This window comes from Canis lupus, chromosome 11 (assembly GCF_011100685.1).
Source record: "Canis lupus familiaris isolate Mischka breed German Shepherd chromosome 11, alternate assembly UU_Cfam_GSD_1.0, whole genome shotgun sequence".
Classification (NCBI taxonomy): Eukaryota; Metazoa; Chordata; class Mammalia; order Carnivora; family Canidae; genus Canis; species Canis lupus.
The window spans coordinates 34,392,156-34,509,003 of NC_049232.1; the positions used below are offsets into that span (position 1 = coordinate 34,392,156).

General features: G+C 38.6%; 1 long non-coding RNA gene across 4 annotated transcripts; it reads right to left on the bottom strand.

Annotated features, from left to right (window-relative positions):
• Positions 1-4,245: 4,245 nt before the first annotated feature.
• Positions 4,246-111,058, bottom strand: LOC111098045. 4 transcript variants are annotated; one of them, XR_005366767.1, is made up of 8 exons: positions 110,838-111,058; positions 50,322-50,444; positions 49,894-50,047; positions 38,994-39,083; positions 38,340-38,415; positions 14,454-20,070; positions 9,558-9,613; positions 4,246-5,183 (listed from the first exon to the last, which is right to left on the bottom strand). It is a non-coding gene; the product is annotated as an uncharacterized LOC111098045 (long non-coding RNA). The 4 variants fall into 4 exon arrangements; XR_005366766.1 differs by lacking the exon at positions 110,838-111,058 and having other exon boundaries at positions 50,322-50,925; XR_005366769.1 differs by lacking the exons at positions 49,894-50,047; positions 50,322-50,444.
• Positions 111,059-116,848: the final 5,790 nt, after the last annotated feature.

Consider the following 116,848-nt stretch of genomic DNA (forward strand, 5'->3'; position numbering starts at 1 on the left):
ATTCATGTTTAGTAGTCAATCAATATCCTCTTGAAGTCTTTATTTTAAAAAGTTGGGAAAGAACTGATGAATTTCCAGTATATTATTAGTTTTAAAATTTACACAACCATACATGATAGTATCACTCTTGATGCACACAAACACATATGAATGTCACCAACATAGAATATATGTTCACAGAGGTACTTAATTGCTCAATGAATAAAATTAATATGCATTCTTTCAGACACACTGTAGTCACATCTGGACTTTTCATACAAATTTACTCAACCTGCACACCTGTCAAGAAGCACAGGTCTTAACAAAGGTAGCAAAATACTCAGGGTTTTTTAATTTTTTAATTTTTTATTTATTCATGAGAGATGCACAGAGAGAGGCAGAGACACAGGCAGAGAGAGAGAGGCAGGCTCCCCACAAGGAGCCCGATGTGGCACTCGATCCCAGGACCCCGGGATCACAACCTGAGCCAAAGGCAGATGCTCAACTGCTGAGACACCCGGGTGTCCCAAAATACTGTTTTGTACCTCTCCCACCAAAAATGCCCTGTTTCCTACTCAAATAAGAGTAAAAGAGTACTTTACCTCAAAGCTTCTAGAGAGCTACTTATGTTTGTTCTGTTTTCTTAATTCTCACTCAGTCCTCAACCTCTACCTGCAGTCGCTGCAGGTCAATACCCCACATACTCTGCCCTGGCTAAGGCCAACACAACCTCTGTTTTGCTGAACCCAGTGAGTATTTTGTCATCCTCATTTGTAACTGCTTGTCCATCTTCTTCTATCTGGTTTCTATTATATTCTCTTCTCCTTCCCCTTCTGTTCAGTTCCCCTTTCTGCCTCTCTCTTAAAAGCTGCTGCATTCCTGGGCTCTGACTTATTTTATTCTCATACTATATGATCTAACCAATACCTACCTAGAGTTTTAACTAAAACTTTCTTATTGACACTTTCTAAATCTCTACCACCAGCTAGGATTTTTTTCTTGAGCTCAAGACTTGGATAATTCTGGATAATTCTCTATATATGTCCTGTATCTCACACTATACAAGACTCACAGTGAGATTATTTTTTCTGAACTCCATGCCTGTAAGTAAACAGTAACATTATGCTTTACCCATTAAGTCAGATATTTATTTATTTTTTTCAAATCAGTTATTTAAAAAAAGAATCCTCCTCTCTTACTCTCTGGAGGCAATTATTCATTGAAGCCTCTCCACTCCAGCTCCTTAACATCCTATCTACACAATCATCGTTGCTGCTGCTATGGCATAGGAACTTATATCTCTTATGGAGTCTTGCAGTACCCATCTCATTCATCTTTCTGACTCCAGTTTTGTGCATCTACTTTTCACCCGTCTAACCTCTACACAGCTGCCAGTGTGGTCTAACATGCAAATCTGATCATGTCACTCCTTTGCTTAAAATTATTTGGTAGCTCCCATAATCATGTTTCCCAAACTCACCTCTCCCCTAGAGATTCTGAGTCATAAGATCAGAGCTAGGATTAAGGCTCTATATTTTAATGAGAGACCTAGGTGATTCTTAACAATTAGGGAAGGTAACAATGATCCACAAAATTAAATCTCAACTTTTTGCATAGCACAGAATAATAGTCTCATCTCTCTTGCATTCTGTCTCCAGAATGCTTCAATGCACACACACACACACACACACACACACACACACACACACACTGTATAGTTAGCATTTAACTACACTAACATATAATTCTTCCAAAGTACCATAATGCCGTGCCCCTGACACCTCAACACCTTTGCACATGCTGCAGCTGCTGCCTACCATGAAGTCTCTGGCTTATCCCTCTAGTCCTGCAAATCTTAGTTCAAACCTCACCTCAACTATGACAACTTCTCTGATTTCCTCAGTCAGATTTAGGGACACCTTCTCCTATAGCCCCATGAATTTCATCTATGCCCCCATTATAGCATCTTAGCATCATTATGATCATATTCTGTTTAAATGTATATTGAACCACTGGATGGGGGCTTAAGAAAAACCTTTATTTTTTTATCTATAACCCCTTACCCAGAGCCTACTATTATATACATATTTAGGGAATTACCAAGTAAGTGATTGGAAGCCACAATGAGTAGGAAGGATTCACTTGGGTCCTAGCCCCATTCTGCCAACCACTAGTTGTCTCATCATGGGATAAGTAACATACCCTCTCAGAACATTACTCTCCTCATATATAAAAAGGATAAGTTTGAGAAAAAAATCAAACATACAGAAAAGTAGGAAGAATGGTATAATGAATCCCCAAGCACCTATACCTAGCTTCAATTATTATTGACTCATAGCCAATATTTTTCCTCTATACCCTCAACCCACTTCTCCCTCCTAAGATTATAAGTAAATTCAAGATATCATATAATTTAATCCATAAGTATTTCAGTATATATCTCCAAAGTAAAGCTTCTTTGAAAATACTATGCCATAATTGTATGATTCACCTTGGTAGGTAGAACTTGGGGTCATAATTCTTCAGATACATTGCTTTATTAGAATAATTCATTCATACCCTTGCCTTGATCTCATGTATTTACCTACTCCTTGGATTTGGATTTGGCTATATGAATTGCTTTTGTCAAAGAGATGTTAGTGAGCATGACCCATGCAAATCCTGAAATGTACTTGCATGTTTGGAGTTACCCTCATGTGTTCTTACTTTTTGGATAAGAAGAACATGCTTCCAATAACCACTGGTTCTGGGAGGATAAGGAAAATGTGGAGAAATCCTGGACCTAACCTAAAGCTTGAAGCCATCCTAACAAATTCATACATCTACAGCCTGAAGCAGATCCACACTGGGGATCTCACAGACAAGTAAGTAGTAAATAAATGCCTACTGCTGGGTGCCACTGACATTTTGTGATTGTTTGTTATTCAGAAAAAGCAGAGAAAACAGAAAGATTAATAGCAATTCCTTAATATCCTCAAATACACAGTATGCTAAACAAATGATTTTTTGGTTTATAGTTCTTTGTATCTTTAGAGGTAAAATTTACATACAAAAAGAAGCATAAATCTTAAGTATATTATCTGATGAGCTTTGACAATTTACAACTATGCAATACAAAACCCCATCAAAATGGAGAACATTCCATCTCTGCAGAAAGTTCTCTTATGTCCCATCCCAATCTACTCCCACCTACCCCTTCTGTTCTGGTTTTCTTTTCCACCATAAGTTAGTTTTGAGTTCTAGAGCTGCATCCAAGTGCAATCCTACAATATGTACTTGTACTATTCTGTATAATGGACTAAACATTCCAATTATCCTAGCAAGTTTCTTAGAAGCAACTGAGAAGCCAATTCTAAACAGTACATGGAAATACAGAAGACCTAGAATGGGCAAACTAATTTTTAAAAGAACAAAGTTATTATCATTACACTATCTGATTCTAGGACTTACTATAAAGCCACGCTAATGAAGGCAGTATGTTATTGGCCTAAGGATAAATCTACAGGTCAATAGGACAGAAGTCAAAAGTCAATTTAGACTTATATCATCAGGTGATTTTTAACCAAGCTATTTCAGTGGAGAAGGGACTTTTTTTTCCAAAAAATGATTTTTCCCCTTGAAAAAATAAAATGAAACATAATACCCCCTGCCTTTTTTGTGCAACATATATGGAAAGCAACATAAGATGAATCACAGACCTAAACATAAGAGCTAAAACTATAGCTTCTAAAAGGAAAAAAAAAAAAAGAAAGAAAATCTTTGGATGTTATTGAGCAAGATAAATATTTCTTAAACAGATAACAAAAAGCACAAATTATTTAAAAATTCATTAAATGAACTCAATCCAAATTAAAGACATGAGCTCCTTGCAAAACAAGATTTAAAAAACAAAGGGTGAGACAGATACTGGTAGAAAATATTTGCAAAATACATATGATGAAAAGTTTATATCTAGAATATATGGATCTCACAACTCAAAAATAAAACAATCCTAATAATTTTGTAATGGGCCAAATATTTGAATAGAATATTTCATAAAAGAAGATAAACAAATTCCATTGAACACATGAAAAGATACCTAACATCACTAGAGATTAGAGAAACACAAGTTCAAACCACAGTGAAATACCCCTACACACTCACTAGAGAAACAAAGTCTGAAAAGACAGACAGTTCCAAATGTGTGTTGGTTGAGAATAAGAACAACTAGTACCTTGCTGCTTCCCTGTGCAGTAATAAAGCCACTTTAGAAAACAATTTGGCAGCTTTTTACAAAGTTAAATCTTTACTTATGTTATGACCCAACACCCCTCATCAAAGACATTTATTCAAGACAAATAAACGTCAAATAATTCACATACATGAATGTTTCTTAGCAGCAAGCATTACTGATAACCCCAAAATAGAAACAACATGAATGTCATTTAGCACAAAAAAGAAACTGTGACATATCCATACTATGCACTGTATTCAGTCATAAAATGAAACTACAAATACACACACCCAAATGGATGAATCACAAAAGAGTTACACTAAGTGAAAGAAGCCAGACAGGAAGGTGATAAGAATGCAGAACAGTGGCTGCCGGCAACCAGAGGTTGAGGGGCATAGGGACTACAAAAGTGGCAAAAGAGAACATTTTGAAGTAATGGAAGATACTTGATTATGACATTGATTGCATGACTATATACAATTGCCAATATCAAACTGTACATTTATAGAGGGGTAATTTATTATATATACATTATATCTCATAAAAACCCAAGAAAATACATACAGGAAAATCTGTTAAATCAGACAATATCAACACTAAAATCTTGTAATTCAGAAACTGTTTTGTTTTTGTGTTACAAGAGAAAAAATTAATGAATGCATGAATGAGCATAAGTCCCACCCATTCCTCTTTTATTAGAAATAAATCAATCAGTCTGGGTGAAGTATTCATCAAAAACGATTCCATACTAAAATGGAGCAGAAGTGGAGAACAAATTAAAGTTATTTATGTCTCAAAGTTCCTTTCAAAGTTTCAACTGATTCAGAGAGAGAGACAAAGTTGACATAATCATGTGAAATTCAATAGGTTTTTACTCCTGGTTTCTCTGCTTTGATTTCCTTTATCTTGGAACTCTGTGAAGCAGTTTATCAAATTCTCAGCCAACTGCAGATGCACCACATACTCTTTTCCTTGAGTACCACACCTTGACCTGTATTAAAAAGGAAGTCGTCAGTGACAAATGTCAATATAACTCTTTTATCATTATTATGTCTTTGCTTCATTCTTCCCAAAAAAATGTAGAGTGCTTGAGTATCAGGGACAATGGGAGAAGGAACGAGGCTGCTGGGAATTACCCTTGTGAACAAACAGATGTGAATTTATGTAAGGGGGGAGCATATATGTACATTTATTATATAAAATATTAACCATATGCGTATCTTTGTTGACCACTATCTGTGAGACGCCATTACATCTGCTTCACAGAAATCTCACTTAATGCTCTCAACAACCCTACATCATAGATTTATACCATTATCCCCTTTTTAAGGATGAGCAAATGAAGGCTCAGAGGAGGGAAGAAACTTATCTAAGTCATGCATAAATTCCAAAGCCTTCTGCTACGCCATGTGTTGGCTATTCTGTACATTATGGAAATAGCCAAAATAAGTAATGAGGAAACAACCAAAATAAGAGGTATTGTTCCTGCTGTTGAGCAGCTCACATTCTTACAGTCTAAGAACACAAACCAGGCACTAGGACAGGTTTAGAGAGTAAATACCATGCTTGGTGTGTGTATATGAGTAGATGCTTGTACGCGTAACAAGTGGGTGCTCTGACAGTCTTGTCTAAAGAGACAGGCACAGCACCATTTAAAATCCAATGGTCATAACTCAAAATGCTGAGATTTAAATTAAAGCTCTATCTCCTCCCTAGGAATCATTCTGAGTTGCCAAGTATATAGCAAAGTTCTGATTGGAAAGAGCTTGCTTTATTTACAAAATCTTTCATATTATATCTTCTATTAGAAACTCCTATAGGATAAGTATAGGGCCATGTAAGGACGTTGAAGTCCCCACAACTTCTCATTAGAGTTAATGTGGAAATATTGCTTAAACACTAATTGAGGGGATGCCTGGGTGGCTCAGTGGTTGGGCATCTGCCTACCGCCCAGGGCATGATCCTGGAGTTCCGGGATCAAGTCCCACATCGGGCTCCATGCATGGAGCCTGCTTCTCCCTCTACCTATGTCTTGCCTCTCTTTTTCTGTGTCTCTCATGAATAAATAAATAAAATATTTTAAAAATAATAAAAAATAAAAAATAAACTCTGAGTACATGTGCACATTTTTTAGAAACAAAAATACGTGAACATTTGAGTTCTGATTCTTAGTAACCCCTGTTTATTTCACTCTAATTTTGGTGTCCCCTGTTCCCTAACACCTATATTCTAATTAAATTCATGCTACAGTTTCAAATTCATAAGACGGAGTATAGAAAACATATGGTGTGCTTGTTACACAAGTAGCTTCAGGGAGAATCACTGCAACCTAAACACCAAGAGATTGGTCTGGGGCCCAGAAGGAAGAAAAAAAAGTATTCCACTTTTCCAGACTCTGCTGCTTTTAGGGCGGTACCTCCAACCAGAGGTTTGTTTCTCATGCATCTATCACTTCTGTACTTTGTCTTAACTGAACTCTCAGTCAAGTCATTAACCCCTTAATTGCAAATTGTAAATAATTGCAATAATCCTAATTTTTCTGGGTCATTGTAAGGTTTATCTGTGACAAATATGTAAAAGCAATTGAAAACCTCTAAAACATCTTACAGATATGCACCTATTGTGAGAACATATGTTGAAATAGCACTGCTACCCTTGGGTTCATGGGGAATAAGGGTAGAATCTTGTCTTAGGGTGAAACTTAGCTTTCCCTGATCCCTTTCCTAAGAAACCTGAAAGAAATTCAGCAGGAAAGGAAAGTGCCCCCGGAATGAAGATGAAATGAGATGGTAGCGGTGGGAAGAGTGGAAACAGGGAGAGCCAGGGAGAGACTGTTTAATGTTTGGAACCAATGCCAAGCTAAATTAGAAACATGAGTCTGCGTACCTGTACCTTACCTCATCGGTATATAATCTGTAACCTGAGATCCCCTCACAGAGAAGTAAAAATAGCAAGGCACTTCAGCAGCCTGGGGTTCTGCTGAGTGGGGGAGGGCCAAGCTAGGGAAGGACAGAGAGACCAGGCAAGAATGCCAGTCACAAGGTCTGGGTGAGAACTCCTCCTCCCCCATCCCCAGGGTGAAAAAATGTAATGTAACCAAGAGAGGTGGCATTGAAAGGCGGAAGAGGGTCGGCTGCCCTAGAGTCACCTGATTTTGTCATAGATACTATGACATTTCCTCACAGGGAAGCATCATTGGAGTTCTGAACCTGTGTGCTCCCTCCATGATCAAGGCACGCAAACTAGTCTACCGGCGCCTAGGGCTCACTCAGGTGCAGAGCAGATGAGACTCCATTTTCCAGGCAGGTAGCTTGCTCCTAAGAGGTAGGAGTCAGTGATTTGCTAACTGGTTGCCCCACTCTTGGGGAAAACATTTTCCCTGAGTGAGTGAGCTGATGAATCCCTAAAATGGTAGGCTCCCCTCCTTCAGCTTAGATTCTGATCCCTCTCACACAACTCTATGCTTGTCATAGGTTTGTCATCAGGTGTGCAAATGATGGAGGAAGACTTCATCCCTGGTCAGCTCCAAGTACAGGAAGAAAGTGATCAAGCAGAAAGAGGATGAAGCTGATTTTTAATTAATCACATCAAAAGTTAGTGCCTGGATATGCCTTTTCACATTCTTCGGGGGATCATATTGGATGCTGTTAAAAAATGAATCCAATTTTGAGAATTCCTAATGTTGAACCAACCCTGTGTTTGTTAAATAAACCTTATTTGCATTAAAAAAATAAACTTGTATGAAAGAAGATGTTAGATTTCAAGATGGATCCCAAATTTCAAATCCTCTTGAAAAATAAAATTAAATAAATAACCCATGCCCTTTGGCTAAGCAAATTTCACTGTGATATTTCAAGCAGGTTTTCAATTTCCTTTGTAAGACTCCATTTGTTCATTCAAATGGTCTTTGTTCATTCACTTTGCAAGAACTCAAATATTTTTCTCATTGCCATGTGAAAAGAAGGTAGAATTTTTCTTTCAGTCTGCCTCTTGTCCACAAACAGGGTTATCAATGTTTTATTTACTATGAATAATCAATAAAGAAAGTCTATGAGCTCTCCCTGGCTTCCCTGGAAGATATTACAGAAACAGCTCAACATAGTGGAAACAGGGAAAGATGGAGTTATTACAGAGACCTGGACTGGAATTCTGGCTCTCCCTCATCAGCTCTGAAACCCCAGGAGATTTAAATCACACCTCAGCTTCTTTCAACTGCCTTTCCTATAAAAATTGGAAGAGTGATGCCTACCTCATTGGGTGAATCTAGAGATTTAGTAAAACGGCAATATGAAGAAGCCCCTAGAGTCACACTATCTAATCGAAATATAATCACAAGACACCAATGTAATTTTAAATTTTCTAGTAGCCTCATTAACAAAAGGGAAACTGTTAATACAACAACATATTTAACTTAATCCAATATGTTAAAAATATTATTTTAAGACCTAATCAGTAGAAAAACTTCTGCCAAGATATTTTACATTCTATTTTTTCTAGTAAGTCTTCAAAAGCTAGTTTGTATTTTACACTCTGAAATACCTCAATTCAGACCCTAAATTCTCATAGAAAATGCTTGATCTGTATTTAGATTTCTTAAAATTCACATTTGAAAAATAGATTCACATACCCAAGTTGTTCCAAAAGTACCTAAAGTCTTCCAAAAACTGAATCATGTATCAGTGTTTGAAATTTAAAATAAATAAAATTACAAAGTCAATTCCTCAGTCACACCAGCCCTCTTCCAGTGTTCAATAGCCACAAGTAGTTGGTAGCTACTGCCTTGGACCATGCAATCTTAGACCGATGTTAGGCATGTAGTAGGTACTCAATAAGCAAAATATTTTCTTCTGTCACCAGTATCTTATCTGAATCTCAAGGTTCTTTTGAACACTGAAGTTTCAACTTTGAGAGCAGTGCAAATAACATCCACAACGTGTTTACCCTCAGTCGAGAGGCAAGGATTGAGTTGGCATAATTTCTTTAAAAAATATTATTTATTTGAGAGAGAGAGAATGAGTGCGGGGAGGAGCAGAGGGATAGAGAAAGGGTCGTCAAGCACACTCCCTGTTGAGCATGGAGCCCAAAGTGGGTGGGGTTCAATCCCATGACCCTGAGATCATGACCTGAACTGAAGTCAAGAGTCCAATGCTCCACAGACTAAGCCACCCAGACTCCCTGAGGCAGCATAATTTCTATTTGCTATTCCACATATTACTCAAAATTGTCTTCTAGAATTGTAGCCACTCTAGTTTTGGAATGCATTTCAGTTAGCCTTACTGCTCACACTACACCTTCCTGGCTTCCCCTGTCTCAAGTAGTAAATAATAACACCAATGTCATCCTTGAATAGACAATATGAACTTACAAGAGAGAGAATCAGCTTCGCCAATCAAACACCACTGCTTTGGAAATTCATGAACTCTAGGATAAACAAAAATATGCACGTGCTGTTGAAATGCGTAACTCATCTTTTAAAACATATTCCACGTTAGAACTTTACAAAGAACTTTTGAATGCCACAGCTGCTAGTCTGAATCTGTCTATCCCATGAACATATGATCTGCTTTTAAGAATGGAGAATGCTAACAGGACTTAAGTCCATCTGCTTTTTTATTCTATAAAGATGTAGAAATCTGAGAAGCAGGAGATTCAACAATTTGGCCAGATCACTAGCTCATTCTGTAATCAGAGTTTGTGGTCCTTGCAAGCGTTTTGCATCTCAAATTTTGAGGACCATGTCATTTTTCCTAGATCTCATGAAAAGACACAGAGCCATTGGATGTTCCCAAATGCATGGTACCATGGTTAACAGGTTCTTAGATATAATGAATATCTACTGCTGTCTGCCCAGCATCCTTCCCCACACCTCTGGTAACATCTCCCTGACATTCCTTTGGAGGAATGAACTTCCCATTGGATGTAGCCTTGTGGGATTCTCAATTAAATTGTTCTGTCCTCTCTGCCAATAAATATATCTTTGACCCAAACGAAGCTAATCAGTTTCTTTCTCCTTGAAATTTGAATCTTGAGCAAAATGTTGCAAGGATTCAAAATGATGAGAGCTCTTTCATTCTGAAAACTTGATATCCTGACTTTGAAGGGGCTGTCTATAAGTTCTGCCTCCAGATCTCAAGAGCTCTCTTGCTTTTTCTCCTTTCCAAGGACTGGTCTTAGGGGTTTTATCTTTAATCTCAGAGTTCTATAGCCATCAATAAATTTCTTTACTTTCTTTTCCATTTTTTTTCTCTGAAATTGTCCAGATCTGTCTGTTGCTTGAACCCAATCATTCCTAACTAAAATAATAGGTAATGCTCTGTTATCAAATATTAAGTCTCTCAGGCCCAGGCCCGTTTGGCCAAAATGAACTTGCTGCTCTTTCTCCAATCATGCAGACAAAGATGCCCATTAATGAGCTCATGAAGTTGAGTAAGAGTCTCAGACAATTGCTTTTCAGTCTCCCAAGAGCCCTAATTAGAATCCTTTATTTGTCTCCAACTCAGGCAACCTTTGCTGTGGAGGTGAGGATCCTTGAAGGACATAGAGAGAATCTCCAGATTATTTTGGTCTGAGAAAAACCCTTCAGAATGATTCTAACTGACAATATTGTCAAACACAGCCATACTGCAAAATCAAGTAAACTGAGCTACACCCCAAGCAAATATATTATCATTTTCAAGGCAGATAGTCCTTAAATGGAACTTCTCACTCATGTTTCACTTTTTTTTGCTAATCTTCATTTTTTCATTATCAAGTTGTATGGCCTTTTGTATATCTACCTTAATAGTTACTTTGGCAAGTCGTAGAGGTTTAAGCTGTCTCTAGTATCAGAAACCATCGAAAATGTACAATGAAGTAGAAATACTGTTGACAGGCAAAATATTGACAAGTACTGGCTTCTACACATGGAATACAATGTGACTGCTAATGATGGAAAGATATTTGTGTACTCAGAGAAATACAGGCTTAATTGTTCTGCACGGCATGGTGGAAAACTACTGCCAAAAGTTATGCACAGTGCAGGGTACAAGGTAATTTTTTGGCAGTCTACATTACCAAAGATCATTCTTCAAATTAAGTCTCATAATTCTATAGCTATCATCTGTTCCCATTCCCATTTCTTGAGAAATGTTTTCTTTTACTCTGCACCACTATTACCAGCTCCCATATTTTAAGTACCTATGTTGATCTTGAGATCAAGCCACAGATCCTCCTCCTCCATTAGCAAAAAGTTGCTTGGAATAAATTATGTGCTACCACATTCTCCCAGTATGTTATCTATGCCTTGATAGTGAGAAGCATACATCTGCAAGTTCCATAAATTCTTTCAGGTCATTTAGGTCCCATTTGAAATCCTAATGTGACAATTTACAGAGCTGAAGTCCAGGAGCTTGTAAAAGTGAGTGCAGACTTCCAGAGTCTTCCCTGGGGAATAACAGCTACACAGAGCTGACTTAGGCAAAGGGAACAATCGTTCCCAATAGGTCTCCCATTACCTTCATGCATCTCAAGCAGTAGTCCCATTTTGGGGAACTAACATGAAATGACATTTTTATATTAGAAAAAAAACATTATGGAATAATCTTTATCTAAAGCACTTTGTATAAAGGATAAAGTACTTAGGTGCTCACCTTGAGAAAGAAGTCACTTCAAAAACTGAAGGGTCTGAGATTTTACTCTACTTGCAAACTAACAGATCAGTCTGCCACAGTTTTGTGGATGCTAGTAGAAGACACAAGACTCTTGAGTCAGAGACAAAGGGTTTTATCACCAGTAGCAGACATCAGGCAGTAAAAACAATGTATTTGCTACAGTCCTCCTTGCGCCCAGGTATCACAGAAGTGACACAGATGGGCTCAGTGGGACATTGTTATAGAAAGGAGACCCTTAGCTTAGGGAAGCCACATGTTTTACAATGGGCAATAGGCATGCCTACCCTCCAGGCATTCTCTGGAAGGAACACTATCTTTATTATACCTACTGTAAGAAAATATGCCCTTCACTCAGAAGGAACATACTATATCTTTCAAGGCTGTTCACTATACAAACATCTTTAAAAAAGGTGTTCAGAAGAAAAGCAGTCAATACTTCTGCACACAAGACATGCAGAAACACAAGGTTACACAGAAGAGAATAGTCTCCTAACATTACTGACCTATGCCCATTTTTCTATAAAATTTTAGAGATTGTTTTTAGGTAAAAAGTAACTAAAAGTAGGCAATAATTATTTAAGCTTAGTTCTTGAAGAGAGACCTATTATTTAGTCTTCCCATTCTGGGCATTGTGATCTGAGATGTAATTGTCAGTAAGATCAACCTAGCTCAGGAATCTCTCCTTCAGGGTAATGGCACAGATTTTTATTTACTTGTTTTTTATTGTTGTTGTTGTTTTGTTTTGTTTTTGAGAAAGAGAAGGAGAGAGAGAGCACAGGAGCGAGGGGAGGGGCAGAGGCAGAAGGAGAGAAAATCTCAAGCAGATTCCATGCTCAGTGTGGAGCCCGAAGCGGAGCCTGATTTCACAACCCTGAGATTATAACCTGAGCCAAAGCCAAGAGTTGATAGCTTACACTTAACCAACTGAACCACCCAGGTGTCCCTACATATGTTTTTTTTACTCAAAATATTAAATGTATTCTTGTGAAATACTGAACCTACCCTATTGAATGAACTATATATATGATTTACTAAAGGGGATCCCTGGGTGGCGCAGTGGTTTAGCGCCTGCCTTTGGCCCAGGGCGCGATCCTGGAGACCCAGGATCGAATCCCACATCGGGCTCCGGGTGCATGGAGCCTGCTTCTCCCTCTGCCTGTGTCTCTGCCTCTCTGTGTGTGTGTGTGTGTGACTATCATAAATAAAATAAATAAATAAATAAATAAATAAATAAATAAATAAATAAATAAATAAAACCTATAAAAAATGTAGATGTACTTGCCATTTATTGTGGGCTCAGCATGGCACTCACTGAGATAAGTACTTTGTATAGCTTATTTTATTAAATCTTTATGAAAACCTATCAGTGTTATTGTCTTCATTGTTGATATGTTAAAAAGAGCTCAATGAATAAATTATCCAATGTAACTAGTAAAAGGCAAGATTGGAATTTGAACAGAGATCCAGCTGACTCCAAATTCAGGTGCTGTTCTGTTATGCTACACTGCCTTTCCAAACAGCTACGTCATGCTTAAATGTATGTGGACACATAAAAAATCATAAAGGCATCAATACAGTAACAGTCTGCTGTTAAGTATCAATCCCATCTATCTTCTAAGATTGTTAAAACCCTTAATTGGACCCAGTCAGTGTTGTATCTTTATTTCGCAATTCAGGACTAGGCTTTTAATAAGGATTCTCACCTTAATCCCATTTCTATACCCTTAGGACTGCAATGAGATAAAGACTTGCCCAATCAAAAGTGCTGTACTATGTTTTATATTTCAGAGAGTAAGAATAAGATTCCCATAGATCATTGGCCAAAATCAACTTAATGATTTTTTTAGATAGGACAGATATAATAGTCCAATGGTAGAAGTAGATTGTCTGGGTTCTATGTCATATGTTAATCACCTTTGACCTACAAACTTATATCCCTTTCTGATCTATACTGGCCCCTTGGAACTAATGAACTTTTTGTCTACAAGGTTCTATATCCAATGCAAAAGTTATTGTATTGGAAATTGAGGGTGGGGTGGGACCAAACATCACAGGAAGGACAATTTTCATCAAAAGAACTTAATGGAAACTCATCCCATACCTTGGCCGACAGGAAGAATGACCATCAAGCCACATTATTATAACACCAGACAACTTAAGGTCAACAGGGACAATTACTCTTCCAGGCAAAAAAGAAATTGAAGAATGTTGTTTCAAAGAACAGGAACTATGCATGGATAAGAGAAGAACTATTCTTTCACCAACATGGTTAGATGGTCTTGTCTTCAAGAAAAATAATTAATAATATTTACCTATGAGAAAATATTTAATATCTTACGAGTAAAGGAGTCAGTGTGTCAATGTTGGAAAATTTGAAAAAAACCTTGAATTTGTATCCATGTTTACCCTCACTCATCGGACTGAGTCTCTTCTCCTTCTCTGTTTTGCTCCCACTTTAGGGGCAGCAAAAAGCAATGCGTTCCTAGCTAAAGCCAAGGGTACTCAGAAAGAGGCAAGACTTTGGGCAATGGAAGAGGTGGTGATATATCCAGGGAATTGTTAGAGTTGTCAGAAAGATTTGCAAAGGAAATCCATGGAGTTTGAATACACACCTTAAGGCAGGAGGGCCTGGTTGGGAATGTAGGGAACTCCTAAGCAGGCCTTCTTCTTGCAAAGACCTAGGGTTTATCTTTCCTCTGAGATAAAAGAAAAAATATAGTTAGCTAGAGCCATAATCTTTGTTTCTCCTATATTAGACTATTTCTCTGAAATTATCCTATCCCTTTGGCAAATGTCTTTGCATATGCTTATGAATTCGGACAGGTAAGATTTTCAAAATAACAGGGCTCCACCTCATTTCCTCTCAGACTTAAGTAGAAGGGATTGTACCCCTGAGATGGTACAGTCACTGTCATCAGTAATGACCCTGAATCCTGCAGTTGGATGCTGCAGGGAATGCCCTATGACCCTTCACAAGCCTGGCAAAGGCAGCTTCTGTAAGAGGTCTTCTCTGACCCCTACATTAAATTTCCAACACCTAACATCCAGCCTTGAAATTGCATAATGTACTGTTACTGCTGCAAATCTCTCTGTCTCTGTTTGCCATTGCCTTCATTTGTGCCAATAATGGACTTGTGAAGTGGTGAAAACCAGAAACGATAGGGAAGCAAATGCCCTTTTTTCCAATAGAAGATACTTTATAGACCCGTTTGCCCTCTGCCAGGAAGAAGATGGTTTTCAGAAAGAGTTTTTGGTTCTCTGAGGCATTTTATTTAATTATTTCATGTCAACTTGTGCATGTGTGTGTGTGTGTGTGTGCACGCACTCATGCACATTTTACAAAACTAGTGTGAACGAATGAAGGGAATGATATGGAAGAAATGATAAGGAGCTAATATTTAATGTTTCTTGTTGGATGTCTTGTTTATGTTAAGTCATTTAATAGTTCAACCACACAGCACATCCATTTGAAACAAGACAACTGATGCTCAGAAATATTAATTTGCTAGTGTGTTTAAGTTCATGTGACTACTTAAGGCAGACAGACCTAGGATTTAAACTGAGGCCTGAATCCAAAGCCCCATGGTATTTCCATAACTACATAAATGCATTTTGTAAACCAGGGCATAAAACACTCCATGAAAGTGGGCTCTCATGAATATATCTTTGGAGAATTTTTCAGGAAACAGAGAGGAGATTTGGAGCTGACTGGGGGGAATAAAATGATTTCTGACAGATATATAGCTACCCCGACTTTTCTGCAGTTGAGGGTATTCACTATTGAGTTCAAGCAGGCACTTAACAAAAACATTCCAGATTGTGGCCAGCCTTTCCCTCCAGCAAACTATCCCTTGCTGAAAGAACTCCAGGGGTTTGTCCTGGTGACCTGATATTTCTAATGCAGGATGGATAAGTCAGTAAAATCTAAGACCAGAAACAGGTACAGGAGGGGCTAGAGCAGCACTGTCCCCAGAACTTTCCACCACACACTGCAGGTGTCACACAACCCTACAGTTAACAATGTGTAATTACTATCTACCAGGATTCTGTGGATCATTAACATAGAAATAATGGATCGGATGCCGGAGTCAACGGCCAAGTGGTGAAAACCAGAAATATGGGACACAAGAAGACAATGAAAGAGGTTTCTAAAATAAAAGTACTGGGGGGAGGGTGGGATGGAGGAGGTGGGCCGCTGGCAGCATTTTGGTTCTCTGAGGCATTTTATTTAATTATTTCATGTCAACTTGTGCATGTGTGTGTGTGTGTGTAATTTTAAGGCAGCATTGGGGAGAAGCCAGGGATGCAGCCTAAAATGTCAGTGGAGCACTGCCCATGACGCCCAGGACCTCTGCTCTATTCACTAAGAACTTGCTACAGCCTGAGCACAGGATCGAGGAAAGTGATGGTTGCCAGCCAAGGCTCCAGGCCAGCCTGGAAAACAATTCAGGAGAATTTGTTTATTTTCTCCAACAGCCCCACAGAAAAGTTATGGACCATAGTATCTAACCTTCTCAAAAAAATTAGTGGTGGGATCATGAAATGTTTCACCTGATCTCAAGACTCTTATTTATGATATTTATTGAGTGGTTATTATGTGCCAGGCATTCTACTGGGTGATCCTTGGGCTACGTAAAAATAGCTTATCTTCACCAAAACCAAACAAGCAAAAAACTTAAGAAGGTATGACTATTTTTATTTCGTACATAAGGAAACTGAATCTGAGAAAGATTAAATTGGACAAAGAACCAGTTAGTGGTGTGACTAGGTTTCAAAGCCAAGTCAGTTTCATTCCAAAGCCAGTGCACTTTCTTTCCATTAAACCAACAACTTCTATCTAGTTGAGGCTGGGGGGTGGGGTGGAAGGATTCCAGGATTATCTTTAGGTTGTAAGATTTATATTAAAATTTCTTAAACTAAAAAGATTAATAACTGCATCTGTACTTAAGCAATTTCAAGCACCAGTGGTTAGATCAGAAAGTATTTTCCAAGAACAGCAAGGAGTTTTCTTAATAACTCTGGGTTTGAAGCCAGCCAGGTCTAGGGGCGGAATCTCTTGGTATATATTTGGGCACCCAAAAGATAAAGAGCTAGGGGGCAAGTATTTGCACTCAGAGCAAGATATATCTTTCCCTTCAAGAGTCTCCATCCCAACACTGATCAGAAAATGGACACCAGCTCTCTCCTCAAGGAGGGAGGCAAGGATTCACTGCAGGGGTCTTTAAGCCGCCTCCTCCCAGCTGCTTGGGGCTTCCCTTGTTGGATTGGGGTGGTCCTCCCACCCCCACCTGTTTTCTCTCAGGAATCCTTGGAGTTTGTGCTTATGGACCTGGTTACGGGTTAAGGAGATCTAGCCACTCCACTTCTTACTGAGATGCAACTACATTCCAAATAACACCCAGAATAGGTGTCCAGGGGAGCATTTGTCTTTTCCTCTTTGTGTTGCTGATGTCACATAAAGAGTCAGAAGTCTCTTCAGAAATAATCTTGGCCTCATCTTCCATTTGTTCCAGTCACCCCAAACTTATCTCCCAGTCACAAATGTACCTCAGTTTTAAACTCCTTTGTCTTTGTAAACTGTTTCTTTCCACTGAGCACCCAGAGTCTCTGTCTCCATAGAAAGAAAGGCAAACATGTGCCTTTTCCTCTAAGTGTCAAACTATCAGTCTTATTACTGTAAACAGACTCAACTGGAAAGCTTGGTTTGGAACTCATGACTCAAGACTAGCTCTCAGGATCCACCCAAGAGGAGAGTCAGATAAAACTCCAGAAGACTGCAATCAAACTGGATGAAAAGGGGGGGGCGGGGGGGGGGAAGACTATCATTATACTCTGTGGTGGGGAAAAATAAGATGATTTTATTTTGGAATTGAATTTTCTCTGATAACCAGGGGCTGGCAATCATTTTCAAGTTGGCTTCATGAATGTGTAACAAAGCTACAAATGTAGCTGTTTTAAGGCTACTCATTAATTTATACTTAAGTTTTTACTGGGAAATTTATTACGTTGACCGATTGCTTGATAGCTTTAAAATTTTTAAGAATAATAGCTGGAAAAATGTCTAGGTGTTATTATGGGTAAATATTATACAGAATGCCATACGCTAAAGTTTAAAATAACAACCACTAGCATTTATTTAGCACTTGCTACACATCAGACACTGTTTTATGCAATACAGAGAGAGTAATACCTTTATTCCTCCCAAAGACCTGGAAGGTTAAGTACCATAGTTACCCCCCACCCCCTATCCCCCAGGATATAGCTGAGGGAGCTACAGGACACAGCAAGGTCAAATGCATTGCCCAAGGACATGCACAGCTGGGATCCTAAGCTGGCATCCAGGCCTGAGAGTTCTTATTCCAAACAATTCATCACTCAAGTCTTCATTTTTCACATATTCTAACACTGAACTATGATTGATTTTACTTCTGTTCACATGACATGAAATGCGACAGAGCCCATGTATTAGTAACAAGAAATACATATCAAATAAGACTTCCTTTTTTGTTCATTCTGTAACTCAGTGAACATTTACTCACTCTCTACTAAGCCTGGGCTGTTCCGTGCCAGCTACTCAAGAGACAAAAATGAGTAAAACACAACCCTGGCTTCTAGTGGTGAAGCTGTAAGAGGTCAGAAGTTTAAAACCAATTGCTTTGCTCCTCTTGCTCGCTCCTTATACCTTCGGGCTGCTCACCTCCTGAACCCCTCTGACTTTAACATCATTCCTATAACTTAATATTGTTAGCGATGTTGGAAAAACATAATAGAAAAAGGACCCAATTACTATTATACTATCCACTTTAATGCACTGTCATCCAAGCACACTCATTCACATGCCAGGCTCATTAGTACTGAATTTGCATTGGATATTCCATTCAGGGTAATTTGTAAGAGAGGGATCAGTAGCCACCATTTTTCAGAGGAAACTCAATGAAGTTCGGGTCAGTTAGGTGGTATACCCCAGGCCACAGTGATTTGCAGGTTAGGAGTCCTTACCTGAGTTTATAAACTCCAAACTCTTTCCACTAAGAGAGAATATGTATCTTCTTTACACAACCTGCATGTAGCTAGTCTTTTCTATTGAATATGGCTTCCTTCCCTCCCTTGGTAAGACTGATCCTGTGATACAGTATATACAATACTGGACTCAATGGATCTGGAAGGAAACTGGAAAGTTTCTTCAGCTGGTCTCAGTGTTGAGGCTGGAGCCAGCCTAAAGCAGCCCAAATCCCTGCTTCTCTCATCTGAGGCCCACCTTGGCCCCCTGAGAGATTTCCAGAGCCAAAGACACCTCCCAAGCAGCAGACAGCCTCAGCCAAAACTGGTGTCTGTGCTAGGAGCACGTGTCTGTGTGTTTGAGGAGAGGGAACAATCCTTCAGCTCTAGGCACAAGGTTTGCTCCCACATCCTCTCAAGCCTTGAGTTCAGGACCATTTACGCTGTACACGCTGGCTCCCAGAGCATCCTGCCCTCCTTCTTCACAGAATATACTGGTGGGTACCAGCTCCCTCCTTGAGGAGGCCAGAGCCCAGGAAAATGGTGTGGAGCCAACTCACCACACCCACTTCCCCTCTCAGGTACAGTAATACAGTCTGGTTTTCCTTTTCTGGCGGCTCGCTACAAATTTCCATGTCATTTCCTATTTCAACAGCTTTTATCCAACCCTGGAATGCAGTCAGAAAATGTTATCCTTGTTCAAACTTCCCACTTAAATATGAAAGGATTGGGCTGTAACCTTCTTTGGCCTGAAACTCTGTCTTTCAGTTACATTCTTAGCAGCATTTAGCCTAATAACAAAGCTGAAATCATCAGTCTAGCTCTGGATCTCCAAAATGAATGACTGCCTCTATGAAGGCAAAAGGGAGAGGCCACTCATGGCAAAGTGAGGAATGATCCTTGAATGCGGTATCCTGACCTTGAATCCTAAAGACTGAGTTCTGCTTTTCACCATGCCCTGAGTCTCACTCTGTAGGGCTCTGAGTTTCAGAGATGTCCTAAAGTATCATTTGTCTTTGTGAGTGTGTGCTTTTCCACACACACACGAACACACACCCTAATTTCTCTCCCTGAGTCAAAGAATACATGTAATAATTAGTCCTGACATTTCTTTTTTTCTTTTTCTTCTTCTTCTTCTTCTTCTTCTTCTTCTTCTTCTTCTTCTTCTTCTTCTTCTCCTTCTCCTTCTCCTTTTTCTCCTTCTTCTTTTTAAAGATTTATCCATTTATTCTAGAAAGGGAGAGAAAGAGAGGTTGAGAGAGAGAGAGAGGGCAGCAGTTAGCAGAGAGAAAGAGGGAAAGAGAATCCCAAGCAGACACCCCATGGAGCATGGAGCCCAACATGGCTCAACACCACAACCCCAAGATCATGACCTGAGGCAAAATCATGAGTCTGGAACTCAACCAACTGACCCACCCAGGGGCTGCAGTTCTGACATTTCTTAAGTACATGTGACTTTATTAGGTTCTTTATTTTCATTTATTTTTTTAAAGATTTTTTATTTATTTATTCATGAGAAACACAGAGAGAGGCAGAGATAGGCAGAGGGAGAAGAAGGTTCCCTGCAAGGAGCCTGATGGGAGACTCAATCCCAGGACCCTGGGATCACGACCTGAGTCAAAGGCAGATGCTCAACCACCAGGTCACCCAGGTACCCCTATTATGTTCCTTAAATGCTTTGTCTCAAACTCTCAGAATGACCCTAATTATCCCATATTAAAAGTGAAGAATCTGTACCTCAGCATGGTGAAATAACCTACCAACGTAGCAAACATACATGCCCAAAACAAGAGTCAGGACTGGGGACTTAAATAATATTAGGTGTTTTTTTTTTTCTTTAAGATTTGTTTCTTTGAGAGAGAGCATGTGTGTGAAAGCATGTGTGTATGCACATGCAGGGGAGAGGAAGAGAGAGAATCCCAAGCAGCCTCCCCAATGAGTGTGAAGCCCAACACTGGGCTCTGTCTCAGGATCCTGAGATTATGACCTGAGCCAAAATCAAGAGTCAAACACTTAACTCACTGAGCCACCCAGATGCCCCAGTAGTGGGTATTTGTGACACCTCAGTGTGCTGCCCATCAGGCTACAAAGAGAACTACTTGATCCAAGTGGAAAGTAGAGTGGGAAATTAAAGGGCATTGACCTTGTTGAGGACCTACTCTGCACCTGGCACTCTAGTCAACATTCTATATGCTTCAAATAATTTAAGCTTATAGGATAAGCTGTTACTGTATCCAACTGCCAGATGTCCATAAGGTTTTGTGGTATGCTCGGAAAGGAAAGATCGAGGTTCAAACCAGGTCTGTCTGATTCCCAAGTCAGTGCCTCATGATAAAGAATGCTGTGACTAATTTCAAAGCTGACTTTAGGCTGAGGCAGTTTATTATGTGAATGGTTCTATATGTTCATGTATGTCTTCCAAAGTGACCTCTAGGATCCAGTCATAGGAGATAGGTTTTGCCCTGTCATTTCTCTGACAAATGGCTAAAATATGAATCTCTTGAGAGTATGCATCATTTAATCAACATCTAGTTTATTGTCTGAAAGGAGAATGAGCTCAAATAAGTATTAGATGAGTGAATAAATGAATGTGTTTCTCAATATATTAACATTTTGAATTCCAATACCTTTATACAAGTTTTCATTGAGTCTCTTGATTGCCTCTACCAAGTTTATGTCACATACTTGTTCAGATCAATTCATCAATATATCCCAGACCTCTTGAATCAGAATCTCTCAACTGAATCTGCTGGAGGTCTGCATTTTGAGATGGCAATTCCAAAGTACATAAGGTTTGTGACCACTGCTATGGAGCAAATCAGCTGAGCAAACCCATTTCCTTTGGGCAATGGGAGCGTGCAGTAAGCCTGGAGCCTCCACACCTTGGATGGGTCTTACAGAGGGTAGAGGAGAGAAGAGAAATTCTATAGCAATATCTAATCTGTGCCAAATTGATCAGTAGGCTGGAAATGAGTGAATTCCTTGATCTTTTTTTAAATCTTTTTCAACCCTAATTGATATTTAGTTTTGAAATTGTGATTTTTTTTTTTTTTTTTTTTTTTTTTGGAGAAGAATACATACAATTTAAAAAGTCAGGGATGCCTGGGTGACTCAGTCAGTGAGGCGTCTACCATAGGTTCAGGTCATGATCTCAGGGTCCTGAATCAAGCCCCGCAGTGGGCTCCCTACTCAGCAGGGAGTCTGCTTCTCTCTCCCCCCGACATCTCTCTCTGTCTCAAATAAATGAATACAAATCTTAAAAAACTTAAATAATAAGAAATAAAAAGTCAAATTATGCTAAAAGGCATGTAAAAAATCCCCTCTATTCTCTTTCTTCCATTTTCTCCTCCTAGGATGTAACCATTTTTAACTTTTATAAAAATTATCTCTTTAAAAACTATCTCAGTTTTCCTAGAACCACATGCATTTACTCACATATATTGGTTCATCACATTTAGACTTTATTAGTTGTATTTTAATAAATGAAAAATTTAGCTTTCTTACACTCTCTCCTTTCCCTCCCCCATATAGCTAATCATAGTCTTTTCACTATTAGATATTGTGATAATTGTTCAGTACTCAATCAAGTAGTAGACTACGATTACACATCTTTTCTTATATAAGCTCTTTGTTTTTCTTGGGGTTAGTAAGTACCTCATTTAAAAAACATTCTATTTATCTATCCCTCATTAAGTGTCCCCTCACCTACTGCAATCTTTAGAATATGTCCCTTAATTTTGTACATGATCAAGCCCATCAGATAATTTATCATTTTTATTATTTTTTAATGTAGATAATCCTACTTTAATGTAGATAATTCTCCATCTATCTCCTCCAACCTCTTTAGACTTTCACGTCTCTTACTTTGGAACTTTCCTTGGCCAATTTCCTTTCTTTCTAATCTGTACTGGATCCTAGTTTTGGTATCTTTTTCTTTCCTTATTTAGTCTTCTTTTAATGGAAAACTCCCTCCAGTAACTTACTGAGAAAGAGAATATCATAGTGAAAATGTTTGAGGCTTTGCCTGTCTGAAAACACCACTAATCTTCCATTACCTTTGATTTGTAGTTTTTAAGGACAGAAAATTATAGACTGAAGATCACTTACTTTAAAATTTTAAAGGCACCATTTTCCTCTATCTCCCAACAGAGCTGTTAGGAAGTCTACCAGCATTGTGGTATTCTGATATCTGATCCTTGTTATGTGTGAATCTGTCTTTATTTTCTATTTGGAAGTTTCTAGGTGGTTTTGTTTCAAATGTGTGATGACATGGGTACTTCATGGGCCCTTGCAATTTGAGATGTTTGCCTTTTGGTTTTGTTTTTCTTCCTTGATCATATTCCTCTTTCATATTTTTGTGTTCTTTTTTCATATTTTCTATTATATTTATTCTATAATTTCCTTCCCCTTTTTTCTTATTGCACATCTATTTGTCTATTTGTTTGTTTTATTTTCTGGATAACATCATCCAAATATTTTAGAGGGTTTTTTAAATTGAACCTATTATATGTTTTTTATTTTAATTCCAAGATAGTTAACTTACTATTTTAATTCCCCAGAGATTTTTAAAACACCCTGTTCCAGGTTGCAGACATTGCTTGTCTAGTTTTGTCTAAAATAGACTATGTATTTCTTTTTCTTATTTTTTTGTTGTGTTGGGAGATTTTCTAAGACATTTCAGTTAGAAATATCTTTAAAATTTTGAAATAATCTCTTAAACCTGTAGGTACAAGAGTAGTTAAAAAGTTACATGTTCATATGACCAATATTTTACATCTATGATACATGGAATGAGCTTTACAAAATGCCCTGTGAGAAAAAGAACCCATTTTGTTATTACCATGGAAAGCTGAATTGATTCTAATTGGGTAAATCTGGCGGTAGACACCAGGTGTCCTGAGCCCCAGTTTAAGAGTCTTCACCTTAATTAGAAAATTGGTTCTCAAAGATTATTTATTATTACAGTCAGCTAAACAGCTTAATGAAATCATGGGCCCCATATCAGATCCATCAAATCAGAAATCCCTTAGTGTAAGATGGAGAAATTATATACATATCTGTATAAATTTTTAAAAGAAGTTTCCCAAATGACTACAAGACTAAGTTGGGAAACTATTGCATGGATATATTTTTGTACCCTTAACCCTTCTCAGGTGATGGTGACTAAACCTTTTTATCTGTTTCTCATAATAACATTCCCTCAAGACTAGCTTATTTGCAATTTGGAACAGAAGGGAAAGATTGCAGCTATGTCAAAAGTCTATTGCATCATTTTGTTATTGGATGTACCCATGAAACTGCACCAGTCTCCTTTGCCTTATATTGTGTTTGTCACAGGCCAAGAATAAAGGTCTTTTTCTGCCACGACTACATTTTATTTCTCCCTGTCCAGCCTTATCTGATGCCACCATTTTCCATTTTTTACCATAAGGCTCCTCCCAATACAAATAGAGAGTACAATATGTATTCTACACTCCAGCACAGTGGCCTTCTTGCCTCCACCATCTTGCCTTGCTATCATAGCTCCTTGTCTCACCACATGTTGCAACAGTAAATGGTATCAGCAGTGCCCTATTCCTTGAGCTGTACCTTTCAAAAAAACATTCAGAATAATATATGGGCTAGATCAGTGTAAGGAGATCCAATGATACAGACAGTTTTACCTCAAGTACCCCCATTTTCTGCTCATTATATCCTCTCACCTCACATACAAAGCCCCTTCCCCCCAGTTGTTTTTACAAAGGTCTAACATAACACTCACCGAGAATGTCCCTGCCTCCTTGAACCATATCACAGTCGCTTGACTCCCAGCCTTAAAACAAACACACTCCAAGTCCATAGTTGTTGAAGGAGACCAGTACTAACACAACTGCACAACACCCATTCCATTCCCTTAGCCTTGCAGCTGCCAAAAAAAATTGAGACCTTATAGTTACTAGCCCAATCTTGAACTGCCATTATAAATAAAATGTGACAGCAGATTTAATTGTTGAGAATCAGATCCTTAGTTACTTAGAACAATACTCGACTGGGGAATTTGCTGGAAAAAAAAGAAGTGCTTTTATGGAACAGACCTCGCCTGCCTTGCTTCTCATTGCAGAGTTCAGTGTACATGTGACCTAATATCAGCCCCTTACCAGGCAAAATTCCAAGGATGTGGAGTCAAAGTTGTCATCGTATGATATGCAACAGAATTACACTTTCCTCTGCCACACATAAAAGGGGGCAAAGGTAGAAAATAGGCCAGGCTTAGAAGTAAAAAGGGACACTGTCACATGCAGGGAATTTGAATTAGAATAGGGTCATCATGAAATGAAACTTGCAATGACTAATTTCAAGTCGGTAAAAAGACCAGGTAGCATTTGTACCATGGCCTCTCAAAGAGCGTTCTAAAAAAAAAAAAAGCCTAAAGAAATGGTCTATACATGTGCATAACGTTTATTCTCGGAAATGTAGGCCAATCCTCTCTACACGTATCATTGTGCACAGTAACATGCAGACTTGGGGGTAGCCCAAAACAAAGCATCCAGTTCTCCTTGGACGTCAAATTCCAAACCTAAGAACTTCAAGAACTTGTCTAAATGTTCTTGCTCCTGAGAACAGAGGCCTTAAGAGGACCTGGACATATTGCCTGGAGATCACACTCAGAAACCCCCTAAGAGCCTAGAGAAATAACAGACACTTACCTATCTGTGCCTTATAGATCATGGTCCCCACGAATGAAGGAGGCATTATTCTGGAAGACATTAGAGTGCTAAGAGATGAGTAAACCTTTGGGTCACAAGTGTGAGTAAGAGGATGAAGAATTAATAGGAAGTGAACACCAGACTCGGCTTGCTCTTGTGGTTTCCCCATCTCTGGTAGGCACATAATTACTACAACCTAGTTCAGAATTGTGTAACTGGTGAAACCTAGTTCAGCATAGGACAGGTGTGAATTCCCACCTGCAGGGCACAAGAAGTCACATGGGAATTCGAATGAGAGCTGTCGCCGAGAACCTCAAAGGGACCGAGGGCGCCTCCAACCACCACCGTTGCGCATCTGCATCTGCATCTGCGTATCTTAACCCGCAAACAATAATGGCTTATATTTGCATAGCATTTTGGAGCGGTGCCCCCCTTGGTCCTCGCTTCCATGCAAGTCTGGACAGGGCTTGGTGGTTCCATTCTATAGGGGGGCAACTTCCGACCCAGGAAAGCTAGAGGAGTTATCTGAGATCACCCAGCTGACAGCTGAGGTTCCAACTTTGGTTTTCTGATCTCAGAACCAAAAGGGGTTTTGTTTCATTTTGTTTTTTGTTTTTGTTTCTTTTTTTCCAATCAATAAAGAACATTTTGATGGGAACCAATTCTGAATTGGTCTGTGCCTCCAGTCACTAACATCACCGCCCCACATCCTTCCGCATCACACTTCGTAACTAGGAAATGAGCTGGATACTCAAGGCCAGAGCAGGCCATCCAGCCACCCGAGTAGCCCCACTAACGTGCAGGAGAGTGGTCTGCAGAAATGGCCCGCCTTGCGGCCTGGCCCAGGCCCCCTGGCTCCCCGTGCGGGCGGGAGTTCCAGGCGAGGGCACCTCGACAGGATGCAGGGCACTTGGAGGTCCCATCATCATGAGGCCCAAGCCCCACCTCCGACATCATACAAAAAGCAAACACAGTGCTGGCCTCCTTCGGTGTGAAATCCTCCCTCCAACCAGCTCTGACACGAAGTGGCCTCTGGGTGCCCGGTCTGGAGGAAACGGGATTGGGTCAACCCACTGGCCTTTTCTGGAAACCCAGGAACCAGAGCCCTTCCTCCCCCCTCGATTCGTGCGCAGCGCTGGAGCATGAATCTTGGATGCCGTTGCAGAAGGAACCACGAGCCATTTATTCTTAGTCTAAAATTGGCAGCTTTTACGTTTCGGGGAATTTTTAATAGGACTAGCAGAGGAACCAACATTGGGGATTATTTTCTCAGTGTGGGGTTAGATGTGTAATGCATATGTTTGCCCTGAGGACCCTAAACCACATTCTATAAAACTCTGTTAAAATGCCTTTCTCCTCCTCAACTATTAACATTTTCCTGTGCATATTGTTCATTTGTAGCAGTCCCGGCCAAAAGTTTCTAAAGCTACGTTCCCCCACAGACCATTATTTTTGTGCTAATTAATTAGCGAAACCAATATCTCAGATATGAAATTCCAAGCTCTGGTTACTGGGCTTGGCTGAAAAATCTGTTTTTCTAATTATTGACTACTTTCTGCTACTTTCCGTCCACCACCTCAGTTCTTGGCCGGAGCTAGCGCCTGGGAGCTGGGGAGGTCTCCAATGGCAACCCAGCTCCACATCCAAGGGGGGAGTGGGAGGAAGAGATTGCAGCTGTCAGAGTCACTGAGGATTTGGGAGGAAGGAAGGGGAAGAGAAAGAGTAGATTTGCGGCGCAGACTTAAAAAGGAAAAAGACCTTTTGACAAAATTTCAGGGAGGTGTAATCCTAGAAAGTTACTAAATATCCTTCCACTCTTAGAGGCAACACAGTCTTCAAAAGGTATAGATCAAGGGGAAAATGGGAACTGTTCTCTTTGGGAACAAAATCTGCATACATGTTTTTGTGTTCTTATGCCCTTGATTGTTTGATTTGGTTTTATTTCTGAAATCCTGGAGCTGCCTAAATTTTTGTTTCTCAATTGATAGGAATTTAGGCAGATTGTTCTCTCATTACTCTCAGTATTTACCATTTTTGTTGCATATCTGATTGTTTACATTTGAGGTTACATACACACGTATACATAGACACACATGTATGCATGCATGCATACACACGTAAACACACACATGGGAGAGATTTTGAAATCTGCTTAAAATTTGATTCTATAATCTGTCCACCAGATTAGGAGCTTTGACAGAACACAAGAAGCAGTGATTTGTGAAAAATAAAATACTGTGGCATATTTTTACCCTGCTGAGCTGAAACAATCCAGTAAGCCACTTAGCTATCACCTAAAAATCAGACAAATACACTTGGGTATATCAGTAAAAAATAGGCATCAACATAAAAAAATAAACATGGGGAAATAGACATATATGTTTACCTCCCATGTTTATTATATTATTTATATAGTTATAGCTATAGTGGAGATGCCAAATATTTTTTTTTCTCCTATATTTCTTCCCTGATTATAATGATTTTTTTATAAAGGTAGCAGGGAAGGTCACTGATGTTCCTTGAACGTAAGCCATGCTGCAGGCACTGGGCAGGCTGTCCTATGTCTGCTGTCTCGCTGTAACTTATAACAGCCAAAGGAGCAGCATTATCCCGAGATAGCATGTGAGTATACAGATGCTCAGAGGTTACATAATGTGAGCAAGGTCAACTTCCTAGAACATGATGAGGAAGAGACTTGAACTCAGCTCTGTCTAGAAGAAAACCCAGGCTTTCTCTCAAAACAGGCTTCTTGCAGAAACAGTCCCCCAACACAGCTCTGCATACAGTTTTCTCTTAAAATTAAAATTGTGCTCTTAATTCTTCTGTATGTTGACTTCTAACTCCCAAAGAGTAGTCTCTGAGTATATTCAAAAGCATCATCGCCATAGGCCTCTTTAACACTGGTCAAATGGGGAAGGTCATTCCTTGGCAGCAGCCAGCTATAAGTCAGGGCTTTAAAATTAAGCAAGAACTTTGTCGGGGTGTGAGGGGCCATAAAGAAGGGGAAGGAAGGCCAGAAATGACAGTCTAAGTAAGAACAGGCAGAGACAAAAGCTATGGAATTGTCTTGGCTGAGGGCATTTTCTTTGCCTCCGGAATCCACCTGACTCGTCAATGTTTGGTGGCCTCCCTGGCACACATTAAGTCACCACTTGCCAGACGGGGCCTCCAGCACCAGAGACTTTGTCCACTCACACACAACCCCACGGCAGCCAGTTCTCCAGTACTCTGATAAATGAATCGGTGATTGTAACTGGCAACCAGTAAAAGGTAAACTCCTCTCCCTCACCCCCAGATGATGTCTCCACTTTCAACAGAACTTTGAAAGTTTTAGGAAAGTAACCCAGGTGTCATTGTAGGCTTTGTGGGAGAAATTCTTTCATTATTTGCATTTTAAGTATTTCCCATATTTTTATCATCTTTGTACCACCAGTATGATTTTGTCATATTCTATTACAGGCTCAGTATTTGTCTTTAATTCTTTATACTGACCCCCTATGTTTATGTTTTATGTTGATCCTTATTTTTTACTGATATACCCAAGTGCATTTGGCCAACTTTTAGGTGCTAAGAGGTTTATTGAATTGTTTCAGCACAGCAGGGTAAAAATATGCCACAGTATTTTATTTTTCACGAATCATTGCTCCTTGTATATTTCTTTAGGTTTGTTTTTTTATGTGATAGTTAAGTGATTTATTAAGTGGTCTCAGCTAGGCAGGGTAAAAGCATGCTAGAATTTTGTTTTTCCCCAGTCACTTTCTTCTCAACCGGTGGCAATGAAAAGGCAACGTCCCAGGATTTTATTTGCCTTCTGCTATCTGGTAAAAGAAGGAGGTATGAGAAAGAGAAGTTTGACAGCAATGGTTTAATGTTTTCAAGACTAATGGACAAATTAGGTGTTATACAAATGAAGCACGATTATCCTTTCATCTTTTAATAATAGCTATCGCTCCGCTGATGGTTCTATATAGCAAGCACAACTATCCTCACAACAACTGTATGGGGTAGCGACTGTTATCATCCTCATTTTACAGATGAGGAAAGTGAGGCCAGGGAGGTTAAGTAACCTGCATGAACACTCAAAGCTGGTGAGTGGAGGAGCCAGCACGCACATCCAAGCACTCCGACTCAGAGACCATTCTCTTCGTCTTCAGCGTATAATGCCTCTCTATTAAAATATAACAGAAAAACGCATTTGTAAGCAACTGGAAGATGGCAGGCTACTACGTAAAATATTATTTTGTGAGGAAGATGAATGCATATTTTCTAATTGATTTCCTTCAGAGGACTCTATTTCTCTTCCATCGTATCCTGACAGTTTTGCAGACGTAGCAGAATCAAAGATTATTGGGTATTTGCCTGTGGTAACATCAACTTGGAGATGCTAGACACTCTACCAGTAACTTAACAGATTTTACTCTTAATGATATACTAATTGTAACTTCATATTGCCCTGCTTAGAATGCACATTATTGGTGAGAGTCCACAGGGCTGTCACATAGAGTTCTGCAGGGGCTGATTCTCAGCCAGACACTTTCCATCATTTTTTTAAAAATTGATAATCCAAGGGGTGCCTGGGTGGCTCAGTCTGTTAAGTGTCTGACTGTTGATTTCAGCTCAGGTGATGATCTCAGGGTGGTGAGATCGAGCCCCACGTTGGGCTCCTCCACACTGGGAGTGGAGCCTGCTTAAGACTCTCTCTCTGTGCCTCTCCCTCTGCCCGTCCTCCCTAGCCCATGTACTTTCTCTCTCTCTCTTTCTAAAAAAAAAAAAAAAAAAGCAATGGAGAACATTCTCTTTATATTTCCAGTGACAATAAAAGGGATACAGAAATCATATTTGAGCCTTAAAATGACAAATACAGAAGAATGGACAATTATAAAGCAAAGGCTCAGGAATTGAGTTGTTGGAGTAAATGCATTTGCACATATGCGAATTGTTTTGTTCAAGTATAGCCCATCCCAGGGGAGAGGGATACAGCCACAATTCCTGGAAAAATGTTTATTCGAAGAAACATAGCCTTGGTGTCATTTCTCATTAGGGAGAAGGAGTTCCCCTTAAACTGGACATTACTTTTCCCAACAAAGGAACCAAGTAACCATCTTCTGTCAATACTAGACCTTGGGCAAGACTCTACTTTGAACAGAACCAAAAAAGGGAGAGCAGAGCACTTGCCTTCGAGAGAGACAAATAACTGCAGGCTCTGCAGACTGAAAACGAAGCCATTTCACAGAGTGATACAGCATAATAATAATAATAATAATCAGTATGATTCAAGAGAGAGATCTGTGGCCATGCACATTTCCGACTGCTTGCGACATACTAACGCCTTCAATGTTCTCAACAGTAGTAGGTATTCAGGAGAATTTCTATCCTCATTTTGCAGAAAAGTTAAGTAAACTGCCCCAAATCACAGAACCAAGATTTGGATCTGGACCATCTGTGCTCATACCCACAATATTATGCTGCTTGTCAGGAAAAAAGAAAGTTTCTATTTTAAGTGAAATTTGAACTAAATAAGAAAACCCAGTGGACATAAGCAGAGAACGTGAACCACGTAAAGCACTTAGAAGATCAGCATATCCTAAAAGAAGAAGAGACATCTGGATGAGAAAGAACAAAACTATCCTCTTACCTTGTGCAAAAGTTTCAAAAAAAATTCCTAGTTCAGAGGTGACAAAGTGAAACAGGGAAAGAGAGGGGGAAGTCGGCAGGAGGGAAACATTAGAAATAAATATCAGAACCTCAAAGGATAGAATTTGCAATGTGCTATGCAGAATTTTATTTCAGTAAACCATATTTCTTGTCATCCATAATTCTGTTCTTGATGGATCCTTTTGTTTTCTGAACAAAATGCTGAGATATGACTCGGTTATTTCAGGAGATAGATATTTAGGCTGGACAGACCTATATGACGACGGGCAGTCATAACTGGAGAACACAAGCGTTCAGCAGCACCCATTGGGGAATGTGGCCTCAACAGGACTATTTCTCTCTGGCTATGCTCTGTATTTTACAAAGTTACTCAAAGATCTCATGTCATAATAGTTAAAGCTTTAATACACGCCAACAGCCAAAGCCTGGGGGCTGGGACAGGATAATCATTTTATTCATTGTAAGGCTAGATATGATAATTAAGTTATAAAGAACTCAGAGGTGCCAGGGCAGAACTATCAAAATCATAAACAATGATTAAGCAGAGCCTAAAAAGAAGCAAAGACAATCAGGCTTTCTAAACAGAACAGTAGGCTACAGAGAAATGCGAGAGCAAACATTAGGCATTAACTGGGGACTTCAGGGTGAATTCCTGACTCCAGATTTCGTAAAACACTGAAATGCATTCCAAAAACAGGTAACAGAATCTCGGAGTCTGTGACTTTTTATTTTGAATCTTTTGAAGTAAAGAATACACTGGCCTGGGGTGGTTTTAACACAGTCTTTCTTTGCAACTGGGACTGGCTTGGCTGGGGTCTCCAGGTCCGGGAAGGCAGGCCGCGATGGGCCCTAACTCCCACAGAAGCCCAGCAAGGGGCGGCACACCCCCTGGCAGCAGGCTCTGCTCCTCGGCTCCTCGGGCCATCGTCGGAACCCCGAATGGTGCCAAGAGCAGATTTTTATTTTCCGTTGTTGTCAGTGAAGTCCTGTCTTCCATAAATGTAAACTAGGCTTAATTAGGACTTTTATTTAGAAAAGAAAAAAAAAATGGGTTCTTTAGGGGAAAGATTTCTAAGGACCTCCTTCAATACCGTATAGCAAAAACACAGAACATGCCATATGAACCCCGCTTGGGAAATTCAAATAAGGAGCTTTAGAAACATAACGTGATTTGGCAAGAGCGTGATTTGAATGTGGTTGTGAGGTCCCACTAGCAACATATGCTTTTACTAAGCTGCGCTATTCCTTTTCTTTCACAGCCGGAGCTTTTAAAACGTTACTTTATATTTTCTACGATTATCATTCTGAACCCAAAGTAGTTAACTCTGAATAAAACTATCCTATTATGAAATTAGAGCTCGTCCTGAAAGGGGGGGGTGGGGGGAGAAAGACGTTTGAATTTGACCTCTTTCCCTTCTCTCCACCCTCTCCAAATACACTCACAAAAACCAAAGCAGGGTTGGGGGGTGCGCAGAGGGGGAGAAGTCTGCTTATGATTATGAGTTGAACTTTGAACTGTTCCTATTGTTCCTGCCAAGGAGTTTTGAATGCTAATGTAAAAAGATATATATATATATAAAGTTAGATCTGCTAAGGTATTTTAAGAGTCTACTGTAATGCACCAACCTTTTTTTCCCCCTTGCTTCATTGTTAAAGATAATATGCCTATCTAACAAAAATGCTTTCAAGATGTAACCATATTTTGAAATGAGTATCATAATACATCCTTTGCAAGCCTGGAATTTGGAAACAAAGAACATGCTTTAATCTGTTTTTCTTCCTACCTGATGAGCAGGGCGACAATGCTGCCGGAGAGTTTAGACATGTCCCCAGTCTCATTTGCTTTTTTCCCTCTTTCTTCATCATGTGGAACCTGACAACCTTTCTTTCTGAAGCTACATAAATTAGACAGGGTGAAGACTATCAGCTCTCTTCCTAGCTCCAAAACAAGCCAAGACAAGAAAGGATGCCCTGGTTGACAGACAGACTTCCAGTGTTTCTGCTAAACCGGTAGGGCAGTAAGCTCCCCGTGCTCTCCTCTCCACTGAAATCACAACCGAGGCTAGATCCCAGGCTTTCTTTCACTTTTCTCCCTTTTACATAGTTAAAAGGCTATTTCATGTTATGTAAAAAGGGACCAAGAAGCCAAACGTATAGTCTTCACTGTGAATTCCCATTCTGTCTCAAAAACGCTTCCTGGAGTATCACCTCCCGCGTTGTCTTACCTGAGAAGCCCTGACTCAAGTGACTTCACTGGTGGAAATGGTGTTTGAACAGTAATGACTTGACCTTTCCCTGCTGAGGCCTGGGATGGCAAAAATTATCTGTGCTTTTTCAAAGAAGTAGAAAAAGAATGTCAACCAAAGAAGAAAGGGCGTAGGTCTCAGTTTGCGGAGGGAGTGACACAGCAATATAACCATCTGATGAGGGGAGATAATCAGCGCTGTCCCCATGACAGGAGGGATGGGAAAGCCCCAAGGGAGGTACTCAGTGAGTAGAAGGCTCCCAATATATTTTAACTGAATCTGGATCTCAATTTTGTCTTTGAGAGCAAGGTTTCCACGTGGGCCCTAAGAAAACCTTAATTTTCCTAAAAGAGGTTTTGGTTAAGATTTCAGGCCATCAGAGGACAACTCAAGGATCTAGTTTATTCATAGAAAGCATTAGTCACCCTGAAAAACTTTCCATTGTCAACACCCTCGGGCCTCTAGAAAGAAGATCACTGTTATGAATTGCAAAGCCTACCAATCTTCTCCAACAGTGTACAAGGTTGCATTAGGGGAAACCTGATCTCAAACAGAATAAATCTCTATTATTTCTAACAGACGTAGGTTACAGATGGGAAATTTCTAAGCAATTATTTCGGGGTCTTGGTGGTTTTTTCCCTACGTTCTGGCCCATTAGCGGCGGTATCTAGATTCCAACAAAAGCCCCCTCCATGGGAAGCCTATGGTTCCTCTTCTCCTAGCCAGAATCAGAACACTGGCAAAATTATTCCAACATTGTGGAATTTAGCAAAACCACTGCATTACTAGACAGTTATGTATGCAATAGTGTCTAATTGGCTAACTGCAGGAATAATAGATGGACAATTGTTACCTTCTGATGAAATCTGGATAGATGTGGCTTAAATCAAGCAATATGGTGACCCTGAAGTTAACGTATAAAACAATCAACAAAACAAAACAAAACAAAACAAACCCTCAGGCACGCCTGGGTGGCTTAGTTGGTTAAGTTTCTGACTCTTGATTTCAGCTCAGGTCGTGATCTCAAGGTCCTCAGATCCAGCCCTGAGTTGGGCTCTGCACTCAGTGGAGAGTGTGCTTGAGATTCTCTCCTTCCTTCCCTCTCCCTCTGCCCCTCCCCCTATTCTCTCTCTGTCTCTCTCTCTCTCTCTATCTCAAATATATAAATAAAATATATTTTTTAAAATATCCAGTTTTTCATTCATCAGAAATGTCTAAGAGAAGATTTTGGACATTTTGAATTTGAGGCAAAAATACAGTTAATGTATACTAAATACATTAGGTAATTTACAAATATTACCAAACTTCGTTGTTAATAGAAGTGCACACAGTATCCCTGCTCTACACACGAGGACACTGAAGCTCACAAAGTTTAAATGAATTGCTCAAAGACATTCAACCAGCAGTGGGAAAGTTACATCTGAATCTAGGGTATCTTTATGCCTACTTAGACTCTCACAGAGTGACCTGGAATTTGTACAGAGATTGAAGGGACTGAGAGACGAGATGGAGAGAGATATTCATGCCCCTCTTTGCTTTTATTACTATCTATAAAACATTAAGTTGTGGAGAGATTAGAATGCTGGGCTTGTAAACTACTCCCCAAATTGCTTAATTAATCTCTACCTCCTAAGTGATATTGCATATAATTTATAATTGCATTTTCCATAGCACCTTTGTGGCAGAACAAAACTCAGAAGAGCAGAAACCTCTTCCTGGAAGAGCAGAGGGAACCAGCAGAATCAAGGACACAGTATATCCCCCTGGTTTTCCCTCCTTGGCATTCCCCAGGATCTCGCTATTAATTTCACATTCCCCAGGGTGGGTGAGAAATGAATTTTCTGTCCTTTCCATCAAATACCATTACTTTCTCCACAGAAATCAACCTTTAGTAGACACTTGCTTGCCATTCCAGCCAAATGTAATGAGAAAAAGAAAATAAGTGGTAACAAAATAAAATTAGAATGTGTCACAAGTCAAGAAAGTGCCTGGCTTAAATGGCTGACTCATATTTTTCCCTTAGCAGGATGTCATATGTTCATAGTTCTGAGGGCACACTGTTGAATGGCCAACAGAAGTCACTCTTCACAGATCACTACATCTGCAACTGGCAGGGGAAGCTGAAAGAGGGAGGTTGAAGAAGAAGAAGGAGGGGACAGGGGCATAAGCATCAACCCAATGAATTTATTGGGATCCTACTGTGTGCAAGACATAGCACAGTACAGAACAAGAAAAGTGGGTTAGGAAGCTAGGAAGCACTAGATGCAAATCCCAGTGTGAAGATCTAGTAGACATGTCCCACGGGGCACATTATTTCACCTTTGAATATCAATTCCTAATTTCAAAAACAGCGAATGCCAAAGCCTAATTTGAAGAATTGTTAGAAGGGAACAAACTTGCCCTTGCCTGTGTGAGGAAGACTGTCATTGTCACCAATACCCATTTTTCCCCACAGTTATTGATTAGGATTGTAACTACCCTACTAGAAACTAAATTTCTTACTGACCCTCGGAGGTGTGGTCATGTCAGTGCTTTCTTGCCAGTGGAATATTGATGAAAACGATGTGTGCTTTTTCCCAGCTTGATCCATAAAGTTTGCCTGCACTTCCCACCACCACCACACCTCCATCCTCCCTCTAGTTGGCACTGCAATGCACAAAGTAATCCTGAGGATGAACAAAGATGCCATTAGCCTATGTCCTGAATAAGATCTTAAGTAGGAGGACTGACACTTTCCAAGAACACTTTTGAGGCAAAAATAATAATAATAAAAATAAAAATAAAATAAAAGGGAGGGGGCAATTTCCCTTAAGGATCTAAATTTTCGAAGTCTGTCTTTATAGTAGCTTACCTTAACTAATATACTCAGGCATTCCAAGGATTACAAATAGTAGTGTATAAAGCACAACTCCTTATTTTTATTTTTTTAAAAGATTTTACTTATTTATTCATGAGAGACACAGAAACAGAGAGAGAGGCAGAGACACAGGCAGAGGGAGAAGCAGGCTCCCCACAGGGAGCCTGATGTGGGACTCCATCCTGGGTCTCCAGGATCAGGCCCTGGGCTGAAGGTGGCGCTAAACTGCTGAACCACCTAGGCTGCGCACAACTCCTATTTTTAGAAGTTTGCAATCTAGTTGAGGATTTAAGACACACAAGTATCTGTACCTCAAGGCTGTATGTGGATAAGGATTCGCTAATGATATGGAAAAGATAATGCAATGTGTTCAAGAAAAGATTCCATTTTTCCTTTGGCCAACAAGTAATTCTGTATTTTCCAGCTCTCTTTATATCTACATGGGAAAATGTGACTAGTTACAGCCCATAGAATGGAATGCCAGTGCTAAGCCTGGCTCTTCAAATGTCCAGAGAAGTCCTCACAGTGTCATGTCTTTATACTATCTACCACAGAAAGTCCCCCAGAGGCCTCTGAGATGTAGGGGTTGCCATGGTGCAAGGCCTCCAGCTCCTCCTCATGGAGCAGCACACCCAACAGAGATACCTGACCAAGAGGGTTGTTGCAGTTTCATGCCTACAGGATAAGTTATCTTCTCAATGTGCTAAGCTTCTGAGACTGGGGGCTATTACAGCCATCAGCCAATCATGACCAATACAATGATGTAAACAAGTGACCAGAAAAAAAGAAAATACTTTGTGCTTGGGAATGATGGGGGGTTTCTTCAGGAGTTAGTGTTTGAACTCATGTAGTTAAGCAGAAATGAGGGAGGAGGATGGATTGTGAATGTATAGTTACTGAGTTCAGATTTTATCTGGCATAATTTTCCCAACTGCCTCAGACCAAATGCTTATTGGGTAAAGGAATTTCCTTTGAGTCTCAGATGTTTTTAAGCCAGCAAATTTTTTTTTCAGATGAAATCTCACATGAACCCCTTATATTTAAACAGATATAGGTGGAGTCACTCATACTTAAATAGACAAGGCTCTGGTAACTCTGTCTTCTTGGACACCTTCCTAAAATCTTTCATAGTGCCTACATACCCCCAAATCTCTCCTGCGGAACCCTCAAATGCTTAGGAACGGAGTCTGAACACCACTCTATCAGATCACAGATGTAATCTAATAGCCTTGTTCTGACTCTTCCTGGGGGATCACAGCAAGCAATGAAATATAAAGGGTGCAGTGGCAAACTCTGGCATTTATCCAGTTACCCAGAAGACACCACCCCTAAAATTACATCAACAGAAGTAATCTATTTGGGATACCCAATCTTTCTGTTTGTCTACTCTGTGCTTTTTGCCTTCTAAGGATAAAATTCTGCTTGATTCTTTTCTGTGAGAATGATCATTGTAAAAGCACATTGAAGCCCTCTCAAAATCAGCCAGTCTGTTATAAAATAAATAAGTCATGGAGATGTAATGTACAGCATGGTGACTATAGTTATCGCATCCTTGAAAGTTGCTAAGAGAGTTCATCTTAAAAGTTCTCATCACTAGCAGATAGTTCTGTCACTATGCATGGTGAAGGATGTTAACTAGACTTACTATGGTGACCATCTTGCAAAATCTACAAACACTGAATCCTTATGTTTGCCCACTTGAAACCAATATAATGTTGTATGTCAATTATACCTCAGAAAACCCCAACTGGTCTGTAATATAGTATATATGAACAGAGGAGGGAGAAGATTTATTTGATTTATGCTTGCTTCTTGTCCTCTGTTCTGAATTTTCTGAAAACTCAATTTCTATATTATATGTCTTCCATTTGTACAGACTACTTCATTTAACCAAGTGGAAGGAAGCAACCAAGGTGAAGTCATTAAATGCTGCAGGTAGAACTTGAACCCAGGGCTCTCTGTGTTTATTCAACTCAATGGTTCTGCTTCCCCTCAATCCCCCAGCCCCCAATCCCCCAGCCCCCGGCCAAAAAAGCTCATTCTCTTGGCATTTACCCATCTCCATGATGGTCTGTCTCTTGCTCATCTCACTTTTTTGGGAACCAAACAGTCTGGAAGCTAGTATTCTTATCTATAATAGAATATAATAATATGTCAATGATGGTCCCAAGAATGAGACTGAATATGAGAAAAGATAAAATACATTATTCCTACATTCTCAAGGAAGGGAAAATTATATGATATACATTTTAGAAAGTAGCTAAAAGTTTAGCATTTCAAAAGAAAAGCTTCTATTCCTTGAAATTCACTTATATGAACCTCTTTATTGCCTAATGGCATGTAAATGAATTATATCCTTTTTCATATTAACAATAATAATAGTTGTCATTTATTACTTGCCTGCTATTCGTGAAGCTAGACATTAACCACCAAGCCTTATGACAACTCCAGAATTAAGTATTAATATCCCTGATTTACAGGTGGAGCAATTGAGGTTTGGCGAGAATTACTCTTTTCCAACTCCACCCAGCTGCTAAGCAGTGAAGTTGGTATTCAAACCTAACCCTTTCTTATTCCCAAAGTTATGCACCTTCCAACAAACCACAGTTGCCATATTTTTTTCCACTCAGGCAGAAATAGGTTTTACAGGTGCTCATGCAGCTCTTTTGCAAAACACATAGTAACATTTAAAACAAGCCTGATACAGACCTGTATGGTATCTGTGAAAATTTTCTGAGTGAAATATAGCTCTCTCATCTGTCAACGTCAGAGTGATGACCAGAGGCCCAAATGTGCAAGCTGAAAAACACAAAAGTTATTCCTATCATCATTTGCTGATGTGCTATTGCCAGAAGTCTCCCATCCCACCTCTAATAGTTTTTAATATCCTGAAGTTATTCAAGAGTGTCTTGAATTTGTAAAGGACAAATTCTTGGCTATACCTCCAGAAGAGACTCCACAGAGCAAGGGACTCACCGATGTCTTCCTCAAGTTGTTACCAGCTGTTTGTCTAATCATTCCATAAGACACATTTGGTTTGTTCCAATTCCAACATTTCCTTTTCACCAAAATGTGGCTCTTTCTCCCATAGACCTTACTCAAAACCCTGCCTCATCTTAAATCTAATTTACATGAAATCCTCCCAATGGGTTCTAGGATTTAATTTTTACCTATAGGCCATATTTCAAAAATATGTGTTTATAGGATAATTCAGGAATTTCTCAGCCCTGAAATCTAAAACTGAACAGTTGAGATAGACTCTCACTGACAGTAGTTCTTTGTAAGGCATTGGAATTAGGGGACTCTATTTGTGCATACCTTCAAGTGAATGCTTAGTAAACTTCAAAGGTAACCTTTTAAAGGTAGTTTGGCCTGCTGAGAATCTGATAAAAACTATGATTGCGTTCCACAGAAAATAATGTACAGGCACCCAAATTTTGGGGAACACTTTCAGGGGACTCACAGAACCAGGGAAGTTTCTAATCCCAAGTTAAGATCCTTTGCTTGGAAAAGGAAGCAAAGACAAAACAACTGCCATTATCCCTGTTATGTTGACATCAATCCAGGGAATTAGATTTTTTTTAAAGGAGTGACCTATAAATGAGAAGTTTATGTAGTAATGATGCTACACAGAACAGCTGTCACAAGAGCCACATTGAGGACTGGGTATGGACCCCTCCCTGCTGGAAGCCTTCCACACCAGTTCAAAGGTGGTCGCTGCCCCTTGGGATACTACCTGGTATGTTTGGAAGAGCATTCATTCATTCATTCATTCAATTCACAGATCAATTAACACTTACTAGGCGTGGGTCCACCAGGTTTAGGCAATATATTGAGGATTAAAAGACAAAGAAAACAGCCCCTGAATAAACTCTGTTGCCAGCTCTTTTCTGCTCCACCTTTTTACCCAGCCTTACACCCACCTCGCCCCAGCTCTGCTACAACTTTCTTTTTTTTTTTTTTTTAAATTTTTATTTATTTATGATAGTCACACACAGAGAGAGAGAGAGAGAGAGAGGCAGAGACACAGGCAGAGGGAGAAGCAGGCTCCATGCACCGGGAGCCCGACGTGGGATTCGATCCCGGGTCTCCAGGATCGCGCCCTGGGCCAAAGGCAGGCGCCAAACCGCTGCGCCACCCAGGGATCCCTGCTACAACTTTCAAACCAAGTAATTTATCAAATTTTAGTCACATGAAACAAGGACAATTGTGAAGGTTAAGGTTTGTTGTCATGTATGGATAAAACCAAAGAAGAGTTATTCATTTCCCTGTAACCCCCTGCATCTAGAAAGGTGCCATGAAGAGAACTGAAAAATTGGATTGCATCAGACCTATGAAGTCAGAGGTGGGTATGGAAGTCAGGGAGAACCATAGCCCCTATAAGCCTTGACGCTTTGGTGAGATCGAGGCAATTGACCTAACTATTCACATCCAGATATAGATCTGATTATATTGGGCAATTATATAGGGTAGCTTATTCTTCTTCAATAACAGCAGCAATAACTGTTCTGTAATTTATGAGGCACTTCCCATATGGATGGCACTGTGCTAAGTAAGTGCTTTACATGAATCATCTAATTTATTGTCTACAACAACCCGAAGGAGACACCTTTTTTATTTTTCTGAATTTGCAGACAAAGAAACTGTGGCTTAGAGAATTTAAACAGGTTTGCCAAGGTGGTAAAGATGTAAGTATCAGAATAGACTCAAATCTAGAGCAGTCTGGCACAAAGTCAGGGCTCTCAACCACTACGATAGTCTTCAACGCTCCACAGAGTCCAGAAGAAATACAACATCAAGTAGATGTTAGAATGCTCTGTTAGAAAACAATCCAGAAACCCCAAAATGTTAGAGAACAGTGCTTATAACTAGATTTGAGAGTACAAAGAAGGCATTTGCTTAAGGAATCAAACTTCTATATGTCTTTTTCAAGCAAGAGAAGGAGAGAGAACATATGCATGTGCTAGTGTAGGAAGGGACAGAGGGAGAGAGAGAGAATTGCAACCAGACATGCGGCTCCATCTCAGGACCCTGAGATCACAACTTGAGCCAAAATCAAGACTCAGATGTCTAACCGACTAAGCCACCCAGGCTCCCCAAACTTAAACAATATTGATAGTAGATTCTGACACACCAAACAGAAAACTGTCTTGAGCATATTTTGGCCTTTCTCACTCCAGCTCCCATCTCTGGGCCCCTATAAACTTGTGGAAAAGGCTTAGTTCCATTCACACTATTTTAATTTCACAACATATTCCTTATATCCATAGCCTAAAACTGAGGTCATAAATTATAACTGTGTCTCTTCAAGTCTCTCGCCTTCTCAGTACCACTGTGCAGATCACATTACTGTGGAAACTAAGAAACTACAGAGAAATTGAGGGAAATACTCATTTTAATGCCAGAATCAAAACAAAGTTACTAACCCCTGATAAACCACCCCCAGGGGCAACAATGGTAATGAAGTTGGTTTCTTAGGGAACGCCTCAGGAAAGATCAAGTCACAAAAATTCAAATGGTAGCCTTAGGTCCTTTCTGCAAACTGAGGCACCTCTGTCAAATGTAGGGCTTCTCATCTGTCAGTTGGCAAAGGGCTCCAGTCAGAGACCTCAGTTTTTTCTTTCCATTTCCTAAAATAAAATACAATATGTAACACTTAATTAACATTCTTTGTCAATGTCTTTCCTCAATCCTAAGGGTAAAGCTATAATCTTCTCAACTCCCCTAAGCACTGTTAAAGCTGCATGTACCAAGTTGGAAAGGAACTCTTTGTTTGGATGTAATAAGTGAGTTATTGCACGTTAAATAATGATCAAAATGCTTATTAAAACCTGCTTAAGGAATACAAGTCCTATCAATTGCAGAGCTTTTAACCCTCAGTAATTATGTCATTTGTAATCAATTGCCATTTTCATTAGTCATATTATTATATTCTGTAGCTGGTTTCTATTACATAATTGTTTATCCTCAATAAATATGTTTTAATAAGCAGTTGTATTTATACTCCATGAAATAACAGTCTTAATTAATCTAAGTTGAATACTCATTTGGGAACTTAAATCAGAAGTCTTGCCAAAATTCTGTAAGCATGATTCATGTCAAGTTGAATAACAAAAGGTGTGCAATGTGCTTAAAAAGTACATATTACAGTGACTGCATTTCACAGGAAGGTTGTGGAGTGGTTATTTTTTATTTTTAAATCTTGTAACTTTTCAAAGAAGGAAGATTCTTTTTTTAAAGACTTCATGACAACATCCCTGTAAGTTTGCTGTACACTACTCAGAAAGGATGTATCTTCTTTTATTCTTCTCTTAGTTTTGGTTTTTCTATGACCAAAGTAGACAAAGTTACTTTATAAAGGACAAAAAGGGAATGGGGTTTGCCGCATGATAGTTTTGGACAGCATCATTTTAAGAGAGTTAGAGGTAAAATATCAAATTTCATTTAACAGAGAAATGTTAACCAAAGGCAAAAGTACATGGTTCATTTTTCATTTCTCAAAACTGTTAGACTGAGTTGTCTGACTGGCAAAAGAGATTAATCGGAAAGCAGTTTTTCTGGTAACTACACTGACTTTTCTCAGACAGTCCTAGGAAATTAAAAACTAACTCTAAAAGAGTAAAAGATGTTTAGGAAAGAAGAAAACAAAAGACACAGCAACTAATTTTCATGTTTCATCAGATAATCAAACCCCTTTTTGCTGTACTCTGAAGAAGTTCAGGACATTAGGGGATGAGGAATGTTCTAGAATTACTGAACCAAAAAAAAGTCAGAGATATTCCCATGGGGAACACACTTTAAGCTCATTTGATACATATCATACATACATTGACTTAGACCAATTACATGCAGCTGATAGCAAATTCAGCCCATGGGAGACCTTGAAAGAGTGGACCAGATGACCAAGCAACATGACCTGGACCACAGAAAGGTTTGCCGACGTGTGCAAACAGGCTAGGTTGTGGGGACACCAAGGTCTGGGCAGAGCAGAAGTTCTTGGGCAGATCCTTCACCTCTCAGAAGCTCATTTTTAATAGATGACATTTCTCAAATCCCATAGTCCACGTGACTATTGCTTTTCAACACATATTTTGAAAATCTTTAGAACCATCAGATAACTTTCAGTGATTTTTTGTTAAGGTCATATTAAGGTTAGCATAGAAAGAGGACCACCCACATAGCCAAACTGGCATGTCTCTTTTCAGTTTTCATTGTCAAAAGGACAAAGGAACTGTTTTAATGAAGTGTTTTTCAGTTGTCTTTTGTTTCATATTTTACACAGGAAAAAGGAAAATGTTTCCTCAGTTCGGGGCATCTGAATCATATTTCCAAGGGGACAGGCATTTTCAGGACAGTAAGTACTAAATTATAAATAACTTTCAATAAATTAAACTGTAGTCTGGCTTTTTTTTTTTCTTCCTTGGAAACATTTAGCCTTCAGAAGACTTAATTGTTCTTCAAGGTAAAACGACAGTTGCTTCTAAAGTATATAAGGCAATTGGGCATATGTCAGTTACAAAGTAGTGACGAGATAATGTGGTACAACATACTTTAGTGAGAAACTCCACTGAACTAATGAATGCAAATATATTCTAGCTTTCTGCCTCTTGTCAGCTAATCCAACTTGCAAAACTGGACGAGCTCTCTATTACTGGTTTGAAGACCATAACAGTTCTTGTTATAATCCAATGCCATCTCTCCACAAGTAGAGCGAAGGAGACAAATGAGGCAGTTATCCCCATAATCAGAGGCCAGAAAATCAACTGGGCCACAACTGTTTAGAGACTCCAGGTGAACATATTTAAGGCTCTGTATTCTTCAGTTAAGTGTTTCTTTTGTTTACTTATCATCACAGATATGACCCAAAAAGTTCCACAAAAAGTTTCACAAAAAGAAGGAACATGAATCCAATGGTCTATACTTTCCTAGTTACGTGTAGTCAAATGAATGGAGGTAGAGCCTATTTACACACACACACACACACACACACATACACACACACACATCATAACTCCAAGTTGCCCATCTTTCTCAATTATGGGGACAAGTGATTTTAAGAGTGCTTCATTAGGAATTGGAGATTTCTCTTATAATCCTGCCCAGAGCAGGAACATTTTCCAAAACATAGGCGCAATGACAGCAGTAATTAAGACAGAGAATTAAATTGCTTATCTTGAGATTTCAGGAATCAAAGGGAGAGATATTTTTGGACTGGAGACTTTGTCTTACTCTTAAGATCCTCTCAACTATAAAATAGAGATCCACCTATAAATTAGTATGATCGGAAGCCTCTAGAAGTAGAGAATGGAGGGAAAAACTAAACTTAGTCTTCTCTTCCGCTCAACCCAAGCAAGTTTTATTTCTCTGCTATTGTTTCAGAGTATATTTACAACCAGGTTTTTCCCCACTGTATCGCCATTTGTCCTTCACACCTATAAGTCAACCCAATCATTTCCTTATACTGCAATTTTAAAATGCATCCAGATAGAGGCAAATCTCTTACTTAGGAAGGAGAGCTAGAAGCACCCCCTAGGAAGGGGTAAGGCAAATTTTGTTCCTCAGAGTATGCAGAAACACATACAGAAATAGAAATAAGAGGAATATAGGAAAATCAGTGCCTCAGGCATTTCACAGAGGGACTCTACTCCCTAGATACTTCCAGGATCTTCTTACCTGGGTGATTAGAACAGGGAGCTTTGCTTTATTCACCCTCTTGGCTCCACCATTACCTAACTTTTGAGTCTAGAAATTTAATGAATGTTTAGTGACTAAGTGGATACAAGAGTAAATAGAATGGCAAATCCTGTAGAAGAAGATGGAGGAGAATTAAAACATGAAAAGAGAAAGATTAGACAACAAAAGTCTGCCTTGCTCCTCCCAAGCAGATTTCCTGAGAGCAGGAGCAGCTTCTCTTCGTACTGGGCCATAATGCTGAGTTTCTACAGCCTCAAGATCGACAGTGCTCCCTCTCATTTCTTCTCCCACTGCCCTTCCCTTCTTTCCAAATTAAGGAAGTTTGTAAAGTATGTGACTGCACAGACCACCAGGCTAACAGCCAACTGTCTTCTGGGGAAAGCCAAGCCTAAATCTCATTTTAAAAGGATACTGATTGTATTATGGTCCTAGGTTACTGTAATCAGAGAAAACACAGTGAACTTGCATGTTCTCAAATATGTGCAAAATTTGTACACTGTGAATATTATGGATCTTTTGAACCTGAAATTTTCAAGTCATTACAATTCTACAAATTGTGTTGTCAAAATACTGAGATTACAGAGACGTGTACCATACATTGGGCTCTTTTCTGCAAAGTTTCCTCTGACTTTCCTCAACTAGATTACAATCTCTCCAACCTCTCAATTCCAGTCACACTTCATCTATAGGCTCTTAGAGCCTTGCCACTTTCTGCTTTCTATTATTGTTTTTAGGCTCACGTCTAATCTCAAATAGAGGCAAGCTACTTGAGGACATTATGCCCCACAAGATCTTTAAAGTACCTTATTCAGTTCTTGCTTCTTGCCATTAGAAGACTCTCAATATTTCCTGTTTGCTTGGATCAAGTGAGTAAATCTATTCTGATCATAGTTCAGTTAAACTATTGGTCAAAAGAACCTTCACAAAGCTTTTAACATCCCAAGGTGTTTAGGATTAACCGTGATAGTTATCTCCCCTCGAGTGTTCATTTTACACTCTGCCTTAAACTACACACTTTATTTGGCATTCCCTCCCTTCTAAACCCCTGCTAGAATCCTAGCAAGGTACTATCATCCTTTTTACAACTGAGGAAGCTGAGGCATAAAATATGATTTAATTTTCCACCTTTTACCCTGCCAGGGACTGAGGAAAACTGGGTTTAAACCGAGGTCATCAGATTCCAAATCCCACACTCATGGCCACGATAGAATCTTATATCCTCGTCAGCAAGTAAGGCCTTCCAGATCTTTATTTCTTTTTTTCTTTTCTTTCTTTTTTTTTTTTAGAAAGAACACAGGCACACTTTATCCACGAACTGGTCAAGCAGCTATGGTCTGAAAAAGCAAGATTCTCCCTTACAAAAAGAAACAAGTTCTTTAAATTCCCTGAAAGCTCCTCCTCAAAAGAAGTGCCAGGACCTTTGAAGAGAGAGTGACAGTAAGTCAGATTTAAACCCAGAATGACCTGGAAGCCCAGATGGACTACAGGCTCCTGTGATACCCGAAAGCCTATTGTGCTGTAAATTTATCGTCTGGGAAGTTGAGTTTTTGTTCTTGAACAGGAAAAGGACTTCAAAGTTTCTGCTCCTACTGGAATAGATCTTTCATAACTCAATTTACCCAGATTTATTTTTCATGAGGTATGAACTTTTTCTTCCAGGGAGATTATTTTTCAACATTTCCTTATAAGTCATTTTCTTAAAGAAAACAATGCAATTAAATATTCAAGAACTTGAGCTGTTGTGTAAGAAGAGTGCATGCTGAAGTGAGTGTAGTCTACATTTAGGCACACGATTAACATTGAAACACAACAGGTATGAATTATTACCCAATCATTCATGCTCTAACGTGTCTTCCTGCTTAATTGGAGTAATAAGTCCGAGGATTCACTGGGGCTTTTTCCTGACTGACATCACCCTTCATTCTTGAAGCAAGATGCTTACAAAGAAATCCTCAAAACAACAATGGAATATTCATTCATATGCACTGGCTTATCCCCAGGTGTTACTTAGGAAATTTGCAGCCCTGGGAATCTTCTTTGTCCTGAAATCGCCCTGTGGGCTGTCATTACTTTCTTATCCTGTATTCAAGGCTTTGGGAGACTTAAAGAACAGAGAGGCAGGGATATTGGTGGAATTTCGAGGAAGTTCACATTTATTTCCATGGGATGCGGTGTTTTTCCACCTTCTTCTCTCCTTCTGCCTTTGCTCTCTTTGCTCTCACTCCCCGGAATTATCTAGACCCTCTGGCTTTTTTCCATCTACATTTTTCTTTTTCTTTTTTTTTTTTTTAAGTCCTTTTTGGACTCATAGCAGTCTGAAGGTTGCCTCTTTTGCATTTGAGGAGTAAAAGGTTATATTGACATTGGGGGCACTGGTGAACATGGGAAATGTTTGGGGTTCTTTGGGAGAATCTCTGAAAGAACATCACCCAGGCAGGAATACAGTCAGCCTGGAAGAAAGATGAGAATATGAAGAACTGCATGATCACTATCAGAGGAAAACTGATCTTGAATAAATAGAATAATATAATTTTTGAAATGTTTACTGTGGGCCAGTCACTGTTCTGGAGTTCTTTCTTCCATTGCCTCCTTTAATGCCAGCCATAACACCTTGAAGGGAGGATGCTGGTTATTCTCCCCTTGCAAATGGGTTAAGTAATCTGCCAAGGTCACACAAGTAGGAAGTGGCAAAGCTAGGATTCAAACATCAAAGTAAAGTGGGTGCTGTGTTAGAAGTATGACCTGCTTCATCCCTTTCATTTACTGTCTCATTGACTCAGGGGAGGAGGAAGGAAATTGATGAAGTGTGATATGAAGCCATTTCAGTGGCTTATTTCTCAATTTTTCTTTCTTTAAATTTAGAAACAATTTCCTCCCTTACCCCAATGTGGCCTCAAATGGCTAAGATAAATTTTATTGAAGACATTTACATTTTGCCTTCATGAAAACTAGAAATTGCCTAAAAGTCAGGAGATAATAGGTTATATGTTCATAAAGAATCCCTAGGAATCCTCCCTTGATGGGGTGCGAAGTAATGGTCAGACAACACTTAATGGCTCTCCTAACGTCAGCATCAGACCAGAAGTGCTGAACGATGTTCTTCTGCACATCTTGCTAGGAAGAATGATAGAAATTTGAGGACTTAGAAAGGCACATTTTGAAAGGTCAGCCAACTAGTCAATCACTTAAAAAGAAAAAGAATCAATCAAATAGCAAGTGCTTTAAGAATCCTAGTAAAGTACAAAGGACAATTCTAGTCTTCAGGAGAGAGAAGGGATAAACCATCGAGAGAGGAAAGAAAGAAGGTAGGGAGATGGGAAGGAGAGAAGGAACAAAGGAAGAGGAGAAGAGAGAGAGGAAAGGAACAGCCTCTGTAAGCAATTGAAATCCTTCATCTGTCATCACTTCTTTGCCGAAAATAATTTATTAAGATTATTTGAGAGAGAGAGAGAGAGAGAGAACAGAGGGCAGGGCAGCAGAAGAGGAAGAGAAGAGCTCTTCCTCTGAGCTGAGCCTGATGTAGGGCTCAATCCCATGACTCTGAGATCATGACCTAAACTGAAATCAAGAGCTGGATGCTCAACTGACTGAGCCAACCAGGTGCCCCTTGTTGAAAATAATTCTAAAAAAATCCTGCATTATCCTCATAAATTCTATTGTGATATTATAGATCTTACATACTTTTTTAGCCTATTAAAAAAGGTAGATGGAAAACAGAAGACAATAGATGCAATTAGTTTCTAATCCTTAAGGATCACTGTAGGTTCTCTGGAACCTATGTATCAGCTAAACAATCTTAGACTGCCTTGAAAATCTAGTTTACTAGGTTTTTACAAAGTCTGTCAGTTATGACTTTTAGTCATCTCCTTAACATATAATGATTCTTTCCTTTGGTGGGCATGTTCAGTATTGACTCAAATTAGATCCCTGGGAATCTCACTGAGGAGGAATAAATGAGAGGATATCTTCTATACTAAGGAGATAGATTGTGATTTGAAATTCAACAATTATTTTGTGCACTATTGCCCTATGACCAAAAAAGTTAGTATTTTTCTATTTATGTTCCTTTCCTGAAAACCTTTTCTCTAAAGTACAGTTCAAATATCTATTGAGGATGATCTAAAAAGGAGATGGAAATGGGAGAGCTTGTGCAGACCACCCAATCTCATGAAACAAATTTTACCAAGAAGGACACATGTTCCTATTTGCTCAAGACAATCCCAGTTTATCTCCGTAGTCCTGGTGGAATTTTTACTTCAACCCCCTTTCACTCCCAAACATGTCCCCATTTGGATGGTAACTTTCATGGTCATCTAGAACATATATCTAACTATATGCATAGAAGAAACACATTTCTTACTTCAGCAGAAAAATACGAGTGCCTTAGACTCAATACTTGTTATGTGGTCTTACATAATTTATTACCTCTGTGAGCCTCAGTGTCCATGTTATAAACTGGGAGATATAATTATCCCCGTAAAGTGTGGTGTAAGGATCCAAAAAGACAGAGTCTATGAAAATGCTTAATAGATTATAAAGCTCTCACAATTGATGGCAATCACTGTTCTAATTTAGCTTTCCATAAATTGGGTGTAAGATAGAACAAAGAAACTGCAAAAATTGAAGACCTGGGAGATAGGACTTCATAAGAAATAGTTGAATCTATCTGACTTCAGACTGGAACAAGAACAAAAATCTTTATGTTTAATTTCTAGGTCACCCACTTGGCCATGTAGAGATTAACAAACAGTAACACACACACACACACACACACACACACACGATCTGTTGAATGTTCTATAGCTTATATATTTATCTTATATAATTTATAGTACATTCTTAAGAGAATATATTTAGCTCCCTTTTACAGATCAGGAAACCAACTTGAAATTGAAAGATTTTTCCAAGATCATACCTGTAAAAAAAGTAGAGTTGTATCTTGATCCCTCTCAGAATGTATATCTGGAAGGAGCTCATTTGTTTAAACCCTGTTGCTGTGATGTGGTAACATTTAATTTCCTGATTGCCCTTGTATTCAGAGATCAAATTATTGGTACATTTAAATTAATCTGAAAGAATAAAGCGAAGGTGATCCTATTACTACCTTCTAGTATTTGCTCTAGGCCATATTTTGATAACATATTTAATCAATGGTGTTGTTAAGGATACTTTATAGAGGGATTTAATAACAGATTTTTATTTTTTCTTGTCTGCCATGAAGCTTTTAATAATATGAGATGTTTTTGCCATTGGCCCTAAGAGTGATTCCACTAATGCCAATGAAATAAGCCCATCTACTTAATTTAACATTAGGAAAGCTCAGTGTGTTTTGTGTTTCTTTACCTGTTCAAACAGGTTAGCAGATAGGTGGCTTATCTGTTTTCTGAAGAGGTTGCTTATTTGTCACAATCCAACAGTGCAAGTCATTGTGATCCTCTTTTATTCAATTGGTGCTGTCAGGAACCTCTGAGGAATAAGTGAACCAAAACAACAAGGGTCCAGCTTGCTTTATTTTGGTCAGCAGGCCAAATGTAAGCCAACTGTTAAATGTGTTTTAAAAATAAAAGGCAAACAAACAAAACAAAAAGAAAAGATTTAAAGATCATGAAAACAGTCTCCTTTCCAAGCTTTTAAAATTATTTATTTTGAACTCTGAGGGTTTTTTAAAATTTTATTTTGATTATGAATTCTTTCTGCTCAAGAACAGAGCAGTAAATTTGGCTCAATATCCCAAAAAAGAGCAGAATTTTTGGCACTGAATCATTATAACAACATAATTTTCCAGCTCATGCCTACTCTTTATCTAGATTAAAGAAGCATTTATTTTTACAGCAAATCTAGGTTCTTTATAGTGAGTGGTGGTAATACTGCATGATAAAGAATCAGCTTGAGGATTAACCCACTAAGCAAGTGGCTTATGGTGAGTAAACTGGCAACTTGGGAACACAGGAGAATCTTATGGTTTATACTTAGTGATTTTCTCCTGTCACTGTTGAGTTGACAGGACTCAAAAAGTGGAAAAGATACACAAATACAGGTGCTAGGGACTTAAACTAGAAGAGCTACTGAGAATAATGCTAGTAAGTCTCTCTTTGCCTCTTCATGCTCTATAGCTCCTCTATAAGTCCTGATAATTTTACCAAAGAATTTCTGTTTGAATCTATCCCTGTCTTCACCATTCCTCCATGTACTCACAGGCACTTAGCAATCACTGCCCCAGCTTCCACGTGGTTTCCAAAACACTAATCTCTCCAACCTTTAGTCCCAAGGTTTTCAAGCTACTTAAGCTGTAAAAATTATTTGTGAGTCTAAAATTGTATGTGGATGCTCGATATGGGAAGAAAGAAAGAGGGAAGGAAGGAGAGAAAAGAAAGAAAGAAGAAAGAAAGAAAAGAGAGAAAGAAAGAAGAAAAGAAAGAAAGAAAGAAAGAAAGAAAGAAAGAAAGAAAAGGAAAGAAAGAAAGAAAGAGGAAAGAAAGAAAGAAAGAAGAAGAAAGAAAGAAAGAAAGAAAGAAAGAAAGAAGAAAGAAAGAAAGAAAGAAAGAAAGAAAGAAAGAAAGAAAGAAAGAAAGAGACAGACAGACATGCTTGGCTTAAAGGAAATCTGGAACCTGGACCCAAGAATAATTTGAAAGCCAAAGCTCTATTCCAATTCCTTTTCTATTCCTAGTGTTGCATCAAGAATTATCTGAGAAGCATAAGATACATACACTGTGGCCTGCCCCCCTATGAGTCCATTCAGTAGGGCTCGGATTGGATTCAGGAACAAGCTTTTTTTTTTTTTTTTTTTTTTTTAAAGATTTTTATTTATCCACTTGAGAGAGAGAGAGAGAGAGAGAGAGAGAGAGAGAGAAAGCACCAGTCGGGGGAGGAACAGAGAGACAAGCAGACTTCCCACTGAGCAGGGAGCCCAACATGCAGCTCTATCCTAGGCCCCCAGATCATGACCTGAGCCAAAGTCAGAGGCTTAACTGACTGAGCCACCCAGGAGCCCCAGGAACTCGCATTTTTAACAAACATCTCCCGGTGTTTCTGAAAGATCTAGTTCCAAGCCCATTTCTGAGAAATACTATCAGTTCTAATACTATTAGTATTAGAAATACTAATCTCTGGATCTTGATCTTGTCACTTCTTTACTTAGTGAATCCCACTGGCATTCCAAATACTAACTTTAGGCATATAGGCTAGACTGTTCAAAAATCTGACCTTCACCTGCCTCCGGAACTCTCTCTGCACTAACCTCCACTGAGCCAGATTTGTCATTGTTCCTTGAGCACAGCTTGCCCTTTCATATCTTGGTCCCTTTCCACATTTTCTCATCACTACCTGGACTATTTTCTACCTGGGATAGATTTTGTATTTTTAAGGCCCGGTGTAAATATCGCCCTCTCTAGAAACCCTTCTCTGATCTGGCCCCTTCCAGAGTTAATCAATCATTTTCTCTTCTGGCATAATCTTTTTTTTTTTTTTTTTAAGATTTTATTTATTTATTCATGAGAGACACACAGAGAGAGGCAGAGACACAGGTGGAGGGAGAAGCAGGCCCCATGCAGGGAGCCCAATGTGGTACTCAATACCAGGACCCCAGGATCACACCCTGGGCTGAAGGCAGACACTAAACCACTGAGCCACCCAGGGATTCCCTCTTCTGGCATATTCATTTTATAATCACCCTTACCACTTTGTATAAAAGAAAATCATGAGTTTATCTCCTCGACTGGACCATGGGACCCTTGAAGCCAAAGATATCAACTCAATCTTCTGCATTGCCATGGCACAGCAAAAAATTTGGTATATGGTAGATCAACATATATTTGCCAAGTTAATTAAGTCATCATTTGTGTCATATGGTAGGATAGTAGACAAAGAACTGGACAGGCATTCAGAGAAGTTGGGTTGCTTGGCTCTTCTGCCACTTCCCAGCTTTGTGAGAGCAAGAGAATGGCTTTATGCCAATAAATTTGACAACTTTGATGAAATAAAAAGTGATTTGCTTGAAAATCACATTTCAAAGGCTGACAATGAAGAAATAAGAAAAATATGTGTATATGAATAGCTATCTAACTATCTATCCATGAATGAATAGACATACCTATGAAGGAAATTGAATGCATAACGATTCAGAAAAACATTCCCACAGGGATGCTTGGGTGGCTCACCAGTTTGGCACCTGCCTTCGGCCCAGAGCATGATCCTGGAATCCCGGAATCGAGTCCTATATGGAGCTCCCTGCATGGAGCCTACTTCTCCCTCTGCCTGTGTCTCTGCCACTCTCTCTCTCTGTCTCTCATGAATAAATAAATAAAATAAAATATTTAAAAAAAAACATTCCCACAAAGAGAATTCCAAGTCAGGATGGTTTTTCCAGATAATTCTATCAAAGATCTGAGGAAGATTTAATATCAATCTTACACAAATTCTTTCAGAAAATAAAGTTTTGAGGAACACATTCCAATTCATCTTATTACCCATAATGTTATCCTGATACCAAAACCTAAGAAGATAAAACTAAAAACCAATGGGATGAGATATATACAAAAATGTTTAACAAAATATTAGGACATCAAATCCAGCAATTAAAAAAAAGTTAATACATTATTTCCATGTAGTTTTGTCCCAGGAATGCAAGATTAGTTAACATTCAAAAAACAAAAAAACAACTAAGAATCTTTATACACAATATTTTGTGACTAAGGGGAAAAAAACTAAATGATTACTCAAAAGATGTATAAAAAGCACTTGATAAGATTCAACACCCATTCAAGATTTAAAACTCAGAAAACTAGGAATAGAAAGAATCTTTCTTTGATAAGAGACCAACAAAATCCTACAGCTAATATAAAGATTGAGCAATTTCCTTCTAAAATTGAGGGGAAAAAATGTGTCCTCTGACTGCTTCCATTCAACATTTTACAGGGTAAGGGGTGGTAGGGGCAAATAGAGGAATCAAGATCTACAAAATATTTATAAATGCTAAAACCGAATGACAACTGTTGATGACGGTGACTCATGTTATACACCCTACTTTTATGTATGCATGAAATTTTCCATAATTGTGGGGAAAAGCCACTCTATAGAAAGAACCAACTTTCTTCATTCTGTCCACTACTTGGGTGCCTTCACAAAGGCCTGAGTTAGGTTTTGAATGATGGAAAAGGCCATGCAGAAAAAAGGGGAGGACAGAAAAAGTTAGGAATAGAATAGAAACAAAAACAGACTTTCTATGCTGTAAAGGTAGATGCATTTTTGAAGAAGAGGATACGAGCTGTGAAAGGGAGAGCAGTAGAGTTCAGAAACTTTGGGTTGAATTCAATCATTAAGGACTCTGAAAGCCTAACAAAGAACAATACAACTTATTTTTCTGTATTCAAACTCCACCTTAAACCATTATGGAAGTATTTATTGAAAACCATCAACAGTTCAAGGAACAATTTAGATGGAACACCATAACACCAAATATCATTAGAACAAAAACACAGACCTCTTCCCCAAAAGAGATTCAGTGTAGCAAAAACCAGACTTATATCTCATCTGTTACCAGTAACTCTGAATTCAACAATATTTTAGTATAACCAATATTTGACCTTACTTTGGAGTTTACGATTTCAGTGACTTGTAATAATGTCAAGTCCTTGCAGATTCTAAACTGACCAGGATTTAGCAGGATTCAGTTGGTATATAAAGAAGAAATTCCAGGCTCCACAACCAGAAATGGAATTCCATGACTTTCTTGCCATAAATTTAGACAGTTATTTAACTTCTCATGTGTAAAATGGAAATGATAATGCCACTCTCAAAGACTGGCATACTTAAACGATGTAAAATATCATATGGAAAGTTAACATAAGGAACTCAGCACAGCAACTGGTACATAAAAATGCTTCCATCCACTCTAACACAGTGTCTACTATTCTGCTTCATGGTCACATCTGAAAAGTGCCTGTCACCCAGCTGCCTCCCACAAGGAAGAGTGGGATGCTTTGATGGCAATGCATCCATGGAAGCTCTCTTGCTTTTTGTTTTGTTTTGTTTTGTTTTGTTTTGTTTTGTTTTGGGGGTTTTTTAGAAGGTCTCCACACTGCTCACTTGCCCCTGTAGCCAATCAAGAAAGGCTAAATTTACCTGAAGGCCAATTATGAAGTCTTCTCCACTTCTAAAATCTAATAGAATGCTTACCAGGCCAAAACCATCTCAGTATTTCTTCTTTCTATTCTATAGAATGTACCCCCCTTTATATTACCATTATACACTTGCTGAAACAGTTGTGACTGCAGATGAGTTCACTTAATGCAAGTTTATGAATAAATAGCTTTCATTAATTTTGTCTCCAGAGGTAGTTTTGCCTTTGACACGTTGTTTCTTCCTGGCTCTGAAAATGGAGCTATCATACTGAGGACTGGATTATGAAGTGAGCTCTCCATTACTGTTTCCACTGAAAGTGGTTCTGAAGTCAACCAAAGTGCCCATAGTTTGTTTGACAATGAACCCTACCTATGTGTAGCATCACAGTGGTCATTAGTAGTATGTTGAAGGCTTGGAGTGAACAACCCTTTTGTTCAAGCTGATATGACCCAAGTTTCTTCCACACATCAGGGAATCCTTTGTTGTCTTCCTCATAATGCTATCATAGACAAGTCACCAACCCCCTCATTGTGGAGTCACTGTCACATGGCTTAGTAATGTACCCAGAAGCTGCTAATGAGGATAACAGGAATGTGAGCAAAGGAGAAGACAAGTTCATAGAGAAGGAAAGAGAGAAGAAAAGGGATGGGGGAGAGACAGTGGAATGACAAATTGCTAAGGCATATGCAGGAAGAAATCATATATCGGGAGAAATTATGTCTGTTCATTCAAAATCCTATTAGGTTCAGAGGTGCTGCATTGGAATCACTGAAATGTCAGTTATTTTAGGACCGCAAAGTTGAGCAGCCCTCTCAAATCTTTCTTTTGAACTAGTCTCTGGTCATCCTTTAGGCCTATGTGAGGATACATTTCAAATTGGGGCTTAAAAGTTGTCTGGCTTCGAAGAGCACTTAAGCTCACAAGAGAAAGAAACGGGTACATTGCAGTGTCAAGCTAAATAGATGATTTATTGACATTTTTTCAGAACTACTCTAGATTATTTTTTGTGGCACATATCCAAATGGAATAGCACCAAGGTTGTTTATATAGGCTCAATTTCTACACTATTCCAATATCTGCCATGAAGTATTTTTATAGCATCTAACCTTTCTCTCTAAATGAGGGCTTGGTCTTCCTTTAAGTTGTAAGTTGATCAGCGTCTGAACATTTGAGGAATTGTAGTTGTACCAAGCAACTTGTGTGGCTAGAGGCAAACAGGCTGAAAATTACCTCACAGTATTCTACCTTGGACCAGTTTAGGAGGCTGAATCACCGCCCCATGTATAGGTGAGTGTAAGCGAGACTCTCCTGGGTTGCCACGGTGCTTGAGGTCCTGCCCAACAGAGATGTCTGTGTGACTCCATTCGGGGTCACTGCATCCCTCTGTACAAGTACTACCCTGCATAAGGTGTTAGAGTAGAGCACAAGAGGTAGGTAAATCCAGATCACCTTCTTGCCGAGGCATCTGTGCATGGTGCATTTGTGCACAAATTCATCAATTTTTCCAAATTTGCTCATGGTGGCCATACACATGAGCAGTAGTCTCGCTTTCCTTCTTTTCTTCCTTCCTTCAATTGATCAATCAATCTTTTCTGAGTATCCCCTGAGGACAAGTCATGGTTCTAGATATTGCAGAGGATAAAAATATAAAACAATTCAGTCTAAAGAGATTAAGCATGCGCACAGATATAAAGTAAAAAACAAAACAAAAAAAACAGGATACAAGGAGCACAAATGAAATACCAGAAAGAGGGTTTCAGTTTGGGTCCTGCCTCTGGATTCCTCCAGGTGGGCCCCCTTTTTTTTTTTTTACTATTTCCTAATCTTTTACTTTCTTGCCTTGGACAGGAAAGTGCTTTTACTTTTATTTAACTTGACTTCTCTGAACTTTAATCATCTTCTTCTTTCTGTCTCTGAATTATTGGTATCAGAGGTCAAGAGTTTGGTCTCAACTCATCTTTTCTTATCGGCTCTTGTACCATATTTACAACATGCTACAGCTTATTTATTCATCTTTGTCCCACAGCAGAGACACTCTACCATCTTGTGACCCACACTAACAGCTTACAAACTTCTACAAATGGTCAGACAGGTAATATTTTAGGCTCTGTGATTTACAACTACTTATCTCTGATGTTATAGGCAGAAGTAGCCATAGACAATATGTTAACAAAGGAGCACAGCTGTGTTCCAATAAAACTATTTGTGGACACTAAAATTAAAATTTTATATAGCTTATAATACTTTATGAAATATTATTCCCCTGTTTTTTTTTTCCCCCAGAATTTAAAATGTAAAAGCCATTCTTATTTAGTTCATGGGCCATACTAACCAAGCCAGCAGGCTGGATTGGGCCTATGGGCCCACTTTCTGCTGACTCAGAGCCTAGAGCAGGTGTAGGGTAGATAGTAGCCCAGAGCCATTAATATGCAAGCAAGAAGGGTGGAGGAAAGAAGAAAGGAAGGGTGATGGATAAGACAGTCCAATATATTAATCTACTGGGAAGTTAAATCTTATAATGCCCTTACACAGGGCTTGTGGGATTTTTATGTATGCAGAACTGGCATGGTAAAGCAGGTAGACTTTATGTGAGCACTGCTTCTAAGTCTGTATAGCAAAGAACGCTAGCTGTTCAGCAAAATATCTTCTTCTTTGTCATGGTTAGACAGATTGGATACATTTCCAGGCCACACTTGCAGTTAGCTGTGGCTATGTAACTGGCTGTAACAGTAGAATGTAAGCAGAGGTGATATGAATCACTTTTAAGGACAAGGAAGTGCACACCTCCCACTTCTATCAACGGCAGGTCCTTGGAGATGGGGTCACAGTTGATGGTAGAGCTCAAGTGTGAAGGAAACTTGATCTCTCAAGGACTACATGAAGAAGAGCCACTCACTGGCTGGGAACATCCACCTTACACTGTTACAAAAACAGGAAATAGACTTTTACATTCATAATTATATATATATATATATAATAAAATATATATAATAAATATATATAATAAATTTAGCGTCTTTGTTGCAGCAGTCAATGCTACTCTAATTAACACAGTTATCAAATGTACAGCCACATCTTTTTAACCTTTGTGCTTCCAGCATCTGTCTCAGTGCTTGGCATGTAATTGTGGTTGAATTAAAGAACTGATATAACTGGGATGCCTGGGTGGCTCAGTGGTTGAGCTTCTGCCTTTGGCTCAGGGTGTGATCCCAGGGTCCAGGGATCGAGTCCTACATCAGGCTTCCCATGGGGAGCCTGCTTCACTCTCTGCTTCTCTCTGTGTGTCTCTCATGAATAAATAAATAAAATCTTTTTCAAAAAAAGAACTGATATAACTAAAAGAAACATCATTGCCATTTTATATCCTCCCATCATCCATTGAGCCACCTTTATCTTCTCTCCCAAGTGGTTCTGTTGTCCTCATGATGCCACTCAGCTGCCCACATTCATCATATTGTCCTAATCCCTCCAGTCTTACCTCGGTAATATTTTTGAAACAATATTTTTCATTGTGTCTAAAATCTATGCTCATTTAGCTGAATAGAGCTTTAAACTAATTGATGCTAAGGTGTGAATGACTAAAATGGTTTACTGTGTGGTCATTTTTCACAGAATACAAAATATATATTCATATTTTAAAAAGAAAAATTTGTGCCTTAATATGAAAAGCAATCACAGTTTTGTTTTTGTTTTTTTAATATCAGTAAAACATTCAAAGAGCTTTACTTTGGGACACACATGATACACGAGTATTTCCCAACTAAACAGACAGGCTGCAATCACAGGAAAAAGGAAAGACCTATAATACATATATCTAAAGTATCCAAAGAGCAAAAAAAACTTAATACCAGGTTTTTACTGTCTTTAAGTCTTTATGGTTTTGAAATTTCTATTCTAATCTTAACTGTCCATTCTTCTTTTTCACGGATGTGAAATCTTAGGTTCTCAAATGACTTGGATGTCATCACGTCCAGCCTCTCACCTTTAAAGAAATACATGCTGCCATTATTGATAATATAATCCTTTACACAAAGAATTCTATCCCCTGGTCTTCTCTTCACCAGGCTAAGTAGCCCCAATTCCTGTAGGAATTTTTTGCAAATATATTTTAATCCATTCATCTTTTTCATTTTTCCTCCAGTTGTTCACTCTTTCTCAGGTTACAGGGTTCAAAAAGGGACATGAGAATCTATATAAAGACATAACCAACAAGGCCAGCAAGGCCTCAGTATAGACAGAGTTGAAAGCTGCCACCCTGGTTGGATTTGACATGCAGAAAAGCTCCTGGTTCTCCTCTTCTCCAGCCCCACTCACCCAGCCAAAAATAGCTCCCCTATCTTGCCTGCCAAAGCTGATTTTCCCATCAGTGGAGGGCCTTTGGGAAAGTGCAGCAGGAGAAGCAGCTGATATTTCTTAAGAAAATGTACTTGGCTCTCTGCTGGATACATTATATACATTTTTTTAAGATTTTATTTATTTGAGAAAGAGAGAGAAAAAGCATGAGTGGGGGGAGGGGTAAAGGGAGAGGGAGAAACAGACTCTACTGAGTGGGGAGCCGACTTGGGGCTCTATCCCAGGATCCCAAGATCACCTGAGCCGAAGTCAGATGCTCAACCGGCTGAGCCACCCAGGCACCCCTATGTGATTTCATTCAGGTCTTACAAGTTATCTTAATAAGTTATTAGTGTATATAACATAAAAAGGACAAGAAGTATTCACTAAAAGATAAGAACACAAGCTCTCTGGTCTAACGGACCTGGGTTTGAATTCCAGCTCTAGTATTCACTGCCTGTCAGACCTTGCTAATTTGTTTATTCTCAGAAAGGTTCAGGCCCAACCAATACAGGTTGAGACCCACAAAACAGCATGCTGTGATGAGAATATGTGATGTGAAAATATGTTATGTGATAACATAACATCAATGTATAGCCCAGTTCATACCTCCTGACAAATATGCAGGATGTTTGAGCCATTATTATTATTATTAAACCCCATTTTACAGATAAGGAAATTGAGAACTGGAAAAGTTAAAGATTTGCCTCATAACACAGAGCTAAAAAGTGGTAGAGATAGAATCTGAACCTAACTTTGCCTCCAAAATTTGTGTTCTTTCCACTCCTGTTTCCAAAAGACTTCTCATAAGCTCATGTGAGTTGCCTAGGAGAAGTCCATAAGTTCTGCAACTGTAATTTTAGACTGTCCAACTTAAGAACCCAAGTACGTAGCCTTCAAATGACATAAGCAAGTAAGTAAGTAGGCAAGCTTTCAGAGCTGGAGAAAATGAGTCAGAAGATAAGGTTCCAAGAAAATGTAGTAAGAAAGGGAGGAGAGAATAAAAGGGCTTTGAGGAGAGCTAGACAGTCCAGGGCCGCTGGTCAAGGCTGCTGCGAACATTCCAGAATTGAGCACCAAAGACAGGACAGGGTAGTTTTGAAAGCAGACACACTCACATCACAACATCTCTGACAGGAATTTGAGAGTGAGATGGGGCAGTTCATGCTCTGACCTGGACCTGCCTTGGAAAGCATCTCAATTTTTCAAATTGATAAAGGAGAAAATTCTCAAAGAAAGGGACATGGTTTGTCAAGGAGAAACTAGAGTAACAGAAGCCTGAAGATGAGCTTACTTGGCTCAGTGTATTAGGGTTCTCAGTCAAGATATTTGTTTTATGCCTCATAGAATAGCTTTCATAGTCACGCAAAAGATACTGATGACTTTCTTGACTCCAAAGATAGACATGAAGGAGTCAAATCCTGTTTCCTTCACTTCTAGCAGTGGGATCCTGGGCAAGTTACTTCTTTGTCCGTACCCCAGGTTCCTCATCCACCAAATGGGGATAATAAGAGTACTGTCTCTGGGGGTTGCATGAGGATTCAGTGAGTTAAAATCTATGAGTAGATTTAATTTATTTATCATATAATATATATACGTATTATATATTCATTAATTGATTTAATTTAGTCATATAATCTAATAAATTTGATTTATTAATATATTTACATATTATAAATCTGCTCAACAGGTTTTAGATACTGCTAGTATTTTCTCATTGAATCCTCACAATGGGTCAACAAACAGAGACTGATGATGGTTCAGTGGCTTGCCCAAACTTTCCCCCACCAGCAAAAAGAGGAATCAGAACCCAAGGAGAGAACTTAATATGATGCCATGTCCAGTTGTCTTCTACCTTGTCCTATGGGATGATATGATATGTAGGGAAAAGCTCAGTCACCCATCAGATGGTGTTTTCCAAATAATCTGAAGTTTTATTTTATTGCTAACCAGTCAAGGCTAGGACTATGGACTTGCCTTCACCCAACAGTTGAATGGCCATCGCATGTGGCCAGAAGCTCTCATTAGTGACAAAATATCAAAACATCAGAAATCAAAACTTGTTCATAGTAATAAAAGAGCAGATGAAATCAAGGGGGAGGGCAAATGGGTGAAGACGCACCAGATGAAATGTCTGTTGAACTGTAACCGCAAACAGCCATTGCTCATATGGAATGATCGAGGGCATTGTCATGGTCTATTTTCATCCTAACCACCACACAGGATCTGAGGTGGTAGATAGGTTCCGTCAGAAAAACAAAACAAAACAAAACCAATTCCCTTCAGATGCATCAATTTCAGGTTTTGGGTTGGGTTATCCTGTAGCTAAGGGAATGGCTAAGGAAGCATGGAGATAGATACATAAAAATATTAGGTACTAACTTCTTGGGTTTTTTTAGATTTTATTTTTTATTTATTATTTATTCATGATAGACATAGAGAGAGAGAGAGGAAGAGACACAGGCAGAGGGAGAAGCAGGCTCCATGCAGGGAGCCTGACGCGGGACTCGATCCCGGGACTCCAGGACGTGCCCTGGGCCAATGGCAGGCACTAAACTGCTGAGCCACCCAGGGATCCCCTAGGTACTAGCTTCTTGTGAAAGCAGCTGCCTTTCAAATTATGAGGCAGTTTCTCTTGTTCCTTCTTCCTGAATTAACATTTGCTCTCAAAATGTGTGTGTGTGATGCAGCAGCTGGTGGCTGGACATACATAGAAAAGTGTGCAAGCTGTCTTCAAGCCACACTGGTGGGGACACCTTGAGAAGATGAGTACTTGAAGAGGTCATAAGCATCTCAGCCCTTCAGGAGGATGCAAAGTGCCAGTGGCCACTGTGAACTACTCTGTATAACATCTGGAGCACTGCTCTGGACAGACCAGATTGACTAGATCAGAGGTCAGGATGTATTAACTCTGCAGACATGAAATTGCATTTTTTCCAGATCAAAACTTGCTGGATTTGGTCATTTCTCTCAGTCACCTGTATTGCTAGGATAATGAAGATGAATCCTAGGGTGAAATCAACCTTCTTAAATGGGGAGCTGGATCTCCCAAATAGATGGTAGTAGCCAGAAAAAAAAGTGCCTCTGTTGCAGAAGAACATGGACTTGTACATGTAAGATCTAGATTAGCTACCAGGGCACAGCCATGACACAAAAGGATTTGGTAAGCAAGGGATTCCCCTGAATCACAGAAAAACTCATGCCTGATATAATTTTGAATGTCTCCTTATACAGACAAATTTCATTTTCTCTGGAACAACCATGAGAACCCCTGTATACCTCAAAATGTGTATCTTTTGAAGTGATGTGGATGGATGTAATGCAGTTTCAAAATACAATATCCCAGACTCTCCCAAACGTTCTAGGTTTATAATTCCTAATGGCAAGAAGAAATAGTCAAGTGAGTCAAAGCATTTCACTACTGACCAAAATAAATGGGCAAGTATTTTTTTTCCTGTTTTCTCCAGAACCTAAGTGCTCCTATGGGTTCAGACCATTCTCTGATGATGCTTCTCTCAACAACCTCTATCTGGCTCTGGACTTTATCAAAAAGGGAGAAGAGATCACCAACAGAACTAAAGATGGGGACAGAATTTTCTCAAGCCATCTTCTTGACACAATTTCAAGATGAGATCAAACTTGATCATTCTTAACACTCAGCAAAATGAGGTGAATGTATTTCAGTCAAAATTCAGCCTCTTGGGGAAGGAGCCAACAGTGACAATTCTGCCTATATACTGTTAAGCGGCTTGATTTTTTAAAAGTCCCAGAAACAGTTGTGTTAGAGAAAGGTCAGTTTTTCTTGTGCTGCTTTTCTCTGAAACACAAAAGGTTAACCCCACCGATGGGTCTGCATATCTATTAAAACTCCACCACTTTTTAGAAGACCCTCAAGAAGTACCTGCTCAGTGGGAGCTAGTACAAGAAGAATAGGAATGCCGTGTGCCAGGGGAGGGATTACTTTACCTAAGTTGTGGCAAGAGAAGTGAAAATTATAGACAGGGTAATGGAGGAAAGCAGGCATTTCCAGCTGCTTCCATCAAGGCCTCTGCAGTGACAGATCATCACCTTTGTGATCATCTCAAACCCTGGAAACAAGGCTAACCAATTTGGGGTTTGCCTAAGGGCCACAGAGCCAGAACTCCAGCCAATGTTAACATAAGGCTGGTAACTGTGATGGCCACAGGCATGAGCAGAAATAAGGACATCCTCTGTCTAACAAGCACCCAGGACCACAGACCAAATGCCCAAACCCCCACATCTGTCTGACTTTAGCTGAGCTTTGAAATAAGTGATTTAAAAGATCATAAATCATCTTCCTCAGACTAGAGGTCGCACAGGGCAATTCCTAGATGAACCTATGAGTTGAGAATTCTCTGGGGTATTTTCCAAAAATATGTGGACAGAAATTTGTTCTCGTGATAACTTTTATATCCCATTTTTGGGCACACTGCACTGTCCTTACACATGCCTCTCTTTCCGAGTTGTCAAGAAGATTTTTAAGAACAAGGATAATGTCTTAAATAACTCTCCATCACCGTGGCTGTAACAGAGCCCAGTGCATACCGGGAATCCAATATATGGCGATCAAATGGTTGGATGAATGCATGATCAAATTTATATTGGAAAAGGTGTCCTATCCTGATGGATAAATACTATACATTACTTTCCTTTTCCTTTAAAAATATGGAAAGTTCTAACTCCAAACAAGAGACATGATATGGACTTACTACTTTCCCACCTAAGATCCACATTTGGTACTAAGTATATTTACAGTGAAGAAAAATGGGAAAAGAAAAAAAATACGCCTTGCCAAGACACACTATCTATGAATAAAGAATATCATCCTATCTTGCTACAATAAACATTTCAGCTGCTCCTATGAGTGCTCCTATAAGACTTTCCACTTGGGGAGGAGAAGAAATGATATGAGGTTCAGCTAGGTCCTCAAGGAATTTAAAACAGCTCTTAGTAATACAAGCTTCAACAAGGTCTATAGGAGCTTTGTAAAAGAGAAACAGATTCTCTTTTACTTTCTAAATGGCTCATTTTTGGGAAGTCAGTACTTTCTCAATACAGTGAACACAGATATGTGGTAAGAAGAAATATAAAAATCTGACAAAGAATGTTAGAGAATGAGGGACGCTAAGTGTATAGACCCAAATAAAACGATACAATAAGAATGTATTGTAGGTAAAATAGGTTTGTCCTAAAATTAAAAAACAACACAAAAACAAAAATTCCAGGAGAATGAATAAGCAGTTTGGAGATTAAGATTTTGCAGTTAAGAAAGTTCAGGAGTGCCAGCCAAGTGCAGATAAGAGAGTGCCAAGGAAAAGTAATATGCAGCAAAAAGAAAAAACAACCAAAAACTGGGTATTTTACTTTGCCTTTCCCCATATCAAAGCTTTTGTAGAACTTTTAAAAGCATATTGGATGAAAATAATTATTTTTTTTCTTTGTTTTATAATTTTAGAAAGCCATAGTCGTTATCAGCCATGTCTGGAGGTGCAAAGTTAAAAGAGTCCATAGTAGAACTAAGATTTAAGAAAGTCTTAAAATGGCTAATAAGTCAGGCCATGGATACAAATAAAAAATCATTTTGGTTTTAAAATCTGCAGTATTTATTGAACTATAATGATGACATCACCGCATATATGAAATAATAGGAACCAAATGTATCTACATATTCACATTTCTGTGGTTGTTGACTCTTTCTGAGCATTTTGCAAAAAGTGTTATAAGGATAAATCTAGATTGCTTTAAGTTCTCCCTTAATATTTAATAGAGTTGACCAAATAGTCTATGGTTCCTACTTTCATGGGCATGTAATTATCTAGTTTTATGTGGAGTTGAATTAAGAGAGACAGGTTACTGTATTGTTCTTATCAACAGTTTTAACCAAACATGCTTCAAATGGTAGCTTTAAACAAAAATCAAATTTCAGCATAGACACACTAATCAAGCCTGAATATATGAATTATACAAAATATAAAACTGAAATTTTAAGTTACAAATGAATGCGTTCTGAAGGTCTAATCTACAACATGGTGATTATAGTGAAATGCTGTTTCGTATACCTGAAACTTGCTAGGACAGGAGATCATAAGTGTTCACACCACACACACACACATACACACACACACACACAAAGTAACTGTGAGATGATGGATGGATTCATTTGATTGTGAGAATCACTTCACGATGTATAGGTATATTAAATCCTCACATTGTTCACCTTTAAAAAATTACATTGTATAAATAAACAGAATTTTTCTTTGTCAATCATAACTCAGTGAAGCTGGGTGGAAATCTAAAACTTAAATGAGCTTTTATATTAAATAACTGAAGTTCATATTCTGGCTCAACAGAGGGATGCCTGAGTGGCTCAGTGGTTGAGCATCTGCCTTTGGCTCCGGTAGTGATCCCCAGGGTCCTGGGATCAAGTCCCGCATCAGGCTCCCAGTAGGGAGCCTGCTTCTCCCTCTGCCTGTGTCTCTGCCTCTGTGTGTGTGTGTCTCTCATGAATAAATTTAAAAATTATATATATATATCAATAGAGCAATCCACTAAGATATTTAGTGTGATTAAATCTTAGGAGAACCAAGAGAAATTTGCAATCTGACCATCATAAAATAAATACCAACAATGTGTGGGCAAATGAGACTAGGGTCGGTTCATCTGTAATCCTCCTTTATTATTCACAAAAATTAATCCAGGCTAGATCCCTTAGATTAGTGGTAGTATAAGTTGATAAAAACAGTAACACAGAAAGCAACAGTAGAAAAGAATAAAAATGAGGACTAACCAAAAAGAAAGAAAAAAAAAAAAAACACTGCAGAAAATAAGTTTTAGAAGACTGACACTTTCTGGCAGCAAAATAGGTTATAATATTGACTGTTTTGTAGTGTTTTTAGCATCTTTTATTAGGATTTAAATTTATTCACTTATACATTATTACTCTTGCAAAAAAATTTTGTTGAATCCTGCCATTCCTCTTTCATAATTGAAAAAAAACTTTAATATGGAGATAGATGAGGTCTGGGTCTGTAATTTAAAAAATTTAAAAATGAACCATTCATAGTAGTCTCAGTCTTAAGACAGTTATTTTTGATTAAATGATTACAGAAACATGTTTGATATACTTTTTTAAATCGGTACAATTGGGCAAATGCCTTGCACTTTATTTAAAATATTCTCCATCTAAGAACAAATCCAGATAGTATTTGAAGCTAGTATTATTAGAGATACACAGCATTCTTTCTGGGTTTCTGTGATTCCTTTTAGTATTGCTGAACAAACACTAGTAATGTCTATGTCTTGAGCAGACTGAATTTGAATGGAAAATTACTAGCTTTATTATAATCACTTACAGACTTTTAAATTAAGCTGTCAATATTTTCAATAATGTATTTCACTCTTATTTTAAATTTTTAGTTAGATAAGCACTTCCTTTCTCCACTTGCTCCAGCTATTGCTAATTCAATATAGTCATTGAATAGGGTATCATGCTTCCCCCAAATAAGCAAGAATTAAAGACACAATCCATAGGCAAAAGCTCATTACTGCTGGCTTGTTTAACCCTTGAAATCGATCACATTTAAAGCAGCAGTTTAACCTGATAACCCTCATCAACTTAATTATCTCAATCACTCATTCTGAAACTATTCTTATCCCCATACCACCTCAATTTCCCCCCAAATCTTCTAGATATCTGGCCCTAGGACCCAGCTTGCGTCTGTAGGCTGGCACCCACTGCAATTCCCAGGCAAAAAGAAGTCCACAGTCATCACTGCATTGGTGCTTTTGGTGTTTCAGGACAAAAGTTCCCATGATGTGGCTTCAGCAACCTAATAGAGCTCACAAAGATTAATGCTGATATACTTTTCAGGGAAATTACACATAGTTCTGCATGTGCTAGTGGTACCAGCTACAGTTTTCCACTTTGATTTCTCCATTTATATCTTTATAAAAAGAGGACATTGGCATGTCTATTGAACCGTACATTTTACGTGTCATGAATTGATAGTGTTAAGAGAAGGCAAAATGATCCGAATTCCTAAGAATTCAACTTAAATGCTTTTTTGACAGAAAAAAAAAAAAAAACAACTCTGGACTCAGTGCAGAGAGTCTTAAGTTTGAGCTCTTATTCCTAGACCCATTCTGGGTCTCAATTTCTACATTTTTAAAATGAGTGAGTTGAACTCAATGTCTCTGAAGGCTTTTCTGACTCCAACATCCTGAGATCATTTAAGACTTCTGGGGAGATGAGTGATTATTTTTCCAAAGCAGATGATAATGAACTACTCCCTTAAGTCCCTGCTGTCAAAAACTTTGCTCTCCTTATAAAGTTAAGTGCCATCATTTGTTGGAAGAATAAGGAGACAGTATATAGAGAACAACCGATCCCAAAATGTGCTGATTGCGGATTTGGGAAGGCATTTGGGATGTAACTCTCACTTAAAGACTGAGTTGTAAAACAAATTATCTAACAGCCTTAATAAAGCTCCTTAAAACTTGTCCTTGTCTCATGATGTCGTCTGAGATTTAGCCAAGTGCCAGGGAATAGGTCCACTGTTTCCTCAATATCTGGGGTTCATCATTTGTCATAAATCACTTATTGTTGAGTTATGCTAAAAAACAGTAACTCGCTTTCCTAAAGTCAGTGGTAAGTAGTAAGTTTCCACCGAGAGAGAGAGGGAGGTGGGGAGGAAAAGGGGAGAAGGTAAGAAGGAAGGAAGAAAGCACAATTGAAATAACCACACCCTTGTGCATTGCTGGCTGGAACATAATGGTAAGAACTTTGTGGAAAACAATAGGGCGGTTCCTCAAAAATTTAAGGCAGAATTACCACGTAATCCAGCAATTCCATTTCTGGGTATATACCCAGAAGAACTGAAAGCAGGGACTCAAACAGATATTATGGACACCAATGTTCATAGTAGCATTATTCACAATAGTCAAAGGTAGAAACAACCCAAGTGTCCATGAAGAAATAAATGGTAAACAAAATGTGGTATCTCGTCCATTCAATGGAATATTATTCAGACCTTAAAAAAAAATAAAACTCTGACAAATGCTAAGACACGGATGAACCTTGAAGACATTATACAAAGTGAAATAAGCCACTCACAAAAGGATGAATACTATAGGATTTCACTTACATAAGGGACCCAAAGTAGTCAAATTCATAAAGACAGAAAATAAAATGGTGGTTTCCAGGGGTTGGGAGGAGGGACAGATAGGAAGTTATTCTTCAGTGGGTACAAAGTTTAGTTTAGGAAGATGAAACAGTTCAGGAGCTATACAGTGTTGGTGGTTGCACAACAGTGTCAATATACTTAATGCCACAGCACTGCACTCCTAAACAAAAGTGGTAGTTTATGTTGTGTCCACTTTACCAAAATAAAAAAATATTCACAGCAGTATCAAAGTCTCATTATTCATTGTTATTCCCCTCATCTGGGAAAGTTGAACGCATGCTCTATTTTAATGTTGTCCCATGCCAGGAAATGCTCAGAAATAAAATTGATATTCCAAGCAATTCTCTAATGGTTTTAAAAAGGGATGGAGGAAAAGAAACAGCTGGTTTAAAAGCAGTCATAGAATCTTCCACGAGTCCCATGAATGGACTCAGTGCACAAATTTAACATGCAGTAAAAACAGGCACCAGAACCACGCCAACTTCATAATGGAATGGGCACATTCATCTTTAAGGTTGTTGCCAATTCTATAGGAGTTCGTGGATTCAAAATACTGTTAGATTCAAAAAGAAAGAAGACCTCAGACCAGGATTAGCAGTCAACAGAGCAGGAAAACAATGAGATAATGTGGAAATTGAAATTTGAAATTCTGCTGCAAAATGGTCCTGGCTAGAATTCAAGCAATTATCCAGCTAAACCAAAAGAAAAAGAATTTCCACCATGCTATTAAGAATAAAGGCAATGTGGAGATAAATTATCCAGATTGCCTTTCATATTGATTAAATTGCCTTACTGAGTATGAAACTCTGCTCAATATGCCCATAGCCAAAGACTAATAAAATTATAGGATGTCAGAGGAGAAGGAGCCATACATATCATCTTATTCCATCACACCATTTTGGAGATAAGAGAGCTGGCAGTAAGAGTTTAAATGATTTGCTTAAAGATATAAAGCAGAGTCCAAATAGAACCCAATCTTTGATTCCCCCAGCTAGTTCATTCCACATTACACAACATTAGTTAAGTAATTGTGCAGAAGAAGGAAAGATTAATATTGGGAGAAAAATCATGTTCAAAAGCAAAAGGAGAATGTGGTTGCTTCGTTTATTTAATTAGTTACTTTGAAATCGTAATGTTAAATAGATTTAACGCAAAGTAGATAGTTCTAGAAAATAGTATAATGCAGCAAAGTAGAAATGACATAATGCTGAGTGTATATCTATAAATGATAATCTCTGAACACAGACCTTTTGAGGAGTCCTTGTTTTTCAATGTTGATATTTTATATCTTCTGTTTAAATATCAATTGGAGGGGATCCCTGGGTGGCTCAGCGGTTTAGCGCCTGCCTTCAGCCCAGGGTGTGATCCTGGAGTCCCGGGATCGAGTCCCATATCAGGCTCCCTGCATGGAGCCTGCTTCTCCCTCTGCCTGTGTCTCTGCTTCTCTCTATATATATCTCTCATGAATAAATAAATAAAATCTTTAAAAATAAATAAATAAGTAAATATCAATTGGAAAGACATAATGAAATCTTGTCTGGGATTCTGATTTTTACATTTAGTAACATTCAATGTAAACATACAATCAAAACAAAACATCTGCTTTAAAACCTTATCTTTTGAGCAGCTATAAATTAGTAGACAAGCCAATACACCCATTTCCAATTCATTCTAATGAAATTCCCCCAATTTCCCTAAGGCATTTAAACATAGTATGGAGAAAGGGTATGAGTGAACATTTGAGTGTGATTGTATGTGTGTGTTACCTCTAAACTCTGCACAATGTATTTCAGATGCTTGATAATGTTGATTACAGGTATAAATTCACTTGAAAAATAAGACTACCTAGAGAATAATTGTTTTACCCCAAACACTGTTAGAAAAAGAAAAAAAGAAGAATGTCCTAGTTAATCAGGAGACAGCAAAGCAAGAGTAGTCTAGCTAGCTCACTCTCAATGTCAGTATGATTATCACATTTGTCTGTGGATCTTCACTGAGGTGGAACACAGACATGAGATCTTCCACCATCAAATCTGAAAGGCTCTTCAACACAGTAGTCATCGCCCTTATTTTAAAAAGGGGAGAACATTCCCAATTTCACAGCTAATTAATAACAGCCCAAGCACTAAAATTGAGTCCTTCTGGCTCCCAAGGCTTTCCTCAGCACATCTCTTCTTTTCATATTTTTAAAAAAATGGATCAAAAAGTCTTATAAACCAGATAGTATTTTTTCCACTATAGGTAAATTCTTTTAAATTTTGATTTCATAGAAAATCTGACCAGAAAATTAGATTAAAAAATGCTTTTTGTAAAATGTACTTCATGCCATAGAAAAGATTGACATTAAAAAATCTAATCTGATAAATGAGATCTGGCTCCACGTGTCATGTTGAGACTGAAGTGTTACACCTTACATGGAAAGTTGGGTATTTAGAAAACGTGAATATTTAAATGAAATGCCTTTTAACCCTAAAATATCTACTGTTAACTCGAACACAGCAAGGACTAGCTTGAGTAGTTAGGTTGAAAAATATTGATTTGGGGCATGAAAGCTTTCTTCTCTGAGAAGTTTCCTTCCCCTTTGATTCTTCTTCATTGCCTCTGATAATGGCCTTTGGCAATTCTAAGAGATTTCCTGTCCCATACAATTCTTCTTACCTTTCCACTTCCTATCCTTCCCATTCTGCTGTTCCAAACAAGTTTACAAAGAATCTCTTAATTTTCCAGAGGCCTTTCCAACAATGGAATTTCCTTGTTTGTGGGGTTGCTGCCAAACCTCTACCAAATCTCGCATGCTATTCATCCACGTTCCTGCCTCATGCCACCATTGTTCCTTCATCATTTCTTCCCTAGACATATGCCACTGTTTCCCATATGAACCACCTTCAACCAGGGCAAGCAACAACTGGACCAACAAACAAACCCAACGTGTCAGTTCATAGAGCTACGACATCAGCCATGTCAGGAAATTCAGTGAGTCAGAAAATCCATCTAGTTTATTGACTTTCAGTGGGTGGCTGACTAGAATGTTTTTGAGTGCCTAATAGGGACCAGTCACATAGCCTTGAAAACTCTGTAAATAGTTATTTCTCTCCATTTCATGGTTGTGGAAACTGAGGCTCAGAAGTCCTAGAATGCTTAATTTAAGCCAGTCTCTTTAAGTGGAGTTGGCACATCACTAAAAATTATAAAAAACTTGCATAGCATTTCAGTTTGTGGAAGATTCTCACATTGCACAGATGGTAAGATCCATCTCTTGCCATCCACGAGAATATCCTCCTCCTTCTCTCACCTCTTCCGATTCTTTGACCCCCATCCCCACCTTTTCCTTCATTCTGCTACTCAGGATATACACCAAAAGCTGCCATGTCTGTTAGTTAACCTTTTCTGGCTAGGCTATTTTAGACATTTTTTCATAGGAAAGTGATACCATTGTTGTGTATCACCTTTCAAAGATGTGTTAGCTAAGAAATTATGAAATGGGCCTACTTGTTAGATAATATATGTTGAACTGGAATTAAAACTCTTTGGGATTGGGATGCCTGGGTGGCTCAGTGGTTGAGTGTCTACCTTCTGCTCAGAGCAAGATCCAGGATCGAGTCCCATATAAGGCTCCTTGCGAGAAGCCTGCTTCTCCCTCTGCCTGTGTCTCTGCCTCTCTCTCTGTGTCTCTCATAAATAAATAAAACTTTAAAAAAAAAAAACATTTGGTATTAATGGAATACATAAACTAACACCAAAACTCCATATGCTTTCATCTACTTGATGCAATAGTCATTTATATCAGTTCCTTTTCATATAACTATAAAAGTTACCTTTTGGGGTTTTATTAAAAAATTGAGTGAGAACTGTTGAAAGTACTAAGAATGAAAATAATTATAAACAGCTAACATTTTATGTGCTAAGAATCAAGCTTTATATTTGCTTTACAAATATTTCATTTAATCTTCATAAAAATTGATAGGCACCATCATTATCTTTACATTTCAAATGAGTATTTTTTGCCATAACTGTGTTTTCTTACTTTAAATGCATGAATCTCGCTATCAAACAAATGTAACTCTGAAGAAATGTCTTTAAAAACCACATGTAAAATCTTTTAAAAATGTTTCATATATTTCTAAAATTTTAAATAACAGATTGTAGACATGAGAACAAAAGGTAAATGGAATTTGAGGCAAATCACTCAATCTGGGTGACAATTCTTCTGAACAATTACTTGTAATACTCTTTTTTTCTACTGCTATTTAAAAAAATGAAAACTACGATACATGCGCAGGTAAATTGACTAAAAAAGAAGTTTGTGTCCTCCATTGTTTATCAGAGGAGTTCAAATTATATCTATCCTCCCTGAAATCTTGGTTATTGACTTCAGGTTTTAAAAATAGAAGAGACCTTATAAAAACAAAACATTTGAATGGGCAGTAAAGACACTGTTTATATTTATACATCCACAACTCACACTGACTTTAATATAGGCTGGATTAAACTGAGGTCCCATCCTGCAGCTGTTTCAACATAGGCTGAGTGAAATGTGTTATTGTGGGTAAGGGGAATGGGTAGAGATTTCTACACTGATAAGCAAAACGTTGAGTGAGGCTGACATAGTCATCACATGGGGGAGAAAGTACAATTTTAACCTTATTGATGAAGAATATATTTTTCAATTATTTGCTGTGAAGATACATGCATGTTAATGCTCCATTTCTAAAAGTATCGTACATCAGTATTAGGTTGAAGCACATAAAATTGTCATTTTCAAGTTCAAACTTATTGAATACCACACTTTTGAATAAATTACTAAATAACATGGTTTTTTATTTGGTGGAGAAAAGCCCTCTTCCTTACAGTACACTCCCAATCAATGAATATTCGCTGAGTGATGAGGTTAGAAAATCATCAATAGATGGGTGAAAGTTTGTTGAAGACCAATATATTTATATGGTTTCAAAGTATCTCTCCACAAGGGGCACCTGAGTGGTTCAGTGGTTGAGCATTCACCTTTGGTTCAGATTGTGATCCCATGGTCCTGAGATCGAGTCCCACATCAAACTTCCCATAGGGAAGCTGCTTCTCCCTTTGCCTATGTCTAGGCCTCTTTCTGTGTCTCTCATGAATAAATAAATCAAGTCTTTTTTTAAAAAAAGTATATCTCCACAAATCCCTTATTAATTATCAAGGATAAAATGATAACTTTAGAGTGGAGAAACTTAGTAGACATCAACTTAGTCAAAGATGAAAACCAATACTGGACAAACTGACACCATATGCTTCCTGATGTATTGAGAAGGACAAAGCATCATATCTGTGGTATTTCTCATAAAAAGCCTAACCAGAATCTAATCATAAGGAAACATCAGACATACCCAAATTGAGACTCATTCTACAAAACAAGAACTGGCCTGAACTCTTAAAAAAATGACAAGGTCAAGAGAGACAAAGAAAGGGAAAACAACCATTCCCAATTAAAGTAGACTACAGAGATATAAATGGAATATGACTCTGGGTTGGATTCTGGGTCAGGAAAAAAATTATTATAAAGGATATTATTGAGACAATTGACAATATATGAATCTGGACTGAGATAAATGATAGCATGTATCAATGTTACATTTTCTGATGTTATAATGGTACAGTGATTATATAAGATAATGTCCTTGTTCTTAAGAAATACAAGCTATAGTGTTTAGAGGTAAGTGGGCACAATGGTTCTTAAATAATTCAAAAAACATATAAATAGATGTAAATAGAAAAAATGATAGAGCAAATGGAATAGAACATAAACAATTCATGATGGTGTGTCATAATAAACTTTTAAAAACTTCTTTTTAACTTAACTAACCAGGATATCATATGGCTTAGTCTAATATGTGTGTGTTTATCAACATAATTAATCAACTAGGAAACACAAGTAAAACGTATTAAACACAATTAAAAGTATCAAGATCTCAGTATATGAACCTGAATGGAATTCAAATTAATATAGAAGCATGCTGAATATATTGTCAATAGTTGACATTCTCACAGCAGATATTGTGTTCTTGAAATCATATACTTTCAATAGCTTTTTGGCCCAAGATACAATACAGGAAATTATCTGTGCCGGTTGAGTGGGACATCCCCAAATGAGCAGTCACATCATTGTTGATACTACATCTCACTTTTTACTTGAGTTCATGGCATGGAAAAGTAATTCATCTCCCTGAGTATGTTTCACAAGAAAAACAGAACTCTTCAAATTCTTTTCCAAGTCATCCTGGGGCAATAGTAAATTCTGTATCCAAAATCTGAGAGGAAATTTTTACAACTTGAAATCCCACCGTCAAAGTGTATCTCCCACCCCTGTGCATTATTTTCATAAAATTGAAAGGTAGAATAATGTAAAAATAAACCAAACATATAATTCTGGGCACAATCCTACACTTGTCAAGCAACACCAGTTTACTCAGCAGCAGACTTAATGGTCTTTCAAATAAACTGGATCCCCACTCACTGTACCACATGGCATTGAAAATTCATAATGGAATACTGTGACATCAAAATCTACTTTCTGAAATAATTCATTTTGAGAATTTAATGCTATACACATCCATAAAAAATAGTATTTGAACCTAACCACAATGATAATGCTTTCTCTTCTGACAAATATCAGAAATTAAAAATAAATAAATAAAAGCAAAAATAAACATCATCCATAATCTCATCTATAACTAAATGGTATATGTAGTTTTTACATTGGTGTTTTTCTAGTTATACCCATTTTCTTATGGTTTTTACATATTTTTGTTGTGCCCACTCAAATGAAGGTGGTATAGACAGGGGAATATTATTCCCAGAACACAGAGAAACCACTAATCAATGATAGAGACCTTTAAGGACATTTCTCAAGGTTTGTTCACCTATGAAAAAGTCCCCAGTTGAACATCAATGTTAAGACTACCTAGGAACCACGATGGCCTTCTTCCTTCTCTTGCTCCCCTGAGAACCAGGGAATGCACCATAACTCTGTATCAGGACTTCCATTTTCTCTGCTTGGTCTCTCTTGACTCAGAACCTCAACTCCCTGGCCAGGCTAGAGTTACAGTCTCTCTGATACCTTCTTCCTTCTATAGAAAGCTAGCTGACCTCTATGAACCTTCTATCCCATTAACCCTGTACCACTGGCATTTGCCACTAAACACCCTACCCACATAGCAATCAGCCTCAGCCTTCTTCCCAAGGTCATCACCCTCCCATCTATTTCACACAACACTCTACCTTAGCCATCTTTATTTTCTTACCCTAGCCATCTTGAAGTGATTCCTTGCTTCCAGAAAATCTTTTCTTCTCTGTAAGTTGAAGTTAGATATTCCTCATTGCCTTCTCTCGTCCTTCCAATCAGAATTATTTTTCCTTCCTCTGCTCTCCTAAAACACTTTGTTGTATCTCTATTAATGCATTTTTTCAAACTGCTGTTACCAGTGTGTTTTTGTTTTTAATTTTTCATTCTCCATAGAGAAAAACCTTCTTGGGGGAAGACTATGTTTTAGTCTTTGCTATTTCCATGGAATTTTTAAAGAGAACTCCCATCATATTAAATGTTTGTTTAATGAATGAACTAAGAAAATGTTAAAAGGCTCTGGCCCAGATAAACAAAGCAAACCGTGGAAAATCAGATGCACTATATGCTAAGTTAATTACCTAGAATACCAAAAATTAGCTGAGATAATTGTGCAACTTTAGGACATAAAGGGAAGACAAGCCTCAGGATACATTTGTTTTATTCAAAATTACAACTATTTCCAGAAATAGTTGGCCCAAGAGATATCAACCTCTTAAAAGTTTTGTGTTGGCTCCAACCTATCATTTATACTCTTTACTTTCCAATGGTCTTATTTAGGAATGGCCATGTAATGTATGTGCAAAATGAAATTGTGGAGCTTTGTTTAAAGTTATTAGGAGATTCAGGATGGTGACAGAATTAAACCAAGTGCAAGGCTCCTGTGAGCAAAGAACCCTATGTGACTGCACAAATCACACACCCAACAAGCCAGTATTATCTGTAGTTTTTCATTCTTTCTATTGAGCTAAAAACCAAAGATTCGCACCCAAAGTGAATACAAATTTGCTAATAAACTCTCACAAAAAAAAAAAAAAAAGTGGAGCAGAAAGAAGCACCCAGAACTTGAAATTTCTTCTCATACCTATTATTGAAGTTTCTTTCCTGTCCTATGCACAAAACCTTTGGGTTAGATTTCTTGTTTAGATCTACTTATAAATTATCTTTTTTCCCAGTTCCCAATCATGCAACAAAACACTTACAGACTATTTCCAAAAGGAGAATGAGGGGTACTTAATTACATTCCAGTCTCAGTTGACAAATGTTTTAATTTTTTTATGAACCCCATTTGTCTACGTTTTTGCTAAATTCAGGAACAAAAACACAATATGGGCCTTCTCAGGCCTTCTCTGGCTCCAACATAAGAAAATCTCTTTTGGAAAGAAAAAAAATCAAATGCATAGAATGGACTCTGGCTTTCTAAGACCCATTATTTTTAAAGCATTTCATCTCCAAGTGCAGCCTGCAACCTAAGACTTTCAGGGGAGGGGGGATGAGGAGTGAAGTGGTAGGAGGGAAGAAGAGGGAAACTGAGGCCAGTAGGAGAGCCTACCAGAGGTATGCTGGGTTATAATTAATGGCATGAGGTTACAACTTTCAGCTGACAGTAAAAGGTCAGCCTTCTGCTGCAATTTGCATCTACTGATTTGGAAATGACTCAGGCTATAGTCTCCCCACCACCCCACCGCACTCCACTCCATCAGCTTGGCTGTCAAACTGATCCAGGTTGCATTCCTTTACTTATGCCAGGAAAGATTCTTTTTCTCCCTTTACACAAACGCACATCCACACCCATACCCATACCCACACCCTAACCCTCACACACTCACTCCCACAGATGCACAGATGCATGTGGACTCAGAGACGGAGGACACTCCCATGGCTTGAAAACTCAGGGGAACCAAGCCTTTTGGATGTTGCTGCCAAAATCAAACACATACTCTTCCAAGGTCCCTCCCTCTTCCAGTGGCATTGGGAAGCAAAAAGGGGGGCAAGTTAGGATAAGCCTTAGTTCCAGTCCTATTTCTTAAGGAAACTCCATATGTTTTTCCACAGTGAATATTCCAATTTACATTCCCACCAATAGTTCATGAGAGTTCCTTTTCTCTACATCCTTGACAACACTGGTCTTTTTTATATTAGCCAGTCTGCCTGGTATGAGGGAATACCTCACTGTGGTTTTGATTTGTAATTCCCTGTTGATTAATAATATTGAGCATTTTTTCATGTACCTATTAGCCATTTGTAGGGTTTTGTTTTTTTTTTTTTTTTGAAAAATGCCTATTCAGATCTTAAGCCCCTTTTTTTGATTAGGTGGGTGTCTTGCTATTAATTGTAGTTCTTTGTAAATTTTGCTATTATTTTCTCTCATTCAGTAGGTTACGTTTCCATTTTATTGGTCTCCTTTGCTGTCAAGATCCATTTTAGTGTGATGTAGTCCCATTTGTAGATTTCTGCTTTTGTAACTTTTGGTATCAGATTCAGACATCATTGCCAAGATCTGATCAAGGAGCTTACCATCCTTTCTTCTAGGACTTTTAGGATTTCAGGTCTTACATTCAAGTCTCATCCATTTTGAGTTAATTTTTGTGTATGCTTAAGATGTCCAATTTTCTGAACACCATTGATTGAAGAGTATGTCCTTTCCCCATCGTATATCTTGGCTCCTTCGTCATAAATTAATTGACCATATATGCATGGTTTATTTTTGCGCTAGAAATGGGAAAAGAAGTTCCATTGATCTATATATCTTTTTATGTCAATACCATACCATTTTCATGACTACAGCTTTACAGTATAGTTTGAAATAAGTGTGATTCCTCTGGTTTTGATCCTGTTTCTCAAGATCACTTCGGACATTTGCATTCTTTTGTGGTTTTGTACAAGTTTTAGGATTGTTTGTTCGATTTCTGTAAAAAATTCCATTGGTTTACATAGGGATTGCATTTAATCTGAATATTCCTTTGTGTAGTATGGACATTTGAACAATATCCATTCAATCCAAAAGCCTGTAATATCTTTGTGTTCGTGTTTTTAATTTTTTCTATAATGTCTTGTAGATTTTAATATGCAGGTCTTTCATTTCTTTGGCTAAATTTATTCTTAGGTAGTTTACTCTTTTTGATGCAATGATGAGATTTTTTTCAGAGACATATATGGTAGGTTTTTTTTTTTTAAGTTTTTATTTAGGGACGCTGGGGTGGCACAGTGGTTGAGCATCTACCTTCAGTTCAGGGCATGATCCCCTGTCCAGGGATCAAGTCCCACATCAGGCTCTCTACGGAGGGCCTGCTTCTCCCTTGTCTATGTCTCTGCCTCTCTCTCTCTCTCTCTGTCTCTCATGAATAAATAAATAAAAATCTTTAAAAAAAGGGTTTATTTAAATTCCAGTTACTTTACAGTGTATTAGTTTCGTGTGTACAATATAGTGATTGAACACTTCTATATAGCATCCCATGCTCATCACAAGTGAAACTTCTTAATCCCTCCGACCTATTTAACCCATCCCCCCACCCAACTCCCTTCTGGTAACCATCAGTTTGTTCTGTACAGAGAGTTAGAGTCTGTTTCTTGGTTTACCACTCCCTCCCTCTCTCTCTCTCTCTCTTCCACCTTTACTCATTTGTTTTGTTTCTTAAATTCAACATGACTGAGATCATATGGTATTTGTCTTTCTTTGACTTAATTCGTTTAGCATACTTCTAGCTTCATCAAATGGCAAAATTTCATTCTTTTTAAGGCTGAATAATATTTCATTGAATAGATACATCGTATCTTATTTATCCATTCACCAATTGTTGAACACTTGGGCTGTTTCCACAATTTGGCTATTGTAAATAATGCTGCTCTAATCATCGGGATGCATGTATCCCTCTGAATTAGTATTTTTACATTCTTTGAGTAAATACCTAGTAGTGTGATTGCTGCATCATAGGGTAGTTCTATTTTTAACTTTCTGAGGAAACTTCATACCGTTTTCCAGAGTAGCTACACTAGTTTGCAATTCCACCAACAGTGCCAGAAGATTCCTTTTTTTCCAAAGCATTGCCAACACCTGCTGTTTCTTGTGTAGTTGATTTTGGCTATTTTGATAGGTGTGAGTTGATACCTCATTGTGGTTTTGATTTGTATTTCCCTGATAAGTGATGTTGAACATCTTTTCACGTGTCTGTTGGCCATTGTTATGTCTTCTTTGGAGAAATGTCTATTTATGTCTTCTGCCCATTTTATAATTGGATTACTTGTTTTTTGGGTGTATAATTTCATAAGTTTTTCATATATTTTGGGTATCAACCCTTTATCAGACATGTTATTTGCAAATATTTTCTCCCATCTCACATGTTGCTGTTTAGTTTAATTTATTGTTTCCTTCACTGTGCAAAAGCTTTTTATTTTGATGCAGTCCCAGTAGTTTTTGTGTTTGTTTTAAAGATTTGAGAGAGAGCATGTGCATAAGTCAGGAGAGGGGCAGAAGGAGAGAATCTTCAAGCAGACTTTCTGCTAAACGTGGAGACGATGCAGGGCTCACTCTCATGACCTATGAGATCACAATCTGAGCTGAAACTAAGAATCAGACACTTAACCAACTGAACCATCCAAACATCCCTGTTTTGCTTTTGTTTCTCTTGCCTCATGAGATCTCCTTAGAAAAAAAGTTGCTACAGCCAGGGTGAAAAAGAATGATCCAATTCATTATTTTGCATGTTGCTGTCCAATTTTCCCAATACCATTTGTTGAAGACATCGTCTTTTTCCCATTGGATATTCTTTCTGCTTTGTCAAAAATTAACTGACCATATAATTGTGGGTTTATTTTTGGGTTTTCTATTCTTGTCTATGTGTCCATTTTGTGCCAGTACCATACTGTTCTGATTACTACAGCTTTGAAATATAACTTGAAGTCTGGAATTGTGATGCCTACAGCTTTGCTTTTCTTTCAAGACTGCTTTGGCTATTCACAGTCTTTTGGGGTTCCATACAAATTTTAGGATTGTTTGTTCTAGTTCTGTGAAAAATACTGGTGATATTTTGAAAGAGAATGCATTAAATGTGTAGATTTCTATAGGTAGTATAGACATTTTAACAGTATTTGTTCTTTCTATCTGTGAGCATGGAATGTCTTTCCACTTCTTTCTATTATCTTCAACTTCTTTTACCAGTGTTTTATAGTTTTCAGAGTACAGATCTTTCACCATCTTGGTTAGGTTTACTCCTAGGTATCTTATCACTTTTGGTGCCATTGTGAATGGGATTGATTTCTTAATTTTCTGCTGCTTCATTATTGATATATAGAAATGCAATAGATTTTTGTATATTGACTTTGTATCCTGCAACTTTATTGGATTACTTTATCAGTTCCAGTGGTTTTTGGTCTTTCAGATTTTCTACATTGAGTATCATGTCATCTGCAAAGAGTGAAAGTCTGACTTTCTTCCTTGCTAATTTGGATGCCTTCTATTTCTTTTTGTTGTCTGATTACTGTGGCTAGTACTATGTTGAGTAAATGTGGTGGGAGTGGAAATGTCTTGTTCCTGACAAGTGATAAGTTTTTCTTCACAGAGTATGATATTAGGTGTAGGTTTTTCATATATGGCCTATATTATACTGAGATATTTTCCCTCCAAGCCTACTTTGTTGAGGGTTTTTATCATGAATAGATGTTGTACTTTATCAAGTGCTTTTTTTGCATCTATTGAAATTATCATATGCTCTTAATGTGATGTATTGTGCTGACTTGTGAATCTTAAACCACCCTTACAACCCAGGAATGAATCCCACTTGATCATGGCAAATTATTTTTTAATGTATTGTTGAATTCAGTTTGCTAATATTTTGTTGAGGATTTTTGCATCTCTGTTTATCAGAGATGTTGGCCTGCAATTCTCTTTTTTTGTGGTGTCTGGTTTTGATATCAGAGTATATAGGCCTCATAGAAGATATTTGGATGTTTTCCTTTCTTTCCTATTTTTTTGTAATAGTTTGAGAAGAGTAAGTATTAACTCTTCTTTAAATGTTTGGTAGAATTCATATGTGATGCTATCTGGTGCCAGACTTTTGTTTGATGGGAGTTTTTCAATTACTGATCCCATTTCTTTGCTGATTATAAATCTGTTCAAATTTTCTATTTCTTCCTGTTTCAGTTTTGGTAATTTATATGTTTCTAGGAAGTTATCATTTCTGCTAGGTTGTCTAATTTTTGGCATATAGTTGCCCATAATATTCTTGTAATTATTTGTATTTCTGTGGCTTTGGTTGTTACTCCTCTCTCATTTCTGATTTTATTTATTTGGGTCCTTTCTCTCGTTTTTTTTTTTTTTTTTTTTTCTTTGAAAGTCTGGCTAGAGGTTAATCAATTTTATTAATTTTTTCAAAGAATCCACTCCTGGTTTCATTTATTTATTTATTTATTTTCAGTTTCTATCACATTTTTTAATGCTCTGATCTTTATTATTTCCTTCCTTCTGCCGCTTTTAGGTTTTGTTTGTTGTTCATCTTCTAGCTCCATTAGGTGTAAGATTAGGTTGTTGGAGATTTTTCTTGCTCCTTGAGGTAGGCCTGTAATGCTATATAGTTCCCTCTTAGAACCACTCTGCTACATCCCAAAGCTTTTGGACCACTGTGTTTTCATTTTCATTTTTTTCAGATATTTTTTATTTCTTTTTTTTTTTTAATTTCCTGGTTGGCCCATCCATTGTTTAGTCTCATGTTATTTAACCTCCATGTATTTGTGACTTTTCAAGATAGTGTGTGTGTGGTTGACTTCTAATTTCATAGCATTGTGGTCAGAAAAGATGCATGGCAATTGCACCACTGGGTATTTACCTCAAAGATACTGAGGTGGTGAAACACGGGGACATATGCACCCCAATGTTCACAGCAGCAATGTTCATAATAGCCAAACTGTGGAGGAGCCACGATGTCATTTGACAGATGAATGGATAAAGAAGATGTGGTGTATATATATAAAATATTCCATATATATATACATATATATATAATATTCCATCATATATATATATAAAATATTCCATCATATATATATATAAAATATTCCGTCATATATATATATATATATATATATATGACGGAATATTACTCAGCCATCAGAAAGGATGAATACTCACCATTTGCTGAATTCAACATAGAAGGAACTGGAAGATATTATGCTGAGTGAAATAAATCAATTGGAAAAGGACAATCATCATATGGTTTTTCTCATATGTGGAATATAAGAAATAGTAAAAGGGATTATAAGGAAAAGGAGGGAAACTGAGTAGGGAAAAATTAGAGAGGAAAACAAACCATGAGAGACTCCTAACTCTGGGGAACAAACAAAGGGTTGCAGAGGAGAGGTGGGTGGGGGGATGGGGTAAATGTGTGACGGGCACTAAGGAGAGAACTTGATGGAATGAGCACTGGGTATTATACTATATGTTGGCAAATTGAATTTAAATAAAAAATTAAAATAAATAAAATAAAATAAAAATGAAAAAATTTTAAAAAGATACAAAAGATGCATGGCATGACTTCTCTCTTCTTGAATTTGTTGAGGCCTGTTTTGTGGTCTAATATGTGATCTCTTCTGAAGATGTTCCATGTGCACTTGAAAAGAATGTGTATTCTACTGTTTTAGGATAGAATGTTCTGACAAATCTGCCAAATCCATCTGTTCCAGTGTGTCATTCAAAACCAGATTCCATGTTGATTTTCTGTTTAGATAATCTGTTCAGTGATATGAGTGGGATGTTAAAGTCCCCTACCCTTATTGTATTATTTATTAATTAGTTCCTTAATGTTTGTTATTGTCTCATGCCTTTGGGTGCTCCCATGTTGGTTGCATAAATATCGACAATTATTATAACTTCTTGTTGGATTTGCCCCTTTATTATTATATAGTGCCCTTCTTTGTCTCATTTTACAGTCTTTTTTAAAGTCCAGTTTGTTGCAATACAAGAATTGCTACTCCAGCTTTCATTTGGCATCCACTTGCATGGTAGATGTTTCTCTATCCCCTCACTTTCAATATGTAGGTGCTTTTATATTTAGAATGAGTCTCTTATAGGCAACATATAGATGGGTTTTGTTTTAGTTTAGTTATGTTTTGTTTTGTTTTAGTCATTCTGACAACCTATGTCTTTTGATTGGAGTGCTTAGTTCATTTACATTCAAAGTAATTATTGATAGATATGTACTCATTACCATTTTATTATCTGTTTTGTGGTTGTTTTTGTAGATTTTCTCTGACCCTTTATTCGTCACTCTTTCATGATTTGCTGGTTTTCTTTAGTGATGCATTTGCACTTCTTTCTCTTTATTCTTTGCATATTTTTTAGATTTTGAGTTGTAGTTACCATTAGGTTTTAATATCTTCTACATATAGAGTCTATATTAAGTTCATGGTTGTTTTTTAAAGATTTGCATTCATTTAATCATGAGAGACACAGAGACAGAGACAGAGAGGCAGAGACATAGGCAGAGAGAGAAGCAGGCTCCATGCAGGAAGCCTGATGTAGGACTCAATCCCAGGACTCCAGGATCATGTAGATGCCCAACCACTGAGCCACCAAGGCAACCCTAAGTTCATGCATTTAAGTTTGAACCCATTCTTTACTCCTCTCCTCCCCATGTTTTAGATATATGTGGTCATATTTTACATTTATTTTGTTAGTTCCTTGGCTGGCTTTTTATAGAAATATTCATTTGTACTGCTTTGTGTTTCCTGCCTTCATAATGTCACTTTTGCTCTTTCTTTTCCACTCACAGTGTCCCTTTAATATTGCTTACAGGGCTGGTTTAATGGTCATGAACTCCTTTAATTTTTGTTTTGTTTGTGAAACTATTTCTTCTTCTATTTTGAATGTAAGCCTTTCCTGGATAGAGTATTCTTGGCAGATTTTTCCCACTCAGCACTTGAACACATCATGCCAGGCCTTTCTGACTTGGTAAGTTTCTGCTGAGGTATCTGCTGATAACCTTCTGGGTTTTCCCTTAAAAGTAACTGTCTTCTTTTGTCTTGGTGTTTTTAAGATTTTTTTCCTTATTATTACATTTTTCCAGTTTAATTAAAATAGGCCTTCCTATGGATCTGCTTTTGCTAAGGATTCTCTGTGACTCCAGGATCAGCATCCGTGTCCTCTCCTAGATTAGAGAAATTTTCAGCTATTATTTCTCTAAAGTTTTCTGCCCCATTTTCTCTCTTCTTCTTTTTCTGGGACTCGTATAATCAAATGTCACTGAGTTCCCTAAGTCCATTCTTGTTTTGCATAGTTCTTCTCTCTTTTGTTTAGCTTCATTGCTTTCCATTAGTCTTCTAGGCCATTAATTCATTCCTTTGCTTCTTTTGCAGCCTGCTGCTCATTGCATCAAATGTGTTTCTAATCTCATCTTTTGCACTATTCACCTCTGGTTCTTTTTTAACTTAACTCTGTGGTAAGAGTCTCAATGACATCTTCCATTCTTTTCTCAAGTCCAGTGAGTATCCTTATAATCATTGCTTTAAATTCTCCATCAGGCATGTTACTTATATCTGCTTCTAGATCTCTGATTATGGCTTTATCTTGTTCTTTAATTTAGGATAAATTCCTGTCTTCTCATTTTGTCTAAGTCTCTACCTTCTTCTCTATGTTAGAAAAGCCTATGGTCTCCTGCTCCTAAAAGTAATGGCTTTATGAAGAAAAGGTCTGTAGTGTCTGGGGCCTGGTGCTTCAGAGAGTGTCTCTGGTGTGCACTGCATACACTCTGCTGTTGTGTTATGGCTGCTCTATTCTCCAGACCAGTCACCTACAGAGGCTCTCCTTGCCTGCTCTAGGCCATGTTTGGCCCCTGGCCTAAATGTGGCAAGTTTTAACTAGGGTTCCCTGGTCTGCTTGTGAAATGAGAGGAGTCACCACCTCTGCTGGAACCTTGGCTCAACCAAACTCTGAAATGGAGACATGGGTGGATAGGAGTTTGTGCTGGTGTTCTGGCAGAGGGATCATTGTGTTGGGACTTATGAAGAAGAGGCCATATAGTGTTCAGGGCCTGGTGCTTCAGAGAGTATCTCTGGTGTGCACAACTTTCAGCTGTGGAATTTGTTCTGTCAGGCTTCAGGTCAATTCCTGGGGTATTTAGGATGATTTGACAGCTATCAAGTTGTATTCATGGAATAAGGGAAGCCTAGAGTCCTCCTACTCTGGTATCTTATCCCACCCCCCAACCCCATCAAGGTTGTTTTCCTAATTTAAGTTAGTTTGTTATTGGTATAACAAAACCAACAGAGGGATCCCTGGGTGGCGCAGCGGTTTAGCACCTGCCTTTGGCCCAGGGCGCGATCCTGGAGACCCGGGATCGAATCCCACGTCGGGCTCCCAGTGCATGGAGCCTGCTTCTCCCTCTGCCTACGTCTCTGCCTCTCTCTCTCTCTCTCTCTCTGTGTGTGTGTGACTATCATAAATAAATAAAAATTAAAAAAAAAAAAAACCAACAGATTTTTGTGTGTTGATTTTGTATCCTACGATTTTACTGAATTTTATTAGTTCCAACAATTTTCTGATGGGGTCTTTAGGGTTTTCTGTATAGGTCATCTGAAAATATTGAGAGTCTTACTTCCTTACGATTTAGATGACTTTTTATTGACTAATTGCTCTGACTTCCAGTACTATGTTGAATAAAGGTGGCAAGAGTGGACACTGTCGTCTTTCTCCTTATCTTAGAGGAAAAACTTTCAGCTTTTCACTGTTCAATATGTTAGCTATGGGGTAGTCATATATGGCCTTGATCTTGTTGAGGCACAGTCCCTCTACACCTGTTTTGTTGAGTTTTTATCACAAATTGTCAAATTTTGTCAAATGCTTTTTCTGCATCTATTGAAATTAAATGGTTTTTTAATCCTTTTTATTGGTGATGTGGTATATCATGTTGACGGGTTTGCAGATGTTGATCCTTGCATCACCAGAATGAATACTACTTGATTTTGGTGAATGATCTTTTTAATGTATTTTTAAATTCAGTTTACTGATATTTTGTTGAGGATTTCTGACATTTTTGTTCATCAGGGAGAGTGACCTGGTTTTTTGTTTTGATCACATCTTGTTTGGTTTTGGTATCAGAGTATGAGTAATCCTGGCCTCATTAACTGTATTTGAATAGTTTCCCCTCTTTCATTTTTTGGAAGAATTTGAGGATTAATATTAATTCATCTTTGAATATTTGGTAGAATTCACCAGTGAAGCTATCTATTCCTGGACTTTTGTTTGTTAGGAGGTTTTTGGCTACTGATTCAATCTCCTTTCTAGTAATCAGTCTGTTTAGATTTTCTATTTCATCATGATTGTCCTGGTAGATTGTGTGCATCTAAGAATTTATCCATTTCTTCTAGCTTGTCCAATTTGTTGCATGTAATTGTTCATAATCATCTCTCTATGGTCCTTATATTTCTGTGATATCAGTTGCAATATTTCCTCTTTCAGATTTATTTGAATCCCCCTTTTTTTAAAAATTTTTTTTATTTATTTATGATAGTCACAGAGAGAGAGAGAGAGAGAGAGAGGCAGAGGGAGAAGCAGGCTCCATGCACCGGGAGCCCGACGTGGGATTCGATCCCGGATATCCAGGATCGCGCCCTGGGCCAAAGGCAGGCGCCAAACCACTGCGCCACCCAGGGATCCCTTGAATCCCCCTTTTAGTGAAACTAGATAGTTTTATCTATTTTATCTTTTCAAAAAGAAAAAACAGGTCTTAGTTTCCTTACCTTTTCAGTCTATTCCATTTACTTCTGCTGTAATCTTTGTTATTTCCTTCTTTCTACTAATGTCAGGCTTTGTTTGCTCTCTTTTCTAGTTCCTTGGAACTTGAGATATAAAGTTAGGTTGAGGTGGCCATTCATCACTATAAGCTTCCCCCTTAGAATTTCTTATGCTGCATTCCGTAAATTTTCGTATGTTGCATTTACATTTCTTTCAAGGTATTTTTCTTTCTCCTTTGACTCATTGGGTATTCAGTACAATGTTGTTTAATCCCCACATATTTGTGAATTTTCCAGTCTTCTTTGTGTAATTTTCTAGTGTCATACCACTGTGGTTGGAAAAGCTGCTGATAGAATTTCAATTCTTTTACATTTATTAAGAATTGTTCTTTGGCCTAACATGATCTCTCTTGGAAAATGTTCCATGTACACTTAAGAATGTGTATTCTGTTGCTTTTGAATGGAATTTTCTGTAAATATCTGTTAGGTCCCTCTGGTCTTACACGTCCATGAAGGCCAATGTTTTCCTTATTGATTTGCTGCCTGAATGATTTATCCATTGATGTAATTGGGGTATTAAAGTCCCTAAAAGGGGCACCTGGGTGGCTCAGTGGTTGAGTGTCTGCCTTTGGCTCAGGTCATGATCCCAGGCTCCTGGGATTGAGTCCCACATCAGGATCCCTACAGGGAGTCTGCTTCTCCCTCTACCTATGTCTCTGCCTCTCTGTGTTTCGAATGAATGAATGAATGAATGAATGAGTGAATGAATAAATAAATAAATAAATAAATAAATAAATAAATAAATAAAATCTTAGGATACATAAAGTCCCCTAAAATTGTAATATTGCCATCCATTTCTCCCTTTACATCTGTTAATATTAGCTTTATATATTTAGGTGCCTCTATGTTGAGTGCATGGGTTATAAATATTTGAATATTCTCAAATGTTCAATCCTCTTGTTGGACTGACCCCTTTACCATTATGTAATGAGTTGGTCTCATATCACAATCTGTTTTACAGTCTATTGTCTGATATAAATAGAGCTACTTCAGCTTTCTCTTAGTTCCATTTGCACGAAATATTTTTCTATCCCTTCACTTTTGGTCTGTGTGCTTTTATATATAAAGTGTGTTTCTCATAGCCAACATATAAATGGCTGTTTTTTAATCCATTCAGCCACTTTGCCTTTGACTAGAGAATGTATTCCATTTTCATTTAAAGTAATTGATAGATATATATTTATTGCCATTTTGTTTTCTACTCCTTTTGTAGTTCCTCACTATTCCTTCTCTTGCTTTCTTCCTTAGTGATTTGATGACTTTCTTCAGTAGCATGCTTATATTTCTTTAACTTTTGTGTTTAACTATAGGTTGCTTCGTGGTTACAACTTATAACATTTTATTTCAAACTGGCCCGTCAGTCTCCCCAAGGGTAGTATGTCCATCAGGATTCTGAGATGACTCTTTTTAAAAACATGAGAATCTATATTGGGGTTACAAGCATAATCCCCACTGGCCACCAGAGCAGAGATCTGGAGACACCTTCTTGGTGACAGTCACAAAAATCATGGCTCCAGACAAGTATGTAAGCTCCTTTATGTGAACTATTAGCCAGCTGGAGCAAAGTAGAGAAAAGTATACCAAGATGACACCCACATTCCTTGAGAGCAGCCACTAAATTTGTGCTAAACCTAAAGCCAGCCCCTCATTCCAAAACTGCAGGACAAGCAAAGTAGCCTCATTTGCAGAAACACTGGGGGTGTGCCTCAGTCTGCTATCTGTGCAGTTCCCTAAGGGTGGTAGGCTGCAAAGAACTATCTCACCAATTACTACAGTCCTGTGGGACCCAGAAATGTAAGCCCCTTAGGCCACTAGCGCCGTAGCCTTCTAGGACAGGCCTATTTGAGCTCTGCTTCAATTCTATCAACTGTCACCTGGGTATCAGCTACAAAACTGGGCCCCAAATGCATATAAAGCTCCCCTTCAGGAGACACTGATACTCTGGAACATGGTAGAGGATGAGCACAAAGATAGTGCCCAGCCTCCAAAGTCCCTGGAAAACATTACAGTCAGCTTCTAGAAGCAAGTTTAATTAGAAGTCTGCCCCTCAGTCCACTATCATGATGGTTAGCTGATAGGCCTCCTTCATAGAAAACCTGGATCTGTTGCCTCTTGCTATATCCTGGGCCTGGTAGCTATTTAAGAAGTCTTTCTCTCTTGGTTATAGTCCTGTGGGATTCATTCCAAAGCCAGGCTGTGTATAGGTATCCCCTGGAAGCAGTCACAAAAAAAAAAAAAAAAAAAAAAAAAATCAAGGTTTCAGACAGAGATACGAGCTCCTTTATAGATGAGACTGATTATAATCCCAAGTGCCCAGGAAGGCAAGTTTCCTTTTCATGGAAGCAACCACAAAAATTGGGCATTAGACATATGTAAAGGTTCCGGAGATGACTAGTGCTTTGCAACCAGCAAAGGGAGAGTGCAAATATGGTACCCACCAGTCACTGTCCCCAAAGAATATTTCAGCAGGCTCCTGTTTGTGTCTGCTAAATTACTTGTATGCCTGTTAGGCTGATGCTTTAATATAAGCAGGTGAGCTTCTCACTTTAAGTCTGGGCATGATTGGCTACCTCCGAGTTGGGCCCTAGGACAGGTGAGTCAGCACCTGAGTCACTAAACACTAAAGCCATGTTTCTCAAATCATTACCATCTTGAGTGTCTTGGGACAAAGTTAAATACTATACGGCTCATCACTCAGGTTTATGTCCTAAAAATTAAAGTGACCAATGTGAGGTTTGAATACTTCATTACTCAGGGAGAAGCTTCAGGTTTGAAGTTCCCTCTGTGCTGGGGGTGGGATTTTTTATTTATTTATTTATCTATTTATTTATTTATTTATTTATTTTTATTTTTTTAGATTTTTATTTTATTTATTCATGAGAGACCTAGAAAGAGAGAGAGAGAGGGGGGGGGGGGGGGGCGGGGCAGAGACACAGGCAGAGGGAGAAGCAGGCTCCATGAAGGGAGCCTGACGTGGGACTCAATCCTGGGACTCCAGGATCACACCCTGGGCCAAAGGCAGATGCTAAACCGCTGAGCCACCCAGGGATCTGGGGGTGGGATTTATGAGGCGATTGTGTCCTAGCCTCTCCTCCCTACTTTGATGTGGTTTTCTTCTCATTTTCTGGATATGAAGTGATCACTTAGCTTTTAGGTTTTAAGAGAAGTTGTTCTATATGTACCTATAGACTCAGTGTATCCATGGGAGGAGGTAAATTCAGGATCTTTCTCTATTGCCATCTGAAACAAAAACTTTTTTTTCTTCAAATAATTCTATTTATCAAAAAGGGTGCTACAGCTTTACAACCACGGTTCAGATGTGGCCCTGGAGAGATACAGTGAGGCCAGCCTGGCAGCTCCTTCACCACATCATCAGCACTGAGTTCATATGTTTGGCTTGTCCTGTGCAGACTATGGGCATCCCCCAACAGCAGGGCAGGCAGCAGAGGTACTGGGGAGAGAGGTATCTCTCTCAAGATTCACAGAACATGGAAGGTCATCTGATTGAAACATCAGTAAATCATTCCATACCACCTAGCTTCCTTTAAATATAGTTATAATATAGTAGAGTTCAGGTCCAGGAGCAGAACTGTACAGTACCTGAATACAGTGGTTGGTGGCCTTGCCCGTAGCCTTCTGGGACAGGCCTATTTGAGCTCTGCTTCAATTCTATCAACTGTCAGAATTACAGATGTTCCACAAGTGAGCACACAGGTCTTTTTCTCTGGTCAACAGGTGGGTGCTAACACCACCCCCTCTCCACCCCAGCTAGGTCCTGGCAATTTGGCACACATGGAACATGGAGACAAGAACCCAGAGGGGCCAAAAGAGTCTGGCAGTATTGCCAGAGCATCTGAGTTTGTGGACACCCTCTCTAATCCTGTTTGTGGGCTTTCTCCAAACCAGGTTTAGATTGGCTCAAATCCCTCTGTCTCACCCAGCCAGCAGCCAGAGGGAGGCAGAGAATATTGGTTAAGAGTACCCTGGTTCAAGATGGGCAAACGGGTCTTCCACCTGCAACATAACAATGAATGTGGGTAAGACCATCTGGGGCTAGTGCCAGGGGTGGCAGCAGCTAGTGATACCCACTCTACAGCCTGACTAGCCTGTGGGCCTGCAAGGGAGCTGGGTCAGCTCTTCACCAGCAGCAGGTGAAGTTCAGGCACAGCCCCAGTGGCTGCAGCTGTGACCATGCACTGCCTGCAAGGAATGGAACCGCATTTACTTCATCTGCTTGTCAATCTGCTCAAAACAATACGTGCATTTTTTAAAGTTTCCCTGAGTGGGTCTTTTGAGCATCAAAAAAGTTTTCTTTCCCAATATAAAACAGGAAAATAACACATACAGTAAAAATATTGGAGAGATCACTTCCTCAGAGAAACCCTCAGAGACTGGTTTGAGGTGGGGGGGAGAGGAGGAGGAATTGAGGATGTCACTTGCTGGGCAATGGCCAGCTCACACCAACCTCAGGCCCAGCCGCGACTCACCCAGCCTCGAGCCATGCCAATGGGCCAAGAGCAAATCTGTGTGGAAGCAAAGAGCAATTTTGGTATCACAATCATATTATCTGAAGTACTCAAGGCTTTGACAGATTGCCACCTTTGGTGGAAATGAAAAAGGGGACCTGAGGGTGGAATGGAGAAGTTAGGAAAAGCGCCAGCTAGAAATCCTAGGGCCCTACCCTGTCAGGACTGGGGCAGACATATTCTTTGGGAAACTGGGTGTCTAGAATAGTGGGGATTTCTCTCAGCACACCAGGCTTCACTCCCCTCAGATACCAATGCTATCCCATAACAGGGGAACATGCTTGCATACCACAGTCTCCTATGATGGACCTTGGCCTGTGTTGGTGGGTAGGGATACCTTTCTGGTGTTCTTCCTTCCTACCCCACATCCCCCATGGGCTGCTCTACCACTTACAGCTCCCCAGGGCTTTCTTCATCCCAGCCCTTACTCAAAGCTCCCCATCATCCATTCCAATGTTTCCTAATATTTGATCATTTACATACCATCTTTCATGACTTCCAACATTTCCAGTTATCACCGATGCCATTATTTTCTGAATGTTTTCCTTTAGCTGACTAGTTTTAACTTAAATACATGCATTTTTAATCAAGCTTTTCATGACGACTAAATGGAAACCAGTATCATTTGCAAGCAATAGAAGATAATATGAAATTGTGGAGAATAAAAATAAAAAAGTATTCATTCAGGGACCACCAACCCTCCCTCCCCCCCAGGTGATCCTGGTTCACATCTAAGATACTATACTCCTCTTTAGGAAGCACTCTTCCCACCTGGGCTTACCTGAGCCGATAGCTAATTACACCAATTTATTTGAGGGGAGATATCACCATCAGATTTCTTCACCTAGTGTCCTTCCCAGATAACAGCTGCCTATTCTTGGATACCTTCACGGTCAATCCAGGGGAGAAAAGCAGAAAAGTGAAAATTCTCAGAATTGAACATTTAGTCCCTAGGACAGTTAACCCTCTACCCCTCTTCTCTAAGCTTTACCCTGAAGACTGAGGAATGAATGAGTGAATACATGAAGAGGTGAATGAATGAACATATCTTAGACACTGAGCAGAGTCATTAGGAAATATGTTTTTGGATTATGTAGGTTTCTGTTAAGTCTACTTACAAGTAGTAACTTTTGCTATGCAACTGACTCATAAATATTGGGCCTTTCATTTCTTCTGCAAGTATTCACAGAGTCCAAATGAGGACTCAGGCTGGGTGCCTGAGATCCCACTAGAACTTCAGGATGGGAACTCCGGCTTAGCAGAGAAATAGCAAGCCTTAAGGAATCCCAAACAACCCCTTGGGTTTTGTCAAGCCTGAGGACCTTCATAGGTAGAAATAGAAGGCCTATTCCAAGGTTCAATTAATGTGCAATCTTCAGATTTGAAATTCAAGTCTCCAGCCCGGAGCCTGGCTTCCTGCTACAATGGGAGTCAACATACGGATACCAGCAACAGCCTGTCTCTGCTCTGAGCATCCAGACCCTGTCAGGGGCAGGGGTATCTGCCTGACGGATTGCTCACTGTCAAGAAAGGTGGCTGCACACATGGATGATATACACAAGGTGGCTCGTAAAACTTATGAGCCATGTTCTGTGCTGTGACCTGGGTGAGGGATGGTTCAGCTTCAGTGGAGGGATAATTAAAAACAATTAAGTGTTACCGGAGAGATGACAGAATTCAGCTCAGACTCGAGGGGTGTGCAAACCCGGTCTGGGAGAGGGCCAGGAGCCTAAGGCCCACACCTCATTCACTTAAGGAAAACAAAACCACCACCACTGCCACCGCCACAAACAACAGATTGTTGAGCCACGGGCAACCCTGCACTGACCAGTTGGTGCCACCCAGGGGGCTTCAGCCAGTGGGGTCTGAAGAGCATTGTTGCCCTCCTGCGCTTCCCAAGATGGCAGCCTGTTTGAGGCATACCGTGGGGTGCCTTCACTGTATTCCCAGAAAGAGCCAGTCACACCCATCACCTCATCCCTTTCTCTATTTCTTGGCTGTCACCTGAAGGAGAAGGGTCCAATGAAATGAGACAAAAGGCAGAGAAGAAAGTGGTTGAGAGAAGAAAGAGTGGGAGACTCTTCATCATCCGCATTTCAGGATGGAGTCAGAACACAAGAAACATGGGGTCTTGGGGAATGAGGTGCAACAGGGCCAGAGAATCCTGTAAAGGCAGGGAGTGGGTTCCGCATTACTATCAGACCAACAGGAACAATATATTGCCTTGGTTTCTTAGGCAACTGGAATACTACTACTCAGAAAATGGTTGTAGGTATCTATCTAGTAGGTGGTCAATAAATGATAGCCATTCTAACAATCATTTATAATTACCCTTTTGTTACCTAGTATTACAACCTACTTGATAAATTTGAGTCCCTCTGTTACTATAGTTTTTTTCCTGGAAGGGGTGGGGAATAATAATTGTTATCATGCCATCCCCTCCAGAATGAGATAAAGAAGAGGAAGGCCTGGGTTAAAATTAAACAGACCAAAAATTGTGTATAAAACATGAAACCAGGAATTCTGGATACCTAGGCTTCTTCGCTGCTTGCATCCCCAAAGGAAAACAAGAGCAAAGTTTTTATACACATGGTTTAGTTATTTTTGTCACTACCTGCTTAGTGTTTAATGGAGGGGGATGGGGGAAGGAGGGACAAGGAAGTTTGTATATCACAGCCATCAAAATATATTGCACATTGTATTCCTTCTAAGGAAAACAACAATGTATCCGGCCACACCCCAGATACCTCAAAGAACTTCAAAAGCTTTTAAAAACTGTCAAAAGAGAATAGAACCTTAGTCTTAAACGCATAAATGAATTTCTTTCTAAAATAAACAGGAATAGTCTTACAAGGGGAAAGTACATACAATATGAATTATATGTGGACCTGTGAGAGTAGCTGTGGGGCCATATTTAAGGCAAAGAAAAGCCTGTGTGAATAGATGGGTCTGTGTCCATAGACTGAAGGGAAAAATCTAGAATTAAAGTCACTTTTGAATTTCTTTTTTATCTTGAAGGGGAACAAAAAAGCACAATACAATTCAATCAGGAATCCATTAACCACCAAGCTCTCTTAACTTCACCTAAGTATTTCTCCAGTTCATCCATTTCTCTTTATTCTTTTTTTTCCAACATGTTCCAAAAATGTGCAATCAATTCTTTTATGTCCTACTGTGAATGCTTCCTCATTGGTCTCTCAGCATTCATTCTTATTTCCCTTTCAACCCATTTCCCACATGCCTGTTGGAGTCATAAAGTAAAACTTAAAACCCAGTCCTCACACACTTGATTAAAATCCTTTTCAGGCACATCATTGTTCTTTGAATAGAGACCAAAACCCTTCACAAGGCATTGCAGGATCCAGCCTCCAACTACCTCATCATCTCCGTCATCCCCCTCTGCCCAACACCCATGGGGCTGGTTCCAGATGCTGGACCTGCACAAGACACCCTACTGGACCTGGATCTCTCTCCATTTCCCTGTTCCCTTTCACCTCAAGTGACTTCTGCAAGGAAGCCTTCCTGACCTCCCAGCCCTGGTGTCAGATCCTTCTAAAGGCACCTTGTACTTCTCTTTTCCATAGCATGTATCCCAATTTAAAATAAGTAATTATAAACTTATAATTGAATGTCTATTTTCTTCTGATAAGATAAATGACCTATTAGGGCTGGGATGGTGTTTGTCTTATTACCATTTCCCCCAGAGCCTAGAAAAGTGTCAGGTACATAGCAATAGTCACTGTTTATTGAGTGTTTACTATGTGCTAGGAACAGTTTTAAGAACTTATATGTATTAACTATGGTAATCCTCATAAAGTCCTATGGGTGAAGTCACTATGATCCCTGTTTTATATTTGAAAAATATCTAAGCACAGGAGGATAAGAAATTGATCAAAGGTCTGTAGCTTTGAGTGGTAGACCTGGAATTGGAACCCAAATAGATCGACTTAAAACCTTTCTTAATCACAATTTCACAGTACCACAAAGTTGGCATTCCATACATATTTGTTAAATTGATTAGTCTGTTTGTCAAAAGATATTTATCAAGCAAATCTGCAATATTTTTAAAAGCTAAAAATCTATGAGGCCTCTTTACCAAAAAGTAGACCTATGGTCAAAAACATGAGCACACATTCCCTCACATGGATTCCATTTTGCCTTCAATTGCAGAGTATATAAACATGAGGCAGATTTGTATATAAAAAGAGCCCAAACTAAAAATTTCTGGTCCAGACTAATACATGGTAACATCATCTCTTAGTCCAATGCTGCTCAAAAAAAAAATTTTTTTAAGATTTTATTTATTTATTCATGGGAGACAGAGAGAGAGAGACGGACAGACAGAGACACAGGCAGAGGGAGAAGCAGGCTCCATGCAGGGATCCTGACGTGGAACCCAATCCCAGATCCCTAGAATCACACCCTGGGCCGAAGGCGGCGCTAAACCACTAGGCCACTGGGGCTGTCCTGGTCAAAATTTTATAGGAAAATGATTGACAGATTGACTCAACAGATGAGCTTGTTAAAAACACAGATTCAGATTGAAGAAGCTAGAGTTGGAGCCTATGACTCAGCATTTCTAACCAGCTCCCAAGTTCAGCCACTGCTACTGGCCCACAGACCACACATTGAGTAGTGAGGTCTGAGACAATCTCTCAAATAACAATCTGAGACTTTTGAGAAGACTGGGGAGTAGTGAATTTGAAATTGAGCTCTCTGGTGAGTACCCACGATCCAAACTCTCAGGAACATTAATTGAATAGATTCATTTGCATTAGTCACTAGACTTTCCAGAAACACCAAAACAGGACTGGATTTTGTGCAGTATGGGAAGACTTCAGCACCTTTGCACAGAAGTGGGCTTCTGTGCACACACAGCTAACATTTCCACAAGAAGCATTTGGATTTGCTTAAATACTTGAGTGCTGAGTAGAGGCCCAAGGGTTTTCTGCCATTAAGATAGGGTTTTCAAACTATTCTTTGGCATACACAACCATTCTTCACATTAAATCTTTGATGGACACCAAATCAATAAAATAAATTGAAAAGAACAAGGCAATAATGTCCTCCCAACACTCCTTTTAAATGTACTCGAAGTCCTAGCTAATGCTATAAGACAAGAAAAGGAAGTAAACTGCCAACACCAAATGCTGGTGAGAATATGGAACAACAGCAACTCTCATTCATTGCTAGTGAGAACATGAAATGGTACAGCCACTTTTTTTTTAAACCATCTTCACCCATTTCACTCCCATCCCCTCCTTGTCTATGGCAATCATCATTCTATTCTTGGAGTTCAATGTTTTGTTTTATTTTTTAAAGGCAATATTAACTTTTCAAGTAACTGCTAGAAATTGCAGGGAATAGACAACTGCAGCTTCCTGGTGAAACAAAGGAAACGAGGAAAAACAACCCTCAAGAGACAGCTTGGAAGTTTATTGCAAAACTAAGCCATACAATCCAACAAATTGTGTTCCTTGGTATTTACCCAAAGGGATTGAGAACTCATGTCCTCATGAAAACCTGCACACTGATATTTATAGCAGTTTTAGGTATAATTGACAAAACTTGGAAGCAACCAAGATGTCCTTCATTAGATGAGTGGTTAAACTGTGGTATATGCAGACAGTGGAATGTTATTCAGTGCCAGAAAGAAATGAGCTATCAACTCATGAAAAGACAAGGAAGAGCCTTAAATTCATAGAACTAGGTGAAAGAAGCTAATCTGAAAGACAACATAATGTAGGATTCCAACTGTATGACATTGTGGAAAAAGTAAAACTATGGAGGAGTAAAAATCAGTGGTTCAGGGGCTCGGGGAGGTAGGGATGCATAGGCAGAGGACAGGATTTTAAGACCGAGAAAGTGCTCTGGGTACTATAATGGTTAATACAGGTCATCATATATTTGTCTAAACCCGTAGAATGTACATCAAGAGTGAACCATTATGTAAACTATGGACTTTAAGTGATTGTGACATATCAATGCAGTTCATCAAATGCAACAAATGTACCACTCTGATGGGATCGTGGATCATGGGACAAGGTTCTGTGTGGGGGCAGAGAATTCATGGGAAATCTCTGTTTCCTTCCCCTCAATTTTGCTGTGAACCTCAAACAAATCTTACAAATAAATTGGAAAATAAGATCACTTTCAGTGGTTGGGGAAATGTGTAGAAGGAAAACAAGAGTGCTGCCTTTCTGGAAAGACCTACCCAAATGAACAAGCAAACACAGGTTTGAATACAGAGAACAAATTGGAGGTTACCAGAGGGGAGGGGTTGGAAGGTGGACAGAGTAGGCGAAGGGGATTAAGAGATACAAACTACAAATAAGTCATGGTGATGAAAAGTAGAGCATAGGGAATATAGTCAATAATACTGTAATAACTTTGTATGGTGACAGATGGCAACTCTGCTTACTGTGGTGAGCAATGTGTAATATACAGAATTGTCAAATCATATGTTGTATACCTGAAACTAATATAATGTTGTAAGTCAACCATACCTCAATTAAAAAGAAAATCTCCCCACTCAGCCATATTGATACTCTCTGGGGTGTCTCTTGAAAAACTCTCTTAAACTCGTGTGAATGTTCCTTGAAAAACACTGCTAAATCACATGGAATGAAGGATTTGGATCTGCATCACTGGTAAGTCACTTCCATAGTTGGTTTCTGAAAGTTTGGCTCGGGGTGTCAATGCATTCACTTCAGGAACCAAAGAGTTAAAGAACTCTATCTTGAGAGGTCCTTCCTCCTCCAAGATTTACATCTGCTATTCTAGAAGTCTATGATTCCATTCTTTTCTAACTTAATTAAGGGCCGGGAGTTTAAATACAGCATCAAACATTTTGATATTTGTCCATCCTTCCATCTCCCTGGGTAAAGAGGTTTTTTTGTTTAGGGGACTCTCGTGTGCCAGAAGTCACTGGTAATGAGTCTGATGATTATACTCCTGCTGCTGAGAACCTAGACCTGCCCATTCTTTCACCCTCTTTCAATTCTGATGTGTGGTTCAGGGTTTTGTTTTGGTGGGTTTTTTGGGTTTTTTTGAGACAATATTAACTTTTCACATAACTGCTAGGAATTGCAAGGAGTGGACAGCTGCAGCCTGATGTAGTGAAACAAAGGAAAGGAGGAAAAAGAGGAGGAAAAGCTCCACTGCTGAGGCTGGGATTTTTTTAAAGGGAGGGAGAAAAAGATTTTGTATTTCATAACAGAGAGTATTACGACGATGTAGCCACACACAATGAAAACCTTGTGTTTTATTAAAATGAAAAAGCTTGCTCAAGGCCTCCATTACTCATTTCCGGATGGAATGGCAAAACTTCAAGTTTGAAAAGACTCAAGTAGCTACAATCAAACTTTCCCTGGTAGCAGCTGATAACACAGCACTTTCCAGAAATCCATTTTGTAGATTGTGCAGCTCAGCTCTTTTCAGGACCTGGAGGCTGAGCTCTGCACAAAAGGGGTGGCAGCAGAGAAAGCCTAGAAATACTTTGGGCTAGAAGAATCCCCTCCCCAGCCCCCGCCTTGTTGTAGGGAGAGAACTAATGGGGGAGGGGGCTTAGTGTGCATAGACGAAACTACCATAACGCAGAGGTCAATGTTGCCCTAACCCCCGTCCTTCCGCTCAAAAAAAAAAAAAAAAAAAAAGGAGAGCAGAGCCCCACAAAGCCTCCTCCTCACCCAGCTCATTTTCCCCATCAACCAGAGGACCAGTGTTCAGAGACACAGAGGAAGACGTCAGGTAGCAAACAGCAAACCTCATGCCAGTTCCTCATTTAAGTTGGAGAACAGGCACCTGGTCTTCATTAACATTGCTGCTGTACTTAATGCGTTGCAGGTGTGAAAGTGTGTGGCTGAAATCTGACAAAACACCTGTCTTTTGTGGCACCATTAGATCTGCCTAGTGTGGGACACGACCCCCTCGGGTGTGCTTTCTCCTGCCTTGAAAGCCACAGTAAGCATTGTCCTGTAATTACAAAATCAGAGTCATCATTGCTGGGAAGAATTCCTTAACAAATTATACCTAATTAGTCTGAAATTACCTTTAATTCATGGTGAAACCATAGGCTTAACTGTGTTCTATAACACCTTCCTTTTTATCTTTATGCAAATATGATTATACACTATCAAACTGGCACCACCAGGCATAAAAAACAGCTGCAGCTAGTTCTTTGGTTACTAAATGGGAACTGGACGGGTGCCATTGATTATGTTTTCTGGAATGCTGCATCAAAAAAATAATAATAATATCAGCCAGTTCCTTCCCTGCGAACTCCAGTCTTCTTCCCCGCCCACAGGATCCTAATTGAAAGCTTCGAGATTGATGTCCCTTGCCCAAACCCCCCACCTCCTCCCCACATTGACTGCAGACACATGTGTACATCTTGCTGCCGCCCAATCTTTTAGGATGTCATTAAGTGTCAAAACATGTCTCATTTTATTTCTGATCACGGCATCTTATCAGATGGCTTCTTCAGTTCTCATTCCCATATCGGAGCTTCAGGAACCTTTGATTCAAGACACTTCGGTTCATGTACTTTGGTTGCAAAGATTACATGCGTCAGAGGCATTCGCCTAAGAGCTTTACAAATATACTCCTTATTTGATCCTGGCTACAAACCTGGGCACTAGGACTATGATTATCATCCTTATTTTGCATAAGAGGAAACTGAGGCAGAAAGAGCCTTGAATGAAATCAGCCAACCAGAAGAGATAAAGCCCAGATGCTGATTCAAGCCATCTGTCTCTGGTTTGCTCTTACACACTCTAATACACACTCCCAGCGCTGCCCATGGTCTCTCTGATCAACACTGATCATTTCCAATTCTCCTAGAACACTTCTAAACATAACATTGTGGGAGTATTTTTCCAGTTAGTTGGCGTGTCATGGTGTAAAGTAGCATTCTTATCAGAGGAAGAAATCATGGCTAGTGCCTCACTTGGTTCCATACAATTAATATAGTAATTATATTTCCTCCTCCACACCCCATGAAAGCATTTTCACAACCAAAGCCATGTTTTCTGTTTCTATCAAAACCAAACAATGCTGGGTTTTATCACTTGGTACTGGTATGTGCGTTTGCACATATGTCTTTTAATTGTATTACAAGCTACATGTAACTTTTGCTCTAGTATGAAGAGTTTTTGAGATTCTTTCTCAAATGAAGCCAGAGTGCAGTTCTTCAGAAAGCCATAAAAAATACAAAATGCTTCTTTAGATGTTTAACATCTTCTGCCTCTTCCTCCATTGTCTGGATAATTCCTTGGAAGTCAGCACTGGCTTTCAAAGAGCCATTCCCATCCTGACAGACCACAGTATTCATGACTTCAACCAACCCCCAGGTTCTCTGAAGATTGTGAACTTTCAAAAAGAAACTCAGACCACATCTAGGTGACTTTCCAACAAGCTATGCTTTTGCAAGTAAAAAAGAGATTAATTTCTTGAACAATTTCGGGCATGGTATACAAAGTCAAATATATATCAGGTATGGACATTGCACCCTGCACACCTATAGGGGATCCTGCCCGTGGCCTGGAATGCAGTGGTGAACTGGTTAAAAAAATAATTACAACAGGACTAGCAATAAGGTTTTGGCTGAATGCTACTTTTGCTCAGTATCAATCAATTAAAATAAAAGCATTTTCTTGATGGTTGTTCATAACAGATATCCAGACCCATCTGTGGCTATTTTATTTATGGCATTGCTGTTCTTTGCCAACAACAAGTTGGCTAAAAATCAGATTTTAGAATCTTAATCAGAATCAAAACATTGTCTTCTCATTTGACGCCTCCATTCAAGTTCATGTTACTGCCATGTAGAAAATGGAATCTGCTTTCTGGAGGCCAACCCTAACTTCTGCACCATGGTAATCTCCACAGCCGGCCCACAGCTGTGGGATGAGCTGTATTTCTTTACAGTATTTTTATTAGGCTGATTCCCACAAGTTTAAGAACGTTGTAATTGGAGACACTTCAGGGTCACATTAGATTGAGCCCAATAAAATAAGAGGAGGAAACTGAACTCTCCTCACCCCTTTCCATGAAGTTTAGAATTTTCAACTCATTTCAAAGCAGAGGATGTCTCTTTCCAAGTCTTTCAAGTTCTGTAAACACTGCAAGTGCTACTGGCTTCCTTTTTAATCAGTGAGGGCCACCAGCTTACGTTTATTATTTCTAATTATTACAGCCTCCATGAGAGAACATTACTGCCGACAATTTGTGTTAGTAATGACTTAACCTGATTGGTCAGCAATGTAATCCCCTCCTTCTTTTTTCCTGCTCTTAATGTTTATGATCATCTATAACCCTCACACTTTGGTGTGCCATGTTTCCTCCCACACATACCCGCCCCAAAATAATTTTCAATGACACTAGTTAACAATTTGGAATTACTGAAACTATGGCTGGGTCCACTTGATGCCGCAACCTCCTATTGGAGAGGGGGGAAATTTGGTCTAACAGCTGGATGTTTGAGCTGCATAGAGTCAAACATCTGGATGTTCCCAAATATTTTTTTCCAAATATTTGGAAACATCCACAGATATTCCCTCATTTAGACAAAACATCCAGATGATAAACTGAATATTTCTCTTTTCATCCAGATATTTGACCAGTGAATTTTCTTTGAATCTTCTAGGTAAGAATACCCATCTTTTTTTTTTTAAGATTTTATTTTACTTATTATTTATTTATTTGAGAGAGAGAGCGAGAGAGAGAGAGCATGAGCAAGGGATGGGGCAGAGGGGAAGGAGAGAAAGAGGGAAAGAATACCAAGCAAATTCTGTAATGAGCACGGAGCCCAACTCAGGGCTCAATCCCATGACCCTGATTGTCATGACCCCAGCAGAAACCAAGAGTCAGTTGTTTAATGGACTAAGCCACCCAGGTGCCACTAGCTGTTTTAAAAGCCATTATTACACCAAAATAAGGGGGGAAGCACATCCTCTAGCTCCAAGGCACATCTTTATGGTTTTTCAGTAATTTCAATAGTTTTTCAATAATTTCACCATTCTGAAACACAAATTAAATATTTCATTTTTAAACATATTTATTTATTTATTTATCTGAGAGAGAATGCAAGCAGGGGGAGAGGCTAAGGGGAGAGGCAGAGAGAGAATCTCAAGCAGAATCCCTGCTGAACACAGAGCCTGACTAGGGGCTCAATCCCATGACCCTGAGATCATGATTTGAGCTGAAACCAAGAGTCAGATGCTTAACTGACTGAGCCACCCAAGTGCCCCAAATTTTTCATTTTATAAAGAAAAATCTCTTCACAACCTAATCTATCCTTAAATCTAGGAAGAAAAGAGTTAAGTGTTGGATCTCAGAAAAGGGAGTTTCTTATCCAGTTTTCACACCTTACAAAAATATTTTTGTTGCCACTGAAAGTTATTTTTGAGGCTCTATTTCTTTCCCAGGAATGCTCATTTGGTCTCCTCCAATGGTCTTGCATCCAGAGACTGACAAATCTCTTCTAGGAGGTAGGTTTATTAAAACATTCAACACCCTGGTAGGATGCAATTCATTCAAAGCTGTACCCATATGTAAATTAAAGAAAATACAGATTTTTTAAAATAACAGCCTTTAATCCAGAAATTGGTAGTCACACTAAAATATGTGAAATTCCCTGAAATTGTTTATAAGCATTTTTGTAAATATGCATTTTGTGGGAAGGAGAAAGAGTGCTGAGAGATCACTCAGTCTCTCAAGGAGTGGTTTTTCAATGGGCACCTTCTCCTAACTTGGTATACTTTTTAAACTTCTAAAGGTATTTATGAGTCGGGGGAATAGATGCCACTCATTGTGCAAAGTTGTACATAATGAAAATACCAGTATATTTTATTCCCACTGTTGAACTGCATTCAAAGACAATGTGAATTGTCTGATGTCAAAGATGTCAAAGACACTTCGTATATAATCACCCAATACATATTCCCTCTTAGCCAGCAGTTGGTAGGTTGCAAGAAACTTTTCCACTCAAGCTTGTGATGGACGGACGAAAGGTTTAGCTCAAGGAGTGAGTAATGTCTTGGAAACAAACAGCAGGAAATAAAACTGGGCCTCACAAGTGACTAGAACTAGGACCTGTGATGCTCTGAGGTGTAAGGAATCCACTCCTCTTCTCTGTCTGAGACCACTCAGCCACCTCCACTGCTGCCCATCTCATCTCTTTCATAGAAGAGGAAAAGGATGGAATATAATCTCATAGAAGAGGAAAGGAAAGCTCTACCGTAAAGGTAGACAAAAAAAGACAGGCAGAGAATGCCTGTCACCTCATGAACACACAGGAAATGGCACACATTGCTGTTGTTATTGATTATCTCTCTGCAAACCAACTCTCCTGCTTGCTCAGTGCAATGACTCCTGAATGGCCACATTCAAATGACAGCCCTCAGCTCCCTGGCTTTGTCTGTTTATATGATTGTTGTTCTCAGTTCACTGGTGATTCTGAATCTTAATTTGAAATTCTCAGGGGAGCGAGCATATCTAATGAGCCCTGCCTGGGGCAGGTGTGTGCCTCTGGCCCCATCAGCTGTCACCTGCCCAGGGATGCCATGGTGCCCACTCACTTAGTCACAAGTTTGCTTGAGCAGATTCCACGGGAAAGAAGAGTGAGACAGGGAGAAAACAGACGACATATCCAATGCAGGTATCCCATTTTTAAACTTTTTCAACATATGTCTTTATGGTCTAAAATTAGAACATATGGCTAGGCACCAAAAAATTTTTTAATCTCCAATTTCTACTCAGAAAACATAGATTTATAATATTTGATATCTATTTTCCATATATTTTATACATGTATTTATGCTTTTTACAAGTATAAAATTATACTCTTCATTTTCTCTGTGCTCACTTTCCACTTAATGACATACTGTGAACATTTTTCATGTTTCTAAGTATTTCTCTACAATATTTTTCTTAATGGCAGGACAGGATTTGATTAAATAAAATAAAATATATAATACAATAACATGTCACTGAACAGTTAGATTACTTCAATTTTATAACATAATGGGTACTCTAGCGCAGTTTCTTTTGCATAAATTAATGTCCATATCATTTTTCTTTCTCTTTAATTAAACAAGAAGTAAATGTATGCATGATCATTTTGTTTTCTGTTTTAATTGGATTATCTAGAGCTTTGTATATTTTATTTTATTTTATTTTATTTTATTTTATTTTATTTTATTTTATTTTATTTTTTAAAGGAACACCTCTTGGATGTATTTATCATCTATCCATCATTTAGACAGATTTTAATGGGGGCCAACCTAAGTTAATGAAAGATAAACGTCAAAGACATAGTAAGACTCCAGGATCTGATAAGGATGTTTGTTGACTATGTTATCATTATTATTATTATTATTATTTCAGTGAAATTAATGCTCTGTTCTTCTGGCCACATCAAACTTTCTGAAACAATGCAAACCTAATCTACTCTCCATCATGGCTATGTCATCTACCCACTTACAAAGTACAAAGTCTAATATCTGACCAATAAATCAATATTGTCAATTCTATTACTCAAACCTTCATTTATTTTGTCTCCTCTCTATCAAATAGAGAGGAGAGGCCAAATAGAGTCTTAATATAATTGGACCTGACAATTTCTCCTTGTTTTCTGCATCACCTCTTGCAATGATATATTCAGAACCTATTATAAATTCATTGCAGATTAAATTTTTAAATACCTACAATAACTTTCTTTGTCCTATTCATTATTACTTGACATTAATTCTACTCAGGCATATACTAATGTTGCTAACCTTATTTTTTGTGTCTGAACCTTCTCAGCTTATTGCTCCCCAAACTTTTATTTTATTTACCTTTTTGGGTTCCTTTAATACAGCAAAACCTATGAGGCTGGTTTAATCCTGTTCAATATCTGTTTTTCTTCTACTAATGATTTAACCTATTTATACTAATCAGAACTGGTTCATTTTACTAAGAGACATTTCCAAAAATTTTCTATCATGGCTCTCATACAAATATAGAAATAAGCACATGTTACAGATGTTATTTAACTCAGGAGGGAACTGGACAGATGTCATAACCAGTTCAAAGAGAATCTGAAGAGCAGGCACACTTATAGATCAGGAATATTGACATGGAGGTGCAAATGGAGGCAAACTGGTTTTGGGGATGTTGTGGGGAGGTAGATTAGGTCAGAACAGAATTTGTATGTTTAGAGATAAAAATTAATTTGCATTGCTGTCAGTTACCTACAACTTGAAATTCTAAAATAACTCAAACATAATGAGAGGCTAGAATTAGTTAACCTGGGAGGGTATGCTTTATGGAAACAAGGCATAGTTTTCCAGGAAAGCACATGTTTCCCTACCATTTTCTTCCTTTCTCTTTTTAGACTCTTTGTTGTTTCAATCCTTCCTTGATGTTTTGTTTACTATCTATTTTTCTCCCTCTCTCCCCTCTAGTTATTTATGAGAAATTAATCTCCTACTTGTCACATATTTCAACTGTATATAAAAATTATTTTTCTCTAATTATTAACTTTAGATAGAAACATATTAGATGAGAAAATGACAGCTTTTATTTCTTTCTACCAAGTTTAATGATATAGTCCAAGATTTGAGGTCCAGTTTCTTCTTGCTTTCAAATAACCATTCTTACATCAAATATATTTAACATATAATTATTAACATTTTATTCTTTCCTTAATTTACCATTAAAATTTATGTTTTTATGATAATAATCCTCATCTCTCTGAGTTTATTTCCCTTTTTTAAAAATTTTTATTTATTTATGATAGTCACACATAGAGAGAGAGAGAGAGGCAGAGACATAAGCAGAGGGAGAAGCAGGCTCCATGCACCAGGAGCCCGATGTAGGATTCGATCCCAGGTCTCCAGGATCGTGCCCTGGGCCAAAGGCAGGCGCTTAACCGTTGCGCCACCCAGGGATCCCTCCCTTTTCTTTTTTTAAAAAAAAAATTATTTATTTTATAGAGAGCATGAGCTGGGGGGGAGGGGCAGAGGGAGAGGGAGAGAGGGAGAGAAAGAATCTCAAGCAGACTCCATGCTGAGCATGGAGCTCAATGCGGAGCTTGATGTTACAACCCTGAGATCACAACCTGAGCCAAAACCAAGAGTTGGACACTTAACAACTATGCCACCCAGGTGCCCCTCATTACTTCCCTTGAGTGTGTGTGTACATGTGTGTGTTCAACGTGTAGTTGTTACACAATTTTGTGTCTATTTTTAAAAGCACTTTATGCTTTGTGGGCTTTTGTATCTCTAACAAAATGATTCTGTTATTTTTGAATGTGAATAAAACCTAGCTATAGTATATAAATCTTCAGTTACAATCTGTTCTTTTCCCTTTAAAACTCTTAGGAAATCATTTCATAGACTTCTGGTGATTCTTAGTACAGAAGAAATATCTGAGCTGGATGTTTGGGTTTGGGTTTTGTTTTTTTTTCTTTTGCAGATGACCAGCCTTTTCTGCCTAGATGCATGTCAGCTTGATTTTTCTTTACATCTTGAAGTTTAAGACTTTCATCAGAATACATCCATTTGTCGAATTATTTTTATTAATATTTCCTGGGGTTTGTTGAGCTCATTCAGTTTGCAAAACCAGAAATTTGTCTACTAGCCCAGCCAAGTGTTATTTATTTTTTTCAAATATTGCTTCCCTTCTATTTATTCTGACATCCTGTTCAGTAATACTCACTCTCTCTAAGCCAAATCTTAGTAATATAGCCTCCAAATTACTACCTCATATAATTATCCTACTTCTTTGTCATTTACCTCTGCATTCTGGGAGATTTTTATTTTAGTAAATATTGCATATACCCTGATTTGATTTACTATGGTGTTATTTCAACTCCAATTGCATCTTTAAACCCTTTTCTTAAATGTTTACTTTAAAATGGGTTTTTTGTCTTGTAATGCATTTTAAATTTCTGCTTGCCTCTCAACTCAGTTCCAATTTCAAATCTGTTTATTATATCATCATCTCATCTTACGGGTTTTATTTTATAGAACTCATGTTTTTCCAATATTTGCAAACCCACAAAATAGTTTATAAAATATATTTGATTCCTTCAATTCAATAACTCTTTCAAATACGTTTTTCCGTATGAATCATATGACCCCAGTTGTGTGTGTGGGGGTGGGGATGTGCGTGTATTCACATGTATTCAAAAAGCTGAAACCTAAAACTAGAGATAGAGAAGAAAAGGACCCAGCAAGATAATTTGTGGCACATAACTCTAGAAAGCTTCATACATTGATTATTTTAGGTACTCCTAAGAATAAAACTGCAAGAAAAAAAAAAAAAACTATGCAAGGTAAGGTTAAAAACAGGAGAAATGTTGAAAATGTTTATGAATTTCTTCTGACACTCTATTTACCCAGCCAAGAAACTTATTCTACTCTGGAGGATACTTCCTGGGGAGAGACAGGAAGTTTTCTCTGGAGAGACAAACCAGTGAGAATCCAGAATGAGGCGGGGTCCTCAGACATAGCTGAGGGTAAAGGTGACATATCATTTTGAAAATGAGGTTGGGAAGCTAGGCAAACAACACTTACTAAACTGGGAGAGACACCACCCCCCCCCCCCGCCCCAGTACCCACACAACAGATTGGAGGCTTCCTTTCTAAAAATGCCCCCTCCCCAAAGACCATCAGATAATGGCACTCCAAGGCCACCAGCTGACAGGCCCTGTGAAAGAGAATTTTAATCTTCATTTTACATATGAGTGTACGGCCAAAGTTCACCACACATTTGAGAAAAGCCTCTAACAGGAAAGACCAGCCAAAATAAACAAATAAAATACACCAGAAGGAAACAAAGACAATGCAGCCAGCAGGAAAAAAAAAAAAAAAGCTTAGAAAAAATGTTAAATAGTATTAATAGTCTCAAAGTAATCAGAGAAGGTTTTTGCATCATGAAATAATAACATGCTGCATTTTTTAAAAGGAACTTTCAGAGAACAATTAAATAAGAAATGTTTTAAAAGAAGGGAAGATGGCTGAGGAAATCTCCAGAAAGTGAAGCAACCACACAAGAAAAGATGAAAAAGAGGAAGGGAAAAAAAATTATAAAATGAGAGGAGTCCCAGAGGTCCAACATCTAAATAATGGGAATTCCAGAAAAAAAAGGGAAAATTTAAAACATAAAGAAGAAATTATTAAAGAGATAATACAATAAAAGTTGCCATCTCCAAAGAAAATGGGTTTCCAGATTTTGAATGTCTAAGTGCCCAGCATAACAAATAAACCAACTACAGGGCATGTCTTTGTGAAATTTGAGAATGCTAAGGATAATGAGAAGAGCTTAAAGGTCTCCAAAGAAAACTAATAAGTCACTTCAGAAAATGTAGAATGAAAGTGTCATTTGACTTAGCAACATCAACAGCTAAATGATAAAGGGGCAAGATCTTCCAAAATCTGTCAGCAGAATTTCTAAGTCAGAACCCCAAATTCCAGACAAATTATAAATCAAATATCAAAGCCAAACAAGAATAATTTCAGGCTTTAAGGTCTCAGAAACTGTTTCACCCTTTTTGCAGGAAGCCATTTGTGGTGTTCCACCAAAACAAAGGAGTAAACTATAAAAGAGGAAAACATAAAAGTTTGGGAACTGGAGGTCCCATCTGGTTAGAGACTAAGAGCAATGCAAAACATGGTGAAGGGATATCCCAGGATGACAAGAAGCCTAGAAGGATACAAGATAATGGAGTGCCCAGGAGCTATATGCCAAAACTATTTGACTATTATTAAGGAGATTTACTTTTAATTTGGAGAAATTAACAATAAATTAGTTATAGATACAGAGAAACTAAGCAAACGAACAGGAAGCAACTGTCAACTCCAGACAAAACAAAAAGTTATACAAGAAAGAAAATGATAAAAATGATACAAAGTTACCTGATATAAAAGTGGCTCACCTGTGAATATTATTTACATAACTATACTAAGATAAATACTAGTTAATAAAGTGTTAATATAATTATAATGAGAAATGTGGGAGGAAGAAACTATCTCTTAAAGTAAAAAATAATACCTAAAAAATTAAAGGCATAAAGTGTGAGTTAAATTTGGAGGTAGCTACTAAATGTCTGCCTTAGAAGAATGAGAATTGGCAACAATGAAAAGGAGACTGGCATAAGCCTTTCAGCTGACTTTTTAAACTACTACTAAATATATTACTTTGATAAAAATTTAAGTTTAAATTTACAATAAGAGAAAACTAAACGGAATATACTCAAAATATGTTTTTCCTTCAGATTATTTATTTATTTTTTTCTTTTTTTTTCCTTCAGATTATTTAAACTATATGTTCATTTCTTTCTGATTAAGAATTATTTACCAGATCCACTTTTTTCCCTAGTTTTTCATATTGCATTAGTCAAAAGCCTATTCAGGACTGGTATTTCCCTCAGAAACAAGGTGGGAGATTCTTCTTGGCTTGTGGTTTGAAGATACCTTTCAGATTGTCATGGTAATGGGTTTTAAGAACATAGAACATAGAACAGAGGGGATCCCTGGGTGGCTCAGCGGTTTAGTGCCTGCCTTTGGCCCAGGGCTGATCCTAGAGTCCCGGGATTGAGTCCCACATCAGGCTCCCGGCATGGAGCCTGCTTCTCCCTCCTCCTGTGTCTCTGCCTCTCTCTCTCTATGTCTATCATAAATAAATAAATAAATAAATAAATAAATAAATAAATAAATCTTTAAAAAAAAAAAGAACATAGAACATAGATGAGGTCTGGCAATGCTGGGGCTGAGAGAAAGGGTTTCAACACAAGGATTGTTCCCCATACCTAGTAAAGCTGGTCCAAGGTTGGAACACCTATGGGGCACCTTCCTTTCAGGAATAGGAATGATGTCCCTGATTGTTCAAGAGAGTTCCTTTACTTTCCTTATCATCACTCTGCTTCCAGTGCTCTGAAGTTCCCAGTCCAGTTCTCCAAGCAGCTACTCATCTAATCAGGGGAGAAATGTGCCTTCTCTGGAAGCCGTTCCTCTATTACTAATGCCACTGCAGAAGGTGGCATTTTAATGTGGCTGCCCACATGCATGAATCTGCAGGTCAGATTTCTTCACAAAGCTCCCTGTTGCATCACTTAAGGTCATTTCAGCCTAAGAAAATGACTTTTCCAGAGCGGCTGCCACCAGTGCTTCTGGAGGCTTCTGCTCAGGTCATCCAGCCTCCCAAAATTCTCACCTCAATTCTGCTGACAGTGGGTGGGAAAAGGGCTCCAAATGCTGCTTTCTCCATTATTCTACACCTTTCTCTGTCTCCAGTCCAGCATCTCTAAGTTCTCAAGTTGCCCAAAAGAACCAAGATTTCTTCTTCTTGCTTCTCACAAAGTCATAAAACTCCCTTGCAAATTAAATAGTATTCTACCTTGAGGGGTCCTTTTTTAGAACTTGATTGAATCTAGTAGGAATTTCTGACATTTGAATAGCTCTATTTCCCAGCTGTCAATGCTGAGGAATATTTTTTTCATGAATTTTAAATTTTTCTACATCTTTTCCACAGAGGGATACCTAACTATTAATGTCAGCATAAATTAAGACATAGTAAGTATCTGTTTGGTTTAGGTTCAGTTGTATGTCACAAAAAACCAAAACAACATGAACATTTATTGCTCCCTCACATGAGGAAGTCAGGAAGTAGGTATCCTTAACCTGTTATGATAATTCTTTTCATCTCATTGCTTTGCCATCCCTAGGAAGTGGTGCTTCAACTCATGATCCAAAATGGCTGCTAAGATTTCACACATCAAATCTGTGTTCTGGGCAGGCAAATGGAGAAAGAAGCAAGAGACTGGGTGAATGTTCCCTTTAAAGTACACTTTCAAAGTAGCACCTAACTTGGCTTACATCTCATTGGCCTGAGTTTAGCTTTGCAGCTTCACTGAGCTTCCAGAGAAACAGAACATTAGAGCCATCAAAAGTTCTTTAGACATAAAATGAAAACTGGTATTTCTAAGGAAGGCAGATGTATTCTTTAAAAAGTTTTTTAAGAGGCACCTGGAAAACAAACAAACAAACAACCCCCCCCCCCAAAAAAAAAAATAAAGAGGCACCTGGGTGGACCCAGTCAGTTAGGCAACTGCCTTTGGCTTAGAGCATGATCCTAGGGTCCTGGGATCAAGTCCCACATTGTGCACTCAGCAGGGAGTCTGCTTGAAGATTCTCTCCCTTTGCCCCTCCCCCAACTTGCATGCACGTGTGTTTTCCCTCCTTCTCTAAAATAAATAAATATAATCTCAAAAAAATATCTACTAGACCTAAGTATAAATCTTGCTAAAAGTAGAAACCTAATAAATTTATATTAAATGAATAGCTGAGTAAATGGAAATTTCATAAGCTTATATAGATAATTATGAATACACAAATTTATGTGCTTATAAGTATGTATTATATAATAAATTATATAAATTTAGATATATATACATAAATCGTATCTGTTGACATCATGACTTTAATAAAATGTATTGCCATATGCTAGTTATCAGGTATTTATGAAGCATCCCTTGTATGCAGAATATAGTAATGTATGTAAACATTAAAAAATAGGATACTTGGTTTATGCTATCCTGCATTTTAAAACTTGGTCTTCTGTGGAGTACTTTGAAATGTCAGGAGGCAGGGCACCTGGGTGGTTCAGTTGGTTAAGTGTCTGATTTGATTTGGGCTCTGGTCATGATCTGATCTCAGGATTATGAGATCAAGCCCCTCGTGGGGCTCTTGTGCTGGGAATGGAGCCTGCTTAAGCTTATTTCTCTCAGGCGCCTGGGTGGCTCAGCTGGTTAAGCATCTAACTTTTGGTTTTGACTCAGGTCATGATCTGAGGGTTGTGAGATGGAGCCTCAGCTCTGCACTCAGCATAGAGTCTGCTTGGGATTCTTTCCCCCCCCTCCCTCTTCCTGACCCTCTCCTCCTCCCCCAACTTGTGCTCTCTCTCTCTCTCTCAAAAACAAAAAACAGTCAATGTCAGGAGGCAAATATTGTCAGTAGCCTTATCTTCCACCACCAAATCTCTGAGATGAGTGCTACCATCCAGCGATGAACCGATATATAATATAGCTCAATGAAAATGGAGAAGGTGAAAGAAATGTAAATTCTAATCTCTGGTCTTTTGGCCAGAATGCACAGATATTCTGATAAACCTGAATATCAAAGCATAACCTATCTGCAATGACATTTTTATGCTGCGCACAGCTGTAGGGACTTTTCTCACAGCATCAGAAGATGTTTGCAATGGTTCCCAAGGAGAGCCATAAACTATTCTCCTTTTCTTGATTTATGTCTCCTTGCACTCTTGTCATGGTATCTAGTTCTTCACTGATCCAGACAACATTCCAGAGAGCTCAGGGCTTGAACTTCATATTTAAACATTGCCACCTCAGCTCTGTAATGGATCTTATAGATTCACAGTCTCCTTCTGCCAGTTTAGACAGCCAGAGGACAAAGTTAGGAACTGAGATATCAGAACAAGTGAGCAAGAGAGCTTGAGTCATCATCACCATTTTCCCATGTGGCTCCAATGAGTAGCACCCTTGTCTGACCCATATAACAACCCAAGTGCAACATATGATATGAGTCAACCACACTCTAGAAATGGCTTCTGACACTCCTGCAGCCTGATACTTTGATTGCATTGTGGTTGCTCTAAAAGCTCTAATGCAGAGCTCTGTGGATTCTTCTCTTTACTATGTGGTTTGAAGCTGGGCAGAGGGGAGGAGACATTGGAAAGAAAAATTGCCCAGTGCACCATGACAGCTATATAATTAGGCAAAGCAGGCCAGTGCTTACGGCATTTGTCATTCAGCAATTGTTCACCTTCCAGGTTTGCTAGCCAGGTGCTTTGAACAATGAGGTGATAATAATGTCTTCATGTGACCTGAGTCCAGGGAACACTCAAGCTCAAATAGGCAAGGCAGAGTCCCTGGTGGAATAAAACAAGGACTGCATTATTTTCTGAGTGTTCACCAGTCTATTTGCCATAAAAATTAAGGAACTTAAACATTGGTGAAAGATATATTCAAGAAAAAGGAGAATTCTAGGAGAAATTTGTGAATTTTTGCCTCCAAAAGTTTGAGATTCAAGGTGTGTGACTATGTGTGAAAGGTGGTATTGAATGCCAACTAATAGGTACTGGGCTGGACAGAGGAGTCCAGGTAAGAATTTATGAGACTGTCTTAGCTTCTTCTGGTTTTTGTCAACTCAGACAAAAGAGAATATTTCCCTTTTTTTATATATATAGATTCAACACTGTAACTTCCGGCCACTTTTTAAAATTGTTAAATACTATTGAGGCACCTGGGTGGCTCAGTTGGTTAAGAGGCTGATTCTTGATTTTGGCTCAGGTCATGATCTCAGGGTCCTGGGATCAAGCACCACATCAGTCTCCATGCTGAGCGTGGAGCCTGCTTAAGATTGTCTCTCTGCTTTCCCCTCTTCCCCTCCCCACCACTGCTCCTGTGCACTCTCTTTCTCAAAAAAAAAAAAAAAAAAAAAAGCTAAATAGTATTAAAAAATGTTTCTCTACCCACAACCAGTGCTACTTCCTCCCCCAGCTGTGCACAGAGGTGGTAAGAAAGCCTGAAAGCCTGAAGGCCATGACAGGTCTTCTTTAACACTTCTCCCTCCCCTTTCCCCCATGGCTTTTCAGGCTTCTGACACTCTGGACTACTACCTTTCCAGCCATTATCTCCTAGAGCACTCAGCACACACCCTCCTCTCCTCGCGATAAAGATTCAGTTAATTCAACTCTGTGACTCAGTCCCTTTGGCCCTAAACTATATTGTGTTTTGGACTTACTTTCAGTGCGTTTCCTATAACAACACTCCATCCTTGCATGTTCCTATAACAACACTCCATCTTTGCATGGCCTACTAGTAGGAATGAGGTTACTTTCTTTCTTGTTGCCTTCTTTTACTTTCAGGAACCCTCATCCAGACATCATGCTCTGAACTATACTGGATACCTTGTGGCAATGGATACTTTAATATCTGCAGATCAAATACACTGCAACTATCTAGGACTTTAGGATTCTTGCCTGCACTGGACTCCTATTTTGAAAACAAACCTTGCAGGGGATCCATGGGTGACTCAGTGGTTTAGCGCCTGCCTTTGGCCCAGTGCACGATCCTAGAGTCCCGGGATCGAGTCCCACATCAGGCTCCCGGCATGGAGCCTGCTTCTCCCTCCTCCTGTGTCTCTGCTTCTCTCTCTCTCTCTCTCTCTATGTCTATCATAAATAAATAAATAAATAAATAAATAAATAAATAAATAAATCTTTAAAAAAAAAAAAAGAAAGAAAACAAACCTTGCTCATCCTCTTCTCTAAAAAGTGTCCTTTCTCCACCATCAGTGGTAGGCTCACACAGCCTTTGTTATTACTATGCAATCCCTACCCCTATTGCCCCCACCCTCCATGGCTGATGGGCATGGGATCCAAGGCCTTCACTCAGATTCCTTCACCAGGAAATTTGGAAAAGTTATGAGGATGCTGGAAAATTTGAGCTGGTGTCCATAACTAGCTATGTGAATTTGGGAGCCATGGGCCAGCCATGTGCATGAAGAAGCAGAACTAGCCTGTCTACTCAGAGGAAGGAGGAAGTAGAAATAGGGAGGATGGTACAAGAAGCTTGTGGGCTCAGACAAAACAAGAAAAGACCAGAAAACAGCGGACTTGTCTGCATTCCTGTTCCCCTTCTGGTCCCTCAGAAGCCAACCACTCTTCCTACCTACACTGTTAATCAGGAGACTCCTCTCTGATCTAATTAATTTCTGAGATTTTATCAATTTAACTTAAGTTAATTTGAAGGGGGATACTGTTGCTTCTTTTGACATGAAGGTGAAACGTTTATTTGAAAATTTCTTTTTTTTAAAAAAAAAAAAATTTTTTTTTTCCTTTTTTTTTTTTTTAATTTGAAAATTTCTAAGGAGGAAATGGCCTTTGTTCTGGAGAAGGCCTTGATGAATGAATGGTTCAGATTAGAAGGTGAGGTCCCAGTACTTGGCTGGTATTCAGGTAACAAAAGAGGGTACTTAATTCTTCTGCATGAGCAGGATTGGTTTTTGTTTTTTGTTTTTTGGTTTTTTTCTGAAATAGAGGGAATAAAGAGAAGAAAGAGGCAGAGGAAAGAATAAAAAGGGCTATTAAGATGGCTCCAGTCTAAAAGACTTCACAGAGTACATTGAAAATTCGCTGCTGATGGAATTAGGCCATCTTAAACATGGTGATGTCCAATGTTCAATTTGAAATTCTTGCTTCCTTCAGGGAAAACACTCCCCTTGTCTATATCCCACCCTCCTATCTTCTATACCTATGTATATTTTGTTTGTGTGTGAATTTTTATAAAGATTAAGCAATGGGCTGAGTTTCAAGTGTTTATTATGATACAGAATTAACTGCGGGATCAGGAGCCCATAGAGGTAAATTTCTACATAGTGTGAAGCGGGGATTAAAGATCGTCTTTTTAGAAGCCCATTGAACTCTGCCTCATGTGTGCAACCCATGAGGATTGAGAACATTGATTTAGAGATAGCCCCTCATGTGCCTGCAAATTCACTCAATTTGCAAACTTATTAAGCTTCTCTAGTTCAATTCTTAAGTCTTTGTGGATATGTAAATCTAACTTGAATCTAAAAGCACATTATTTGCAAAGGCTTCGGAGAACTTCAGGATATAATAAGCTGGAGAAGGAAACAAAACGAGGACCACACTTGAAATAAATTTATTGAATGACTCCATGAACTTAGAGCCAAGATATATATTAGGATTGAGATTTCATTTTTAAAATAGAATTTTTTT